At 32.2% G+C, this 144,179-nt stretch overlaps 9 protein-coding genes, 1 long non-coding RNA gene, 1 other non-coding gene and 2 pseudogenes across 14 annotated transcripts in view; 5 read left to right on the forward strand and 8 right to left on the reverse strand.

The window, feature by feature from the left end:
* Positions 1–5,876: 5,876 nt before the first annotated feature.
* Positions 5,877–9,992, reverse strand: LOC107627710 (gamma-interferon-responsive lysosomal thiol protein-like). 2 transcript variants are annotated; one of them, XM_088505229.1, is made up of 5 exons: positions 9,630–9,992; positions 7,739–7,804; positions 7,413–7,550; positions 6,363–6,455; positions 5,877–6,172 (listed from the first exon to the last, which is right to left on the reverse strand). In XM_088505229.1, the coding sequence occupies exons 1-5, from the start codon at positions 9,945–9,947 to the stop codon at positions 6,035–6,037; spliced, it is 753 nt and encodes a 250-aa protein (XP_088361355.1). In that variant the 5' UTR covers positions 9,948–9,992; the 3' UTR covers positions 5,877–6,034. The 2 variants fall into 2 exon arrangements, with proteins under 2 accessions (XP_088361355.1, XP_088361354.1); XM_088505228.1 differs by having other exon boundaries at positions 5,877–6,205.
* Positions 9,993–14,729: 4,737 nt separating this feature from the next.
* Positions 14,730–18,631, reverse strand: LOC148575222 (uncharacterized). The gene is made up of 6 exons (XM_088506120.1): positions 18,565–18,631; positions 18,088–18,330; positions 17,136–17,740; positions 16,789–16,845; positions 15,582–15,866; positions 14,730–15,380 (listed from the first exon to the last, which is right to left on the reverse strand). The coding sequence occupies exons 1-6, from the start codon at positions 18,629–18,631 to the stop codon at positions 14,730–14,732; spliced, it is 1,908 nt and encodes a 635-aa protein (XP_088362246.1).
* Positions 18,632–24,923: 6,292 nt separating this feature from the next.
* Positions 24,924–29,789, forward strand: LOC107625795 (histone-lysine N-methyltransferase ATXR3-like protein). Of its 2 annotated transcripts, none has more exons than XM_016328515.3 (6): positions 24,924–25,351; positions 25,671–26,119; positions 26,893–27,090; positions 27,836–28,118; positions 28,574–28,736; positions 29,309–29,789. In XM_016328515.3, the coding sequence occupies exons 1-6, from the start codon at positions 25,101–25,103 to the stop codon at positions 29,483–29,485; spliced, it is 1,521 nt and encodes a 506-aa protein (XP_016184001.1). In that variant the 5' UTR covers positions 24,924–25,100; the 3' UTR covers positions 29,486–29,789. The 2 variants fall into 2 exon arrangements, with proteins under 2 accessions (XP_016184001.1, XP_088359911.1); XM_088503785.1 differs by having other exon boundaries at positions 24,961–25,355; positions 25,675–26,119.
* Positions 29,790–40,548: 10,759 nt separating this feature from the next.
* On the reverse strand, positions 40,549–44,941 carry LOC107627711 (ferritin-3, chloroplastic-like; annotated as a pseudogene). The gene is made up of 7 exons (XR_015904866.1): positions 44,505–44,941; positions 44,041–44,124; positions 43,839–43,950; positions 41,421–41,484; positions 41,231–41,292; positions 41,046–41,111; positions 40,549–40,800 (listed from the first exon to the last, which is right to left on the reverse strand). The product of XR_015904866.1 is annotated as a ferritin-3, chloroplastic-like (transcript).
* A 2,576-nt stretch (positions 44,942–47,517) lies between these two features.
* LOC107625796 (ferritin-2, chloroplastic) lies at positions 47,518–49,843 on the reverse strand. Its single transcript, XM_016328517.3, has 8 exons — positions 49,445–49,843; positions 49,211–49,294; positions 49,062–49,122; positions 48,671–48,758; positions 48,473–48,534; positions 48,297–48,362; positions 48,023–48,086; positions 47,518–47,863 (listed from the first exon to the last, which is right to left on the reverse strand). Exons 1-8 carry the CDS (start codon positions 49,747–49,749, stop codon positions 47,814–47,816), a joined length of 780 nt encoding a protein of 259 aa, XP_016184003.1. The 5' UTR covers positions 49,750–49,843; the 3' UTR covers positions 47,518–47,813.
* Positions 49,844–63,045: 13,202 nt separating this feature from the next.
* TRNAG-GCC (transfer RNA glycine (anticodon GCC)) lies at positions 63,046–63,116 on the forward strand. The gene has a single exon. It is a non-coding gene; the product is annotated as a tRNA-Gly (tRNA).
* Positions 63,117–63,205: 89 nt separating this feature from the next.
* Positions 63,206–64,972, reverse strand: LOC107628485 (uncharacterized protein At5g01610). The gene is made up of 3 exons (XM_016331138.3): positions 64,742–64,972; positions 64,062–64,116; positions 63,206–63,738 (listed from the first exon to the last, which is right to left on the reverse strand). Exons 1-3 carry the CDS (start codon positions 64,826–64,828, stop codon positions 63,368–63,370), a joined length of 513 nt encoding a protein of 170 aa, XP_016186624.1. The 5' UTR covers positions 64,829–64,972; the 3' UTR covers positions 63,206–63,367.
* Positions 64,973–96,674: 31,702 nt separating this feature from the next.
* Positions 96,675–96,947, reverse strand: LOC107628486 (uncharacterized). Its single transcript, XR_015904819.1, has 3 exons — positions 96,934–96,947; positions 96,777–96,850; positions 96,675–96,698 (listed from the first exon to the last, which is right to left on the reverse strand). It is a non-coding gene; the product is annotated as an uncharacterized LOC107628486 (long non-coding RNA).
* Positions 96,948–102,274: 5,327 nt separating this feature from the next.
* Positions 102,275–102,766, reverse strand: LOC110269289 (uncharacterized). Its single transcript, XM_021117022.1, has one exon. It carries the CDS (start codon positions 102,764–102,766, stop codon positions 102,275–102,277), a length of 492 nt encoding a protein of 163 aa, XP_020972681.1.
* Positions 102,767–105,509: 2,743 nt separating this feature from the next.
* Positions 105,510–106,217, reverse strand: LOC110269290 (uncharacterized). The gene has a single exon (XM_021117024.1). The coding sequence runs from the start codon at positions 106,215–106,217 to the stop codon at positions 105,510–105,512; it is 708 nt and encodes a 235-aa protein (XP_020972683.1).
* A 2,810-nt stretch (positions 106,218–109,027) lies between these two features.
* On the forward strand, positions 109,028–110,391 carry LOC107628487 (abscisic acid receptor PYL4). The gene has a single exon (XM_016331139.3). The coding sequence runs from the start codon at positions 109,386–109,388 to the stop codon at positions 110,058–110,060; it is 675 nt and encodes a 224-aa protein (XP_016186625.1). The 5' UTR covers positions 109,028–109,385; the 3' UTR covers positions 110,061–110,391.
* Positions 110,392–128,539: 18,148 nt separating this feature from the next.
* Positions 128,540–129,432, forward strand: LOC110262472 (tubulin-folding cofactor C pseudogene; annotated as a pseudogene).
* Positions 129,433–142,156: 12,724 nt separating this feature from the next.
* Positions 142,157–144,179, forward strand: part of LOC107625797 (protein trichome birefringence-like 34) — a 6,075-nt gene continuing 4,052 nt past the window's right edge. Inside the window, exons 1-2 of the mRNA XM_016328518.3 lie at positions 142,157–142,647; positions 143,702–143,879. Of these exons, the coding sequence (XP_016184004.1) occupies positions 142,283–142,647; positions 143,702–143,879 (543 nt within the window). The 5' untranslated portion in view covers positions 142,157–142,282. The remainder of the gene's footprint in view (positions 142,648–143,701; positions 143,880–144,179) is intronic.

A 144,179-nucleotide genomic window follows, 5' to 3' on the forward strand; every position in this document is an offset into this window, starting at 1 on the left:
GTTAGTAAATTAATTGGTTCATTTCCTAAGTTTTACTAGTTTGATAAATATAGCTAAAGGCCTATTTTTTCTGTTTTCTTTTTATAGAATGAGGGCCATAAATACAATAAAACAAATTCTAAGGATATAGAAGCTAAAACGTCATAAAAAGCCTTTTTTTTTTGTTATGTTGTTAGCTTCATATAAATTTTGTCTTTTATTATATATTCCTTTGCTCTTCTCTCTGGCTCATCTTACAACGCGCAAATTGCGTAAATTCTTTTTGTCCTTCACAATGTTTTTAGTTTCGAAAATGTTTTGGTAACCAAAGAAAATCAATCAAAAAAGTCATAATTTACTTTATTTAGTATTTATTAATTGTTGCGATAATTAATAAATGTTAAATAAAGCAAGTTCTGACTTTTTTTTTTGTCTTCCTAGTATTACCCAGTTAGTTTAATTTTTATTTTCCATTTTGGCTTTCATGAAATATCGTGTTCAAGTAGAAGCATATATACAAGATTTTAATATTTTATGCTATCTATGACACCAATTCTTCCTATCCGGTGATGGTGAAATTTATGGTAATGGTTGGATACTTGGATGATACAATAAATTTGATATTGATTCTGTTTTTGGAGCCATGAAATATTTTTATATTATTCAAGCAACTATAAAAATATTGATGAATTATTTATAAAAGAACTTTACATTGCTATAGTAGATACTATATATGTCTTTATATAAAGTATGAGTTTATTAGTTATCAATTATATTAGAAATTAATTTAATAATAGAGTAAAAAGTGGTGTAATTTAAATATATTGGTATATAGTGTGTTATGTGTAAATGTAAATATGTAAATTCACAAGTCTGAAAAACACAATCTATGTTTAGCAGAAAAGAAAAAAAAAAGTAAATTAGTTGATGCAAAATACAACCTGCATTTTGTTGGGAGGTGAAACCACAATGTGAAACATATTCTTCTACAGACAAGACCTGGACTTTGACTACCTTAGAAGATGCCAAATGCAACCTCCATCTTGCAAATTCTCATGAGCGCAAAGCGTAAACTACGTTTTGCAAGATGCAAGATTACATGTTGGACACATGTATGTGAGGGGGTCTTTATATCTATGTTTTGCGTTTGATTGTGAAGGAATTAGAGGAAGTGCTTGTTTCTGCGTTTTGTAAGCGAAGGAAGGAAGAAGAAGTGATACCCGCATCCTTTAGCACTACAAGAAATAGTGTAATTATCGACGACTTGTCGTCAATAAAATAAAAAAAATATTTGAAACAAAATATTAAAATCGACGACCAGGTCGTCTATTATTTTGACAACTTTATATTTTCTTTTAAATTGATGGATGAGTCGTTTATTTTAATATTTGTAATATCGACGATTTTCCTTATCGATAAATTTAAACAGTGGAGATTCCTCTTCGAAATTAAATAGATGGTGTAGATTTATTATATAAAATAGACGGTTCAGAGGTTGATTTTTGTTTAAACTGAAATTGACGAAGTTGCCGTCGATTTTTATCAATAAAAAATTACACCCGCGTTTGCTTCCCGCGTCCCTCGTTTCACCCACATTTTCCTATAGAAATCAACCCCAATTCGCCTTCTCCATTTCACCTCCGTCATTTCACCAACCTTCTCTCTCCACTTTCGCTGCACCGTCTTCGTTCCACTGCTCCCGCACTCACTGCTGTCGCTTCGTTACATTAGTGTCGCTGTCTCTCTCGTTATAAATCTCTTCAGGTGCAACATAATAGAGCTCTTAGCTACAATCATGATGAAGAAGAACAATAGTGCCGAAGAAGAACAACTAGCTCTGACTGAAACTGCGATTAAGATCTTGTTTCAATTTGATCTCTCAGAAAATCAGATCAAGAAGCTAATCAACAATGAGTGCCTTCAGTTCCTTGAATCGTTGCTGCAAGCATTGAAACCAGTTGATCGCGTGAAAACCGAAATGTTGTTTGAAATCATAAAAGTGATACGCAACCGTATATCGCCGCAACATTGTCTTCTCCTATGAAATCCGAACCACCATTAGCCGGTCAAGGCTAAATAAAGAAATAGTAATGGTAACTTTAATTAATAAACATAATATACCCATATTCGCATATTTAAGAAATTCTGAGACATGCATGGCTGCGAGATCCAAAGTTTGCATAAAAGACGGAACACTAAAAGGGTGCTAGTTGACAAGTGTAGCTGTTTCATTTTGCACCGCGAGATTGCCTGCCGCGTCTCCATCTTCGTTTTGTCATCGACTTCATAATTGGTTTCGAATTCCTCTTCACTATTGTTGTTATCTTCTTCTCAATCTATATCTCCGAACTCATCCATATTCACCTCCTCACCAACCGCGTCCTGCCCCATATGCTGTTTAAACTCAACGTACAACTCTATCGTTGGCACGTGAAATCGGATTTGTTGATAAATATAGAATATTTGCTGCAGACATGCGTCGTCAGTGATGGACATTATTTGAAACTGTATCAGTCCACCAAATACTTGTACAGGATTCCTGTATAAAATGTTGCTCACCCTTTTTGAAATGTGACTTTGTATGTTCTCACAACGACTATTTTGCAACTCTACAAAACTCATGGTGCATGGAATAGCAAAGGAAACGGACATTCACAAACAAAAATCACTCTTTGATCGATGTGTGTTTGATATAATCCTACTGTTATAATACACACGCAAATTTATAATACCTTCCATAACCTCAACTCCACCTCACTCAACTTTTTTGACACTACTAATTGTAAAAAAAAAACTCACAAGTAAGAAAAACAGATGAATGGAATTAAGGTATATATGAAAGACAGAAGAATTGACAATAATATTTATAGACAAGGTTCTCGATTAAAATATTTTTTAATTAAAATGCAAGCTGCATTTTGTAGTTTCAAAAAAATATATATATGGGTAAAACACATCCTGCGTTTTGTAGGTTGCATGTTTATAAAAAAATATATTAAAACTCTAAACGTAATCTATATTTTGCATGCTTTGAATTTTAAAAAATTAAAAAAAAACAAATCGCTACTTATATTTTATACTGACATCATATCAATATTATAAATATTTTATACACATCCATTTCAACATCAAACTCCACATTTTTTTCATATAAAAAAAATTAGCCATTTATATCAAATAATTTTTTTTCTCCCTATACAAGTTTATTTAGAGAGCATTTATGCCAATGAGATATGATTTGAATAAGCTTTTTTCTTATCAATTGAGGAAAAGGCCTTTTGGTTGCTATGTACCAAGGTTATGAAAATCGAATCGGACCGACCGATTCAACCAAATTAATTAGAAACCGATCAGGTAGCCGGTCCGATTCACCTATAAAATCGTACTGTAAAAAACCGATAAAAAATTGGCCGAATCGGTGATTAACCAGCAAACTGGCCGAACTAGCCGAATTTTAGCAAGTATCGATTTTTCCCAAAGCCACGAAACAGCGTCGTTTTGGCGCTATTAAAAAAAAAGAAAGGGAAAAAAGGCTGGAGCATCAGATTCTCTTCGAAGACTTCTAGTCACCTCCCAAACCCTAACTTTCTCCGTTTCTCTGCAACCTTCTTCCTAGTTCCTACAAAGTACAAACTCCACCATCACTTCCAACAAACGCCGTAGTGAAGCATCACCGTCGCGGGTCGAAGCTTCACCGTCGCGAATCGAGGCATCTCTCGTGGATCGAAGCGTCACCGTCACCGAAGCGTTGGTCGTCGTCTGGCTCTGACCTTCTGTGCTCTCGGCCTCTCCCACGGTGAGTACTCAGTACTTCAATATTTTCCTTCTTTCAATTAATTTTGTTTATTTGGTGACAAAACTGTATGAATTAGATAGATTTGAGTTCATGGATTTTTGGTTTTTTCAATTAAATTTTTATTCAATGAAGGGCAAATTTGAGTTCACAACTTCAGATGCAGAGTTCTTCTTCTTCTGAGTTCTTCTGCTTTTCAATTTTTTTTATTTTGTTAATTATATGGATTAATCATTCTGTAATTCTGGGATTATGAATTTTGAATTTTGCTATATAAGTTCAATTCTGCTCTATTGAATTCTGTTATGTTGAATTTTGGTGAATTAACTGTATAAATTGTTGAATTTAATTATGTTGAATGCTGTACGAATTGTATGAATTGATAATAATCATTTGGATTCTGAATTGTTGTCATTCTGAATTTTGTTATAGTTTAATCACTTCATTGCTGTATCATAAGAATTTATCAAGTTTGAATTTTATCTATTTTTGGTGCATTTTATGTGCTTGATTTTTGTTATATTATGTTGATGGTGAAAGTATCTGAAAGTGATGCTTCTGAACCTACCAAGGAGAATGTCCCTCATGCATCTCCACCTGAAGATTGTAGAGAGAATGACGAATGTGAAGATGGGAATGGAATGGCTCTTGATGAACCGTGCAAAACATAGCAGAAGGGCAAGTAAAGAGCAATGAAAAATGCAACAGGCAGGATAGTCAATGAGTAATACAAATGGAAAAGTTCAAAGGGAATTGAAGCCACCAGAGCTCTAGAGGTTATAGATTGTTTTTTAAGTTTGTGTTCCATTTACGTAATTTTATTTAATATTTAATTAAATCGGTTAAACCTCAATTGAACCTCAATTGAATTATTGAACTAGTAAATCAGTTACTTCATCGGTTTATTGACCGATCTGGTTCTCACAACCTTGCTATGTACCAATGACATTTGAATATATATATATATATAGGTCATTTTTTTCCTATCAACTTTTATTCTATTTTTGGATAGAATTTGACGAGGGAGTTAAATTTTTTTAGTCAATATCATCAATTAATTTTTTTATTTTAAGTTTAAATCATAAATATTAAATTTTAATATTAAAATTTAAATTCTTCAAAAATAAAAATTAAAAAATAATTTTATAATAAAATATAATTAACATTGACTACTTAAAAATTGCCCCTATATTTTTTCGTTGAATATTCCAATATTTCTGCTCATTCAATTACAATTGAAAAGCAAAAGTGCAAGTTGTAAAGAACACCTCATTTTTTTCCTTCTCAATACATGATTATGTCTTTCCAGGCCACTCATAATTTGAAAAAAAAAAAAAAAAAAAAAACCTCATTCTATATAGAGATTAGACAGATTAAATTAATGACTTACATTAAAAACAGAAATAGCACACATAAAAATATAATTGAAATAGATCACAAAGATAATTTTATATATAATGAGTAGATGGTAAGAACTTGAATTTATTATAGTTTTAAGACACGATTAAATGATTATTTACACTTGGTTGTTATTGAATTGATGATAATATTCTCTCAAAATATATTAAAATTTATGAATTTTTTACTTAGTGGTAATAAAAAATTCTCTACTCTTTTAAACAAGTAAAATATGAATCACACTTAATTCTTATATGCATCTAAAATAATAAGCAAGGATATCTTTATATATTTGCATACAAAATACTTCAGATGATATTCAAAGAACACATACAATAATCTTTTTAATGTACGTGCCTTTCAGTCAAAGGGTACAATGCTTTATAACCATCAACATTTTTATATTTGAAGAAAACTAAAAGCCGTTAATAATCGTATAATTAATTAATATTAAAAAGTATTAATAATAATATTAATTTTTTTTAAATTTATAAATATTCTTCAAGTTTATTATACTAAAAACCCTTAAAATTAGGAAATAGTATGTAATAAGAAGAAAAGATGGAATTAGGGTAGTTTATGTTGAGAAACCAACAAAAGAGAATTTATATTTTTTTGTTTAATGTGTACTATTAATACCTTTTACTATTGATTAAGAAGGTGAGGCTAAATATATATAGAATATATGAAAAAAGAGAGAGTCTAATTAAAGATAAAATTCAACATCTACATATATATAAGATCATATGAATTCTTACATGAGATAATATTCTATATTCTTGTACAAGAAGTACATAAATCAAACCAAAATTCCAACATCACTTTCATGGAGATTTATTTACTGCTTGGTCTTTTGAGCAGTCACTATGGTAGTGTCAGATTTTTGACATGACCTACATAACAAACCGGTTTTTGAAATGAATTGTTTCCATCATTCATCATATCATAAGTTCTTGTGGAAAGTGATCTACAAGCAACTGGTTTTGACTTGCCCTTGTAAGCCTTGCAAATATAGTTCACAAAATTAGGGTAGTCCTAAAACAACCACAACAAGTTAAAGGGAATTAATTAATAATATAACAAGTCCAAAACTAGCTGCAATTAATAGTTGAAAATCGTTAGATAATAATTTAGCCAAATGACTGTACGTGAGTTTTTACTGTAAAATAATGTTTCCTTAACAATCACAAACCTCTTGAAGTGCTTGATTGTTGACAACTACCCATGGAACAAATCTATGGGGTGGATTAAGCTGAGTAGTTTCCTGAGCAAACTTTTGTTCAATCTATAAAATAATAAAAATTAGCACCAAAAGCTAAGAACATTGAAGCTAGAATAAAAGAGAGGGAAAATAACATGGTTTATTCATTTCTACCTCTCAGTTCTGCAAAAAATGAAATTAATAATATAATATAATTTAAATAAAAGATATTATTATATACATATTTTTTTATTTAATTTTAAAATTTTACTACTTATCTTTTTAATCTGTATTTTTATTTTTCTTCCTTCTTCAAATATTTATCACATATAATTTAGAGAGAATATTAATTTTGTGATTAAAAACTAGAATCAAGATTCAATTATTTTTTAAAAAAATAATTTTGAGTTAATTTTATAACTATTATCAATATAATTTTTTTATGCTAATATCTAATTATATTTTTATATACATAGAGAAAAAATATTATTTTTAAATAGTAAGCATAAAAATTAATTATTTTTATTTGTGCAACATACTTAATACCTAATCAAATGTAAAAGTATATACGTTAAATTCTTTTAAATTTTAGATAATGAATGTTAAAATTAATTATTGCTAAAATTTTTTACATGAAAAATAATAATTAAAAATCTTATTATTTGATTTTTTTTTATTTACGGATATCCTAGTTTTTTTAGTCGACGGAACTTTTGACCTTTATGATCTTTTTGTAAAAATAGTTTAATTCTATAAATCTTTTGTATTATAATCTATAATATCATAACAAAATCGACGTAATTTTAAAAGATTTATATTCCCGTAATAACAATACTGATAAAAATACTAGTTGTCGAATAAAATGTGGATTCCCTTTGATGCAACAATTATTAGTCATTTATAGAGTAGCCATTAACAAATTGGCATTTCAACTGATATACAAGACAAAAATAAATATGTAAGACATAACTGAAAATATCATGTGATGGATGCCATAATCAAATGAAAGTTAAGCAATAAAAATGATATAAAATAACTAACATTTTTGCCATTGCCATTTGTATAACAGTCCAAGGGTAATTTGGCCAATCCAGTCATTTGGAAGCAATTAACCCATTGGTTTTGCCTTCCCTCTAAGGTCAGATTCTCTATGCAGTGTATAAATCTAAATTGTTGTGCCTGCATTACAACTATATATTCTTAGTCAATTAGAACTATAGCACAATTCATATAGCTTTCAAAAGTAGACACAGTTAATAATAAAAAGAAAATGCTTTATGAATTAACTATATGAAAATACTTATGCAGATTACACAATTTAAATTCGCTGTTAAAACTAACTGTTAAATATATATTAGGGATCCTACCACATTAGGGTATACTGTAACAGCACAGGCCTCAATTGTATTCAGAAAGCATTCATCATTTCCATGCTGCAATTACAAAGAAAGAAAAAAAACATGTTGGATATAAAGACAAAACAAATTAAAACACATCCATCTGAAAGTAAACGATTTTCATTACAACAAAAATAATAAGCTGAAGACATTGTTAAGAAACATTATTTTCTCCTTTTTTTAATGATTATGTCCTCTTAAAAAGTAGTATTTTTTTTTTTCAGATGGATTAGATAACTTTTAATTCTAGATATTACAACATTACAACACTCATTCATATAATTATATTATATATTCACACACACACTATTAAAATTTTTTATTTATTATTAACTAAATTTCGAACCTAATTAAATGCAGTTATTGCAATCCAAAGAATTTCACTACTTCTAACTATATGGTGTTGCGTGCCTCTCAAGAAGAAGGTTGAAAAATGGAAAACATGTTTTATTTTTTCCCATAGAAACATAAAGAATTAGTCTATCTTTTTCTTTACCTAAACAGTATCCCCCAACCCAACAGGTTAAAGACTAATCCGTCGCGAATTTGAGCCGCCTATCTTCTTCTAATTTATCCACAAAACATGAAATACCAATAGGCCCAAATTGAAAACTTAAATATTTTTAGTGTAGAATTTGTGTACCTGTGAGCCCAAAATGTTAGTTTTGTATTGCAGGCCCCGCATTAAATTGTACAGTTATAGAAAAGAGTAAAAAGAATGTCTAAAAAAAACGAGTAATTAAGCGATGACCTAAAAAGAGTAAAAAGTAAAAAACTGACTAAAAGAGTAAAAAAGCTGAAAATGAAGTAAAAGAAGAGACATGTGTTCTCTTTTTGTTTTTGGTAACAAGGGGGGCATATTGAATTATTGATCTTGATAAAATTAAAAGTGAATATTTAATATTATTAACCGATTGGTGGATTGTTGGAGAAATTAGATGGGGCAAGAAGACAGCAGGGGCAAGAATTTATTAGAGGGGCAGTGCCATTAATTCATGATAATATTAAAAATGTTATTAGAACAAGATGAAAGTATGAATCATAATATTTATTTTTATAATAATATTTCTTGTTAACCAGCATTTTTTTTCCTTAGAGAAATAACCCCATCATAATAGTGACAATTTGATCTTATCAACAACTTTTTTTCGAACAAAAGAAAACTCTGATAGAAAATATATGAGAAAACCAAAGGAATTGTATTATTTATACATTTAACCTATGAGTATTTATTAACACAAGGTTGTGTTTTATATCTGTTTTATTTTTTTATTTTTAATCTTTTTCATAATTTTATGAATAAAAGAAAGTAAAATTAAAAAATAGTTTTTATTTATTTTTATATAAAATTCTAAAAATAAAAAATATTAAAAAAATAAAAATACAAACCAAATACAACCTAAAAATCTGTCTAATCATACTCAAATTTAAATGATAATTAACAAAGTGAATATTGACATAGCATTTTTGTTTTTAAAAAAATATATATATATAAAAATACTTCTCCATCTAAAATGAAGACTTGCCAAAAGTGAAAAGATTCAAAGAATAGACACAAATCATACTTCATGAGCCACAACAACAATGTTAGAACATGAAATAAAAAAGAAATTAAAATAAATGGAATACACATAATAATAAGTAGATAGTTAATTAGTAATGGTTAAGTATGATTTTAGTAGGTTGAAAAAATTTTTTGTCTTGAACTTTTTTTTTCTATACAAAATCGTACCTGAAATTTAATTTGATTTTAAATCGTCATTAACTTAACTTAAAAGACCAAAATTATATTTAACCCTTAATAATAATAATAATAATAATAATAATAATAATAAAAAATAAATAAATAAATAAATGAAACCTGACAAAGAAAAGTGCCATCAGGTGCAAGCCAAGCATTACCCCAAGGCACCAATCTGAGATTAACAATGTTGATAAGATCTGTTTGGAAGAGCTTCACAAGATGGTTGACTATGAAGTCACCACAAAAGGGACATAGACTCTCATAGTATAGTGACAATGTTACCTTATTATTATTGTCTTGTGATGATGATGAAGAAGAGGGTGCTACAAAGAGTAGTAGCAAGAGCAAAAGAGGAAGAAGAAGAAGCAAGCAAAAGTAGAAGAATGAACGAGGAGGAGGCAAGGAATAATGAAGAAAAGAAGGCATCTTCATCATCTTTGGTATAACAAGAACAAACTAAGATTCATACACTCCACACTTTTATTTTTATCATTATTATTGGCTCTCTCATTAATGATATGCAAGTAAGGTATCTACTCTATGGCCCTATCATTGAAAAGGTCAACAGTTTTTTTTTTTTTTTTTTTGAAAAAAAATATTATAAGAAAAAAGATATAGTAAAAAGTTAAACTTATTAGTGATGAGTTTACATACAATATGAACAATAAAAACTTAAAACAATGTATGAAAGAGTTCAAATGTTAAATATTGAAAGTAAAAGTTTGATATACAATTGATAGAATGTTGGTGAGTTTGATTTTATTGTTAGGAAAAGTATAGATAGACAATGAGAATATTAAAGAGTGTGAATAATGGATATGTCGGATGTTCAATTCAATAGATATACAGATGATTATGTTCATTATTTTTAATTAGATAGTTCTTTCTTTTTATTCGATTTACTCATGTATAGTTAATAATGACTGGATGTTCTATTCACTATGTGTGCAAATGGTTATCCTAATATTAAGATTTAGGAGATAATTTAGGGGTGGAGTATTTTTTTTATTTTATTGGGTCAATTTTAGAGCCCATTGTTTATATTGTTTACAAAAGTCATTGTCTACCTAGCAAAACCGTATTGTTATCATTTGGCGTACTTAGTTAAAAAGGAATGATAGAATCTTCAGGAATAAAAAAATAAATGTTGCAAAAATAGTCAACAAATCGATTAAAAATTACAAAAAATTGAATGATATTTAATCTTTTAAATTATTAATGGTATTGTCAAAGATAATTAGAAATTAGTTTATTTTATTTTATCTGTCTAATATTTTTTTATGCTTGTTATTGTGTTAATTTTTTTTTATTTTAAGAGGAAAAGTTATACAAAAGTCACATCAATCCTATATGCTAAATTGCTAATAAGGTTTTGAAATTTTTTTATATAGTGAATTAATAAAATTTCTCTATTTCTTAAAAACATTAAAGATAGGTAAATATTTGGAAATCAATATTTGTTGTGACAAAAAAGAAATTATTAGCTAATATAAATTTAAATATAAAATAAATACGAGAAAAAATATTAGTCATTTAATATTTATTTTTAAGATAAACATGTGTTTTTGGTAAGTAAATGTAATTAGTTATTATATTGTAATCTAACAAATTTTAATTAGTTGGAAATATAATCTTATATATTATTTTTTCTTTTTTCGTTTTACAATTATTTTACACTTTCAAGTCCTTCTATATATTGTGTCTGAATGTAATTGGTGGCGCATGATGCCTCGTTGACTAACCATGGTCTTTTAATGCTCTTCCATCATCTAGAAGAGGTGCATCTTGTTATTGAGAGGAAGGGGTTAGATGTAAATTCTCCTAGACAAAGCAGAAGGAGGGAGAGAAAAAAAAAATCTCTCTTGGATTTTCAGAGCCTAAAAAGAAATGAGAATTATGAATGACACTAAATGAACTCTTCCCAACATGTGTTTTCTTTATTAAAATTAGGCGGATACTCACATAAAGTGAGTTTAAAACCTTTTTTATAAAGATTTTTAGGTGTTACAATGTGATTGGATATACGTATTAAATCAAGGCCAATGCTATAGTAATGATGCCTATTTTTTTCATCATGTGATGAATTGAGTTGGCATAGTGATAATAAAGACACCTTAATATATAATATCTAATAATACTTTTGTTGTTGCCAAAGATATGTCAAGTTCGGAAATTATTGATAATAGTAAAAATCTCCACACAATTTATTTCACATATAATGTTTTTTTGTCCTGAGTCCCATACTAAAAGAAAGTCTCTCTAAATAGCAAATAATTCTCTTTGCAAAATGCTACGACTCTCAATTGTTCCCAAACAGCTTCGTTGTCACCTTCTCTTTCAATCTCTGCTAACACAAGCAAAACCAACTCGAGCATCATTGTCAAGATAGCTAGCATCATAATTAATCTTAAATGTACCCACTGAGGGGGGAATCCAAGAGCCACTAATGGTGAAGGGGATAGATAGTCGTTGCAACTCAAAAATATTTCGGAGCTCTTTTTCCAAGGACAAAGCCATACCAATCACCTTGTCTGTGGTCCAATGCTCGTGAGGATGAAAGATCTCGTTATTCCTCGAACGCCAAATCCACCAGAGACCAGAAAAGAATCTAAAGGGACGTTGTTTGCTATTATGTAAGAACCAACTCATAAATCCACTAGTTGTTCGGAGATCCCTAAAGTTTACCAAAATAGTTGGGCTTTTGGACAATCCGGAATACAATGTAAAACCGATTCCTGACCTGAGAAACATCGTAGACAGCTATCCGTATGCGAAATGCCCCTCCTAAAACGAAATGCAGCAGTAGGAAGAGCCTCCTAAAGACATAGCCAGGCCAAAAATTTGTGCTTTTTCGGAACATGTTGACGCCAAAGCCAAAGTCAATTACCCCTATTGCTCAGTCCCTCACCCCCTTGCCGTCGCTGCTCAGCCTCTCATTCCCTCGCTGTCGTTGCCCACTCCTTGCTGTCGCCGCAGCTCCTCGTCGTCACCGCTCAGCCCGCAGCTCCTCGCCGTCGCCGCTCAGCGCGCAGCTCCTCGCCATCGCCACTTAGCCCGCAGCTCCAGCCTGCCGTCGCTGCTCAGTTTTTAGCTCCGTAAGACCGTAAGTTCCTCTCTCTCTCTCTCTTGTTCTCTCGTGCATACTTTCTCTCTCTCCCTCTCTCTCCCTCTCCATCATATTGTGAGATCTAAGTTCTTTTTTGTTCTTCCACAGATTCATCTCTTGGTTGCCGCCGCTGTGAGCTTGGCCATCGCCATTGCATGTGAGCCTGTCACCGGAGCCCCTTCTCTTTGTCTCTTTGTGTCTGTGACTGTAAGTTTTACAATTTTTTATTCAATTTTGTAAATGTATGTGCTGAAGTGGGTTTATATGTGTTTGATTGAGAATTTTGTTGTAAATTTGTTTATTGAAAATTTTGTTGTAAATTTGTTAATTGAGCCCCTTCTCTTTGTCTCTGATAGTAGTTTTTTATTTTTCATTTTGATTGAGCATTTGAGACTTTGTGATTGTAATTTTGCTTTTATGTGTCTAATTGCATTTTTTAATTTTTTATTTTGAATGAGAATAAGAGACATTGTAATTACAATTTTTTTTTATATGTGTTTGATTGCAGTTCTTTATTTTTCATTTTAAATTGTTATCGGCTCTATTATTTTTCATGATGTTGGCATGTTGCAACTAGTTATATATGTTAGATTGAGAATGAGACTATCATATTCATGCTTTAGATCAATAGAACAATAAAAATTTAGTACTTTTATAGTTTATACTAGTATTTACAATCTAATACTTACTTATGCTATAATGCTTCTTTGTAAAGTTTTCAAAGTACTTCCAACTTTTACATTAGCAAAGATTCAAGAATTGAAGAATCTTGAAGAGGAAGCTAAGAGGAATCAATCCTTGAAATCTCTCTTGCTATCTTCTTCTAGTGACTTTGTGATTTCTTATTATGAAAATAAAGTAAGCTACTAATTAATTAACTTGTAAACTAAAACATATCTAGCAGTTTTCAAATGTGATTGTGTGTATATTTATTTATTCATTTAGATAGCTGTTTTTGAATTCAAGAGCAAGATGGTTGGGCTTTATTTCTCATCGAGTTCATATGAAAGATGCACTGACTTTACTTTCGATCTAGAGTTTTATGACAAGTTAAGGTCAGATGAGGAGAGCTTTGAGATTGTGATGATACCTCTTGATGAGTAAGAAGAATCCTTTAAGAAAGGATTGGAAAGTATGCCTTGATTGTCATTGTCTTTTGAGGACAAGAAGGGTGAAAAATGATCAAAAATAAAGATCGAATACTCTTTTATATTAATGTTGTAATTTTTTTATAATGGTGTTAAATTTATAGTGATCAAACATTAGCTTTTTTTAATTTAAGTTATTGACATTATATAAATCTTATGTTTGTATTTTAATTTATGCATGAATTTTAAATTTTTGTCTTAATTTATATATGAATATGTAACAATTAAAATGTTATTTAATTTTTACAGGGGCGGGTAGTGACAGGGCGGGTAGTATATGAGTAATAGGACGGCGGGGCGGGGTCGGGTAGGGCAAAAACACGCCCCTACCCACCCCACTGCCACCCCTATCTGCAGAGACTGATGTAGAAGAGAATAGATATTCTCAAGGTTCTACTGTCCAGATGACCAAAGATCTAAGATTCTGAGATTCGAATCAGAAATGTGAACATAATCCATCTCCTGACACAGTCGCCCCTCTCTTCTCCATTTAGAAAACCAAAAGTTCTGTTCTAAATCCCCAATGCACCAAATAAAACCTTCCTTCAGGATATCCCAAGCTCAACATATACTCTTCCAAACATAAGATCCCCTTCCTCGAGACCAACTGAAACAATCATCCTTAGAAGAATGGTATTTCTCCGTCAACAGTTGAACCCATAGCTTGTCAGGATGGTGAAAAAGTTACCAAACTAGCTTTCCAAGAAGAGCAATATTAGCACAAAAAAGATCTCTAATTCCCAGACCTCCAAACTTCTTAGGGATGACCAACACTTTCCAGTTAACTAGATTCAAGCCTCTACCATTAGCTTGACCTTTCCATAGAAAGTTTTGCATCATGGATTCTATCTTATTAGTTACCCCTTTAGGGAAGAAAGATACCTGCATGTGGTAAGTAGGAATCGCAGTCACTACCAAGTTGAGCAAACAGAGTCTGTCCGCCTTATTAAGCAATCTCCCTTTCTAGCTGGCTAGCCTTCCCTGAATCTTGTCCAGAACATCGTTGAAAGTTGCGCGTTTTGCCCGAGAGTGATTAAGGTTCACCCCTAAATACTTGACTAAGTTCTGGACGAATCTGATGGAGGACACTCCAGTGAAAATCTCTTTTCTTGTCGCTGAAACATTCCTGGAGCATAGCGCTTTAGATTTCTCCACATTAACCTTCATCCCAGAGGCTTTGCAGAAATTTTTCAAAGCTACCATTACAGTCTGAACTTGCTGTTTTTCGGCTTTACAGAAAAGAAGCAAATCATCGGGAAACATCAAATGAGAAATTCTTGGACCCCCTCTAGAAACTACAATCGGCTTCCACAAGCCCCTATCAACTTGCTGATTAATAGAACATGACAATCTCTCCATACACAGCACAAACAGATACGGTGATATAGGATCTCCTTGTCTAAGCTCCCTACTCGGAGTGAAGCTATTTAATCTATCCCCATTCCAGAGGATAAACAGGGAGGAAGCAGTGACACAATGCATAATCAGATTGATTGTCAAATGAGGAAAGCCAAAACTCACAAGGGTTTGTTTCAGAAATTCCCAATCCACTCTGTCGTACGCTTTCTCCATATCAATCTTAAAGGCCAGGGTGCCTGTTTTTAACTTTGTCTTCTTCATGAAATGGAGAACATTTTATGCTACAATGATGTTGTCTGGAGTTCCTCTCCCCAGGATAAACCCTCCTTGAAGGGGCCCAACAATCTCTTTGAGATGGGGACGAAGTCTATTGACCAGAACCTTCGTTATAACTTTGTAAACCACATTACAGAGACTAATAGGTCGGAAATCCTTCATGAAAATTGGGTTTTCTACCTTTGGAATAAGAACCACAAGAGTTTCCATCATCTTTGGATCCATATCCAAACCAGAAAACGCATGACGAACCAAAGTCCAAACATCAAAACTAACAATCTCCCAGTATTCTTTAAAGAAGAAAGCTTGGAACCCATCAGGGCCCAGCGCCTTAAAAGAATGCATACTGAAAACAGTCGACTTAACTTCTTCCAGAGTAACTGGCGCTGTGAGGCTACAATAGGCTTCATCATTCAGGAAAGGCAGCGGCACATCACCAAGACAACCTAAATCTACATCCTCCGACTGGCAGAATAGGCGTTTATAAAAGGATTCAGCTTCCCTTCTAAGGATATCTGGGTTCGTTTCTCACACCCCATCTTGAAGAAAGAGACCATGAATCTTATTATGTTTTCTCCGCACAAGAGTCTGGACATGAAAGAATTTGGTATTTCTATCCCCGAATTTTATCCACTGTTCTCTGGATTTCTGAAACTATAGAAGTTCCTCCTGCACAAGCGTGTTATTAAATTCCTCAATCAGTTGTTGTTCTTTTTACCGCATAGACAAATCTTCCATTACTTCTAGTCGCTTCTGAAGGAAATTAATTTGTCTCTCTAATTCGCATTTCCTAATAAAAATGTTGCCGAACACTTTAGAATTAAACTCCAAAGAGTTCTTCTGCACTTCTGAAAGCTTGCCATGCATCTCTCTGTAGCCAACCTGCCATGACTGGTTCACAATATCTCTGTACCCCGGATGAGTTGCCCAAGCCGTAATAAACTGAAAAGGTCTATTCTTTTTCGGTTGGGGACGACCTGTACAGCGCACTAGGATAGGACAATGATTAGACTGAAACCTATTTAAAATTTCTGCATAAGCCTCTGGAAAGAGAGATAACCATCCATTGTTGATACAAACCCGGTCAAGTTTTTTCGCCACCTCAACACCATTTTTAACCCTTCTGTATCAAGAAAATCGTCTTCCAATAGTCTTCAAGTCAAACAGATCACTATCTCCTAAAGAGGCAGCAAGCTGATCTGCATGGCGACTCGAGAAGAGGCAACCCTTAGATTCATGTGAGAATAGTACTTCATAAATCACCAAGAATAATCCATGGCCCACAGAAAGACGAGGACTGAGTAACAAGATAATCCCATAGCAGAACTCTGGTATTAAACTAAGGACTACCATAGATACCACTGCACCTCCAAATCACATTATTTACCTGAATCTCAACTGTAACACACTGATCAAAAGCATCAACCCATTTGCAGTGAACACCCTGTATTGCAGAAAGGAACCAGATACCCCCTTATGTCCTGACACCTCCACTATACTGATAGGGTGATAACCAAGTCTTTCCCATAACAGTTTCAAGTGTTGAAAAGGACAGTGAGTTTCAACCATAATAAAAATTACAGGTTTGAATTTTCTAACCAGCTCTTTACAATTCACCAGGGCTAACTTATTAGAAACACCCCTAATATTCCAAGCTATTATATTTAAACTATCCATAATATAAAATATAAAAATATAAAACAAGGAAATCAAAGTGCTTCACCAACCTCATACCGAGGCTTGCCCAGCGGAAGTGACTCCCGTGACCTTCGTCTTTGCCAGATCTCCATGAAATATCTCCTTATTCCCGCCTACCGACGCAGCAACAGTCGGCAATGCGCCTTCCTTCTCCAATGGAACCGCCACGGTAACACTCTCCTTCACGGCTTCAAGAAGACATGACGATGCTTCCCCCGATGTGGCTCCACTCTTCTCAACATGCGAGCTCTGTAGGGACGTCGGCCTTGGTCGTTTTCGGAGAGAGAAGTCGCAAGGCACTGTGGTGTGTCGAGTTGAGGAGATCGACGTCTCACCAACACGGGAAGCGATGTGTCCAACCTTGACTCGTGACCCGACCCCGGCGCGATAGGAGCTGGATCCATCCGTGTGAGAAAAGTGGATGGTGGGCCTGATTACTCTACCCGAATTGGTTCTGGATTGAGTGCCTCTTTGGACCTTGTTAGATTGCTTCTGGCCCAACTTGGTTTTACCTTTCTTCACAACTTGCTCCCATCCTGGTTCATCATGCATGCAAACATCCTTAACGTTATTTCCTTTCAAATTATTAGCCTCCAAATCCTCTTGCAAACTCGGTGCAGGATTCTTGCCAGTAACGCCACCTACTACATCAGGTTCTACTTCATTTAAATTATGAATTTTGGGCTCAGGATGTGGCACTGCCGTTGTACTGTCTCAGGGCTTGGTGGCATCGGAATCAGCGCTCTTTCCTTCCCTTGAGTCTCTACCCAAGCACTGTGCCATATCGTGACCATAATGTGCACAAGAATTACAAATTAAATTTAAACTTTTATACTCCACTACATGAGTTACGCCTTCCACAATGATATGCTCAGTCCTAAATTTATTTGAACACATGCTCGAGCATATCGTCCTCTCTCAGCCAACTTAGTGGCTAGGTCTACTTTGATGGGGACTCTCCTATTGCAGAAGCAATACGCATCATGACCTGTTCCTGATAGCACCAGATTGGGAGTCCCCGAAATCCGAACCCTTACAAGCGTAGATCCGAAGGATTGCTCACATGGCCGAAAATCCATATCCCACAGTTTTACAGCAACATAGTGCCCCTCAATCAACCACGGGCCATCAAGCATAACCTTCTCACGATCTTCACCACCCCACATCAAGCAGATCAAAGCCACCTTTGATGCGCCAAACCATCCGAAACTTGTGTGAAAGAGCTGTGTAACTATAATTTTTATCAAGAATCTTGATCACTAAAGCCTCTCGATAAGGCTCTGTCAAGCAAAGTTTGGCTTCTTCAGTGTGAAATTTACACATGGAGTTTGGGAATCGCCCTACTTGCCCACCACCGTCGCTATACTACATCCTGCAAGTGCAAAGACCTTCGATTTCTCTGGATCAATGACTTTATCTCTAAAGGAGACCTTTGTAGACTTTGAAAAATTCTCTCATGAAAAACCTTCCTTGGCACCGGATGCACCCCACCTACACTTTCCCCTTATTTCTTCCGACGGCATGGCCACCATTCTCACTGTGTTTTACCCTCAAACACTCATTCCCGCTCTCTCCTTCTCTCATTCTCTTTGAGTACGGAGTACGTACTCTTTCTGTTATGATTTTTTTGTTAGTCACGCTTATCAATTAATTATCATAATATGTAGTTATCACAACCCCCTCACATCTTTTTTTCAATACTGTTATTTAATTTTACAACGTAATTGAAAAGTGGTTATTATATTACATTTTTCACTAATGATATAAATAATTGGTTCAAATATTTGATTTTAATTAATTCGGTTTTGTTAAGAAACCAACTAAAAAATAATCAACTAAAGTCAGTTAGTTGAAAAATAGGAAATTTATTATTAAAAAAAATAACTTCCAACAACTTTAATTTTTCGAATTTTAAAACTAAAAACACAACAAATTAACTTAAATTAGCTTAAATTGTAGTTAATTTTCTGGACTTTTTTTAATTAGTAATATGTGAATATAATTACTTTACTTATTCGGTGCTCATATGAATCAAACTCTTTGTATATGTCCATACATATTTTATCTTATTTTGTAAAGTTACATGTATAATTATTTTTGCCGACAAGTTTTGTATAAAACTTGTGTGCCAATCTTGGTTAATAAAAGATGGACAAAAAATCATGATTGTAAAATAAATAAAGTAATCTTTGTAAGTAAAAAATAAATGTGGTTTAAGTAACTCATATTTGAGTATATTTTTTTAGAAAGTTATTTTGATCGCATCCAAGATTTTTTATTTTTATAAATTAAATAAATGTAATAATTATTAAAATAAATAATTTAAAAAATATTTATTGAAATAAATATTTTTTTTTATCTTATTTACACTGTAAACGAGATAATTTTGTGCGGGAGTACATATAAAATTTTTTTTTGTTGTACGAGAGTACATAAAAATATTTAAAATATAACTTAAGTAAAAAAGATTTTATATTATACATCAATAGAATAGTGACATGCATTAATTAGGTCATTAAATAAATTATGTATATTTAACTTATATTTTAAAATTTTAAACAGTGAATACCGTATTAATAGTGGTAGTTTAATGGTTTCCAAGTAAACGTGTTAATTTTTATCATTTAAAATGGACTAAAATTGATCAAACATATCCATTTTAATCTCTTCTATCAACTTTTTTTATGTACTAATTGCATGCTAAAAGTTTGGATTATTAATATTATTAATATTTTTTATTATTTTCAAATTTTAAAAAAAAAATACATATATCTCATGTGTAAACGAAATAACATACATCTTTCTTGTCTCGTTTACACTGTAAACTAGATAATGTATCTGGTTTACAGTATAAACGAGATAAGAGGGGTATTTATTTCGGTAAATATTTTTAAAATTATTTATTTTAGTAATTATTACATTTATTTAATTTATAAAAATAAAAAATCCTCCTTATACATGGAACAAAATATATGTATTAACTCTTATTTTATTTAAAAATATTATGGATTATTCTATTGTGTTCATAATTAAAAATTTTTAATAAAATAACTTCTCTGTATTCAGAATATTTTGAAAAATAAATTTAAATTGTATTGAATTAAATTTTAAATTGAGATAAATACTTTTTGATATTTTAAATTAAAAAAATATTGTATATTTTTATCATTGCATTTCTATAGCTGGTTACACTCTTATTTATTTTTTATGAATTTAAAATATCAAAAAATATTTATCTCAATTTAAAATTTAATTCAATACAATTTACATTTATTTTTCAAAAAAAATCAAAATACACAAAAGTTATTTCAACAAAAATTTTCAATTATAAGCACAATAGAATAACCTATAATATTTTCAAATAAAATATCTTTGATTGTTAAATAAATTTAATAACATTTATTTATAAATAACTACTTTATAAATTTTTATCTTGATTTTATATTTTTATTGCACATTTTAACAACGTAATTTAAATTTTTTTAATCATATTTTATTTAATTTATATTTTTTTACTTCATACATTCTAAATGGTAAATAACTTATAAAATTTTTATTTTTATTTTTATTTAATAACATCAAATTTACAATTCAAAAAATATGATTTTTTTAAAATAATAAAAAAATAGTTAAATAAGATATAATAATAACTGTTAGATCCCCAATATTCATAATATTAATAACAATTACGTATGCTACGCTATTTTTCTATATTATTATTATTATTATTATTATTATTATTATTATTATTATTATTATTATTATTATTATTATTACGTGTTCTTGAGTGATTTATTTTGTTGTGGGTTATAATATCCGCTCCACATTTTTTGCCAATAAATAAGTGCATCTTCAGAACTCATCAATAATGGGCCATCAGCCCCATAATTAACTAAAGTGGTCAAACAAACACTGTTAATTAAGTTAATTGTTGTCAATTATATCTAGTTAGGAAAGAAAGTCAAATCAGATAAAAATTTTCTAACCTGACACATCTTTGATAGCAACATAAATGTTATCAGATATTATACTAATGTAGGGGTAAACATGGATAGCGGGTATCTGATTATTTGTCCAAATTCGAATCGAATTAATTAAATTAGTTCTGGAACTAACGAATAATTGGGTCCAATCTGAACCAAACCAATGGTCTTTATTAGCAATTGGTTCGGGTATCGATTTTGGGGAGTGCAGAACCCGAACAAATTCACGAATTCGATCATATATTAATTAAATAAAAAAATTAAAAATATATATAACTTTTTTATTAGACAATGATTATTCACTATTAACATATTTGAATTTTAATGAGTTTAGTTTTTAATGTATTTGGTGTTTAACATGTTTGAATTATTTCTATTGATGTTACATGTTTATTGTACTTGTTGATTTTTTAAGATTAAAATTTGGTTTTTTTATGAATTTCAAAATCAACGGATACCTAATTACCCGAACCGAACCAATCTGTTGTTAATCGGTTTGGTTTGGTTTGGGTACATGTACAAAAATCGCAAATCCAAACAAAACTGAACCAATTACATTTTGATCGGTTCGGTTCTAATTTTACCATAAATCCAAACCAAACCAACCTGTACTCACCCTATAACTGTCTTTATTATTACCATGCCAACTCAGTTCATCACATGATGAAAAAAATAAGCATCATCGCCGTAACATTGCCCTTAAATCAATGGGGTTTGTTGGAGAAATTTTAAAAGTTATTTTTTTTAGTTTTTGATTTATAAAAATAATAATATTAATATTCGATGCAATTTTTAAAATTAAATTATAACTTTTTAAGAAGCTATTTCAATATTTATGAAAAAATTAAAAAAAAATGATGTGTCTCATAATAAAATATTTTTTATCACATTTCTTTAAAATAAGCATTTTAAAATTAAAAAACTAAATACAAAATAACTTATAAATAAGCTATTTTTAATATAAATATTTATTATTTAAACTATTTAAAAAAACTTAATAACTTAAATTTAAAAATAAAAAAAAACGATTTTTTTTTAACAAAACTTGCAAATCCACTACAACGATTCAAGAAACCCATATCCAACCCCAAGAGCAGTCATCTTCTTCTGACAAATTCGCTTTTCCATTCTGCATACTCTTTTTCTCCTGTTTTACTTTATTTCAATCGATCACATTGAATTATTTTTTTTGCTACAATAATTTTTTGTACCTTATCTTTTATCGTTTAATTTTAATAAAATGAATGTCTCTGTCTTTTATATTATAAAATATTTTGATTTTGCTAAAATTAGTGTACTAAAAGATTTATCTGAGTAAAAGATCTTGATTCTGCAAAAGATTACAGTTCTGCACTTTAATTTTATGAGTAATCTTAATATTTGTGAGACTGCTTATATCGAAATGTTTGAATGTTTTGGCCTTTTTTATTCATAATTTAATAGAAATGACTGGATGATAGGATTAGCATGTAGCTGAAGTTGAGTTATTTTTAAAAATAATTTTAGTACTCTTTGGCTTAACTCATTTATCAAAACTTTTAGGAAAGAGGACATTTGAACTTCTGTCAAATATTGATCTTATGGGTAAGGATACTGATACTGTCGATGTAATGATTATTTTAATTGAATAAGAGTTTACTGAGCTGTGTGGATCTTTGAATAATAGTTGCATATGGAGTTTATAGTAACTTCCTTGTTTTGGCGATGCCAAAAGAGCCAGTTTAGACGAGAATTTTCGTAGAATGAAGATGGAAAAGATGCATGCTTGTGCTCTTTGGCTAATGGGTCGAATGAATTGGATGAAGCATTATTTTTAAAAGAGAAATGCTAGAAGGCCACTAATTTTGGTGTTTTGTAATTATTAATTGATTATTAATAGTGTTTTTAATGGTGTGAGATTACATCTAATGGTGGAAGATCACTCACTTTTGTTTTGATAGTTAAGTGCTGACCAGAAAATACAAAAATTGATGGCCCTGAACTTTTTCTTTTTAAAATTCAAGTTAAACTCTAAAATAGTAACGGAGATTGGCGTTGTGTATTAAAATTGTCTCTAAAATTTTAGTTGCACTAATTACATCTTTGAATTGATAAAAATGCATCACGTTAATTTTTGACTCATTTTTTATTAACGACCTGATGACATGGTTTGATTATGTGGGTTGTTAGTGATATGTGTCACTCTATGGTTTGACCACATGTAATGATATGATGATATGGTGACTAGTGACTAGTGACATGTGGGATGCTGACATGGATAGTTGTGCCATATGTCACAATGCTATTTGGCCACGTATCCGTTTGTGCCATGTGTTGCAACAATATTCGTTCACGTGTCGTTCATTATGTCATCATTGTAGATGCACTAAATTAGTTCACTTTGCATTAAATGACTCATTTTAGTCCCTAAAATTTAATGTCATGCACCAAACTAGTCTCTTTCACCAGATTTTTGTTATCTTTTTTAAAATTTAAAAATTTTCAATATTTTGAATGCACTCATTTCAATTCTATTTTTTCATATATCGTTTAATACAAGTGCTTTGATAAATTTTTTTAAAATTTTAGTTTTAATTATATAATTTTTTTATAATAATTTAACATTGGTAAATTTTGTAATATATAAGTATGTTATTATAAAAAATGAATTATATGATTGAATAGACACATTTATTCATAAAAAATATGTGTTTTTAATAAGAAATTAATAATTAAAATAAACATTTTTTTGTTCTTACAAAATACACGTTTTTGTTGTGTATAAATAGACGAAAAAGGTCGGAGATAGTAGTGAGGATGCTTGAAATGCCTTCGCATCAACTCTAAGATGGCGGTTAAGGATAAAAGAAAAATTATTTTATAAAAACAGTTGTATTTGGATAACGTGTGAAAAAATATAATTGAAATTAATACATTCAAAGATATTGAGAATTTTGAATTCATAGAAAAATGAGAAAAAAACTAGTGAAGGGACTAGTTTAATGCACGACATTCAATTTCAAGAAATAAAATAAGTCACTTAATGCAAAGTGAGAGACTAATTTGGTACATCTACAATGATGACATAATAGACGACACGTGGACGAATACTATTGCGACACGTGGCACAAATGGACATGCGGCCAAATAACATTATGACACATGGCACAATCATCCACATGAGCATGCCACATATCACTGGTTATCACATTATCATATCATTACACGTGGTCAAACTATGGAGTGACACGTGTCACTGCTCATGTCATCAAGCCATGTCATCACGTCGTTAATGAAAAATGAGTTCGGGACTAATGTGGTGCATTTTTGTCAATCTTAGAGATGTAATTAGTGTAATTAGAATCTCAATAATGAGTTTAGTGCACAACCCCAATCTCAAAAATCATTTTGAGGTTTAACTCTTAAAAATCTTAATATGTATTTTGAATTTAAAATATATAATAAAAATATTTTAATTATTTTTTATAATAAAAATATTATAATTATTTTTATAAAAAATATTAATTTAGATCAATTTAAAATTTAATTTATTAATTTTTTTTGGTCGAATCGATTTATTCGTCTAATTTTACTAAAAACAACATAGTTTAATCGGTTATTAAATTTTAGTTTGACTAATGCTGTATATGTTAAACATTAATTGATGGAATGATTGTGTCTAAAAAAAAGACATTTTTTCTTACGTGAGTGTCTCCCTTAAAATAAAAGGTTAATTATAATTTTTATTAAGCGTAAATTCTATTATTTTAATTAAAAAGTAATTAAATTCTTATTTTTTATTTATCTAATTTTTTTATTTTAAAAAATTTGATGTCGCTCCTTTTATTTTTTTCTCATCCAAAAATACATCTTAAATTTTATTTTCATCCAATCTTTTTCCTCACTCTCTCTCAGGTCTCGACTGCACTAGTTCACTTCACTCTGCGCTAATTCCATTTCTTCCATGGTACTTCCCAAATTTGTAACGTTGAAGTTGTAACATCAAATCAAACTTCTTCTTCTGATAATAATAATAATAATGGCTTCCATTAACAACTTCAACCCTTTCGGTGGCAACTGGTTCAACAAACCCCAAAACCCTCTCCCTGCTGTCAACTTCAACATCCTTGGATTCTTCGAACACAACGCCAACTCTCCGCCCTTCGCCGCCATTGGGCTCCCGAGGTTCTTCCGCAGAAGGCCCAAGAAGCCCAACAATGGAGAACCTGGCCACTTCACTCAGATGGCTCACCAGTTCTTCTGGGAATGCGAGAACATCCCTGATTACAGGCATCTTCCCTTACTCTTCTCATTCAATTTTCAAGATACTTCTCTCAATAGTGGCATTTTTGTTTGAATGTGTAGGAACATTTTGATTGTAACTTGCATTAAACCCTTGTAAAACTAACTTAGTTTAGTTCAGACAGCTTAGGGTTAAGTTAGAGGCATGTTTGGATGGAGATTATTTTGGCTGACTAATCTGTTTTTTATTTGTTTCAATAGCTGTCTCAAGGTGATTGTTTGATAACAGTTTAATTTTGTTAAATGATGGATGGTTTTAATTTTAGATTAATTTTGATTAAGTGTCATTGTTTGATAATATGTATAGGCACACTCCGGAAGTAGAAAAGATTCTAAAACAAGACGAGCTCAACCCCTACGTGGAGGAGAGGGAGAATCCCACTGAGGAAGAGATAAGGGAGAACGAGGAGTGGATTGAGAAGTTGAAGAATAGCCCTGTTATGAAGTTTCTCTTGAGAGCCGAGGAGATCAGGGACAAGATGAACGAGCTTGATTTGGAGGAGAACAAGAGACCTTACCACAAGGAGGATTGGGAGGTGTGGAAGGCAGTGCCGCATGTCACTGGCCCCGATGGGCGACCAATGCCTAGGAAGGCACTGAAGACCGATAGCGAGGCCGATGACAAGTTTTGGGACTTTGCGAGGCAGTTCTTCTTTGGGCTGTGGGGGTTCAGGCAGCGGCCTTACCCACCTGGGAGGCCTAGTGATGCTGCTCAGTCAATTGGGTACAAGAACCTTGAGAGGCGATACTATGATTGTAAGTTTTATAAAGTTTGGAACTTTTGTACTCTGTAGTGTAAAAAAGACTAAGAAGCTCTACATATCTTAGTTTTATTGCAAATCTTTGCATAATTAGTTATGAGTTCAGTTAAAAGAGGAGGATTGTGTTAGATAGTCAAAGATGTGTTAAAAAAGTTTGGCTTGTGAATAAGTGATGGTTGAATTGACTGGATTGAATAGCATTGATTGAAAGGTTCTGGGTTTTGTTTGTGTTTGTGAAATATTTGCTTATGCATGTATTCATATGTTTAGATCTAGGCAACTATCAATGATGTTGAAATAGCATTGAACCAAAACTTGGGTTTGGATAAGGTTCAGAGTATTGCTCTTGCTAGTGAAATATGTGATTGGACCTGCATGTGTTACAATATATAAGCTACTTGCCAACGAGGGTTTGGTAAATTGATTGGTAGGAATAGGTCTTTGGTTCAGTTCCAATTGTTGATCCCTTGTTAGGAAAACTCTGATTGTGGTTTACCTTGCCTTGGTTGTGGAAAAGTCTATCCACCTTATATGCTTTCGTTTTGGCGAAAAAGTGACAAGGACTATGTAAGATACTTGTCTGTGTTTTTTTCTTTGTTAATTGCTATGGAAAAAGGTTGGATGTGAATATAATGTTAACACTATTTTTGTTTGTTGAATGTTTCGTGATGCAACTCTAAACTTTGTACGTAATTATTTAATTGGTGTGTCAACTCATTGCTTCCATGTTGGTTGTTTGTTGTATTTTTTGTTTTCTATTTAATGTAGTTATCATGAGGAGTGGTGGATGGTACTATAAGGACCGGCTAGGTCGTACACGAGGGCCTCTGGAGTTAATTACGCTTAAAACTGCTTGGGGTGCTGGAATTATTGATAAGAACACTTTCATTTGGGGCGAAGATATGGATGAGTGGGCTCCAATCCACATGATTTATGGAATGGAGCGTGCAATTGCTACATGGGAAGGTCTGACAGTCTTGATCTTTATCCTTCTTTTATCTGATATATCCTTTACTCGTTTATTATGTAAATTGTAAAGTGAACAATCAGTATGTTTTATTTTTACCATTTCTGGGCATGCTAAGAAAGTAGCACCATGTGTTATGATGAATTTAGTGAAGTAGAAAGTGCAACACATATTCCTGCATGGTAAAGTATTTGCACTAGGAGAAAGATATCAGATTGATGTATATTATGATGTTGAACCTGTATGGGTATTTTAATCAGAGCACAAGAAATGACACTTGTGGTGACTTTTTCTCTCAGATATTCATACACAGAGAAAAACGAAAAAAAATTACGGTATTGGAGCAATTATTTTTCAACCTCTCTATCTTTGATGGTCTTATCGTCCCTCAGTTATTGGTGTCTTAAACTGAGAATATAAGGTTACTGTTATCCAAAACCATTTATGAATTTCAAACTTGTTTGCTTCAGGACCCTAAAGTAAGAGCTCTCACTTAAAACTAGCTCTTGCTAAAATTCTTGTCTTCTTGATAACTGTTTCTTAATACTTTACTGAAAGACCAGTAAAACTGATTTACTATTAGATTCTATCCTAGATTTTGTTGACTTATACTCCTAAAAAGGTTTCACTATCTAATTCAAGTGAACAATCTATTGAAGACAATCATGTGAATAATGATCACATTTTGCATCTAAAAAACAGGAAATGATTCTTGGTTTGTATTTTTCTTTTTTGTTTTTTCAGTTAGACTTGCTGCTTCAGCAACGGCTCTTCTCCACAAACTTCAGAAGGGCATACCGCCATGGGTTCCTCTCAAGGGATTTGAAAAGAAGACTTATAAGCAGCTTCAAGAAGAGGCTATAGAAAGCAAGAGACGTGATTTAGCGGTGTTAGAAGCTAATGACGGTGTTTGGCCAGGAGTTAGAATTCCAAGTCATGCCCTATTTCTTTGGGCTAGTGGCTCTGAACTCACCACTATTTTGGAAGAGGATCACATGCCCAACAAGTACATTCCTAGACATCTTAGGTATGCATATGCTGAGACCATGTGATTTAGGGTGCCTTCGTTTTTTATTTTGAAAGAAAAAAAAAGTGATTTTATAACTTGATTTTTATATATAGTCGTAAAAAGTAAAAACGGAATATTGATATTTCTTAGAAACTACTCTAGTTAGCTTTTTCGAAAATGCTGAAAATTTAAAGAAATATGGCAAAGGTTAAAAAAATTTTTCCCCTGTAAAAGAAATTGATTTTTTGGTCCAGAAAAGGCAAAAACAAATGAGCCTGTAAATAAGTGATGATGTAATATCTTTCTTCTTACTTGCTTTTGTCATAGATAATGCGAGAAACTTTACTATGTTCTCTATCAATTATAGATGGATATAGTAATCAATTCTTGGTTCGAACTAATTTGTGGCTAAATCTTGCCTCCCAAATTTGTCTTTTATTTGTTTGGTTACAATGGATAATTGTGTGAGACAGGTTGCAGTTGGCAAAAATTATTCCAGGTTTGAGGCCATGGGAAGTTCTGAGTATAGAACAAGCAATGGATCAAATAACATTTAATGGCCAGTGGTACCGTGAACCACTCGGCTCATTCCAGACTGGTCCGCCATACATCCAGCACTGGAATAAGGACATGATGGTATGCATCTTAATCCGAGCTTCTTGAGTCGCCAGTAATCTACATTGATGTATTTTCACTCTTTTCCCCACTATGATTATAGATTGATACCTGCCTTACCAAGTACAAACTTTGTGTGTTTCATATCATATCCTTTCTTGGTTAAGTAAAATATTTTCTTGCATAAATGTAACTTTTCCCTTTCTCTACCCTCATAGCTTGGAAGGTTGTTACCTCTATCCCTTCGCTGCATGATGCATCTTCAAAATCAACTATTCAAATATCCATAGAAAAGCATGTCAAACAAGAAAAAAAGGTCTTGGCATAATTCAATTATAATGATAACATTTATAATGAGGACTAAAAACAAAAGAAAGTAGAATATAATAAAAGGACCAAAACCAATACAAAATTTCATAGGGACTAAAATCAAAATGTTGGAACCCGTAGAATGCAAAATCACGGTTAGTTGCCTTTGTATGAACAATTACTGAATTACCTGACTGTGGTGATGTCTTGGTATCTCTATAGTCCTATTTTTGCAATAACTAGCTTCTACTCAAACGTGAGATATTTCGCTTTATTATTTGCAGAGGTTATATAAGATATTCGAAGATCTCAACGACGAGGTGTACGAAAACTTGGTGAGGAACCTCCCGGGATTTGATAAAATTGCAGAGAAGGTTCAGAGAGATTTTATTACAAGAATCAATAAACTGTTGGAGAAGAGAGAAGCGGAGAAAAGGCGGCGGCGGCAGCTTGGCAGATGAGCTGCAGTGGTCGCTTCTTGTCTCTTCTCTCACATGACATCGACATATTAATTTGAGAGATTCTGGTTAGGTCGTTAGCTAAAAACAATTCACTTGCCCAGTTCATGAATGAGAAGGCAAATATTGGGTGGAAAGGGAAATCAAAGTGTAAGTTGTCACCAGTTATTGTAGCTTCGGCTGAAACCTGAAATGATACTTTGGTACATTGATATGAGGCCATGCTCATTCTCTCTCTCTCTCCCTCATTTCTCTCTAAAATGTTATGTCTTAATATAGATGGTTGGTCAAGCCATTGCAAGTGATACACGAGAATGGTTCGTCTTAATTGAGAAATGCATAAACACCCAAATTAATTTCCAAAGAATTTTAGATCAGACAATTTGGTCTCTAATAAATTTTTATGCTGTCGTCGAACATATTGGTCCTTTTGTTGGCAACAGACCGAGTTGGTGTCATCAAGAATCGTGAGAAGCACAAGGGAAGTTTTGACACCATCCATGTCCAGGATGCTACTGGTTAGGAGTTTGCGACTGCATGGGGAATCTATTCATCATCGGCAAAGGAACAAAGCCTTGGTTGTTTCTTCCCAAAGTTGTCCACCAACAACAAACTTCTCCATAAATTTAATTATGATATTGTTGGAAAATTTTGGTTTTTAGATTTAGATTGTTAAGCTTTAGGGCTTACTCTCAGCAAGGTATATAATTAAATTAAATTGAATTTTTTGAATTATCATTCTTAGCAATAAAACTGTTATGAAATTATTTTTTTCAAATAAAATATATATAATATTGTGTACTTTGTAATTAATTTATGTCTTGCGAATTTTCGATATAATGTGATATATTTACACATTATATGTTGCGTGGCTTATCTGAGATGGGGTTACTTTTGGGCCTGAACGTGAGGTCCAAACTCTTTTTGGAATCACGTTTGATTTCCGTGGGTGTCGAGGTGCCGCCATTTGAGTTTCTCGTGAGGAGGTGGGGTGTAGTATCTGTAAGGGACTCTGATGCTTAAATTAACAAAGGTTTAAAGCAGGTTTTTTAGTAGATTGGGTCCTGTTCCGAGGGTTACCTGAAACTGGAGGTTGATCTTGGATGAGATCTTCTGTATTGGTCGGAGATGGTGTGTCCGGTTGGCTGGTGGCGGCCGGAGCTGTTGTGTCCGACTTGTTGGACTTGCTGCACTGCTGATCCTTGGTCACCGGAGGGTGGGGGGTACCTGCAAGAGACTCAGATGCTTAAGTTAGCACGGGTATTAAACAGGTTTATTGTAGAATCAGAGTATGAGTTATACCTGGGTGCTTCAGTGTATTTATAGTAGTGAGATGTGACCTTCTTTGGATTATCTTATCTTATCTTATCTTTTGTTGAGGTCAGCTTATCTTCCGTGGAACCGCCCTTGTCTCTATCGGCTTGGGCTGCCTTTGGATCTGGGTCGTATTCCTTGAGTTGGGCCCTTCTTTGGGCTTTTCCTGTCGCTTTGGCCGACTTCTTCGTAAAGAATTCGGTCCGCTTGACCTAAAGAGGTCGATCGCTTTGTTACTGAACATCCCGGCTCGGTCATCTCGACCCAGGGTATGAACAGGTCCTAAATATACTGAGGGTGTCAATATATTTCTAGTAAAGTAGATAACCACCTTTTAGAGTAGTTCCACCTTTGATGGTGGATGACCGTTCCATTTTCTTAAGGAAGTTGTTGAGATATCATTTCTAGATAAATGGGAGATATCTTAGGAGTTAGTTACTTGTTTAAATAAGTAGTAATGAGTTGTTCGTTGTTGCGCCTAACCTCTATGAGATTGGGTAGGAGTAGATAGGGCCAACGCTCTTTGGTGGACTTTTATTCATTTTGGGTGTGGCTATATCTTTGGGCCAGGGTATGAACAGTGCCCCCTATTGGAGTCCGAGCTTTTACGAAGTCGGACTCAAGCATTTGTAGATCAGACTGCTTTCTTGTGGATTAAAACATCAACTCGGACAAATCGCCTTTCTTGGGTCTAGGTCGGGTACTCGACATATTTTAAAATTTGAGACGTTACGTCTTTTCGTAGTTCCACGCACGTTACTCTATGGTTACCTTGGTAACCGTGCACCATAAATGAGGGATCATGAAATTACTCTTTTGTCCCTGGTGTCTTATAAATACTCAAACTCATTTCTCTTTCTTCTTTTTTGCTTTTTTTTTTCTGAAACGTTTGCACTCAACAATTTTCCGCTTTCAACCTTTTCAAATTCTTTCGTGCAACCATTCTTGCGTTCAAGATTTTTTTATCATGAGACTTAGAAAGCTTTGCTCGTGCTTTTGAGAGAAACGTTCGTGTTTTGATGCTTGTTTGTGCTTCGTTTCATTTTCTAATTAAGGTTGGTCTTCTGTGATTGTGCTTTTGGTAATGTACTTCTATTTGGAATTTATTTTTGTTGATTTGGCGATGATTCATCGTTCATTTGATGGTTATGTGTCGTATTCGTTTGAAAATTTGCTTCTTTCTTGAATTTTGTTGTTGCCACTGTGAAGTTGAGTGAGGTTTCACTTTATGTTGCCCCAAATGGTACCATTTTTTTCCATTGAAGATGACACCATTTCCATATTTGTATGTTTGCTTGGCATACGAAGGGTTGTAAGAACTGTAACGTTCTTAGTTGATGACGACCCAACCTTTTGATTTTGTGTAAGTGTTTATGTTGTTATACTTAGCCTGCCGACTTGTAGTGATCTCTTTTTATTATATTGTAGGTATAGCTTTTATGTCCCCGTCAGTAATTCTCAACATGTCGTCTAAAGCCCCGTTTGACTTAACTTGGGTAGATGTATCTGTTCTTTCTGTCATTTTTGTTATTGATAATGAGTATGCTGAGACCTTTCGTAGACACCATAGGTTGTGTATAAATCGGGAGGATGAGAGGAAGTACGAAATTGTAGTTGCCGATCCTGAAGAGAGAATTTGTTTTTTTCCGACTTGAGAAATCAGAGTGCCATTTCATGTCTGTGTATGACTGTTTTTTAACTAAGTTGGGAGTTAGTCTTCCTTTTATCGACTTTGAAATCGAGATTCTTAATCTCTGTAATGTTGCTCCTTCCCAACTTCACCCTAACTCTTGGGTTTTGTTAAAAATTTATCAACTTATTTGCTGTGAACTTGACGTCCCTCTTTTTTCTAAGATTTTCTTTTACCTTTTTGTTCTTACCAAACCTTTTAGTTCCAAAAAGTAAGGCTAGGTCTCTTTCCGGGCTGTTCAAGGGAGGAAGGTCTTTGCTATTTTTTGATGATTCTTTCCACGACTTTAAAAATTACTTCTTTAAAATTCGATATGTTGAGGTGTCAGACTTTTCTTTCTGGATGAGAGAGATAAGCCCCTTTTTAGCTTGTATTGGGAGAAAAATCATGTAGTTGTTAAGAATAATTGGATAATTTGGATGAGGTCGAGGAGAGTGTAGTCGCTTTATTCCAAGAGTGTTGAGGTCGAGCTCCTTATATGAATACCAATAAATACTTAGAAAATCCAAGCCAAATCCAATTAGAGTTAAGTAGCATTCTTTTCATTTTGTAGATACAATTTTGTTTTGTTGGGCTAATGTGATCCGACTTTGATGTCATGTAGAAACAATGGCTGGAAAGCCGGCTGCTATGAAAATTTTTCGTTTTGTTAGGAAGAATGTTGTTGCCCGAACTATTCAACTAAAAGAAGTCGGTGAGTCAGGCGCCCTTCCTTCTCCTTCCAAGTCGGACTTGGGTGCATCTGCCTCCCTTAAAGTTACTCCCGATCCAACTCCTCCTGCCACTCTTCCTGGTAGTCAAAAAATTTCTCTGGCACCCCTACTCCTGAGCCTAAGCCTAAAAAGCGTAAGACTTTTGAGTCTACAACTGTCTATGAACCGGACTTTGATGGTATAGAATTTTGTGAAAAACACATCCTTTCACATAACTTTATTAGTATGGATGATTTTTTCATAAAGAACCATCTTCAAGTACTTGTCCGAGGTGGAATTTGGACAGCCGTATTGTTTTATTGAGGGTATTAGAGAAGACTCCCCTTAATTCCACTCGATACACTTTGGCTGACCTACAAACTGAAGTGGCATCTTTGAGGGAGTCAAAAAGAAGTAGGAGGGTGAAAAGGAGTCGCTTGCTTTCAACCTCGCCAAGGCTTGGGAGAGGGTGAAGCAATCTGAGGCCACTTGTGCCATGGCGGAGGGCTTAAAAAAGAAGGCTAAAGAGAGCTATATATACCAGGGTCTTTGCGAGGAAGCTAGATTTAGCAACATGAAATAAGCGAGGAAAGTCTATCAGTTGTTAAGCGGTCGCTAGTTCCTCGTTAAATAAGCTTCTGATTAGTGACTTAATTGCGACCAGTTACTTCTAAAATTTTCTTGGTTAGCTTTGGATTTGTTATAACTCTGCAACGGATTTTCAATGAGATTAGCGAGTAATTTGCTACAAAATAGGTAGGATATAGCTTTTGTTCTACGACAAGATTGCAGTTGTCAAGTCGTTCGCTAAATTAAAATTGCAACAACATAGCGACAAATGTATTGCGCCTGCTAATCAGCGACTTAAAATCAGCGAACGAAGTGTGTCAGTTGTTAAACGGTCGCAAATATCTCGCTACTTAGATCCAAGGCATTAATATCCATATTTCCACTTTAGCGACTAATTAGCAAGGAACACTTCCCTAGCTGAATGATTTATCTTGTGATGAGTTAGCGACGACTATTTTTTGTCGCTATCCTAATTTTGAATTTTACAATGTTATGTGACAAATTAGCGAGAAACTACTTGCTCGCTAAAAAATAAAAACTTTGGTGACAAATTAGTTAAGAAATTGTCCATCGCAAATGCATTTCAAGTTGTTTTGACGAATTAGCTAGGAAGATTGTTCCTCACTAAATCTTATTTTCTCACAAATTTTATTTAGTGACGAACTAGTGTGTAAATTGTTTCTCGCTAATTATATATCAAACACTCGCGACGAAACAATGACAACAATATCCTTTGCTATTTTACTTTTATTCGATTAAACCCCAAGTGACTCATTTGATAGAATATTGTCACTCACTAATTATTTTGTGACAAATTAGCGAGAAAATTTTTCTGCTCTCTTTTTAGCTACATAACTCAATTTGCGAAAAAAAACTTGTTTGTGAATCTCTCGATAATCGATCGTTATTCTCAAATTCGGTTATTTTGTGACCGTTTATTAAGTTTGTTGTTAGTGCGTCACTAATTTTTTGCTAGTTAATGATGAATTAGTGACAAAAAAATATTTTTCGTAAAAGCCTATCGCTAATCTATTAAATTCTTATAGGAGACATTTATACTTATAAAAAAATAAAGAAATAATATTAAAATTTTAATATATAGAGTAATTTAAAAGGAAATAAATCTTTAGAGAACATGAGAATAAAAAATCCTTTGACATAGTAAAAAGGGGAATATCCATCATGATCTTTGATAATTTTTTCCCTCGACAAAGAAAAGCCATTTTTCGGTCCTTGATATTTAATTTTGTGGGACTGATTAATTCCTTTATCAATGATCTCTTTTCAGAACATACTTATGTGACACGTTAATTACTAATATATTTTTCATTTAATTTTTATAAATAAAAATAATTTAAAAATCAATAATATTTTTTAGTTTTACACCATAAATTATTTAGCTAATGTATTTGAAAAAGGTAACAAAAAATATAAAAAACAAAACGGTCTTGACAATTATTCTTAAAAGATAACGAGACTCCTAACAAAAAAGAATTTGTCAATTCTAGTTAGTTCTTAATGGATAAATCAACAGTTTAACATGTTATGTAGGCTTATTCCGTTAATATAAAAAGAAAATATTAATAGAGGAGCTAATCAGTCTTATAAAAATAAATATCAAGAGACGAAAAGTGTATTTTTTGTTGAGAACCTCGTTATCTTTCGAGATAACTGTAGGGCAGTAAGTTTTTTTTCTAATAAAAAAGATAGAAAATTATATATACGGAGATAAAAAAAAATTATAACATAATAAAAAATAAAAGACTATGCTGTTTAGAAAAAAAAAAAATCTTATTCCTTAAACTAGAAAATGCCAAATGTCTAATAATTAATTATCTTTGCTTTACTTTTAATATATATTAGGTTTATACCCAAGCATTGCATAAAAATAAAATAATTAAATATGTACTTTTATAAAATATAGAAATTGATATAAAATCTAATTATTATGCAATTAAAAAAATTATAAATAAATTTAATTTGAAATAAAATTATGAATATATTCAATTAAAATTTATTCTAAGTAGTCATTTTTGTTTATTATTTTTTGTCTTTCTTCTTTGTTATATTTAAATACTATAATGCAAGAAAAAATTATTAGATGCAATACAAATATGAATATAATATTTTAATAATTAAAAATAACATCTATTTTTCCATGAATTATTATAACATCATGCATTTTTATTATTATTGTAATAATTAAATAATATTAAAAATATAAATTATTGAAAGAAAAAAGGCTATATATAAGCTAAGCGACAAGAACAATATGTAACTAATGAACATAATTAGATAAAAAAATTTAAAAAAAAAAGACTTAAAAATTTGTAACAGCATCATATATTTTAGGTTTTAGGACTTTATCACCAAATATATAATGAATTAATTGTTTAGAAACTAAAATAAAGAATTATAGTCATTAACTAAATTTATTAAATAATTGTATAAAACATTAGCAAAATGAATGAGAAAGAATAAAAGACATAAAATTATGTGAAAGAAATGATAAAAAAGACGTATGAAATGAACTACTGATTTATATAATAAATATAAATAACAATAAGAATAAAAAGTAACTTATATAGAGTGATTTATATAGAAATAAAGAGTTAAAAGAGATAAAAATATAAAGCTAAAAATTATATAAAAGAATAAAAAGTGATACGATAATAAAAAAACTATAAAATATAAACTTTACTAAAATACATCTGATAATATTAAAAACTATCTAATAATATATTAAGAATTCATTATGTTCACTAGATTTTTCTTAATGTGATTAATTTTCTCTAAACCATAGATAAACATTTACCAAGATTAGTTTTAAGAACAGTCACATGTTGCAATAGTATTGAGTCAAAAAATATAGTTACAATAGTCACAATAGTCACACTAAAGGTATCCACTTTAGAACACGTCATATATATATATATATTATATTACAATGTTAAATAATCAATAAAATTTATTATTTTTATAAATATTTAGTCAATAAAAATATTTTTATATTAAATTTTAATAATATAACATAAAAATATTAGACTAAAATATTAATTAATATTAATAAAATAATAAATAGTTCTAATATTATATATATGTGAATAAATAGATACTATAACAATTTTAATCGATAGTTATATTAAGCTAAAAATCGCAAAGCTACTACCTAATAATAATAATAATAATAATAATAATAGTAGTTTTATATGTCAATTAAAATTGACATTTCTACCCCCAGATGCCAGATCTACACAGTAGTGAGCAGTTGAGAAATCAGAAAACCATTCACCTAAAACAGTTCTCATGAACAGTCTCACTCTGACTCTCCCAATTGTATTTACCTAAACCAACGATTATGTTAACATAATAATTAAGTCACTTTTAAATTTGTACTTCTCCTCTCTTTCTTTTCAATAACATGACTGTGAATATTATCTTTCTTAACATACCATAATTAATATAAAAATATTATGTATATATTAAAATTAATTATTAATGAAATTTATTATTATATATTTATATACAAATATAAATATTATTTAAATTATTTTTAATATATATTTTATAATATATTTTAATAATTAATTTTAGTATACACTTACCATGATTAAATTAATTGTTAGTATGTTTTGTTACACGCCACACACTAGAGTATATATTATAGAGAAAGAACCAAGTAGAAACATATTGGAGATAAATCAACCAACTACTTGATCAGGGTTCCCATTTTTAATTCCTATTAGATACTATTAAATTGAGAATATTTGGTAAGATAGATAAGAAGAAGTAACAAAATCCAAATTAGATGCTACTTATTATTTAGTTTACTTTAACCCCTGCAACAAACATATTCAAATGCCATGGATAAATTTAAATTCAATCACTACCTTATTATGGTCGAAACCAACAGAGTTCTTTAACGATAATTGATGCTATATAGTAGGATCCAATATTTGTTTAAGAACTTGATAAGGCTAAAAAACGAAAATTAAAATCAGCAAGCTCATGAAGGCCTTGTCTTATTATATTCATCTCATAACCTTTGATTAATATTTCCATGAAGGGCATGCTGTGCATATAAATATAAATATGGTGGCGTCAAGATGCAAAGAAGAGAAGCAGGGTTAGTAGGTACTTTGAAAAGAAATGGTGAAGTGGAAGAAAGGGTTATGCTGCTTCAACAAGTGCTTCTCTATCTTTTCAACAAAGACTATCATCCTAAGTAGTAAACTCACTTCACATTTCAGGTTCAAACCTCAGAGTAAGCAACAAGTTACTTTAGATGTGAAATTTCTATGCATCTTTAAAGAAACTTTGTATAATCATATGAATTCTTGTTAGATATGACTCATAATTCAGTTGGCAATATATATATATGAATAGATAAACTTTAAAATTTGCATATTCAAGAAAATTAAGAAGGAATGATTTGCACATAACTCAAATTTCAATGGAATATAGTAATACATTTATTTTAGATAATCTATACCATTAGATGATGTAAGAGAGATTGATTTGTACATGGTCAAATTTTAGAGACTAAAAAGATAGTATAAAGTAAAATTAAATATTTTTTATTTCAGTAAGAGCACAACTTTAAAAACCTTTTTTGTACACATGACAACTTGAATAGTAAAAAAACAAGAAAGTTTTGTTCCAATTTATTGATTTCTGATTTAGTTTTGATCCTTTAAATTTTCTCCATGCAGGGCACAGAAAAGGGATTCTTAATAATTTGTATAAGGACATGGAATCTTATGGTGAATATGAAGATATACAAGTTATGTGGAAAATTATTCAATCTACCTCTCCTCAGTATGGCAGTAGCAACAAGGAAAGGAACAATAATAAGTCTTCATATTTGATTCTATGTTTTAGGCCAACTTGAATTTTGAATGCAATGAAGTGATACAATTTTTTCTAGATGGTCCAAAATAGGAATATGGGCATGGAAGGGGCTTTTTTTATATAAATAAATATTGAAAATACTTTATTTCCCAACATAAGCACTACTAGAAATGGTTATCTGCGTATCGCCAATTCTGGGGTGGCATCTACGAATTGGGTTTACACTCCAACTCAAAGGGAAAGGCCACGAAATGGTACTAGCAGCAGGTAAAAAAGCTGCACTTTCATTGGGCGACTGGCATACGCGAAATGGAGCACATCACCTCTGCCGCCCATGAGTTGGGAGAAATCAGGGCCGACAGCAGCGAATTGGAGCCAATGTGTGTTTTCCTCAAGTGTGTTTTCCCCAAAATGTGTTTTTCTCGTAGGTGCAACTTGCTAGAGCCTTTGATTTTACTTCTAATTCATTCAAGTTTACTTTTATGCAATTGTCTATCTCACTCTTTAATAAGTCATTCTTGTATTCAACACTAAACTTCATCCCACATAGAGCATTCCTCCTATGAAAGCAGCATGTTCCAATATACAAAAGGCATCATAACCATCCGCACCATACCATGCATCTCCACCTTCACATAATAATAATAGAAATAATAATCAATACAGGAAAAAAATGAATCATTTAAATGTTTTTCAATTTATTTATATTAGTGAAGATGGAGTGACTCACATCAATTAGTGTTAATAGAGTGCTGCTATATATCTCATGTTTGAGAATATTGTCAAAATTCTGAGGGAACTGCGCAAAAGCAATTTCATGGCCTTTCTCTTCATCCATCAAAAAGCAAAGAACATCCCTCACTGATTCTGAACTGTTTGAGTACATGTGACAATCTACATTTAGAACGATCTTCGCATTGCTTATCACTGATGACACCCTTAGCTACAATTAATTAATTAGGTACAATATAAGAAGAATTAATATGTTTCATTAATGAAATTGGTATCATTTGTACTAATGTAGCATATATATAGTTATGGATTAATAAAATTAGCACTTAATTTTAATACAGACAGATAACTAATCGTGTATTATTACATCAATAAAAATAACTAATTTTTAAAATTATTACTTAAAAAATTATCTAAACACACGAATTTTATTAGATGACTGAAATTATTATAAAAAATCTATATCAAGGAGTTCATGGCTCCAGCTTTGAAATTGTGATGGTGTTGGGATCTCTTCTCACGAGCCAAATACACAAGAGTTAGCAAATAATTCCCATCTTCATCTTTAAAATTATGCGGCTCCTGTTTATGCAGTATTATCTGTTAGCATAACAAGATCAAATCAATTAATTCATATAAATGATCACCTAATTAATCGACAGAAAAAGTTGTATCATAAATGTTACTATATTATTATACTTGAAGAATTGTGTCATGGTCAAGTCGAGAAGAATATAAATTTCACTGAAAAAATTCTCTATGCTTCGAGCGTTCTTCACTTGCTACTCTTTTTAATTTAGTTGCATCTTCAATTCTTTTTTTCAATTCTCCTCCTGCGCATTGGCTCCAATTGGCTGCCACCGGCCCTGATTTCTCCCAACTCGTGGGCGCCAGAGGTGATGCTCCATTTCGCGTATGCCATTCGCGCAATGAGAGCACAGCTTTTTTTACGTGCTGCTGCCAATGCCATTTCGTGGCCTCCTCCCTTAATTTGGAGTGTAAATCCAATTCATGGATGTCATCTCAGAATTGGCAATGCTCATTTCGGTAACCATTTCTAACGGTGCGTATATTGAGAAATAAAATTTCAATTAAAAAAAATTTGATATCCATATCCATAAAAAACACACCAATTTTTCATAATTAAACATAACACATTTTAAACTTCCATAATTACAAAAATTAGCCCCGCATTTAATGATTTACGCCTTACGGAATAATGAAAAAATTTGTGTCGATTTAGTATACTAGACAGAAATAAGTACAAATAATTTTTTTTTTTATTCTTCGTTCAATTACATCTTCTATTGGCAAAATTAGAAGCTAACTTGTGGAATTTAATGAACAATAGCCAGTGAAATTCAATGAAAAAGAAAAAATATTGACTAGGAATATATATGCATAGCATGACCCTTGGCAACCATTCTGAGTTGAGTCACATACTCTGAAATCTTCTTTATTGCTTTAACCTGTGCCAATCAAAACAAAAGATGTTACAAACACTAGTTTAATATACTCTATCAAAAGTGATGCAACCATGCTCATTTTCAAAATAGTCATATGATCATATTAACATCATATCTGAATGGTTGAAACTTAAAAGTAAAACAAGAGCAACCACAACATATCTGAATTTCATGTGAAACACAATTTTCAGTTCTATTCATCATTTCTTGTTCTAAATTCATTGCCTTTCACTTCAGCAGAATTTTACCTGCTCATCCAAAAACTCGCTCTCAATGAAGTCGCATAATTGTGGATCGTTGTTACAGTCAGCAACCTATAAATTCATAAAGAACAGTATAACTCATGAGTTCATTAGTCACTTGATCATACCTAAGATAATGTGATTCACATTAGAAAACAATTCAACCAAAGCTTGAGGTCAAAATAGTTTACACTGTGAAGATAAAGAAGCTTCTCATTCACCAACTTCTCCAAAGCCAGAGCTAATTCCATTGCTGAATTAAAGCGTAAACGAGAACAAAACAAACAATCAACAATTAGCATAGATAATGATTCGGATAACTAAATAAGATAACCTTATAGCATTGTTTGTGTCAATCTGCAAACAAAATTGAGAACTCACCATACAATACATCACCCTTTTGAGCATGTGCAAATTCTGAGGGAGGACTAGTGAATTTAAAATTCTTATAAGAGAAGAATATATATAAAATATAAAGTTTTTTTTTAGATAAATTATAATAATATTTTGATATTTTATTGATAGTAAAATATAAATTAAATTTATTATTATTTTTAATAATTTTTAATTATATAAAATATTTTTTGTGTTAATAATATATATTTTTTTAAATTCTCATTTTAAGAATATAGGTTAAAAATAAGGTTGGATACAATGATATATGATGATATTTAGGAATGTTCAAGCGTTCGAAAAAAATTTTTTTATTTTTTTATCAAGATACAGTTTGGAGACAAAAAACATTGTGTATCAAACGAGTGTTAATAAATATTATATCTAAAATGTATCTAACATGCAAATATGAGAAATCAGAAAAGTGTTCGTGTTTTATAGGCACTATCAAACTCAATAATTCAACACGTTAGAAAGTATGTAACACTAGTATAGTAGTTTATTACTCTTAGTCTGTTGCTATATAAACTCAGTAGATTAATATAGTACATTCCAGAATCAATATAATAGTGCATCACTTTAGAGAATATAACCTGAGTATGTATTTAGATTACAGTTTGCAAATGGGAGTTTGCATAGTATTGATTTTGTAAATTTGATTTTGATGAAAAGTAAGTTTGTGTTAACGTGATTTATGTTTGGCAATCTTTATGTGAAAATGAATTATAGTAAAATAAATGTTGTTTGGATTATACTACTCAAAATCACTTTTAAATGAAAAATTACTAAAAGAGACATCAATTAAAATAATTTTAAATATTATTCTATTATTTTACTTTAGATATTTGAATAAATCTTATTAATTTATTTTATAATAAAGTTAATATTTACTTACTAAATTAAAGTAATATATAAAAATTGACAAAATATATTTTAATACATAAAAACACTAATAAATATTAAATTAAAAGATAAAGCACTAATGAAATACATAAAAAATAATATCTTATACAAAATTAGTACATAAGAACACTATTATTTCTACTGTATGTGATTAATAATTTGATCCTTAATTGAATCTCGAACACGGTCCATTTCTGCGGAAGATAAAGTATAATAAAATATAAAATATAATAAAATATAAAACAAGAATTCACGTAAATAAAAAACGATAAAAATTTTATAAAACCAACCATATATGTCATATGAATAACAGAAATATAATAAAAGATAAAAAAAATTATATGAACTATATCAAATAAAAAAAATAAAAATAAACTTCGTATAAGATATAAATACAGTGCATAAAAAAGAAAAAAATAGAATTCATATGAACAAGAAATAATAAGAATACCATAAAAAAATTAATAACATACATGAGAGATTAGAACACTAAAAAAATATTTAAAAAAATTCAATGATAAAAATAAATAAAAAATAAAAAAAGAACAAAGTCAAATAAAAATAAAAAAGATACTTTACATGTTAAACATAAAGAATAGTAAATAATAAAAAAATTCATATGAACTAAAAAACAATAAGAAATAAAAATATAAAAGGAAGTACTATACATTTTATAATATTAAACAAAAAAATATTTTATAATTTATTTTAGTATCGTTAGTACTCTTTAATTTAGTATCATTTTGTATTATAAATTTTTATTATTTATAACTCTTTTGTTACTTATAATTAGTATATAACAAAAACAAAAATAAAGTACAGTAAGAAGTACAATAAAAATAAAAAACAAAAACAAAAAAAATTCATACAAACATAGTATATAATAATCACAACCAACAACATATATTATATGAACAAAAAAATTATAGTACAATAAATGATAGAAAAAAATAATTTATATAAACAAAAAATAATAAAAATTTCAAAAAAATTAATAAAAATAAAAATTTATATCAACAATAGTTGTTATATAAATAAAAAAATACAATAAAAATATAACAATAGAAAATTAAAAAAAATAACATCAGAATACTAAAAAAAATGATATGAAAAATATTTATCATATAAATAAAAAATACAATAAAAAACATAAAAATCAAAATATGAAAGAAAGAACTAAAAATAATAAAAAAATTAACATCTTTACCTTGACAGTGATGAAAACAAATTTGAAAAAAAAATTTGTAACAAAAAACGTACAGAAAAGAATATACAGAAAATTACTGTAAAATTATGTAGTTATGTGCATCCTTTTTATTTTTTATAGAAGAAATGAAGGGTACAATTAATAGATATAGAATAAATTTCTTACCTAATTCCTCCAACGGTAATTACTCTTACCAACGTGAACGTAGAAGCTTGAAATTTTAGCTTCACATAAACGTACGTTTAGAGGTAAAAACACTTTTTGGTTAGAGATTCCAACAAGTTGTCAAACATAACAATGGAACGTTCAAGACGCTCAAACGAGTTTTTCTATTCCCCAAACACACCCTGATATTTCATGAGCTTCTCAGCATGCTTTCTTTCTTCTTCACTTGATTCCTTAAAGAACCTACGATTTTCAACAAAATACAATACACTCAAATTTAAATCCCATGTGAGAAATGGAAGAAGTGAACGCAGAGAGATGCATGTTACTTACTTTGCAAAACCCTTGAGAGCAATGTCATCTCTGTTAAAGTATGCAAACAAGGAGTGGTACACATAGGAAACATTGTACTCCACACTGCATCCAGAGACAAAAATGAACCTTCACTTTATTTATTTTTTTAATGAATTGAGAAATTAATATATTTACATAAAATTTATGTTTAACTACATTCATTTTACAACGTATCAAAAAAAATATATATTTACTTTTGAAATGGAGAAAATTTTAGTAGCAAATCAGGACGAAAAATAGCAAAAAAATAATAATAATAAAATCAAAATTATAAATCAAAATAGATAATAACCAAACTATAATGTATACCAAAATTGTCTCTTTGTAAGATAACAATTTTATATATATAAGTAGAATAAAATCATGATCCGCAACAGAACACTAAAAATTAAAACTTAAAAGAACAAATATGATGGATTTGATTATGGGGAATAATCACTTACTTGATCTGCTCATTGATAGCGGATTCAGATTCATCAACATAGTTCTGTCGAGCCAACGAAACATTTGGTGTCAGAGGAACAGCAAGAGCATCTTTCTTCACCTCTTCAAATGGCTCAAATATCACACCAGTGAGTGGCGCATAAGGTGCATCAGCACCACCGAAAACCCTCAAGAAGCCAAAGCTTGAAGAAAAATCTGAAAGCTTTCTGGGAACAACAACAAAAGAAGCAACTTTGGAGACAAAAAGGGAGATTTTGGAAAGAACAATGAAAAGGGTATTGGGAAATGGGTTTGAATAAGAGAAAGGAAGAGGAAATGGAAGATAGGGTGGTAATGGAGGTAGCTCTGAAGTCTGAACTGTGAAGAGGGCGAAGAACAAGGGAAGGGTAAAGAGGATATAAGTAGTTATGGCGAGGGGCATTTTTGGAAATAGAATTAGTATGTGAACCGTCGGATTTGAGGGCCACGTGGACGATTGGGATTGGTTGTTTGGGAGGGGCGTGTGGCGATCTCGTGGTCTAAGTGGTGTGAAAGCGAAAAGAGTGAGAATCTCTGGTCCATGTTGTGGTGGCAACAAAGACAGTGATAAAGAAGACAAAAGTATTGTGTCTTTTACAAGATGGAATCTTTTGACCTTTGTGGATTGTGGTGGATACCAAGATTTTTGGCCAATGGCTGCAATGCTATTTTATGTTTAGTAGTAGAACACCACACACTTTGATTATGTACAGCTAATTATTTGGTTGAGGATTTAAAGGTATCTTATAATTCTTTTTGTACATTTTGAAAATGGAATGTAAATAAAAAGTTTTGAGAAATTATTTTTATACTTGGTAAAGTAAATTTTTTTGTAATCTATAGACAAATTTTATTCAATTATTTTAATAAAATAAAATAATTGAAAAACTAAGGAGTGATAGATGAGTTGATGTCATTGTTTTCATTATTGTTGGTTTAGGGTAAGGTTGAGTTTAGAGGAGGAGGTGGCACACTAGACGGAAAAAAAAGGTAGGAAATGGAATATAACTCGACGATGATGTGCCTGGAAATGAGAAGGTGGTAGTTGGAGATGGTCAAGTTGAAAAGAGTTGTGGGCGGCTAGTAACATTGGACAGAGCAAAATGTTAGAAATAAAACTATTTTTTATTAGTTTAAATTTTGAAAAAAAAATATTTTATAATATAATATTAGAATTTTTATGATTAATTTGTATAGATTTTGATATAAAAGTCTAAGATGTTAAGGGGGGTCAATCACCTAATATTAAGAAAAAAAAAAGGTAGACTAATAAAAGGAGAATTTATAAAAAATTGACCTCTCTTAAAATTATAAAGAATCAAAATGTGAAAAATTTTACGTAATTACTTATTTAAAAGGATAAAAAAATATTTTCTATAAGTCTTTTTATAAGCATAATCAAGGTCTAAGATTCTGTTAGCCATATGAAAATTATTGTTTACTAATTAATTAATGTCAATGTATCCTACACTTATGCTTTTTGATGATGTTATAGGCTAGTCTTATTCACGGGTATTCAATCCGATTCGATTTGGTTGGATAGAATTGGTAACTCGATCTACAAATAGATTGAATTTAGAATAAAGTTAGATTTTTTTTTTTTTTTATCAAAGATAGGAGACTCGAACCTGCAACTTCTTAATTGAGTATGGAGAGACTATGCCATTTGAGCTATTACTCATTGGCTTAGAATAAAGTTAGTTAATCTACATATAAGATTGTAGGTTTATCCTAAATTTATACTCCTAATATATATATAGATCTACTAAGTCAATCACTTTAATTAATATTATAATATAATTGTTTTTTCATAAATCTTACTTAAAATAATTTTTGGAATAAACATGAATTTTATTATAATTTTATTACTTTTAATTTTAATTTAGATTTTTTATATATATTTTTTATTAATATATTTATGAAATTATAAAATAATTAAATATTGTGTTTGGTTAAAAAAAATGATTTTGTTGTGGATAAAATTACATTGAGTCGGGTTGAGAATTTTAAAGTGAGACTAGAATTAAGATCGAAAAATTCTCAACTCTCAAATAAAATTAAATTAAATTTTAAAAAAATTTCATCCCACAAATAAGAATGAGCATAAACCCTTAGTCTTATCTATTGCCCTAGGTAAGTGGAAGAAACTTCAACCCCCAGATCATGCAAGCTCCTTCTTCGTGGGTACAAAGAAAATATATGGACAAAGAATATAGGCGTTTATATATTTTAAAATAACGTTTCTGTTACGGTAAACTTGTAAAAGAAGAAAAGGATTCAATTGAAAAATTCTTGTTAAAATGATATCTGAAGACATTTTTACAAAAGCGACATGTTTGATTAAAATGCAAGATTGTTAAATTTTTTCATTAAATGGATATAAGTTTTAAGAATATCTTGCTCTTGTATTTTTGAAATGTAAGAGTGAAAGTATAAAGCCTTATTATAATAATAACGGCCAATTTCATTCTCTTAAGTTTTAAGTAAAGAAGTTGTAAATTAATAAAATTGGTCAGACAAAGAATTCTTGATTCGAAAATTACAAAGTCAAAGATAAATGCTTTTAATATTTTCCATCAAAATTAAGAATTTTAAACTTCTTATACTTTCGCTAGGAGTTACTTGAAGGTTGAATAGTAGAGTAAATAATATAAAAAATAGCAATGATATTCAATATTAAAAATACACGGAATATGGAATCAACAATGGAGTTTGCTGAAAATTCTCATGCAACAAGAAGCCTGATCAATCCTTCACTCTTATGCATCTCATGAACTATAGGGACATTTCTCTCTCCCAATACTGTTTCACTAGAAATTAACATTTAGCTTCTACTAATGTTTAACATCTCTTTCTCAAATCTCACCATCATCATTTTGTCTTCATAAGATACTCTTAATGATAAGACCAATGTACTAATCATTGGCATTGAATGAAAATTAAAAATCATCACATAATTCATAGTTCTACTTGCACCATACAAATAACAAGCTCTTTTTTCGGTACAACATCACTTTTATTTCCAACAAAATGAAATTGCAAGCTACAAAGTAGAAGTAGATATACTTTCACAATATTGACTTCTAGGCTCTCTAGCCTTCTAGACAGACACTAGCAACCACATAATTCCTACATTAATACAAAGATCACTAAGCTAATCAATATCTTAAGCAAATCTCATAACACACGCATCTACGCAAGTCAAATACTAGTTCTATCGTACAACTATGAAACAACACACAACGTTGAGTTTAGACAGTGCCAAGTTGCGGAGAGCAAGTTGTTCAAGATTATACATGAGCTTCCTCATGGAGAAGAACTTGATCAAAGTGCCACACACCTGCAAGCAACAAAAGCAGAGTCATACTTTCAGTCAGAAACCCAACACCATAGCATTTTTCACTTTAGACATTTTATTTCTTCTTAGACTGTTTGGTGTGAAAATGTTTAGAAGCAATTTAAAAGTGAGTGGAGCTATCTATATAGGTTATGTGCATACCATGACCCTTTCCAACCATTCTCAATTGAGTAACATACTCTGCAATCCTCTTGATTGATTTAACCTGTACCAACCAAAACAAAAGATGTTACACAAACCCTTATTTAATTTTTACACTTTGTAATGATGCAAATATAATCCACCCTAATTTCTGCTTGTTCCCATGTAAGAATTTTTCATTTTATTCACTTCTTGTTCTAAATCTAGTGCTTTTATGGATCCAAGTTCTGGTTAACCTGAAATCTCAAGTAGACATAATTCAGCAAAGTTATACCTGCTCATACAAAAACTCGCTTTCAATGTAGTCGGCAAGTTGTGGATCATTGTTACGGTCCGCAACCTATGATTCATGAAGAACAGATTTAACCTTAAGAACTAGAGTTTAAAAATAATGTGACAGCATATTGAAAAACAATTCAACTCAGAGCAAAAAGGCACAAGAGGCATTACACTGTGAAGAGAAAGAAGCTTTTCATTCACCAATTTCTCCAAAGACAAAGCTAATTCCATGGCTGTATCAAACAGAAAAACGAAAATGAGCAAGTACAAAATAAGATTAAATTATATTGCAGAACACAACTAATAGCACTATTTGTATCAATCTGAAAACAGAGAAAAATCAAGGTAAATGACTATTGAGAACATTACCATAGAGTGCATCACCCTTTTCAGCATGTGCAAATTCTGAGGGAGGACCGGTGATGGGATGCAGTGTCACCCGACCACCGCGAACATTCTGAACCAATCAGAATCACACATCTCATTACACATATATCTTAAGAGCCAAGTAGTAACCAACAACACTAGCAAACTCAAACAATTCACTCAAGGCACTAAGTATGCGATCTTAATTAATTAATTGAGCATTAGGAAAATGGTTTGGACATATGACTATACAACATCAATTACTTTTTGTTAGATAATAATCATTTCTCTCCCTTTTCCTAAAGATCTTTCAATAAAATTTTGACCACCAAGGTATTTAAAACATAACACACATAACATAATCATCCTTAAAGCCAAGAGTTCCAACACCAACCTGATACTTTATAAGCTTCTCAGCATGCTCTCTTTCTTCTTCACTTGATTCCTTAAAGAACCTGCAATTTTCAACAAAATACAATACACTCAAATTTAAATCCCATTTGAGAAACGGAAGAAGTGAATTCACAGATGTAAGTTACTTACTTTGCAAATCCCTTGAGAGCAATGTCATCTCTGTCAAAGTATGCAAACAAAGAGTGGTACACATAGGAAGCGTTGTACTCCACACTGCATTCATACACCAAATAAATCATCTCATCATAAAAATAATTAATAACAACAACAAATTATGATAGCCGTACAAATTCTAAAAATATAGAAGATCTATAATTCTATGTAGAAAACAAGACAAAAGTGAGAAATCATGAGAATTCTTACTTAATCTGCTCGTTAATAGCGGATTCAGATTCATCAGCGTAGTTCTGACGAGCCAACGAAACATTTGGTGTTATAGGAACAGCAAAAGCATCCCTCTTAACCTCTTGAAAAGGTTCAAAAATCACACCAGTGAGTGGCTTAGAAGGAACATCAACGCCGCCCCCGGCTGCAACAACCTTGAAGCTCCTACTCTTAGAAGAAGAAGAGAAGCTCAAAGCTGCGATCTTTCTGTTCGCAGAAACATCGCAACCACTAGAAACAGGTGAAAGAGAAAAGCTAGAGACTTTGGAGCAAGAGAGGGCCATTTCGGGAAGAAGAAGAAGAAGAAGAAGAAGAAGAAGAAGAAGAGTGTGGTAATGGCGGCTTCTAAGAGATTCTGTGGTGCGAAGAAATGGGGAAGGGGTAAAGGGGATATAAGTAGTGGTGTTGAAGGGCGTTTTAGGAATATGAATAATTATGGACCGTTGGATTGAGATACACGTGGAGGGTTGAGATTTGTTGGGGAGTTGGGGCGTGTGGCGGGCTCGTGGCCCTATCCAGTGTGAATGTGGAATCAATGGAAATATCCTTTCCACGTTGCCACCACGAAACAGATCAAATGTTCGGTTCAGCGACCTCCACGCGCTCCACCGGGTTATTCTATCTCACTCGCGCTCTCAACGGCTCAACAATTTCTTGCTTTTTTTTTTATTTCAGATTTGAAGTTCAATTTTTTTGTATACTACTAAAATAATGCTTCTCTAAAGGAAAAAAAAAATGAAAGTAGCATTATCTCTTCGACAAAAATTCTAAGTGCATGAAAAAAATTCAGCTATCAAATTATTTAAGATGAAAAAATGTATATATCTTTAATTAAATAATTAACTAATTATTAGAATAATTAATTTTAACATAATAAAATTATTAATAACAGTAACATAAAAGAAATTATATGAGACATACGAAATATGTTTTTTTATCACAATATATAATTAATTTTTAGTATACACTTAACAGAATTTTTCTTCCACTCTAAAGTTTATCAGAAAAATTAATAATTCTTTAAAAATACTTGTTAATGCCACAATCATAACCGTTGTAGGTTTTTTTTACATATATTTCAATATATTAAAAATATAATAAAATTAGACATCCAAATATTTTTTTAACTAAATTTTTAATCAAATTTTCCGGCGCTTCTTTTTTTATATACTGGACATTTCTTTTTCCTTCTCTTTTTTTTTATTATTATTATCATCTTTTTATTTTTTTTCTATAAATATTTAAAAAATTAGAACACCAAATTTTTATACACAAAACATAAATTTTAATGTATAATACACAAATTTTAATATACAATACAAAAAATTTTAAAAAAATATATATTCAAAACATTAATACCTAACCAATAAAATATACAATCACATAAATTTTAGTGTACAACACAAAAATTCTAGTACATGACATAGAAATTTTGACGTGCAACATAGAAATTTTTAAAAGGTTATATATCTAGAATATTGACTTGCCCAACTAACAAATTACATTCGCAGCTAATTTTGTGTGTAATGTGCAAAAATTTGTGTACAATATGCAAAAATTTGTATATTATACTAAAAAATATGTACATCACATTAATTTTGGTGTACAACACAAAAATCTTAGTGCATAATACATAAATTTTGATGTGCATCACATAATATTTTTGAAAGACCATATACCTAAAACATTGACTTACTTAATTAACAAAATATATTTACAGCAAAAATTTGTATGTTATGTGCAAAAATTTGTATGTGATATGTAAAAATTTGTATATTATGTGTTTGTTTGAGTATTATTAAGTTAATAGAAAAATATTTTTTTAATAAATATCTTAAATTTTTTAGTGTGTTTGATAAATTTCTAATAATAAAAATAAAAGAATTAAAAAAATAAAAAATATTTTCATTAAAATTTATGACAAAAAAATTATATTATTAAATTTAACATGAAATAATATTTATCTTAATATAAATATCAAAAATAAAAATAAATAAATAAACAAATCAACATTAATAAATATTCATATATAATATATTTTTTAAAAATAACCAAATTTAATTGTCTAAATATAAGTAAAATTATTAGTTTTTTAAAAAAAATGGTTAAGATAAAAAAGAAGAGGAATGCTAGGAGGCCAGCAATTTTGGTGTTTTGTAACCATCAATTGGCCATCAATAGTGTTTTTAATGGTGTGAGATTACATCTAATGGTGAGAAATCACGCACTTTTATTTTGATGGTTAAGTGCTGGCCAGAAAACACAAAAGTTCCTGGCCCCTAGACTTTTCCAAAAAAGAATATTGTCTACCTATTAATATTCTTTAAATTGATAATATATCAAATTAATTTTAAAAATATATATAAAATATAATATTTAATTATTTTAAAATAAAGAGAAGAAACTTTTTTAATTAATTTTTTATTATTTTAAATTAATATACTTTTCAGTTTTTATATATCTAGGATGTATTGCTCCCTTCCTGCATCTTCGCACGTATCTCGGATGCACTGTTCCATATTAGAATATAAACATATCTCAGATACAGTGTATTCGAAATGCGCTAATGTTCATATCTTGGATGCACGCGAGATATGACTCTCAGACTTCGTATTACAGTGCATCCAAAATGTGACTATTTTTAGAAGTTATCCACTGTATTCCAAATATGACTAACTACGCATTTTAGTAAATTCTTTCACGTTTATTTAAATCGATAAATATTATATTTATTTAATTTAAATAAAAAAATCCTCATTCTTGTACTATAGTTCATTTTAGCTCATTTACATATACAGTATGCAGCATTCTTCACATTACTATTATTGTTCTTTCTTTTACTTTTTTTTGTTATCATATGTGCTATTATTGTTCACAATTTTTATTTGGTTTGTTATTATATTACTTTATTTTTATTTAGTTTGTTATTATATTCATTATTATTATTTACAGTATAATTTGTTCCATTAATTTTATATATTATAAAATTTAATGTAATTTGTAATTTAAATAATAAAACTCTAAAATCAAATTTAAGAAGAAGTCTTAGTGAAGTGAATATTAAAAATAAAGATATAATAAATTAAAAAAAAGTAAAAAATATAAAAGAAAAATGGAATAATTGAAACACTTAAATATTTTTGACTATCTATATAGAAGAGATATGAATGGGTAATAAGCTTAATAAATATTTCAATAAAATTAATTAAAAAATCTAAAAAAAATAGAAAAAGAATAAAATTTCAATATGTGCATAGACAATTAAAAAATATAGATGAAATATTTTTAAATTTTATTTTTAATTATAAACTAAATTAGTTGGATAATAGACTAGTCTTAGTTGGAATTATGAAAAAAAAAAGTCAACTTTTGAATTTTGGTGAACTAATAAAATTAAGGTATGTTAATTTTGTTATAAAATAATTCATAAGTTAATTTTATTTTTGAAATTTATTAGAGATCTTTTTATATTTATTCTTTTGAATATTTTAAATAAACTAATCCAAAATTTGTTAAGTTTAATAATGAAGATCTTAAATCTTTAGATAATCTTAAACAATGTTTTAAAGACATCATAGCTATTGGTTATGGTGCTTGGACACTATCAAAAGATTTCGACCCCAAATAATTTAATAATTAGAATAAGAGAAAGTCTAGGAGCCAGTAGATTTTGTGGTTTTTAGCCATCAATGATGTTTTTAATGGTGTGAGATTGCATCGTATAGTGTAAAATCATTCAATTTCCTTTTGATGGTTAAGTGTTGGCCTGAATTTAACAAAAGTGCTGTCCTCTAGTACTTCTCTTAGAATAATGAGAATTTTAAAAGTAAAAGTGACATTAATTGTACAAATAAATTAGTCGAAGAAGACATTACTAATTACACAATTATTCAAAGTCCTACTAGAAAAAAAAGAAGAAAGACTTCTGATAAAAAAAATTGAGAAATGAGTTGGAATAATATCTAAATTACAGAATTTGCTTGATCTTATTTTAGTTGGTGTGGAGTCAAAAGCTGTAACTAAGAAAGATGGTCACACTACTACAAAAGCGGAAGATAGCGGCACACAATTAGCAGCTGTTTTGATAATAGTCGCTATCTGATGGATTTCCAGCAGTTTTAATAGTAAACACGGGAAGAGCAGCTATTTGATTTGATTTTGCCACAAATTTAAAAAAAAAACGCTGCTAACCTAATTTTTTTGGCGATATTTTAATTCCTCTTTCCCAAAAACACAACACTCAGCACTCAGCAGCTTCAACAAATAAAAAAAGAAAGAAAGAAATGTTAAGAGAAGAGAGGGAGAAACGGAGAAGGAGAGGAAAGGGAGGAAGGAGTTGGGCCGGCGCTGCTGAGTTCGCCGCCGCCGCCACCGTCGCGTTGACGTGCCGTCGGAAAGCCAGAACCGCAAGAGAAAGAACTGCAAAGAGAGAGGGAGACCGCATCAGCTCACCGCGAAGCCAGCGCCGTCGTCGTCCTCATCACGGGTCTACACCGTCGCGTCTTGCCACTGCCGCCACCACTAAGCTTGCCGTCGTCGCCATTGAAGCCGAAGAGAGAGAGTGCGTTCGAGAAGAGAGGGAGAGCGCGCGCTCACGAAGGAGAAGAACGACGAAAAGGGAAGGAGAAGCAGAAGACGATGAACCCAGGGGAGAAGGAGGAGGTCTGTTCTCGCACCGTCCTTCTCTGTCATCGTGGCTGCCGTCGATTGGGGTCAAGGCCGTCGCCGTCGCACCCTGTTCCAGTCGCCATTAGGGTTTTTTGCTGCTGCCATTGATAGTGCCGCCGTTGGGAGGAGCCGAAAGGGGAGAGGAGGTCGCCGTCAAACACGCCGCCACCAGTTACAACCGTTGCCGAAACCCGGACAGATTCACTGGTAACTCTGCTTCTTCCTTAGTTGTTGACCTCAAGATAAATGGTTCATTAGTTGTTTCCTTGCTGAAAATATATTCCTGCATTCTATCCGATTTGAATTGTCCGATTTGAATTGTCCAATTCTAAACTCATCATCAACTGAGTACAGGTTATTAGCTCCACTAGATTCTATTTTTTATTATCCCTTTTTTCTTTTTAAGTTCCTTAAAAAAAGCTCAAACTTTACATGACCCAGATGAGTTTTGATCTGCCAAAGTTGGTTTTTTTCAGAGCGGAATCAGAGAGAACAGAAAGGAAGAAACATTGGAAGATTGAAATGAATAGGCATAAGAGCAAATGAGTGGTGGGTATGCTGACATGAAGCAGAAAACTAAAGACGAACATGCTCTGTGTGCAGTGTTGTAGTGTTGTTGTGTTGTGTGTTCTGAAGCTCAAAAGTGGAAGGCCCAGAAGATTCTGCATTGCTTTGCATTAGCGCGGCTCTCTTTTCTGAATCCCTCTTGCACTGCAAGGTCATCATCCGCCGCAGCCTCATTGTGCCCTTCTTGATCCTCTATCACCCTTATTCCTCCCACCCACCCACACCCCTGCCATAGTGCCTTAGTTCATCTCTGCCTCTCTATTTTCTTGCAGTCGGTGCCTCCTTTCCCTCTTTCCTATTGTGCGCTGTGAGCTCTTCATCCCCCTGTACCCTCTGCCCTCCTTTCCTCTCTCTTGCCCTTTCTTGCCGACATTGATCCATTGTTGTCTTGTGTGTTACAGATCTCACTTCACGTAGTCATGGTCTTCCCCGCAGTCACAGTCGCAATCGCCCTCTATGCAGTTTGTAGCTACCATCATCCTCCGCGCAGTTCCCACCTGCTCACAGTACCATATCCTTGACTCTGTTTTCTATTCCCAGAATCTTAGATATAGCATAAACTTGTTATCTTGTGCATTTTGTTGTTTTTATGGAATATGCATACAAACTGTTTGATAGTTTTCCTCAGTGAAAAGCGGAGGAGCTCAACCTTTTATTTTCATGGATTTAATAAGCAGTTGCGTGATTCTTTCTCTTTCAAAGTTTTAGTTTGATTGTTTTATTTTATTTGAAATTAGTATATGTTGAAGGGTATCATTGATGGTGTGGTTATGAGTTTATCAAAAGATTGATTATGCTTGGTTTATTCATTATTATGCTTAATGCAATATTTTATGAATGATATGAAGGAGTATTATGGGAGTGGAGAGACAAAGAAAGTATCATGGAAAGAATCACAACTCAAATGGTTGCGTCGTTTCCTCATTGAAAAAGAAGAAGATATTTTGAAGGCCTTAATGCTCGACTTAGGAAAGCATCAAGTTGAAGCTTTTAGAGATGAGGTTATGCCTTTATTTAATTTGTTTATAATTACACTTGAAAATGGCTTGTTTCTGTTCAAAAAAGTGTGTCATCATATATACTATTTACCACTTCTAAGTTTAATGAAAATATTTGACATTATTATTATTGCCTTTCTATTAGTTTAATCTTTAATCAATATAGTTCCTTCCTAATTTAAGCTTTCTTTTAAATTCATGCATTATGCATGCATTGAGTAGTAATAATAGTAACATTTAAAAAAAAAAAAGAAAACTATTTTTCAGTTCTAATTGCTAATTAACGAATTGGCCCTTTTAAGCAGATAGAAACTTTGATGAAGTCCTTGAATTTTGCATTGAGTAATTTAAATCAAATCTCCACCCCTTAATAGGCAACGCTTGTGGAACCGTTGGAATTTTATTTCGTGGCGGTTAAAAACCGCCGTAAATCGCTAAAAGAACCGCCGCTATTCGGCGTGTCCCTTGTAGTGTATCATTATTCCATAAAAAATTGGATCAAGTTGTTGCATGCATAAATTACATGGCCTAAAATTATATAGCTCACAATTCTATTTGGGCATTAAATTAACAAAAATGTCATTTGTATTTTAAAATCAATCGCTAATATATTTATGTATAAATATATGTGTGATTTAATTTATTTTTAATGTATATTTATATTTTAATATATATTTTATACTAATAATTAATTTTAGTAACTGATTTTAATATACATATAATATAGTTGTTAGATTAATGGATAAGCCACATTAAAAAAAAAACTCTTATTGTGTTGAGTGACGATTCCAATCAATAACTTGGAGGAATAGAATTTTTCAAATTGAATGACGTAAATCGTTTCTAAATTCTATGTTTAAAATTTTTTTTATATGAATCTTTATTATTCTTATAGTTGAACTTTAATTTTGTGTTTTGATTTTATATTTTAAAATTTTTACTTAATAATAACACTATGAACACTATTTTTTTTATTATCTTATTTTTTATGTTAATTTAAATTATATAAAATAAATGATTATGAAACAAATAATAATATTAAATATAAAGGACATGAAAAAGATTATGAGTCAGCTCTTATAGTTGTGGAATTGCTAATTACAACTACTTATGATATGTTGTCAAACAAGAGAAAAGGAAATAGATTGTATTGAGATTATAAATAGCATGCATGGAGTAATTTATGTTCATCAAGACGAGCAAGTGCAATTTATTGATATAAAAAAAAAATACTACAACAAATATAATAGTTGTATAATTTTAATGTGTTTTAAATTTATATGAGTTAGTTAGAAATACTTTGTACATGATACAAAAAATTTTGTGGAGGCTCTTCGAATAAAAAAGTTAAATTTTTTAAATCTAACTGAGATTAGTTATATCATTTAAATTTATTTTGAGGTTACATTAATTTTCACTTTAATATGTAACTTAGTTTTTGTATACTTTTTAATGTGTTTCAAGTAAATATTATTTAGTTGATCTAACTTTTAAAGAATTTTTAAGATTTTATCGTCATACAAATTATCATATTCCACAATTTAGACTAGTACCAAATTTTAAATTAAACCATGAAAAATTTAACTATTGTCATTCAAGTTTAAGGACAAGACTTTTAGAGTATGCAAAGTAAGATAGAATATACTATAAAGGAAAAAGCTCAGTATACAAGCGATTAGGGCTTGTAACTATTACAAGTTCATTAACGCCTAATCCACTAAAACGCGTTGCAACTCCTACGTCACTTACACGCGCTATACAAAGATCCCGCGTTTGTATAACTACCAAATTTAAAAGATTTGTTTCCTTCTTTGTTTTCCTTCTTTCCAAATTTCATCGTTCTTCTTCTCGCGCGTCTTCCCCTGGTTTTTCGATCGTTCTTTTCTTCTCCTTTCTCATTGGTTTGTTCTTCGTCATTGACGTTAGTTCTTCTATCTGTAACTCCAGCTTCGTTTTCTTTTCGATTTTCTGGTTTCTGAAATCAAAGTTTGAACTCGTTTTGAAGATAATAGATGATTCAACCTTAGATTGTCAGCTGAATCAGGGCGAAGTGGAGCACAAATAGGAAGGAAAACGAGATTAAGAATCAATTGATTACATGTAGCAAAGAGGAAAAATGAAACCCTAATAGCAAAGACTCATTTGATAGGAATTGGAATGATTTTCTGCTAAATTTTGGTCTTGTGGACAACAAGTGGCTTTCAGGTAGTGTTGGGTTAAAATCTGCAGCAGAGGTGTAAATTTAATTTTTTATCGGGTGTATTTATAGTCTGTGTTTGGGTGTATTATGCAGATCTCTATGCAGACCGTCATATATGGGTTCCAATCTATTTGGAATTTTGGATCACCACTTCATATTATAGTACCTGTAAATCAGACATTTTGAATACACCAGAGAGAGTTTAATTAATTTTGGTCTTGTGGACAACAAATGGCTTTCAGGTAGTGTTGGGTTAAAATTTGCAGTAGAGGTGTAAATTTAATTTTTTATCGGGTGTATTTATAGTCTGTGTTTGGGTGTATTATGCAGATCTCTATGCAGACCGTCATATATGAGTTTCAATCTATCTAGATCACCACTTCATATTATAGTACCTATAAATCAGACATTTTGAATACACCAGAGAGAGTTTAATTAATTTTGGTCTTGTGGACAACAAGTGGCTTTCTGGTAGTGTTGGGTTAAAATCTGCAGCAGAGGTGTAAATTTAATTTTTTATCGGGTGTATTTATAGTCTGTGTTTGGGTGTATTATGCAGATCTCTATGCAGACCGTTATATATGGGTTCCAATCTATCTGGATCACCACTTCATATTATAGTACCTGTAAATCAGACATTTTGAATACACCAGAGAGAGTTTAATTATGGAAAAAAAATTTACTTATAATTGGATCAAATATATTTACACCATGTGTTCAATTTCTTACAAGAGTATATAACAGTTACATTAATCAGTGACAATATCATTAGAATCTATCTGACAAAATGGATTCAATAACAATGAGGATGGCCTGGACAGTCTTATTGCATCACTTCTCCTCGCTCATATTTCTGAATTTCTCACTCAACAGATGGGTTGCACACTTTAGGTCCTTGATTTGCTGTAAACAAAGCAAAATTAGAGTTAGATATATTTCTATTATGAAAAACTGATTTGATCGAAGATATATATTTGTTCTTACATTTTTTTCAGCTTGGTTTCTGCCTGCCATTTTTTCTGAAATGAAAAATACACCCATAGATATCAGTAAGATACACCCATAGATATGAGTCAGATACACCCATAGATATCAGTCAGATATCACTCAAATACACCCAAATGATTACAAAAATACACCCAAAGGATTACAGAAAATACACCCAAACGGTTACAAGAATTCACCCAAACCAAAATTCGTTGAAGTACATCTTATGCATAATTCAGAACTCTTTCTCTTTCTCCTCCTCATCTTCTGCTGCTTCTTCTTCTTCAAAAACGATTTTACCATGAAAAATCGAAAAAAAAAAGAGAAAATAGAGAGAAAAGACGTAAATGAAGAAGAAGAAAATGAGGAAAACGAGGAAGAAGAACGTGCAGAAACGAAAGAAAAGGAGAAGAAGAAGAGTAAGAGGAAGAAGAACGTGCAGCAAGAAGAAGAAAAAGAATTTTAGAAACCATGAAAATCGAAAAAAAAACGAAGAAGAAGAAGAAGAAGAAGAAGAGGAAGAGGAAGAGGAAGAGGAAGAGGAAGAGGAAGAAGAAGAAGAAGAGAAAAAGAAGAAGAAGAAGACGAAGAGGAACCGTTTGAGTGGGGCGCGTGTAGTTACGCTCCATTCAAAATGAGTTAATGCGCGTGTTAATGAAGTTTTGGCTGATAACTTGTAAAACTTGTACGGCCTTTTTACTTGTATGTGTAGCAGGCCCCTACTATAAAATGTGCTATTAAAAGCCAAATTTAAAACACAATGTGATATCATTATTACATGTTTTATCCTTCATAATTTTTTAGAAGAATGATAGATTCTAGTGACATAAATATTTTACAAAAATTTAAAGATATTGTTTCATTACAAACCAACAAAGATGATGCTACTACTATAAATAATAGATTAATAATTTCTGAAATTAATGAATGAAAAAAATTAATACAAAAAGATGTTCGGACAATGTAAAAAATAAAAAACATTATAAAAGATCAATTATCATATCAAATGAATTAGTATAGTTAATTCTTTTTTTTATTATTATTAATAAATTCTTTTATGATTGAATGTCTTTTTAAATAATTTTATTATTATAAAAGTATTTTTATATGTTTGTATCTAAACAATAACATCTTTTAAATAAATATTTTTAAATAAGATATTTAAATATAAAATTATTTTTATTTTTATAAAAATAAAAAAAACATTAAAAATATAATTTTTTAAAAAACTCACTCAGACAAGTCCTATATCCATAAGTTTGTGTTTTATACAAAATTTTTTGTAAAAAAAAGACTGAAAAAGACAAAGAGATAGATGATGTATGCATGCATTTTTTTTTTCACTAATAAACTTGTACTAATTTAATTGAACGTAATTACAAAAATACTTATACATATACACTTGTAAAAATATAGAAATGTTGTTGTTTTCGAGGAGAATTTTGTTTTTTTGTGTTCTTAACAAGTTTTTTTTTTTTTTCTGAAAATTTGTTAGCGAGACCTAAAATATAATGCTGAAACAGATTTTCTCTGTTTAAGAATAATTATTTTATTCACCTTTTTGAAGTTTAAAATATTTGTCTTATTTATAATATTGAAGTTGTATTAAATTATTTTTCAATTTTTACTATTAATAACTATTTAACTTTTAAAAGAGTATGAGTGAGCCTTAATTGTATTAGTTAAATTATTTCTAGATAATTTTATCTGATTATATAATTTTCTACATTCACTAAATTGTCTTTTTGTTTCATTTAATTTATGTTTTTATATAACACAAATTTTGAAAATGATGGTTTTTTTTTGTTTTCTTCAAGATTTTATGAAGTACAAAGTGAAAAATAGAATATGAAAATAAACAACCGATTACGCACTAATATGCCTTTTTGTGTCATTTAGTTTATGTTTTTCTAAGAACATGAATTTTGAAATTGAAAATCTAAATAAAGAATCATTTGCATTAGTTTTTTTTTTTTTTTCTAAAAAAGATTTTATGAAGTACGAAGGAAAATTAGAAGATAAAAAATTAAAAACAAACAAAATAATTTTATTATTATTTTCATTATATCTTAATAAAATTTTGGAAACATAACATATAAAAAAAATACAAAAAAACTTGTTCATACTTCCTATAAGACTAAATCAAACAAACAACGACCTTGTCAGAAATCTGGCGATACCATCTAAAAGACATTTTCGTGCTTATCTTAATGGATAAGTAATTGTTAAACGGGACGATATTTGCAGCGAGTCAATCTGAATTTTCTTTATTTGTCTAGCAAAAGATATATATAGAACTAACATGAATGTCAAAATCTATCTTATTTAAGTTCTGTGATTTTCTACCATAATTAGCAACTAAGAACCGTCAAGCAACATATAGTTTCTTTTTCGACAAGATAACCACCAGGTGTATTTGATTAAATAGGTAAGAGAGTAAATTAAAGGGTGAAATTGGTTTCTATAATTTTATAATTTCTGAAATTTATAATAAATTAATTTAATCATTATAATTTAAAATCCCAATAAAGTTGGTGTTTAAGTTTTTAAATATGTTGTCATTATTTTTTAGTGTTTACGAAAAAATTTGTTATAAAAAAATTGTTTCGGTTTTCAATATATTTATTATATATTTTTTAAAATAAAAATTTAAAAAGCTTTAATAATAATAATTTTATTATATATTCTAAAATTATATTAATATTATGTGTTACAAATTAATTAACCTATATTATTTCATCATTGTATATGGTAATAATAATCTCTTGTATATTTTTTTCTGATTGTCCACCAAATTTCCAAGTCCAATGGGTTCACGAGATTTATTTAAAGTTTGTAGTCGGTTAATAAATTATTACATACATAAAATAAAATTTAAATTTTTGATATTTTTTTATGATATTTTTTAATTTGACGATTAATAAATTATTGTTTGATATAAAATATTTATTTAAATAAATTAATAAATTAACTATTAAATTAAATTCAATTTAATTAAAGTGTTAATATTATTTAAATTAATTAATTATTATAGTAATTTAAATTGGTTATTTTTTCGTCACATTAAGAAATGAAAATAGTACCACATAAAATAAAAATTTCTGAAAAAAAAAGGCTAAGGATACAAGGGCCACAATAATTGAACCCGTGAGAAGTTGGGAGAGTGAGAAAAGTAAGCGAGTGGGGGTGGAAGAACGCCAAAAGTGGGTCAGACAAGTGTTTGTCCATAGCACGCAGATTTTGGTTGTGACAGCAAAGCTTTCCTTTTAGTGTTTTTGTATTCTTATTATTATATTATATGTACTTTCAAAAATGCTGTAGAAATTTCTTCATTCATGTATAATTTCATCTTCCTCTTCTGGATTCATCCACTTTCACTTTCTCTCTTATCTCCTATTCTCCCATTTGTTAGACTTTAGGTGGCTTCATCAAAAACATAAACGGTTGAACCAATCTTACAGGATTCTACAAAATTTATTTATTTATTTTGAATTAACATGTAACTATATTCTTTTTAAAGTGTTATAGATAAGTATTTATATTATACAAAATATATAATAAAATATCATTGAATCTTAATGTATTTCCAAAAAAAAAAAAGCATTTTTTAAACTATAAAACCTAAATTTTAATTTCTAAATTTTAAATGTTAAACTCTAAATCTTAAAACTCTGAATCATAAATTTTAAATTCTAAACTTTAAATTTAGAATCATTCTTATAAAATATAATAAATAAAAAACTAATTTATCTAATTATCATTAACGAGTGTTTAATAATGAACCTAAAATATCACATTATTTTCAAATTTTATATAATTTTTTTATATCATAAACAACCGTGTTATACTATATACATACAAAAAATTAATTACTAAAATAGAATATATATTAAAGTATTATATATATATTAAAAATAATTTAAATAATATATATATTTATAAACAAATATATAATGATTGATTTTTAATGTCCAAAACATTTGTATATATGTCGCAAAAGATCTCAATTGAACAATTAGGTTAATGATTTCAAAATTCATAAAAAGTTATTAGTTTAGTCAAAAGATAAGTTCTAATATTATTTATAATTAAGTGATGTTAATTTCTCACCAAACTAGTTAAACAATAAAATTTTAAAATGTCAAGCCTAACAACAAGAAGCACCAGTGGTCTAGTGGTAGAATAGTACCCTGCCACGGTACAGACCCGGGTTCGATTCCCGGCTGGTGCATTCATTTTTTCTTTATTGTTTTTTCCCCCTTCCAACCCAACAAACTTACCATAGGAGAATTTTCAGTTTTTCACCAAACAGCAACACTCACATCCAAGGGCAGTATCTGAAATGTATATATATTATATTTGGAACCTACTTACAATAAAAATCTATGTAAAAGAAAATCAAGATGATCCTCAAGAACAAACATACCATGCTTTTTTTTTTTCTTTTACATAATCTCAACCCTTTTAGTAAACTAGTGTAACTCAGAACCTATCTACACAAATACCATTTCTTATAACCTCATATGCCTCTCTACTCCTTGTTCTCTTTAGGCCAGCACTCACGTAGAGTTTCGATTCGTCGGTCCAAACCATGGTAAGCTTAACCCAGATAATTACTTTTGTCTTCATTCCCTCTATCTCAGCTAGTTTTCCTTTTCCAAGTTGACCAATCACCGTGGTGGAGAATCGCATGACTGTTTGATCCCTGTAACCGACCTCACATACTTGAGGAATGTTAACAACTAGTTTTCCTGTCTCTGGATTGAACTCATAGTTTGTTGCATCTTTAGGGAAGAGTCCACTTGGTAGATCATACTCCTTTAGCAATTCCGGCAATGGCTTTTGAACCGATCCTGTGGAAGCAATGTTATCAAAATAGAAATCAGGAATCTTAAATTGAATTTCTGCAGCATCAATGGGAATAGTAGACATATATATTCTAAATCTATGCAACAATGTTCTGAAGAATACCAATAGTGCTATGTCAAATAGAACCATCTGATGTCGAAAACTAGAATCACCTTTATATCTAATAGGATCTCGAAAAAATTGACATACTTTTTGTGAAAATCAGATTGTAAACAAGTGCAGAATTAGACATCAAAATCAAAATATTGGACTATTGGTGGTTATCAAGTGTATATGATTAATGTCAAACAAGTAAAGAGTTACAAACCTTTTACTTTGTTAACCAACCATTTTGCTCCTCCTTCAATACTGCTTTGCAGTGACTAATCATCAATGAAAAAAGAGGTGTCAATTTAAGCATTCTTCAAGCCAAAAAAATTATCCTAAACATTTGTTGTATTCTAATGGAAACAGTAATAGGATTATTAAAAAGGAAAACTCAATGTTCAATTATGATGTAGCTGCATTCTTTAACAGCGGGTGAGGAAAATAATCTTAATTCGTGAACCTAATTAAGTCACAGAATTTCTCAAAACCATAACTTGTATATTTAAATCAATCATACATAATTTAGTTTTTACAAGTAAAAGATAACTTTGATTACTTACAACAGAAGAAAATACATTGTTTGAAAAATTGATTTTATAGCTCAAATATTCTGCATGATTACACCTATGGATTTAATTTAATGGAAAATTTCAGACATCCAAATCCAATAAAGGGTCATCAAATAAAAATCCGTTGTTGATCCAAAATGATAGAATAGACTAATTTCAAAAGGAGTACAAAATTCAATTCTCACAGATTAATAAACAATTTCACCAATTCTGAGAACCTAGAAGGATCCTCCATCATAAAAAATAATAACAACAACAATAATCACAATAAATAATCATGATTGAAATAAAAAGTGCAAAATTTTGGTAAGAAAAAGAGAAAATTACACACGTTGATGTCATTACCAACGGAACTAAGTTCCCCCTTGGCCTTTTGATTGAACCAATAGGATCCAACTTTGCCTGCTATCGCATCCATCTTCTTCTTCTTCTTCTTATTCTTCAAACGCAAACAAAAAAGGTTCTGTTTTTATTATTGTTGCTCCTTTCTTTCTACCTTCCTTCAGAGAAAGAAAGAAACGACTTTTTCCTCGTTCTTCCTTTCGACTTTTCGCTCCAAATAATAATATCATTAATTATGTATAATTAATATTTTATTTTTTGAGAAATACGACATGTTCATGGAAAATTTTACTATAGACTTATAGGTTTTAAAGAATAAAAAATACAAAAATAGTCTTTAAGAAGTTTTTGTAATTTATTTATACGTACATAAAGTCCTTAAGAATTTAAGGATGGAATTATTAATTATAGGTAAGAGTGAATTGCGTTATTATAGCCTTTTTTTTTTAATTTATAAATTTACCATAGAAGTTTTTCGAAAATTTACTTAGTACTTTTATTTTTTAGAATCTATAAATTTTTTACAAAATTTTCTATAACTTATTTGTCTTACTATTCTTTATTTTCTATTTATTTCAAAGTCCGGTTTTGTTTGATAAATTATTATTTATTGTTTAACTTGTTTTTAGTGTATTTTCATATTATAATATATATTATATACGAATAACTAATTTAGTAATTAATTTTTAGTGTTTACGTAATTTTATTAGTTCATAATTTAATCAAATATATGTTAACTTGAATAATCTTAAAAAAAAAAAATCTTGGATAATCAATTTATTTTATCCAAATTGAGGAGTTTTGTGGAGACTTAAAATTAAGTTACTATTATTTGTATTCTTTTTATTTTAATTAAGAGTTTTGTAAAGTCAAGCTGAGTTGGTGTATGAAAAATAAATGTTTGGTTAAAAAGGAGAGATAATCAACAAGAGAAAATACTACATGAACTAATATTATTTTTTTCAATTTTTTCATGCTACTACTATATTTTTTTTCTTTGTATTAGAATGATATTTATCATAAAAATGTGTAGGTATAATTATTGATTGTTTAACATTTCTGAATTGTATGAATAGTATATTACCCATTAAAATTATATTTGTGAGGTTGACTTTGTCAACAAATATTTGTAAGAATTTTATTTTTTTGAAAATTTTCTATTAATAATGAACGAATACTAGTTTGAACAAGAATTAGAGAATTAGAGAGAGAAAGACTGAAAAAAGAATTTGAGATTATAAAATTGTGTATGTGAATTACAACTAAGTTGAATCTTATATCACTACAAAAAAGTTTTAGAATAATGACCGATTTTGCGACCAATAAAAATTTTTTAGAAAAAAAAGTTGGTTGCTAAATTGGTCGCTAAATTTCAATTAGTGACCGATTTAGTGACTACCCACTCTTGGTCACTAAAATCAGTCGCTATTTTTTAATTTAGCGATTGAATTAGCAACTAAAACAAAAAAAGGCTTTTGGGGTCCGTTGGTGACTAAATCGGTTGCTATTTTTAATTTAGCGACTGATTTTGTGACCAATATAAAAACAAGCTTAATAATTGTTGGTCGCTAAATCGGTCGCTAAGAAGTTGGTCACTAAATCGGGTGCTAAGTGTTAAAATAGTAACTGTTTTAGCGACCAACTTTAAAATGCTGCTTTTAAAGTAGTTGGTCGCTAAATCAGTTGCTATTTTATAATTTAGCGACTGAATTAGCAACCGATATAAAAATAGGTTGAAAAAATAGTTGGTCATTAATTTGGTCGCTAATGTAGCGGTCGCTAAATCGGTTGCTAAGAAATAATATAACAACCGATTTTAGAGACCAACTATGAAATCATGGGGTTAGAACAATTGGTCACTAAATCGATCGCTATTGTAATTCTTAGTGACTGAATTTGCGACCACTACAAAATTTGTTATAAATTAATTAGTTGTTAAATTGGTCACTATTTTTTTTACTAATCAATATATTAAACAAATTAAATTTTAAAATAAATTAAAAGAAAACATAACTTTTGAACCCTAATCTACGCTGAGCTCTCTCCTCACACAGTGTCCCTCTTGCGCCTCCCTCACTCTCCGGCGAGTCCTGTTTGGCGTTGTTCTTGTCGGCACCATTCTCGTCGGTGCCATCTCGCCTCCTCGAGTCTTCATCATTGTTTGCTCCCTCGCCGTGTTCTTCTTCTACTCGTTCATCCATTGTTGCAGATCGTCGCATTCCCGTCCAGATTTTCCGTTGCTCGCATCGTATCGTTCTTTTTTCAGCGCCGCCTCCTGTGGTAACTTCTTCTCCGTTAACAACAACAGTCTTCCAGTTAAGCAGATTTTCTCTTTCAGTCAAGGTACTTCATCTTCGTATCTCTGATTTTGTTTTCTCACTATAATTCCAGAGAAGTTTTCACTATTTTGATTTTAATTTGGTTTTATCTATTAGGATATTAATTAAGCGTCTCTAATTTGCTGTTGTTTATCTATTTCTCTGTCTTTTTGTCTATTATGTGCTTTAATTTCAAATTATTAGCTTTGTCGTAGATCGTTGCATCACCATCCAGATCAGCCGTCCGGATCCGCCGTTGCTCATCGTCTAAATCCTTTGGTGAAGCTGACAGAGGTATATAATTTTTTATTTTGTACTATTTTCGTTGTTCTTCGCTTTTCGCGCTCTTTTCAAATTATTTGCATTATGCAGTTTTTAATTTTAGATTTTTATTTCTGAGAATGGCCAATGTAGATAGGCATGCTGGGAACATTTTGTTCAAGAAGGCAGGTGGCCACATTTCTCTCATTCCTATTGATCACGGCTACTGTCTACCGGAACAAGTAAGCAATTTCACTTTCTGTGCATTGATAATTTTTTGTCTGTATATCTGATTAGTATATGTAAAATTGGTGAATATGGATAAATGTGTTATCTATGCAGGCTTGAAATTGGGTGTTGCATTGTTAGAAAAAAGTATTGGCCTATTGAAATTAAGATGATTCTTATTAACCTTAGGTGAATATCAGGGCTTACCTATTTTATTTGTTCTATATGCAGTTTGAAGATTGCACATCTGATTGGCTATACTGACCCCAAGCGCGCCAAACTTACTCTGCTGATACAGTTGATTATATTAATCCCTGGATGCTGAGAAAGATATAGAACTTCTGAAATATTATCGGTGGGATGTTCCAGTTGAGTGTGCACGTACACTCCGTGTCTCCACAATGTTATTGAAGAAAGGGTTGAGAGAGGTCTCACTCCTTGTTGTTTGTTGTGGGTATAACCTCAGATTTGGAATTTTGATTTTACTTGAAACTTATCTCATAGAGGTTGTTGAATTAGACCGGTATAAAGTTGGATCTTCGAAATCTTGAGACCCTGAGGACAGTAATTGAAGGGAGGAGACCATTGGAGTGGGTATGGGAGTAGTTCCTTGCATGCCAACTTTGAATAACAAATTAGTAATGTATCTTATTTGAGATAAATGTAGTTGTCCTACTTGAATGTGTAAGACTTCAATACCTAAGAAATAACTTAAATATCCAAGATCTTTAAGAGAGAAAATATTATGCAGCTTTTGTATCATGTTAGATATAGCATGAGAATCACTACTTGTAAGTATAATATCATCAACGTAACAAAGTAAACACATAACACTATTGCCATCATTTCTAACAAAAAGGGAGGTATTTGATTTTGTAGAGTAAAAACCAATTTTTTGTAGAGAATGGCTAAGTTTCAAAAATCACTCTCGTGGTGCTTGTTTGAGGCCATAAAGGCTCTTGTTTAGTTTACAAATCATGTCCGATGTGCCTTGAACAAATCCTAAAGGCTGTGTCATATAAATAGCTTGATGTAAATCCCCATTTAAAAATGTGTTATGAAAATCAAATTGGCATATCACCCAATTCCTAGATAAAGCAATAGATAGAATCACACGTATAGTGGCAGGTCTTATGACTAGACTAAAAACTTTCTTAAAATCAAAACCTTCAACTTGGTGGAATCTTTTTATCAAGCGAGCTTTGTATCGTTGTATGGTACCATTTGGGTTCTTTTTAATTGTAAAGATCCACTTGTAGCCAATAATATTGGCATGAGGTGGAGGTATGACAAGGGTCCATGTTTCGATGTTAACGAGAGCTTTGTATTCCTCTTTCATGGCATCATGTTATTTTGGTATTTTGAGAGCTAAAGTAGCATTTTTTAGTGATAGTTCTTCTATATCGTTAGTACTATGTATAGAAGTAGTATATGCTTTAGGTTTTGATATGTCACTCTTTGATCTAGTGATCATTTGGTAAGTATTAATAGGGTATGTGTTGTTGGGAGGTAGTGGAATGTCTACTACAGAGACAGGTTGCTGCTGTTGTATGGGTTTAGATAACAAGAATTCATCAAGAGGAGAAGTCTGATGAGATGTTAGTGGTTGTATAAGATCAGATGAGGTTGAGGATGGGATGGACTGGGGGGGTTATTATATGTGGTTCAATGTTGTCGTTAGGTATAGTAGGTGTTTTAGGTGGAGACAGAATTGGTTGTATAGTTGGTATACAAGGAACTGGTGTCTGATCTGAGAATTTTGTGATGTTTGGTTTGTGGAAGAATAAACTTTAAAATGGAAATTGAAATTCATCAAAGAGAGCATGACGTGTAATATAAATTTTACCAGTGGAGAAAAAATATTTGTAACCTTTGTGTTGAGTGGAATAGCCTAAGAAAACACATTTATGTGACTTATAATGAAATTTGAGAGTATTGTAAGGGCGAAGGTGACGGTAACAAGCGCTGTCAAAGGTTTTAAAAAAGGTGTAATCAGGTTTAGCAAAGAAAAATATTTCATAGGATGTTTTTTGAGATAAAATAGGAGTAGACAAGCAATTAATTATATATGTAGCAGTTAAAAAAGATTCATCCCACTAGGTGTGGGGCATTTTAGCATGAGAAAGCATGGTCAAACCCATTTTAGTGATGTGGCGATGCTTTCTCTCTGGACATTCATTTTGTTCTGGGATGTATGGACATGATACGCGCTGAAACATGCCATGATGTTGAAGGTATTCTTTAAAGGAATGAGAGAGATATTCCTTACCATTGTCGGATTGAAGCATTTTGATGTTATGACCTGTGAGTTTTTCCATGGATGCTTTATATTGTTTAAAAGCTTCAAAAACTTGTAACTTATTTACAAGCAAATAGATACAGGTATATCTATATTTATCGATAAAAGTCACATAATATTGAAATTCAAGGTGAGAAATCATGGGTGTTGAACCCCAAACGTTAAAGTAAACAAATTCTAAAGGATAATGATATGTAGTTTCTGAAATAGGAAATGGTAACTTATGCATTTTTGCTTGCATGCAATGATCACAAACAGAGTTAAAGGAATCCAAAAAAATTGACAATTTTATTATATTTTGGAAGATTACAATTTGTAAAGACATGTTTTACAATTTTAGGAGCAGCACATCCAAGTTTATAATGCCATAAAGTGTAAAAGTGACATGAGTCTGATTTTTCAACATTATTAACAACAGGGGTGTGATTTTTATAAGTGATAGTATTAACAAAATTGTAGATTTCTTGAGTCCTATGTCCACGTAGAAGAGCTTCTTGAGTGTGTTCGCATTTGACTAAGCAATTGTGTGTATGAAATTCAAAGAATACCTAATTGTCCTCATAAAATTTACCAACACTTATCAAATTCTTTGTCAAATCAGGAGTATATAAAAGTTGATTTAAAGCAAATAGGCTATTTGAGTCTTGCAAAAATATATGAATTTTCAGAATGTAAGATGAACATACCTGAACCATCTCCCAATAGAACCTATTCTGGACCTTCTGGTCCATGATATTCATGGCTCGAAACAAGATTATTCAGGTCAGGAATGAGATAGTGTGAGGCGCCAGTGTGTGGATGCCAAGAATCATCTGTTAATAGTGATGGTGCAACTACATAGGCCTGAAGATGATGAAAGGAAGAAGAGGGTGGTAGAGGAGTAGAGGATCTTGTGGTGTTTGTAGTGGGGGAGGTCATGGATTATTGAGAGTTGATGGGAGGTCGAAAACCCTGAGAATTAGCCGGGGAAGGAAAGCTTTGATCGAAGCAATGATAACATGACCATGCAAGATGACCTAATTTTCTATAAACCTGGCATTGTGGACGAGTTGAGGTGTAGGAATTGCAACCCCCTCGATTAAATCTAGCTCCTTTTCCATGTCTTCTCCAAAAATTTGTTTGTGAATAGTATGCTTGAGCAATCATGGATTTTGATTTGCAAAATATTTTTAGTATGTTGTCATGTGTTTGTAGTAAATTTTCAATTTTATTGAGTGTGAATGATTCTATTTTTGCAAAGACTGTGGATACGAACATTTGATAATCTTTATTGAGGCTCTCAATGATAACATCAATTTGTTCTTTAATAGTGAGATGATTTTTCAACACTACTAAAGAATAAAAGAGGTGTTTGAGCTTACTCATATAATCGGTAACTGTTAACACAGCTTTCTTGATAGTTTTAATTTGAGATTTGAGTTGCTTAACTTTGTATCTTGTAGCCTTGGTGAAGTAATCTTCAAGTTTTTTCCACATTTCATAACAAAAGGTGCTACCAATCATCTTGTTATTGAAATCTTGATCCATGGAGACTAGAAAGAAAGAAATTAAGTTGTAATCTTCTTGTCTTTATTGCTTGTAAGTCTTTGATTCAGTACCAGTGAGAGCATTAACATCAGATTCAAATTGAGGAGGAATTGAATCACGCTTGAAATGATCTTGTAGATCTTGGCCTCTAATTGCTACAAGTGCCTGTGCTTGCCACGTTTTGAAGTTGTTCTCTCCCAATTTGTAGGCTATAGGATTCTAAAAATATTTTGGAATGAAAATTGTTGGAACAATGACAGCATTATTGTCTAAAAGGTTTGATTAGCTGAATCAGCAGTGATGGATGAAGCTATAGATCAAGGTACCATAGCTCTTAATACCATAAACGAATTCTACCTTGAGTAGAGAATTAGAGAACTAGAGAGAAAAAGACAGAAAAAAAAATTTTAAGATTATAAAATTGTATATATAAATTACAGTTAGACTGAGTCTTATATAACCCCAAGAATGAGAAAACAGAAGACTCATCATTCACAATAACCCAACCAAACATATCTCAACTCACTCTACTAATAATAACAAATTCTAATAAACTTTTTTTTTTCTATAAATTGACTAACCTGTATCCTTTTTAAAGAAAAGAAAGTATTTGGAGAGTCTTAGCTCTTAACAGATTTCTTCAAACCTATATTTTATTATTCTTGAAATTGTGGAGTTCTGTTAATATTTGAATTCTTCCTTATTAAAATATTACAATATTATTCAAGCCGTTATTTTTTTATTTCGTTTTTTTTAGGTATTAGAAGCCAATAAAATTTCAGGAGGTTGAGTTTTGGACGAGAATTTTCAAGAGGTTATAGTGCGTGGTGTTCTTGGTTTTTTGGAGATTTCTTTCTTTTTTTTTTTTGGGTTAGATTGGAAATTTCTTTCTAAAGTCATGTTAGCATTTTAAATTATTGTTAAAAAGTTTTGGTGATATGTCATGTTAGGTTTGGACTTTTTTGGGTCTGTAAAGTTTGGGCTTTAGTTGTTTATTGGAATATTCTAAGACAGTTCAACTTTTGAGACCCAAATTTCCAAAGGATTAAAAAAAGTTGAAAATAAACTATCATTTTTATGACAAAAAAATAAACTATCATTTTATGTACCAAAATTAAAAAATATCATATTGAACTATAAAAAATACGATTAAATTTTTTAAACAAAAAATTGATAAAGTTTCTAGAGAAAAAATTGACATTTTAAATGTTTTATGACCTAAAATTTTTATGAAGTTGTAATGTTTAAATAATGTGTCCTTTAAGTCTAACAAAAATTTTAAAAATATTCCTAAATTTTATTTTATTTCAATTTTATATCAAAAGATTTTGATTTGTATCAAATATGTCCCGACAACTAAATTTTTAAAAAATTTAAAACCAATCCAACAATAATGAATGAAAATTATTCTTGATTTGCTTGTGTTAAAAGTTATTTTTATGAAATTATTATTGAATTGGTCATAATTTTTGAAAAATTAGCTGTGAGTGATATATTTGATACAAATAAAAAATTTTTGAAATAAAATTAAAATAAAATAAATAATCTTAAAAATATTTTAAAATTTTTTACCAATGATAAAATAATCTTTACTTAATAATAATTGACAATGATTATGATGATACTCTAGTAGAAATTAATTTTGCTGTAAAAGCTATTCTTAGAGTGATTAAAGATTATGATATATAGGATGAGGTAAATAGGTCGTAATAGATGTAATACAATATACATTTTGTCTTTATCAATTATTTAGTAATAATATAATCTTCCAAGAAATTAACTAGCTAGTAAATTCAAACCAATTTATTGTTGATAATCTTCTCCAATAATTTAGAAAAATAAATATTAAAATTCCCATTTTAATATATGCATACTTGTGCCGAATCCAACGTACCTAACTAGCTTCTTCAACATAATCCAAGATGTTATTGTTATATATCACTTTTTGCTTTTTTATTAACGGCCATAAAATCACTTCTTTTAAAAATTTTAATTGATAAAAAATAATACATAAATAATTATATTTTTAAGATATTTTTATATAATTTTTTTTAGATTTGTATAAATTTTTGCATAATTTTTTTTATTTATCTTATATTTTTTAAAAAATAACAAGAATCGAATTATAAAATTTTTATTATAAAATTTTTGATATTATATCATAAAATTACTTATTTTAAAAAATTTAGCTAATAAAAGAGATAAATAAATATTTATATCTCTAACACTGAATAGAACAAACTAAATTAAGGTAGAGTTGTTAGAATAAATCATTTTATTAATCCAGATAATTCATATTGAATCACCAAAAATATATATCATATTGTGGAAGTGTATCTGAACTCATAAGAGTTATTGGAAGAATTTCGTTATTTGATTCTCCTCAATCAAAGCCTTCTGTATCCTTAATAGGCTGAATGACAATTCTTTGATGGAAAAAGAACCATGGAGGCGGCTTTGATATGTTGAGGATCGAAACCCTTAAGTCACTATTTATATTTGAGTATGACACCCATTAAACCCTAAAGCCCAAATAAAAATGATATTTAAATCCCAAGTAAAGATAATATCTGGTTTTATTCTCGTTCAATTCCAAATCAAAAGTAATTATAACTTATTCAATTTAACATTTATAACAATAAATAAGATCATCGTTATATGAGTAATTTAATTTGAAATAGCATAACTTGTGATTATAATTAATATATGTATTGTCCATGAATAATTAGAAAATTAAATAATTTTCCAACAATCTCCAACTTGGACTATACATATATTCTTTCCTGAGATAATCACATCTTATAAACTTTATGCACACATCTGAATGCTATTTCTCTTATTACTTTAACAATCTGGTCCGTCTCATATATTAGTTATGGAATTACCGCAACTCTTATCATATTAGTATCGTGACAGAACCACGATAATCACCATACTAATATACTTAACGACATAGATCAAATTTGGATGAGTAATATGAAAATTACATACCAAGTGATCTCGTGCATATCTATTTCCAGTTGGTCCAATTTTAAAACTTTATTAAGATCAAACACAACAAATATTGCAAAATAAATATTTCACATAACATGAAATAAACCATCAATTTAATTCTGCAGAAAGATAATTCAATATCTGTCATAGGACATATAGCCTAAAATAAACTCCCACTAAATCAAGGCATCACATATATTGACGCCCATCCGAGCAGTGTGCTCATGAAAGGCTTTAGGGATCAATCCTTTGGTTAATGAGTCTGCTAGCATATACTTTGTTCTTATATGTTCTATGAAAATATGTTTTTCTTGAACTTTCTCCTTGACAACTAAGAACTTGATGTCTATATGTTTCGATTTTGTCGAGCTCTTATAGTTGTTGGGGTATAGTACTGCTGACTTATTGTCACAAAATATCTTCAATGGCCTTTTAATGTCATCTACTATATGAAACTCAATGATAAAGTTTCGCAACCATATGCCATGTTTTGATGCTTCAAAGCAAGCAACGTACTCTGCCTCCATTGTTGAGGAAGCTACAAGAGTCTATTTGTTAGACTTCCATGCAATAGCTCCTCCAACCAACATGAAGATATAGCCTGAAGTAGAGCGTCTACTATCTTGGCATCCTGCAAAATCAGAATTAGATTACCCAATGATCTCCAAATTTTCTGATTTCCAATAAGTAAGCATGTAATCCTTTGTTCTCTTCAGATAATGCAATACACTTTTAACAATTATCCAATAATTCATGCCAAGATTGCTCAAGTATCTATCCAACATTCTCACTATGAATGATATATCAAATGTGTGCAGACTTGAGCATACATTAAACTCCCTAGTGTTGATGCATAAGGTTTATCATGCATTGTTGTCCTCTTAAGATCATTTTTGGGGCATTGCTTGAGATTAAACTTGTCTTCTTTAGCTACAGATTTGTCCATTGGTCTACAACTTTTCATATTATATCTACTTAAAATCTTTTCGATATAGTTCTTTTGTGATAATCCAAGAATACCTTGAGAGCGATCTCTTAGTATCTTGATTCCTAATACAAAAGAGGCATCACCAAGATTTTTCATTTCGAATTTGTTCGATAGAAATTTTTTAGTTTCATGCAACAAATCTATATCGTTACTGGCAAGTAGAATGTCATTAACATATAAGACTAAAAATATGTATTTACTCCCACGAACTTGTGGTATACACATTCATCTATAATATTTACCTCAAAACTATATGAAGTAATGACTTGATGAAACTTGTGATACAATTGACGGGAGGCTTGTTTGAAACCATATATGGATTTCTTTAACTCACAAACCATAGATTTTGAATCGCTTGATACAAAATTTTCTGGTTGTACCATATACATCGTTTTATCAATGTCACCATTGAGAAATGCTATTTTTACATCCATCTGATGTAACTCTAAGTCAAAATAAGCTACTATTGCTATTATAGTTCTAAAAGAGTCATTCGATGATACCGGAGAGAAAGTCTCTTTATAGTCTATGCCTTCCTTTTGAGTAAAACCTTTTAACGACTAGACAAACTTTATATCTCTTGTCATTACCCTTAGAATCCCTTTTGGTTTTAAATATCCATTTACAACCAATTGGTTTCACAACTTCAAGTAATTCTACGAGATCCCAAACGTCATTATCTTTCATAGACTTTATCTCTTTTTTCATAGCATCGATCCACTTTTTAGAGTTAAAACTTTGCATGGCTTGAAGAAAATTAATTGGGTCATTTTCTATCAAACCAATGTCATCCTTATGTTCTTGGAGATAGAGTACATATTAATCTGAGATTGCAATTTTTCTTTTTCTATTGGATATCCTTAACGGCACTTCTTGAGGTTGTTGAGCTTGCTGTATGGCTTAGAGTTGAGGAGGATTCTCATTATATTTTTTATACTGTAGCAGTATCTTGAGCAACAACAATATTCCCATTATTTTCTTGTACTGTAACTGAATTTATAGTAGGATTCTCATTGTGATCTTGTACTATAACTGCATCTTGAACAATAATAGGTATAAAGACCTGATCATTGTCAATTATAGAATCCTCATCAAAAGCAACATTCTTAACATTTTCTTTTTCCCAAACTCAACATCTTCAAGAAATCTCGCATTTTTCGTTTCAAAAATAGACCTTAATGCGGAATTGTAAAACTTGTACCCCATAAACGCTCATCGTAACCAATAAAATAGCAACTAATTATTTTTGAGTCCAGTTTCTTTCATGCGCCCTATAAGGTTGCGCTTCAGCTAGACATCTCCAAATGTGTAAATACTTTATACTGGGTCTTTTCTAGTTCAAATTTCATAAGGAATTTTGTTAACTGCTTTGTTTAGCACCCTATTAAAGATGTACACTATGATATTTAAGGCTTTTCACCTTGTCTTTAAGAGTTCGGTTCCTTCGCTTTGCAACACCATTCACGTTGGCATGGTGTGTTACGGAACAATACCGCACTTCTCTAGAAAAAACGCAAAAGACCTGAGATGTTGCTCACCTGAACCGTCATATCTTTCATAGTATTTGCTACCATGATCAGATTTGACAGCTTTAATTTTCTTCCCAAGTTGAAGTTCAACTGCAACTTTAAAAGACTTGAAAACATTCAAGACTTGGGACTTTTCATAAATTAAATATAGTTACCCATAACGAGAGTAATCATCTATGAACGTAATAAAATACCGTTGTCCATTCCAAGAGACAATAAAAAATGAATCACATATACACTAAATTAATGACATATAATTAAATCTATACTCAATACAAAATATTACACCATTAATATGTTAATTGTGATTCTCGACGCGACAAAATCAAATTTAAACACCGATATTATTTATTTATTTCAAAATCACAATAGCGCCAGTGATTTTAACAAAGGATAATAATTATAATACATAAAAAAAATTATCAATATTTTGCCATGAATTAAGAAAACCGGTATATATACAGAAGACACAATGTCAAAAAATACAGTACGTACATTTACATAAAAAAATTTGAACAATCTCCAATATATATAAAGAATATGTGGATAATAATATAATCCATATACACATATATCGATTCAGCAAAATAAATACTAAAAAATAAGTATTTTCAATGATTCAAATGAGGATAGTTCTGATACTATTTATTAAAATAAATTATTTTATTAGTTTAGATCATCTATATTAAATTACTAAAAATATATATTATAGTGTGAAAGTGTACCTGTATTTATAAGAGTGATTGAAAGAATTTGGTTCTTTGATCTTTTTCAATCATAATTTTTTGTATCTCTAATAGGGTTGAATCACAACTCTTTAATGAAAAAAGAACTATAAAAACGACTTTAATGTGTTAGAAATCAAAATTCTTAAATCATTATTTATATTTAAATATGACACCTATTAAATTTTAAAATCTAAATAAAAATAATATCTAAAGCTTAAATAAAGATAATATCTGATTTTATTTTTATTTAATTTTAAATAAAAAATAATTATAACTTATTTAATTTAGTATTTATAATAATAAATAAAATTATTATTATATAAATTATTTAATTTAAAATAACATAATTTATAATTATAATTAATATATGTATTATTTATAAATAATTAAAAAATTAAATAATTTACTAACAAAAATTTCTTCATTCCATAGAACAACAATATATAAAATGGATTATTGCTTAACTAGAAGTACTATTATTTTTCACTCAAGTACTATATATATCCTAATAATAAGCTAATACAATGAATGCATCAAATCCATTCTGTGTTTCTGTGTGCGGAACATGAATCTTTTCCCACATGCTAATTTAGAAAGTTTTCAGTCCATTCAGGCATGTGGAAAATTATATATTGTACATTTGTACCTCCTCCGTCCAATGAAGGATTCTTTTGTAAATTTCAAATTATATTATATTATTCTTTTGATGATAACTCTACTTAGTTAAGTTGAATAAGATTATTAAATTCATGGGTTAGCTCGAATAACTCGCATATAAATGATGGATTAAACTAACAGAAACATGATGACTTGTATGTCTAGGAACAAATACAAGGATAACAGTTTTTGAAAAAAAAAAGAAAGAAAAACCTAAGTGAGCTGATCTATTTAACTCATCACCAATTTTAGTGAAGTGAGTCGAGTTGGTATTTTTTTTTGGTTCAACAGAAAAATAAGTTGACTCATATTTACTATTATAATCACAGTTTATTAGTGCTAGAAGTGAGTTGAACTGAGTTAAACCAGATTAAATTTAAGCTTGGTTCTCTACAGTTCGACTCATTAATAATTGAACTTATTTTTTAAATTTAAATTTGGCTCACCAAAAACTTACGAACTGACTCAAATAATAAGAACATAATCTATAATTATATATCAATAAATTATAACTTATATATTTTAAAAATTCTTTAAAAAGATTAATTTTATATATTGTTTATCTATCAATAAATTATAAAATTTTTATTTTTATCCTATATTAAAATTATATATAAAAAATAAATATAAAATTTTAAATAATTAATATCATTAATATATATATATATATATATAATTGAGTTAACTCACGAGCTAATAAGCTGAATTTATCCAAATTTAAGTTCGACTCATTTAATTTATGAGTTCAATTTCAGACTCAAACTTGGCTCACTAGCTCGTGAGTTTAACTTATCGAGTTATTAACGAGTCGAGACTTGACTCACTTCCAGCCCTACTATTTATGATGAGAAAATCCAAGCCAAGTGAGACAAGTCACATATTATTTTTTTATGATAATAGATCTGGTGTTTTATCAGAAAATAGTGTATTTTGGTATTTTACGAGTGTGTAATGTAATATAGAAATCATACCTAGTAATTTTTTATTTAAATTAAAAAAAAAAAACAAAATTCTCACTTGGTGATTTTTTATTTAATTAAAAAAACAGAAAATAAATCTTACCCAATAATTTCTCATTTTAAATTAAAAAAAAAAGCAGAAATCACTCCCAACATTTTTTATTTTAAATTAAAAAACAGAACTTTCACACAACAATTTCTTGTTTTAATTTTTTTTAAAAAAGCAACAGCAATCTCATCTAATTTCTGATTTTAATTAAAAAAAAGGAAATCTTACCTAATGATTTCTGATTTTATAATTTACCCTAATATTTTGGTAAAATTCCCAAAAATTCAATATTTTTATATTTCACAAAAAAAAAAAAACTCTCATTATAAAAATTCAAGTTTGATCTATTTTTATAACTTTATTTGAATTCCATAAAAACTCGAGTTTGATTCATATTATATTATTTATACATAAAAGTTTTTTTAGTGGGTATTTATAAATACATGAGTAAGCCCTTAAAAGAGTCTAACAGATTTTTTTTTTCGATAAGGAAAAAAAGTCTAAAAGATAACCAATAGAAAAAGAAAAAATGAATTAAAAAATTTACTAATATACCACTATTATTTTTTACTAATATTTATTTCACGAAAACAAATTAAGAATTAAAAAGTAAAAATTTAGGAATAGTAAATGTCTTATTTAAGGACAAAAATAAAACAATAGCACAATCTACAATTTGTAATAATTTTTTATTTTAATTTTTGTCCTTCAAATTCTTCCTTTTCAATCAATTCAATTGGGGTAGGGGTAGGGGCATGGAATCAGTCTTCTTAATTAATGGCCCAATTGGCAATCACGTTTATTTTGCTGAGGCAGTCAAGCTCAGGACTCAAGTTGGCTACAACGATAGGAAGAGAATCAGAACTTTATTTTTTATATTTTAGGAATTTTTTTTTTCTTAAAAAAAAAAAAGGAAGAATACAACTATAACAATAAATAGTTCCACCCAATTGGGATTTAAAAGCATGCAAGTGGGATATAACTTATAAAGCCAACAATTAATATTCACATTTTTATAATCTTACAATTGTATGGACATACACATATGACTTATCAAACCTCTGTGATATCTAGAAGCCACTACCTCATTTTCTTTGAGACTTATTATATTAAATACCAATAAGTCTTTTATACACTATATTGATATATTTCTTCTTGTTATAATAACTATATCTTTTACTTTTTATATTTATCATTAATTTAATATATTTGGATACAATTTAACTCCAAATATAGTAAATTTCAGTTAATTAAAAAAGGAAAAAAAATTGTCATACAAAGAGAATATATTATATCATTTTGAATCAACTTAAAAATACTCAAGTACTTAATTAATTTGTCCTCTTAAATGAGACAAATTAAATCCTTAAATAAACACGTATTAGTTTTTAATCTATCGAAAGTAAAAGTACCATGCAAAATTAAAAAATCTTGAATTTCGACGACCTTCTTTGACATTTTAACTCTTTCTCCCCTTTTTTTTCCTATCACTTTTAAATTATTCTAAATATCTACATAAACACCTCAATTTTAAGAATGCAAATAACATAATCATTCTAGTTAACTAAAACAAAAAGATGAGATAGCTATTATCCAGTATCCACAATATTTTTTGTGAAAGCACTTAAATTGAGAATTATTACAAAAAGAGGATATCTAACAAATAATTAATAATAAAAGTTGAATACGAAATTTTATATATCTCTCTCAAACGATAATATACATATTGATATGGTAAGATCCCAAATTTTTTTAAAATTAAATTATGAGTTATTTAAAATTTATGATATTTATTTATGATTTTATTTTTTTAAAATTATTTTATAAAAAAATAATTAAAACAAACTTATGAGATTTTGAATTTAAAATTAATCAGAACTCATAATTTTTATAATAATAGAGTATTTTCTTAATTATAATTTAAAGCTTTCGTAATTGAAAAGTAATGAGAATTTTATATGGTTTAATGTGAATATTGAGATTTTGAATTTTATGTTGAATATAGAAAAAAATTTATTTGATTATCTCTAATTTTAAATTAGAGTATTTATTTAAAAATAATTTGTAAGTTGATGAATAAATAGTATTTTTATAGATAATTATTGTTGGATTAAATTTGGTTTTCAATTATTACATTATCCCTACTTTTATTAAAAATACCTACTCTATACCCTAATTTCAATAAAATTCTCAAATCGAAACTCTAATTTCATTATTACACACTCGCACTCACACTCGTACTCCCACACCCTCTTATCGCCGCCACCCCCTCACTCTCATCTTCCACTCATGTGCACACACGCCGGGAAAGAAAAGAAGAAAAGGAAGAACCAAGTAAGAAGAAGAAGATGGAAGGGAGAAGAGGAAGGAGAGGAAGACGGCACCTGTGAGCGTCACTGCCACCGTCGCTGCCATCGTGTCGTCATTGGGAGAGTCAGAACGCGAGGAGAGAGAGACGAGCTCGCGAGGGAGAGAGAGGAAGCAGCATTGCCGCCGCCGGAGGGGACCTGGATGCTCTCGTCGCTGCTAGCTCCGTCGTCGTCGCTACCATTGGAGTTGCGTGAAGCCGTCGTCGCCGTCGCATGCAATGGAGAGAAAGGACGTCGCGACAGTGGTGGATGTGCTGGAATTGTTGCTGTCGCCGCCGCTGCTGGGGCCAGCCATCGTCGCCGAATTACCGCCGCCGTTCTGCTCGCCGGAGGTTGCTGCTGGAACTGCGGCTGGAGGACTGGAGGGGAAGGCTTGCCAGTTCTGCCTCTGTTTCTGGTTTCTGTGACTTTCACCAAAGCTCTATTGCCATTCAACTCGCTGGAAATCATCACCGGAGCTACCACTGCTCCGTTCTCTCACTTATTCTTAATTACAGTAAGTTGTTCTTATTCCGAACCCTTATAATCACTGTTCTATTATATATTATTGAGGATTTTTCGATGTTAATGTTTCAGAGTTGAGTTATTGTGAGTGTATGCTGCGTTTGTTGCTGTCGCAGCATTATGGCGAAACTTCTGTGGACGTTGCAACTACCACTGCTATGAACTAAAAGGAGTTTATCGCGTAGTTGAGTCGCGATTAAGGTAGGGACTTTTTCTTCAAACATATTTTATATCAATGAATTGTTATAAATTGATATTGATGTGAAAAATGCATTTCTGTAATTGTGCGAGTCTTATGAATTAATCTGAACGGTTTGGATATATGCGATTGATTAAATATTTAAATAGCACGTGGCTGTATTGTGCGACTAATTGATAATGTTGAATTGTCTGTAGTTATGAACTGTGATTAATTCAATGCTTGATTTAGAAGGCTGGAGAATTTGATTTCTTTAACTGATCATGTTGAGTTAGTTGTGTCGAATGATAAATTGAATTATGATGAGATGATTATTGAAAATATATTGTTTGGATAATTGTTGATATAAGAGTTGATGAACGATTAAAGGAAAGATTATGGTTAATGAAAGGTTAAGTAAGAAATTAAAGAAAGTTAAATAATTAACTGAGAATCTTTTGTTTGATATTATTGAGAACAGATTGATTTGTAGCTATGAATAGTGCTTGAATTGATATCGTTGTGGTTGTGGCTGTGATTATGATTGGTTTCTTGATGGTATTGACAATTGATGAGAATTATAATTTTGCTGATTATGTTGAATGGCATGTTGAGAAGGATTGAGAAATGTTGGGTTGGATGGAACCCTCAAAGGGTGACAAAGTTCGAGTTTTAGAGGAGATGCTGTCAAAATTTTTATAAGTATTTGAGTGAAATTAAATAATAAGAATAATGGAAATTTGTGCTATTTACATAAAAACTAAAGGCTTTATTTTGAAATTTTGTTTAGTTAATTTCAATTAAAGAATTATGCCTCGAGAAGTTATAGTGAATTTAAAGTATTTAAATTTGATTGGTTAACAAAATTAATTTTACTTAATTAATTTAAATTAAAAACTATGTTTTTTTGGAGTGTGGTGAAACCTAAATAAATAAAATCTTTTGATTAATTAAAGAGAAGAGTATGTTTTGGGGTATTTTAGCAAATTTTAAAGTAATTATTAAAGAATAAGTGATTATGTTTAAATTGAGATTTATAATTGAGAAATAAAATGATTTTAAATCTTTTGGGGAAGAGTTTCAAAACATAAAAAAAATGAAGTTGAAGATGGTTTGAAAACTTGGTTACTTGAAAATATGATTACATAGAATTATGGATTTGATTATGTTTGATTGTGAATATGATTGAAATTGAGGATTATGGAAGTTTGGCTTGTTAGCCTACAAAGTGACTAATGAAAGAAAGATATAACGAGATTGAATGAGAACTTTGACTAAGTCGAGTGACTTGTAAGTGATTATGATTAATCATAAATAATTGTTATTGAGGACAAGATTTGATTCGATATTTATGACTGATGGTGCTTTGAATGACTGAATTGGCAAAGACGGTGGCGCTGTCCCACTTGTGTACTGATTTAGTATTTGTTTTGGGTAAGGATGTTGGTTTCATCCTGCTTGTTTGTGGTTGTTTGTTCCGAGCAAGGATGGTAGTCTCATCTCACTTATTCTTGGTTCCGAGCAAGGTTAGTGGTTTTATCCCGCTTGTTCGTGGTTGTGATGTAATGTGGAGACGGTGGTTTTATCCCACCCACGGTTTGAGGATAATTATCCTCGTGATAAATGCGAACATAATGAATTATGATTATGATGAGGTTTGATTGAGAAGTGATTATATAAAGTTGTAATTTTGCTTTTGATCTTGGTTGTGTATGATCTATTTCCCTTTTTATTGTATCGTACTCTCTCTGTTTGTGAAGTATGTCGAACACTATATCGCAAGACATAATTAGAAAATTGATTAATACAGACAGATTTACAGACAGATTTAGTCTTTATTACAGACGAATTTTTGGTTACCGACGAAATTACCGATGGATTTTGTCCCCCTGTAAAAGCCCGTGGAAATTATTTACCGACGGATTTTTTTCCGTCAGAAAATTACCGACGGATTTTTCCTCTGTAAATTCTCCATCCATTTCCCGCAGGCGACAAACTTTCCGATGGATTTTCCGTCTGTATTTACAGATGAATTTTCCGATATATTTTTTGTCTGTAATTTGAACTTTGGAAAATCATCTCAAACTTTGATTACAGACAGAAAATCCGTCTGTAAATCCGTCAGTAAGGTAAAATAGAATTTTTTTTTAAAATTTTTCCATTGCAAAATGAATACTTTAGGTTTGTTTTCTAAATTTACTCCATCAAACACTGTAAATTGAAAAAAGAAAGCCAAAAATCACATAAATAAACATAATATTCATTACTTGATACCTATAAAATTGGATGTTATTTTTCAACATCATTGGCCAATATCTCACTGTCTTAATAAAAAGATACCCAAAACAAATAAGATAACCATCCTAATGTTACATGAATGTCACAAATTACACTTAGCACTTAAAGATAGAATAATCTAAAATATTAATAGATAACTAAATTGCATCGGCAGCATCAACCTTCACATTGAAAGTTAATCTTGACATCTCCTGACTAAAATAGAATCAAAACCCGAATTGAAATTGGAGTGAATTGGAATGCTTGAATAAAAATATAGCATATTATTTAAAGCATTTTGCACTCCAGAAGTAGTCTCTTTTTGCATGAACAATTTTCTATAAAAGAATCAGTAAATAGAGAATCACATCTCTTCTTAGAAAGCAAGAACCATGAGCTTCTTAAAGGAGGATAAAGGAGGAACTGTAGTAAAATTTGAAGACATAATACCTCCACATAGTAGCTGAATGCAAGCTTGCTAAGTAGTAGCATTATCCAAAATAAAGTATACCTGCCATAACAAAGTACAATCATATACTTTAATACCAAAATATACGAAGAGCTAAACAAAAACTCTCAATTGAACCATTATCAAATAGTGGTTGTATACTTTAATGCCCCATTATCACTGTCAACTTCACTTCTCTATATTAAATGTACACGACAAATTTTGCTTCACTCATAAAGGTACCTCTAGAACAATTTATGCCAAAAAATTAAAACAGAGAAAAACAGAGATCAGAACAAAAATAAAATAATTAAAAAGTAAAAAAAAAACTGCAAAAAGTTTGAGAATAATATAATAATTATTAGTAACTAACACTTTGTATTTCTTATTAATAATATAATAATTATTATAAAGAGTGGATGAGTTTGAGAATTTTGACCCAAAAAAAAAATGGTTCATGTTTACCTTCTCTGTCGATAAGACTAGCAAATTTTAAGGCAAACCCTCTACTAGAATAAGCAAAAATGTGGATAAGACTAGCACATAGGTAGTGTTTGTTTGCAGAGACTAGAACTGATACTGGGAGACAGGGTCTCAGTATTGTATTTGTTGAGGTAGAGACTAGCACTGAAAATTGTGTCTCTGTCTTAATAATTTGAGTATTTCAGTGCTTCAAAAAATTGGGGACACTAGAGACTGGGACAGAGACAGAACTTCAACTAATTATTTTATCACTAAAATACCCCTAATGTAATTATCTAATTCCAACATTACCCTTTCCCAATCTGAAATTAGGGCTTGAGTTTATAACAGTCCCTCGATACATCTTCTCCTTCTTGCTTGAAGGAGGTCCTGCTCGGCGTCCATAGCCAAAGGTCCGTCCACCTCGCCGGCCTAACCAGTTGAAGGTAAGCGATTGGCACTTCCAACCTCCTCTTCCGAGGCCTCCATTTCTGACGTCTTCTCGCTTGCTCACAGATTTTGTGGTCCGACGAAGCTACAGGAGAGAACCTGCCGTGTCAGTGTGGAGGCCATCTGAGAGTTGTTGCGAGCACAGTTTCCGTTATCCAGGTTAGTAAAGCTCCCTTTCTGTGATCTGGGTTCTTGTGACTTCATTTGGTGTGGGATGCAGTTTGTATGAAGAGGTTTGGGTGTAATTTATTTTGTGGATTATGCTCTGTTTCTAGTTTACTGGGTTTGGGAAGTGGGAGAAGAAAGTTGAAGTGGAATGTATGCTTTAGTTACTGTTAAGGGGTACTGAAAAAAGCAGATTAAGAATTGAACATAGAAGATTATACATTCAAACAAGATGTGTAGAAGGTTAACCACGACAAATTGCATGGTCTATTCGAATTTATTCATTTGTTGATTATTTATTTAATTCATGAATGCAGCTGAAAGACAGTCTACTTTGTGAATTTGTTACAGTTCTATATGACAAACAGAATCCATTTTTTATGTTGTAATTAAGGTATTCATAGTTTGTGACAGTTGATGTAACTGAATCTGATACAATGTTTGTAGTTGTGTCTATGTTTATAATGTGTTTATTTTTTCTGAATCTGATACTATGTTTGTAGTTTGGTACGAAATGAAATTAATTGTTGAATTGACAATGTTACTAAGCTTGAGCTTAGGTTTTGTAATTGATACATACATATTTAGATGATGCCCTTGTTTCTGAATCCGCAAAGGGATTGCACGCTTGCATATTTTTGTTAACATTCTTGTCTTGTTATACTTTGCTACCGAAAATCAAATAACCACATCTTTAATTACTCTTTGACTCATTGTTAAATGATAACCTTACTTTTGAAAATGTCAAACTAAAATTTTCTTTTGTCACAGCTAAGTATAAGGATAAGCATAAGGTAAAGGGAGAAGGGAGTTAACCTAATTTAGAGACTGACACTGCTTTGTTGTTAACCTTGGTTTTCATAAAAATGCCAAAGTCCAAACTCCATACTCCCTTTAAAGTTTTGTGAGTTTCATATTTTTTAAGTTAATAAAAATATATGGTAAGCATTTTTTTGGATGAAATAACGTTATTAATAAATAAATTGTAATGAAAATTCTGAAGTTGTGTAAGAGTTCTTTGGAAAGTTTATGTTTTTTTTTTTTTTGAAACGATTTTGCTAGGAAGAAATGGAGCGGTCGGAAATTATTAAGTGATGCGTGTCTTTTTATGAAGAGATGAGATCCAACCATGAAGAAATAATGTTGTTCTTTGTGCTTACGCTGTTTATTTACTTTAGGGGTAGAACTAGTGGCCAACTATCGTTAGGCGGAAGAATGAATAGTAGAATTAGACGTGAGGCTTTAAAGCGTATTGTTGGTGAGGGTGATAGGAATTGTATCTGGGAGTTAAGAATGAACACAAATGCCTTTGCTAACTTGTGTGAGTTGCTCCAAGTTCAGGGTGGACTTACAGAGGATGGTCATGTAAGCTTGCCGGAGCAAGTTGCGACCTTCTTAATTATCTTAGCGCATCACAAGAAAAACCGTAGTCTACAGGTTAGGTTTTTTAGGTCCGGCGAGACAGTTAGTAAGTATTTTAATAAAGTTTTGAAGGCTGTAATACAGATTCAAGGGATGTTGTTCGCGAAGGCTACACCAGTTGCCGAGGACTGTGTTGACCCCACATGGCGAAGGTTTAAGGTAGAGCTTATTCGATGTTCTCTATGATTCATGTTTATCTGATGGATTCTCTATCTGAATATCATAGTTTTCTATGGATGGTAGGGTTGCTTGGGAGCATTAGATGGCACTTATATAGAGGTGACAGTCTCCGAGTCTGAGAAGGCAAGGTACCGCACAAGAAAGGGTAAAATCTGCATGAATGTCTTAGGAGTGTGTAACCGGGAGATGGGTTTTGTCTACGTACTCAGTGGATGGGAGGGTTCGGCATCTGATTCACGGGTACTTCGAGATGCAATAACTCGTCGTAATAGTCTTAAGATACCCCACGGTAATTCTGCCATCTCTAGAGTTAAGTATATACAACTAGATTGAGTTCATGATAGCCATCGTCTTACGTTGTTTGCGTTATTTGTGCATAGGTAATTACTATTTAGTTGATGCTGGCTACACAAATGGTTCGGGGTTTCTTGCACCGTATAGAGGGACTCGATATCATGTAAGAGAGTGGGCGCAGGGAGCACGTGCACCACGCAACTACCAAAAATATTTTAACCGGGTACACTCTTCTGCAAGGAATATCATTGAGCGATGCTTTGGTTTGCTGAAGAAGAGGTGGTCCATCTTAAGGAGCCCTAGCTTTTATCTCGTAAAGACACAATTTCAGATAATTATTGCCTGTTGTTTGCTGCAAAATTTCATTAGAAAGAGTATGGAGATGGATCCGGAGGAGGAAGGTAGCATATTGGATGAATTTACGCCCGATGGAGACGAGGAACAACATGGATTGATCGAGGTGGTCGAAAACACGAACGAGTAGAGTCACTGGCGTGACAACATATCAAATGAGATGTATGAAGAGTGGCGTGCAAGTCGTACGGAGTAGTGTTGTGTGGTTTAGGAATGTTGTAATGGCGGCAAGTTAATTTGTATGAATAGTAGAGTGTCGAGACATTGTAATAGCACATCATTTAATTTTCGGCTACTGCGTATTTGTGATATTGTTTGCTGTTTTATTTGCATTTGCCGTGGCAACGACCAGTGTTTTAACAATTGAACTACTTGACTATTTTTTCCTTATTTCATCTCTTATGGTAAAGACCAGTTTTACTAATTTTGTTTGTAGTGTAATTCTTTGCTACTCCATTCGTAATTTTTGATGACCTACTTTATTACCTTGGCTAATTCATGTTATTGTAACTTACATTATTAATGTAGGGTTTTTATTATCTTAATGTTGGTAGCAAGAAATGGAGAACAAGCGAATGTGGAGTGATGAAGAGACACTGGCCTTTGTTGGCTTCATGGAAGAGTTTGTCGTTGACGGTCAGAGGGCTGACTGTGGGCAGTTTAAACCGGGAACATTCGAGAAGCTGGCTTTGAAGATATTGGAGGCTTTCCCCAGTTGTACACTGACCGCGAAGCATTGCAAGAATAAGCACAAGCGGCTCAAGGAGAAGTACCAGTACACCGCTGATATGCTTGCTTGTAGCGGATTCGGATGGAACAACGAGAAAGAATGTGTAGAGGTTGACAGCAAAGACGTCCTTGATGCTTGGTTGAAGGTGCGTGTGTTTGAGGAATTCCATTGGGTGGTTGCCATTTTGTGCTACTTGATAAATCTGTTTTAAAAAATGCTTCTTGAGCAATAGCATTGACTACAAAATAATTAATTAAGGAAGTATTATATTCAATAAGAGATTACTATTTCACTTTTTACATTTAAGCTATGCATATAGCAATATTTCTTACATTCCGAATAGAATATAGGCAGTATGAAATTATTTATGCTAATAATAAGAAAATTCAATTTCGTCAATGATGTGAATTCATTCTAATCATTGCCAACTATAAAAAGTTTAAGCAGACTTTTATTATTTGCTAACTATTGTATTCTGCACAAATTTAACCAAAGACATTTCAAATATTTCTAATATAAATATTGGAAAAGCTTGATCTATTTAATTTGTGGCTGGTTAATCACTAACCATAGCTTTATAAAACTTCATGCCTCTAATTCCCACCTTGTACTACTATTTGAAAGTTTGTATACAAACACATGTAGTTCCATTCACTTTTGTGTTCTAGTAAAACTCTAAATAGGTTATGAAGCAAAGACTACTAATGACCACTAATACAGATTTTTTTATTCTAACTACTCATGTATTGAACCCCAAATCACCACTAATTCAGATTCGTTATTACTACGCATGTATTGTTTGACGAGTTTGATTATCTGGAATTGTGTTATTTTCTGAACATTACTGATTCTGTTGTACATGTTTCGCAGGCACATCCGACCAAGTTCTACACTCCTGGCAAGCCATTTCCTTTATTTCACCGGCTGGAAGGTATCTTTGGCAGGGATAGAGCCACGGGAGCCGGGGCCGTTAGTGGCTTCGATGTGGAGGAACAGGTTAACGAGGAGACAGACGACATTGCTGCTGGATTTGATCAGTCTGAGATGTCTCCACCTCCAGACCAAGAGGGAGTTGCAGCAATGCAAGGACAAGCATCACATTCTGAGGCCGGTGCGACCGCAGGAAGCACAAGGCTATGCGGGAGGAAGAGAAAACAAGTTGACGTACTCGAGAGGATGGCTGATCAGATTCAGTAATCATCGGCTGACCAGCAAAAAAATGCTCAGCTGATAGATGATGCCATTGTTGGTGTGAACGAGAAGTGGAAGGTTGGCGAGAAGCTCACACAGCTTGGATTCAGTGATGACGATGTGGTGAGAGCGATTCTGAAGTTTGCCCAGACTCCTAATGTGTATGCACATTTCTGGGGCTTGTCAGATTCACAAATGATTGCGCTTGTGCGTTCCATTATATGAAGTTCAAGACTAGTTAAATTTATTAAGATTGGGTTCTGGTATTAAGCTTGGTTAAGGGTGTTAACTTTTTGGAGGTTGGGTCTTAGGATTTAAGAACATTGTTATGTTTAACACGGTAAAACTTTGGTACCCTCTGTGTGTTGCTATGTTTTGGTTCCTTAACTATGGAATTTCCTTTGTTTTGATCTTTTTTGGATGAATACTTCGGTGGTTAATTATCAAGCTTAACAAGTTCCTCCATTTTCCGGTTATATTAATTTGTATTAGGATTTAACTTACAAAGATTTATTCCTAGTAAGTCTAATAATTCTGTTTCAATTCTTTTTAACAAAAATAGTGTTTTGTAACACACACATAGGCAACATGTTGATACATTTGGCAGCCAAATGACTTCATCAGAACTACATCATGAGTGTAAACATACATATCCACTTATACAAACAAAGGTGAAATTTCTCTCACAGGCAAAAATGGCCTTGAGACAATATTGGTTCAAAATATGAATTCCTTCCATCTTTTATACCAAATATGTGCTACTGTTATTCACATTTTGTTCAAAGGCCATACTACAACTTACACAACACAACAATGATCAACACAACACAAAAAATGGAGACAACAAGTTGACCGCACATTAGAAACTTCAGATACACAACATCAGCATGAAGTTTTTCCACTCGTTCGCTCGTCTTAAAATTAAAGTTAAGCTGAGAAGATCGATCATCTCCGGAGTCAGAAGGCTGGATATTTGGGCCTGCCCATCTAAACCATTCACATCGCCTTGTTGGACACGCGTAATACTTTCTACCCAGGTTGGCCACGCTATTCGAAACTTGTAACGGTGCTCTTAACCCATACTCACAAAAACGGTCTCCCGTTATGTTCCCGCTGCCGTACGTACCACTTGTTGATCTTTGACTTGAGGAAGCCATTGTTAACCACCCTACAAATTTAACAGTAACTCAAACAATTTTAATGTAGTACACACAACACATAAAAGAAGAAGAGGATTCATATATGAAACAACCAATGATGATTCAACCGAAACAAATGCAGAAATATAAAAAAAAATTTTGGTTGCAATCATGTCTCTGTACCAGTTCTTCTCATTTTTTTTAAAATAAAAGGAAAGTTTCTTAGAATAGTTTGAGCATCTAGACAAAGTATATCATCAAGACTGCTGTAGACTTGTATTGCAGGTTACACTGATTTAGAAATTGTTAACTCATTCGCCATTCACAAACAGGAGGTTACATTATAACAATATTATAAACGGTCAACTAGTTAGGATGAATATCAGATAAGAAGAAATGAACAATTTCTGTGTAGGAGGATATATCATTATTCCCCAAAAGATTTCCACTTTGCGCAATTACAACGTATATACATTTTGTATATATAATAGTTTGCATAAACCCTCTCAACCATATACAATAACAAATTAATACATAGGCAGACACAAAAAGCCTGTTTCTAACAACTGCACTAAAAACCATTGTTAGGAAGCAAAAGGGACAAATTCATTGAAACCACAAATTAGTTGATGCAGAGAGAAAATCAAGTGTGCTTAGTGCATTTGCTAGATAATCAAGTGTGCTTAGTGCATTTGCTAGGAACAAGTGTGCTTAGTGCATTTGCTAGCTAAATTAGTTGCTACTACACTTAGCAGTAGAGTATGGTCACAAAACAGCTCCTAATCTGAATTGCATTAAATTGCAAGACAATAAAATGAACCTAGAGAACCAACTATAGGATACATCTTAGGAGGATCTTTCAACTACAGCAAAACGGCCTTACAGCTAGTTTCGTGACAAACATCTCGCAAACAATTACCAGGAAAATTCTATGATAACTTGCATATCAAGTGTTAACTGTGTCACCTCTTACTTGGCAAAGTTCAAATAACAAAATTTGAGTACATATAAACACTTTATTATGAGTGATTAAAGCAGAAAGATGGTTAAGTGGACAAATAAATGGATAACTCAAATTGAACAGGTTATTTAACTGATAAAAGGTTAAATTTTAGATAGTTGCTGGAACAGATACCTGCTTAATTAAGCTCACTTCTCTTTTCAGCAGAGCAAATATTCGCCAGCAGAATTACAATTTCACAGTAGAACATACATAAACGAAATACCATTGGAAGACAAATATGAGCAAGTATTGACAGCAATTCCTAAGAAATGCCTTCACTCAATATTTTAAATTCTAAATTCAATACTATGTTCGGCAAACGGTTGAGAGGTCTGAACAGAGAAGCCGAAATTAAAGATGAACTAATTAAGGTTTTTGAGAAAGGAGCAAAACAAAAAAGACAGCAATGCAAACAAACGCTACCTCACAAACGGCGACGAACTGAGGCACAGATCCGGCACCGTCGCGACGCACACCCACAAAGATCGATTCCGCAGCGGCGTCACAAAACAGGGGTCACTAACGGGTCCACCAAGTCGAACCAGGGATCACTGCCGAGGGGCCTTCGTCGATCCGACCAAAAAAGGCTGAAAACCTGAGGTCCAAGCGGCCGCGGGTCAGGCTCCAGCCTACGTTGCCGGAAGAGGACAGCAGGAACGGTGGCTGAAAGGAGAAAGGGGGTGAGGGTTTGCCACTATCGAAAATGAAATTGTTTTTTGGGGGGGGGGGGGTTAGGGTTCTTTGCTGAAATTAAAGGGGAATTTTAGTAAGTTCATAAATTTAGTCTTCATCTTTTACTTCAAACCAAACACGATACTGAGACATAACTCAGTCTTGTACACTATCACACCAAACACAATACTATACTTATTTCTGTCTCTATCTCTTGGTCTCTGTCTCTCTGTCTCTGTCTCTTGGTCTCTGTCTCGCAAACAAACGCTACCATAGAGAACTTAATGACAACGAAGACTACTTAATTCAACTTAAGCTTCACTAATTGTTAAATTGAAGCATAACATATTTTAACTTTTAAATATATATAAAAAATATATACATCTTATATAAGCTACTTCAGTTATAGACAAAAGCAGACAATACCTGTCTGAAAATAAGGGATCGAGATCTCTTTCTTCTATGACTTCCTCAACTGCATCAAGGGTGGCTCTTACCTACGTGAAAGATGAAATTGAATGACAGAATAACTAGCAAATGAAAGAATTGGCATTTGGATATTTTGACAAAAAGGAGAAGCGAAGCTGTCGGGATTACCACCTAGACAGTTTCAGACCTTCCTGACGTTGCAAAGCGGTGGGTTTTGGCAGTGGTGTCACATGTCTTGAAAAAGATGAAAAAGCAAATGTTGTCTATAAAAGAATTTTCATGGGGAATGTTACCATTAACTGCAAAGAGAGACATAGTGATCCCTCAGGTCTCTTTGCACTCAAACAAGATCTGAGAACAACCCTATTTTAAAAAAAAAATGTCCAAACTCTATGACACTAAGCAAATATTAAAAAATCAAAAATTGACTTAAACTCTACATGAAATCATAAAATAAAACAAATACTGATCTTATTTGATGAAGTGTGCGCTGCTGCTGACCACCCTCATTACCATGAAATGGTGTAAAATCAAAATCAACAGTAACATTAATCATCCACTGCAATAAACCATACAAATACTGTAAGCAAGAAAGGAGCTATCATGAAAAAGTTTAGTTTTTTGTTCTCTTTTCTAAGCATCTAATTTATTATCCTTAAAAAAGTGAAAAAAATTGGCACCAATAAGAACTTTTCATTTTAAAAGTAAAACTTGTGTGTGAAAAGGGTAGCCATAGTACAGAGAAATGGCTAAGAATAGAAAGATAAACATTGTCTCGGTTTATTAACACAAAAGAGTTAATCTTTATAATTTTTCAATAGAGCTGCCTCAAGAAGATAAAAAAAGTATAATCTTAATTTAAACTATAATTTAAAAGGTTGTAAATGGCATAAATAATAAAAATATAAAGTTCATAAGAAAAAAAAGTTATGAATTAAGCCCTTGTTCTAATTTGTTAATCTTTTATTAAATGAATAAAAATATAAATAGATGAACAACCTGCTTAGTGTTTGCTCTAAAGAATTTGTTCTTTTCCCCCAATCTTCAGAACATTTCTTGGGAGTTTAAAAAAAGTGGCTTTATATTATAATATTAACTATTAACGAAAGATCTAACTAATCAAATTCACTCTTCACATTCATACATACAGAATCAGTACCCTCAATTAACATGTATTTTCCATATATAAAAGGATGTATCTAGTCAGAAGAGTAGTTTTATTTTTATGCAAGAGAAAGAGCAAATGGTGGTTGTGTAACCATGTACTGTTGTTAAAAAGGCTACATAATCAATTAAGAAAAAGTCACATGACCTTTTTATTTTGGTCATTCATGTATAAATTGGATAATACACTAGGAATATAAGGTTACATAATACCATATATTGATAAAACTTGTCACTTGTCCTACTTTCATCAATTAAGAAATAGGAATAACTAGAAATGGATACAAAAGGGATTATATGGAATCATTTACCTGTTCTCTCATTAAGTTGTCTTGCATCTGAGATCACCTAAAAAAAAGGTAAATTGGTAAGCTTTTAATCCACATGCATCAAAACCTATAATAAATTCATAAACAGTATAAAAATAGTACAGCAACAAGAATTAAAAACATTTGAACATTAAAAAAAATGTTGATTTATTTTATTATTTAAAATGAGAAGCACACTCATACCCTCACCTGCAGCCAATAATAGAAGCTTTAATTTTGCATCTTATCTTTGCTTACTAATACAGTAACAGAAGGAAGAGCAGCAAGGAGAATTTACCATGTAAACTGCATACAAGATGACCAGAAGCTATGCAAGGATTTGATTATGGCTATTCATGGGCCTGGGCTTTCATAACTACTACTAGCACTCAAAAACACTAGATTAAGGCTTTGTTTCTCTATAACAATTTCCTACTATAAATGAAAAATACATGATTGTCAATTCTCATAAACTGAATAAAAAGATTGGACTATGCTCCAACTCACTTCGAGCCTTCTCAGATTAAGAAACAAATAGATGCTGCAGCCCTTAAATGTTTTGTAATGCATCAACTCTATCATTTGTACATTAACTCCCCTTACCAAAAACCTATAGTTCTTAACCGTGATTAATCACATTCCCTTCAACTACAGACATATTAAAGTCACACTGAAGACACCACCATGATGTTGCATACAGCAGGTCTAAATCTGGAGGTTAGTAGCATAACAAAGAATAAAATCAAATGCAGCAGAAACCCACCATCATTATTGCTGCTTCATTGACAAGGTTTCTTATATCTGCTCCTGAGAATCCAACAATTCGGAAGACAAGTTGTTGATGTAAGAAATCAATGTATGAATTCAATGGAAAAGAGAGAAGTGAATTTGAATAGATAAGCAATATACCTTTTCAAAATCAACATCCTCTGGAAGTTGCTTTCCAGAACTATGCACACCAAAAATTTGGACTCTTTGCTTCGCATCAGGCAAACCAATGTACAGTCTTTAATCAATTAAACAATCAAGAACTGTCATTGAGTTGAGGAAGAGAAGAGGCTTCAATTCCCAACAATTATATGAATATGAAAATGCAGTGTCTGAAGAGAAAATAACTTAAATGAATAAATTAAATAAATAAAAAAGAAAACAGTAAGAATTGAAGTAGAAGATGATGATGGAAAAATAAAAATACCTCTTCCCTATGTGTTGCTCTCTCAACAGCATCAAGGTTCCTTCTTGAAGAAGCATTCTTCCTTGCCACCACACAATCTACAGAAGCAGAAGCATGATCTGATGCGAGTCCAATTCCAGGGCCACACCATACATCCTGAAAAGAAGAAGATTTTCCGTTTAATAAGTGACGCAGATGTGACAACCAAGTACCTAACGCTGTGGTCATTCACATATCTGTGGAGTCATAAGAAAATTATTGTGATTAAATAAGTGAAAAGGGGATAATACCAACCAATGATCAGCAATACCAGGAAAGGCAGAAGCAAGATAGATAAGAGTTGCGTGACTGCCAAGAAGAAAAGAACACGTCTAATTGAAGTTCAAATTCATGGAAATGATTGATCAAAATGAAATTGAAATAAGAAGGAAGTACCTCTCGAATAGCTTGAACCTTCCATCAACAATAGCAAGGAGTTTCTTGAAAGGGTTGATAGCTGATAGAGACGGATTATGGAGGTTTAATTAAAGAGGTAGATAAGTGTCTTCAGAAGCATAGTAATTGTAATGATTACCTGCAAATTCGGGAGATAACTGCTGTCTTTTGGAGATTTCAACTTTAATCTCGTCGAATTCTATTCCATTAACTCTATTGAGAAATTAAGCATTAGCAGTAGTAGTAGTAGCAGAATTCAAATTCCAGCAAAGAAATACAACGTTGAATTAAATTACTTGCAGAAGATAAGAACGACACGAGATGGTTGGGACATGCGGTCCGCATACACCTTCACCTTCAATATCTTTTTCTTTTTGCTTTCTTTCTATCTATGCCACAACACCAAAAATTGAAAAACCATGAGGAAAAAAGTTTCAACAACAAATTTTAAATCAAACTAATTACTAAAATCAGAAAAGAAACAAATCTAACTAAACCTAATCTAATCAAAACTTAAAAATCCACTAATCAGAAAACAAATCTATCTAAACTAATTACTAAAATCAAATTAACTAAACAAAATTAATTGAACTTAACAGAAATTAAAAGAATTTTGAAACCAAAACCTGGAAGCATTGACTGGAGGAGATGATGGTTGCGGCGCTGAAAAGATATGCGAGCCAGAACTGAGTGGGAATAAAAGGAGAGAGAGGCGTGGCGGTGGTGGGGACAGACACTGCTACAGGTGGCGCCGGCGCGCTGGAGCTCACCTGAGACGAAGAGAACAGGAGCTTGAGCTTGATTTGTTCTGCGAACGAGAAAGAACGAGAGAGACAGGGGATGTGTTCTACTGGTTCAGTGTTTAAAAGAGAGGAGAAGAAGGAGAAGGTAGCTGCGGTAGTTAGGGTGGCGGCGGTGGCACTATGAGTGAGGAAAGGAGAAGAAGAAGCTCGTGCGACGGGGAAGCTCGTTGAAGGAGAGAGGAACAACTCGTTTGATTGTGATTTTATGTATGTGAAAGGACGTCGATAGGGTAGGGATGAAGTTAGGTCTAAATTAAAATTTTTCGACGGAAAATTTTAAATTACAAACGGATTTTCTGTCTGTAATAAGTTAATAAAATGCAGCATTTTGTCTATTTAATTACAGACAGAAAATCGTCTGTAACCATTTTCCACGAAAAAAAATTAATTTTACCGACAGAATTATTGACGGATTCTATTTTCCGTCTGTAATTTATGTTAATTCATTTTTTTGTTTTCCGACAAAAAAATCCCTCTGAAATTCTGTCTGTATTTCCGTGGGATAAAATCCGTCGGAAATATCCGTCTGTAATAACTAGTTTTCTAGTAGTGAAGAGTGTGCCGAAAACTATATTCTAAGAGTGTGACAGACACTATATCCCAAGAATGTGGGAGCACTATATACAAAGAAGTATGTCGGACACTATATCTCAAGAGTGTGTCAGGCACTATATCCCAAGAGTGTGAGAGCATTATATACCGAAAAGTGTGGCAGACACTATATCCCAAGAGTGTGTCGGGCACTATATCCCAAAAGTGTGGGAGCATTATATCCCGGGAGTGTGGATGCATAACAGAGAGACAATATCTGGGTTAGCTACTAGATGTGTCGGGTTTTGACAATTTAACGGACACGTGAGCTCACGGAAAGTAGGACAGACATGCATCATACTGCATTTATTTGAAATTTCTTGGGTCTGCATAATTATTTTAGTTTTCCTAATTGATATTCTATTAACTGCTAATTATACTACTAGTTATAATTATTTGTTATGTGTGATTGTTTGATTTCTGTTGATTGCTTATGTTTGTGGCCTGTTGGTTCGGATTATGGTGGAGTGTGGTAGTTTGTAAGTGATTGATTATGTTTTGGGTTGGAGGCCGTGATTGATTATGTTTTAGGCCGGAGGCCATGGTTGATTATCTTTTGGGCTAGAGGTCATGATTAATTGACTTTATGATGGTTTGAATGCTGGATGCATTATGGGCCAGAGGCTGTATTTGATTTGAGTTGCATTTATTGATGAGTTGTGGTGATTTTTTGGGCCAGAGGCCGTGATTGTTTGGGCTGGAGACTGTGATTGTTGGGACGGAGGCCGTGATTGGATAAGTTATACGTGTTGGTAAGTTTGATAAAATTGTTTCTTTGATAGGTAGTGAAATACAAAATATTGTTGAGATTGGAGTTTTGATGATTTCTGATTTTGAATGGATAATCACATGACTTTGAAATAAAGATTGAGGTTTAGTGAATTAGTGAGTAAAGAATTTGATGTAATTAAGAATGAATGAAACTAAATTAGCAAGAATATTTATAAGATAAGTAATGATCACTACTGTAAGCGAATTTTGATTTTATAACAATTCTGAAATCTATCTAGTGAGACCATGTAATTAGGTTTTCACTTCCTACAACCTTATCTTTTTCAAAAAACAGATGAAAAGTCTATGAAGATTTGACCGAGCACTCGATTATATTTTAATTGTTTTATTTCCTTAGATATTTTCCTTCGCCTTTGTTATGGTTATTTACATTTTGTAAAGAGAGATAGGAATTGTGATTTTTATGATATGACTTTTATATATATATATATATATATATGGTTCTATAATTATTCTGATTGTGGATGTAATAATATTATGATAATTTATATGTATGTTTGAATGTATGAAAAAGGAGAAAAATGTATTTTTTGGTTTTTAAAAAAAAATCGCTAAAATTTTTAGTTAAAAGTTCCTATTTTATTATTATTATATATAAAAATAATCGTAATATTCTCGCTATCAGAATGACACAGTTAAAAGCGTGACATTATGATAATAAGAATGTTACAGATAATCATTAGAATATATATATATATATATAGATTCCATTTATAAATACTACCCACATTTAACACACTTCTATCTAAGAAATAATTATATGAATTGTAGATCAATTCTCAAGATCATTAAATATATATCTATATATGAAAATCTATAAAACAAAAATATTGATATTTAATTTGATGCTTGTACATTTAGTTAGGAAAACTAGCATTATTTTGAAGGGACCCCCATATGGGTATAAGTGAATGTCAAAGTTCTAAATCAACCAATGATGGAAATTAAACGATATATATCTATCTACCCATACTTTGGTCCCAGCTTAAGGGTCATATTGGGCTAGTTTTGTGGCACATCACATATATTCACTTACCAACAACTACTCAACTAGTCATAGCATCAATTGCATAGATAAAAGGGAAACACATACATGAACACATGTTGATATTAATTTCCATGTCATGTGCACCAAATAAAATTGGACCCAAAGTTCATTTTGGTCTCTAGCACCAGATCAAATTCTCATCTCACTTTAAGAGTTTACATATAGTCAATTTAATTTTTACAATAATATATATAATATTGCATATAATTATATATTGATGTACATACACTAGCTTGAAGTCTGAAAAAAATTATAATGAAGATATTTTTTACAATAATAAAAAATTAAACATGTTGTTTTGAAAACTAGGGAGATATTTAATTAGCCACGAGTTTTATGCAATTAACCATGTTTAAAAAATAAACGAGATTTTTTTGCTTAGTTTTTTTTTTGGACTGATGTAGGGTTATTTAGCCATACCTGTGAACGGATTTTTTTACACATATTATATTATTCTTAATTATATAGACATAGCTTTTCTTGTTAAAATAGAAGAAAAATTGGCCTATAATTCCTCTATATAATTATTCCAATTTCCAAGTTTTGGGGCAGAAAATTGTTAACTAAATATTAATGTTACTGCAACGGCGCACCGAGTCACGTAGAATTTGAGAGTTGAGACACTTTGAACAAAGAAAAAGGGAAAAGCACAAAAAAGGGTGTGGCACATCACGTTAAAGCACCAAAAAAGTCATTTGCAAATTGGGATGAAATGAAATGTTATATCAATACACAGATAGCTTATGCGCCTGCTTTGCCTCCGTTTTCTACTCTGGAAAATTCGATGGAAATTGCCATATATAGGACTAAAATTTATTCTTAAATTTTAATTTTAATTTTTAATTAATAACAATGCTATACATATACATTTAATTTTGAACTACATATAGTCGCCATATAAACCTGTGAAAAAATGTTGTACTTAATATATTTAATCAGTTTATTGATGATGATATTTTTATAGACCTAAAAATGGTTGGTCAACCTTTCACTTGGTCTAATAGGCGACAAGGAGATGATCATATAAGAGAGAGGTTGGATAGATTTTTAGTAGGTACTCTATAGCTGAGGCAACACAGAGAGGTCCAGGACAGGTTCCTGAGACAGACCAGGTGCCAGATGTTCCTAACAGACGTAGAGTGGAGCGGAGACATCGTATTGGTACACGAGCCAGTGATCGTGAGTAGAGATGGATCGATGATGCGATTGACGCCATAGAGAAAAGGGGTCGAGGTCGTCGACGAGGTAGGAGGCGCAATCGAGAAGGAGGGAGGGGTGGACATATTAGGAGAGGCGGGGATGACAGTGGTGAAGGTGGAGATGACAGTGGTGGAAATGATGATGAGGGTCGAGCTGAAAGTGGTGGTGGAGGTGGAGAAGATTGTGGTGGTGGTGGTTGTGGTTTAGAGGGTGGATTTGATGTTAGTAGAGGTACTGGCGGAGGTGGAGATGGTGGCAGTAGAGGTAGAGGTGGAGGTGGCTTTTAGTGTGGTGCTTTAGGGTTAGGGGATGGTGGAGGGTTTGGAGGTGACGGAGGTTTTGGCAATTATTTTGTTGGTGTCCCTAGCAGTGATATGGCCCTACATGAGAGTCAGACATTCATGAGCTTGGGTGAGCTCCTTTAGGATTTGCTAGGCAGCGATGGCCTTGATAGTGACTTCGGAGAAAAAGATTAGCATCATTATCCAGGAGGATGAGGTATCCCGATGTGGACTGCAAGTCTCCGGACAGCAGACACCCCCTTGATGTGGACCTGAACGAGCCTCCGTCAGGGCCTTTGGACGAGACATTTGCATTGGGTGGCACTCCTCCCTCGGTAGTTGCAGCTGCACCCCCGATCGTGCAAGTCTATCTAGGCCACCCGAACTGACCGGAGACGAGGATGAGGTACCTCTTGCTCAGAGAGCGCAGAGGATCAGGCGCCCCCGTCGCTGCCTCACAGGATCACATCTATTCTGACTATTCGGATGACTGTTATGTTATGTGTTATTATGTTATCGTGCTATGTCATTAGTATTGGGTTGTTGTATTCAGAAATAGGTCATCATGCTATGTTATTATGGTTGTTATGTTATTATGTTATCATGTTAACATCTTAATATGTAATTATTCTTACCATGTTATCATGATATGTCATTATATAATACTTGAATGACTTTGGAAGGTATATATTAATGATGTTCTTAATCGATCTATGTTGAAAGTTCACGAGAAAAAAAGTGAAGGTAACACCGTGCTGAAAAAGAAAACACAATAACATCAATAACGACAGTTTGTTCGACAAGACAATAATAAAAACAACTAGAAACACGGAAAAGATAACACATCTCTCAACAAGCATTGCTAAACAAAAATAAAGCGTAATACAGTGGATATATGAAAAGGCAACACAATAAAAAAATACTAAACTCTGCCCACTGCTCCAGACCCCCCGGTGACTCCTCCCTGTGAACAATTCCGCCGAGTATGACCACGCTGTCTGTATAGCCTACACTGCTTTGGTCTATTCGGATCCGCTTCATCCATATTGGTGCGAATTCTTGTGCTCCTTGGATGATCCTGATATGCACGCCTCTTACTGGGATCAGGGATGACGGTTGGACCATCATATGGTGGCCATAAGCCTTCTGGAATCGGTAGATTGAATCCCATCTCGTAAACATTAAAATCCATTCTGAGGCGATATACCTCATGAAAATAAGTTGCCCAGCTCAGGTGGGAATATGCACAGCAAGCTACTGCATGTCGACATGGGTAATGAAGTGCCTGAATAAAGTACCCGCAATTGCAAGTCCGATCTCTCAACGAGACTCTGTAAGTACCAAGTGAGAAGTTACCTGTCGGAGTAGTCTCGGCCACATTGAACTCCAAATTATCCCTATCATATAGGGTCATTATGAAACACCTCGATGCCTTTAGATTAGCCTACATTGTCTTAACCAGTGACTGACTAAATTGTTGACATGTCCCCAGTTGTGCCTTAGCCTCTCGTCCCTTGTGAACAAAGAGCTCAGCCAATCTCTCATAGGTGGTCTTCACCAAGAAACAAACTGGAGGGTTCTTGACACCCTTGAGTACCGAGTTAACACACTCGAAAATATTTGTAGTCATATACCGAATCTATGACCTTCATCTCGGTGCTAAGTCCACTTGTCATACTCCATCCTATTATCTCATTCACATATTGCCAGGTCTTCAATCCGGAGGATGTCAAACCAATAATAAAACTCAGCCTCAGTCTTCGCATAAGTAGTGTTGACTAGAAACCTCCTCGCATTCTTTCCCTTGAAACTCAGCACGAAATTTGCTGCAACGTCCTTAACACAGAATGCATGATAAGCAGCAGGTGGAATACAGCCACCATCAGATGCCTCCAAGGCGGCATTGATACCGTTGTGCCTATCTGATATCACGAGAATGCCAGGCTGGGGAGTCACGTGTTGCCGTAAGTGAGATAAGAAAAATGGCTATGACTCCTAGTACAGATTTCGAAAACCACAAACTAACCGGCAAGTGCACCAGGTCGTACCAAGTAATACCTCAGGTGAGTGAGGGTCGATCCCATGAGAATTGATGGATTAAGCAACAATGGTTGAGTGATTAACTTAGTCAGACAAGCAAAAAGGAGTGTTTTAGGTTCCAATTATCATAAAGCAATAAATCAGAGAGTTAAGAAAGCAAGTAATGAATGGTTAGTGAAAACAGTATGAAGAGAATAGTTAAGGCTTTGGAGATGTTAAATTTCCAGAGTAATAGTTCCTACCACTCACTTTAATCATGCAAGGATTCAATTCATGGCAAACCCTAATTGATTAAACCTGAATTCCTTAGAAATTTAATCTCTTCTAACCAAACAAACCGCCAATTCCTTGGTCACTTAAATTAAGTTAGAAGTTTAAGTCTAATCCTAGTTTATGAGCCACATAAATCCTAGGTACCTAAAAATAAGATGATTATATGTCACATAATACATTAAGTTCAGGTAATTTGAGAATTGTGAGGAATTGATTTCAAACTGTTATTCAAGTAATTTAACTTTTCCAAGATTCAACAAGAATTCAGTTAGAAAAAAAGTTATCTTCCAATATACTCTAACTCCTAGGATGAAGAACGAAACCCATCCTTGAAAATAAACCAATGCATTGATTAAGAGAAGAGTGACAATAGTATTAATCCATTAAAGTAACAGAGCTCCTAACTTTAACAATAGAGGTTTAGTTGCTCATGGTGCGAAAAAATCCTAGCAGAAAAAAGTGTAAAGTGTGGAAGATGAGAAGAAGAGCTAGGTCAAAATATCTTCTCCTTTTATATCTAATCCTAATTTATGTAAAATATATTTTCTAAAACCTATAAATATCTTTTCTTAATTAAAAACTAAATAATAAATCAACTTAATTATTAAGATTTGGTGCAAATCACATGGAAGCCCTTCAATTTCAGTGTATTGGGGCCAATCTTGAGCTGGGTGAAGTTTGGCGCCACGTACTTGTAACGTTGCATGCATTCCCAAGCTTCCTGGTGCCAAACGCCGGGATGTGGCGTTTGGCGCCATTATGGCCGAAATAAATTGGAGCTTTATTGTGATCCTGGCGCCAAACTTGAGCTAAATAAAGTTTGGCGCCACCTCTTGCATATAATTGACTCATTTTTTTTTCTTTCTGAATTCCGCTAAATTCGTCCGAATACTACCTGAAATCAATTAAATTGCAAGACAACTCAAAGTAGCATTTATGGTGGCTTAAAAAACCTAAATTTTTAATTCAACAAATTCAAATGCAAATTCACTGAGAAACGATAAGAAAGATGCTCACGCATCAACTCCACATTTTCACCCTCCACTAGGGCAAAAGCAATAGGGACGATATTAGAATTCCCATCCTGAGCAATTGCAACCAGCAAAGTTCTCCCATATTTGCCGTACAAGTAGGTCCCGTCAATACTGACCAAAGGCTTACAATGCTTGAATGCCTCGATGCACGGTGAGAATGACCAAAAGAGTTGGTGGAAAAACGCATGTGACTCGTTAACCTGGCCTCCAACTTGCATAGGACTCGTCTTCAAAACCGCATACTGCTTGGCATCGTTATCTTCACACCTAACACCCATCTTGGAAACTCATTATAGGCCTCCTCCCAATCCCTATATATCTGCGCGATGGCCTTCTGCTTCGCCAACCAAATCCTCCTGTACGCCGGTCAAACCCAAATAAGCCTCCGTCATATTCTGCAGAACTTTGATGGATACAGCCGCATAAACTCGGATCATAGGAAGGATGAAAGCAGATATCACATCATAATCAAACTTCCTATGATCACTGGAGATTGAGATGGCCAAATATGTATGAGGTCTGTTATACCGTCTGACCTCCCAGATATCCTTCCACTGCCATAGAGTGATCCGATTCATCCATCTGCAGCTGTTTCTAAACTCCTTACACTTTTCGTAGTACGTACTTGGCATGGTTTGATTCAAGCACTTTGTACTCAACCCCCAGTGCTATAAGTCTTCACACATAAGACAACTTCCTCTTTATTTTAAAACTATTGACCGACTTGGAACTCAGCTAGACTTGCGGTGTCCTATGAATCTTTGGCCCCAAAACTGGATTCCACATCTGAGAAAAGTGCGGCGGGTACTACTAAGTTCTCGAGCTCGATGCTCCACCAGCCCCAACAGGAATACTCCTGCCTATATCATCATCACTCTCATCATCAATCATAGCGGGTTCGACCTCATCGTCATCCCCTAGCAAGTCTTCCACCGCATCTAGTACTCCAACCTTTCTAAGAATCAGAATCATAACAGGAGTATTCATGTTAGCACCTATTTTCGCATTCTCATCATGGTGTAGATCGACTGCGAAAGATGGAGATGCCACCAAATCTCCCACAGTTGTCATTACAGGTAGAGATGAAGACGCAACAACAGGGGTTGAACTGGAAGCTGCTGCCATTGGTATTGATTGATAATTCCGGTTCGATACTCCTGAGTTAGAGACCACATCCACAAGCTTAGCCAATAGTTCAGCCATTCTCACCTCGAAAAACTGGCAACGATAGTGAAGTAAAACTTGCAAATTTTTGTCACTGTCTATCACAAACGAGTCGTATTTCACCCCATCGCGAACTACAGAAATCGAAATTCTGAAATATAAATTCTCTATCTGTTTCATTCCCTGCAGTCTCAATTTCTGTAGTATAGTATTCTGAAAATCAACAAGACTCGTAGAAGCTCTAATAAAGACACTCAACGGATCATTATCAGTAAATTTTATACCCGATCGTATTTTTTTCTTTATCGTGCCTTTGTAGTGCACAAGAACTAGAAAACTCTCTTCACTAGCCATTGTGAATTTACTTCAATTCAACACTCTACGTTAATGCCCTATTTATATAGCATATGCTCTTTAATAAGTAAATCGAATGAAATCAATTCGATTTTATCGTATGCATTATTGCTTTGATAGTAATTAGCTTCGATTTACCATGATCTACTTCTTGTGTAAATCGAATCATATTTATTCGAATTACATGCATGAACATCCAACGTAAATCGAACCATATTAATTCAAATTGCATATATCAACCTTCTCCAATGTAAATCGAATCATATTGATTCAAATTGTATGATACCCTAATAAATCAATTTCATTATTTTGATTTACAAAAAAATCATACTAAATCAATTTAAATTGTTTCGATTTACATAAAATAAAAGTAAATCGAAATAAATTGATTCGATTTACATAGAATTAGAACATTCACATCCACTCTTCACATTTAGGATATTCACATAAATTTCAAACCCTAATAGTTTGTTTGTGATTTGCCTTAAATACACATACAAAATATTGCATGATGAAGAATTTTAATTTTAAATATGTTTCCAGAAGTTTGTTTATTCGGAAAAAATATTAGTACTATACTTAAAGTAAAGATGGAGGAACCGACTGAAATTTTTATTCCTGTACTTTGCATCTGCTGACTGTGGACTAGCTAGTATAGGGTTAAATTTATTTTTAATTTCTTAATTAGTTGTAATATTGAGGTTTGAGTGTAATGTGTATTTTTATTTTTTTTATTTTTTTTTAATTGTTCTTTTGCAAACTTTGTTCCTGAATTCTGATCTCATAGCTTACGATCTTGCTTGCAAGTTGATCGTCAAGTTGCATATAATGTGAGAGAAGTTAGGGCATTCTAGCCTCCATGTTTGCGAAAATTACGAAACTGCCATTCTTTTCTTTGTTGACAAATAAATGAATTAGGGCGTCCATCATGCATAAAGTCAAGAATATCCCACGGCACTTGTAAATTTAATCCTATTTTATATATTTTTGCTTCATTTAATTACTATTAGTGGATATTCTAAAAAAGATGTAAATTTTTTTATTTGTATTATCTTGCTAAACCACTAAAGATTGTACAAGTTTTTGTTATTATTTTTCTAATACTGAACAGGTCATAGTCTTCAAAAGTTGTAACACACTAATTATATAGGTCTCACCATGCAGGAAGATGTGTTTTTTTTTTTTAAATGGACAAAAATGTGTATATATATATATATATATATATATATATATATATTTGCTTTTGTTATATATAAAATAAGTTTACTATATGCAATAATGTGAAAAGCGAAATGTAAAGTAGAGAAATTCCAAATGAACTTACTTTGAAATTTTAATATTTGATATATATATGTAACCCTGCTCCATGACTATGCACATTACATGTGAAGGACGCATTAGTTTTGAGTTGAAGTTTTTAGCATTAAGCAAGACTCTCATTAATTACGACCTTAGTGGGATTTTTTTCTTTAATTTGGTTAACCATGGTATTTCTTAATTCAGTCGGAGGGTAATAATTAATTTATTGCGAATCAGAATTTTATTTAAAAATTTAGTATTAACTAATAAATTTTTGTATACAGAAATAAAAATTCTAAATACTTGATTAAATAGATAAATAAAATAATTATTCGACCAACTCAAATTTATTATTTTAGTAAAAATTTATAAGAAATGAATTATATGATAACTTAGTCGTAAACATCCCAACACATTATTGTTGCCTGCCATTATATATATGTGGCTTTAATTTATTCACAAATTAATTCATATTCCCTGGCCTTATAAAAATAAGGCAAGGACTTATGCAAACAAGTGAAATATTTCCTTCTTGAGTAGGAATATAGTTAAAAGAGATAATGATGGGAGTAAGGATACTCTTCGCTGGAAAAACATGTCCTAATGTCCAATAATATAATGTGTTGGTGTAGCATGGGGAATCCATTATTTATTAAATTAATATAGATTTTAGATATTTTTACCCTGATATTTTTAAATGAAAGATATATTATCAATTCCATGTCGTTTTAATTTATTCCCTGCTTTTCATTATATTAAGCAGTTTTTTTTTTGAGTTTGTTTCATATTTATGGGCAATTGGGCATCTTACTTTTTGATATATGTAAATTAGGGCAGTGCATGTGTTATAATTTTTTATGGTAAAAAAATTACTTTTATAAAACACCAGCTTGAATTTCTAAAATATTCAAATTAAAAAATCTTTATTTTTTTACCAATTAAAATAAATAAAAACTAATTTATGAAGAGAGACATTTTAATATTTTCTAATTTTATAGAAAATTTTAAGTTTCAAAATCACCTGTTTAGAATTTGAAATAAATGCACCCTTTTGATTAAGAATCATTTTGTAATCTTATTATTATCTCTTCTCATTTTCCTTTTGCAGTCATTAATAATATAGTTATTAAAAAAAATTGTCTGCATTTTGACTAATATTACCTCAAATGCAAGATAGATAAAAAAAAAAGTACCATCTAACAATAAAAAAGTATAATTGAAACATAAAAACACATTGGTAACCCCTCAACTTTGCTTTCTTTGATCAATCCAATTGTTCATATATAAGACTATTGTTTGAATTATCAAATGTACCTCTAAATTGGTAAATATGTAAAATTCCTTTGTTCATGAAGAAAGAGCTAGTAGGATCATTCATGAGATTGCATAAAAGTTGCATATGTATTCACATGAACATAAATGAAAAGAGAGAAACCCATTTTGGTAAATTGAAGTAGACCAAGTTGGTCCCTATTTTAATACATGACCCCCACATGAACCTCATTTAACCCCTTTCATCTTTTGAAAAATCCAACCCCACACACCACACCACACCACACCCCCACACCCCTCTCCTCTCTCTCTCATCGCCCACAGACACCATATATAGGACCTACGATAAAAAAAATACTATATAACCCTAACATCAATACCAACCCAAAACCCCTCTTCCTCTCTTTCTCTCTTCATTCCTAAAACAAAATCTCTTTCAAAATATCAAAATCTCATTAAAACCCTAAATACTATTCCTCATATTACTCATTGATTAAATTTAGTTAAAGTTTAAAAACTTCTTGTATAACTATATAAGTCTCTTGTAATAGGCTAGTACTTTAAACGAATCGAAGTGACAAAAGCTGAACAGAAAAAATGCCTCCAAATCCACCGAAGTCTTCTATGCTAGTCCACCGGATCAACCACACCGCTACCACCGGTGGTGTGGCCACTGTCACCGGATGCAATCATCTTAAGAAGAATTCTTCACCGGCCGTCGTCATCCCTGACGCTGTGGCGAGATACCACACGCATGCTGTGGCGGCAAACCAGTGCTGCTCAGCGGTGGTGCAGGAGATCGCCGCGCCGGTTTCCGCCGTATGGTCCGTCGTCCGCCGCTTTGACAACCCTCAGGCCTACAAGCACTTCGTGAAGAGCTGCCACGTCATCGGCGGCGACGGCGCCGTAGGTACAGTCCGTGAGGTCCACGTCATCTCCGGCCTCCCCGCCGGCCGGAGCACCGAGAGACTCGAGATCCTCGACGAAGAAGAGCACGTCCTCAGCTTTAGCGTCGTCGGCGGCGACCACCGCCTCGCGAACTACCGATCCGTTACTACGCTTCATTCCTCCGGCGGCGGAGATTCCTCCGGCGCCGGCACGGTGGTTGTGGAATCCTACGTAGTGGATGTGCCTCCGGGGAACACAAAAGAAGACACGTGCGTTTTTGTGGACACAATCGTAAAATGCAACCTTCAATCTTTGGCGCATATCGCTGAGAATTTAACAAGACGAAACTGCATCAACAACAATAACACCAAGTTCTGTACCTAATTTTTTTTTTTCCCTTAATTTTTAATTTTTGCATTTTTAATTTATAGTAGTTCTATTATAACTAAGATATAAATATTTATGTGTCTATATATTATATATATTCGGAATTATTATTAGTTAAGTTTTTGGACTTAACACATTTTGCTTGGGTTAGTTAGGGGGTGGGATATTATTATTTCTTGTTACAGCTAAGTTAGTTGGTGACTCTCTAAAGTATAATCCCCTAACATTATTGCTACATGTAAAGTTGATGATCTACAAAATCAACCAATTTTGGGTTGGTGTAATTGTTGATTAAGTGATATGATGAAATATGAATATAATTTGTGAATATTGGTTTGATTGTCCTTTTTGATAATATGTATGTAGAATAATATATCATATATACATTGTTATTAAAGTAAGAAAATAGTATATGTAACAATTTGTAAGTGGAGTGAAAGGGTTAATGCGATTGGGAATCTATTTATTAATTAGTGGAAGGATGGTGATGAGATGAAGAGAATTGCACTAAGTACATTCATTGATAAATTAATTTGGTGATGAGCTTGTGTGAATTTAGTGCTATATTGAACATAAAAAAATTTGGGTAGTGTTTTGTTATGTCATGAATTGCAAGTTTCCACATGAAATAATATATTCTTGAGCATTTTAAATTTGAGCTCCCATTACTCCCATCACAAGCTAAGGCGAATCTATGGATGAAGATGGTGCTGTTTCCTTTTCCGGTATATGGATTATATTTTTGCCTTTCGCTTTTCCTATTGCATATAATTAACCATATATATAAATATAAATTAAATATATAAAGTTTAATTTTAATCTATTCTCAGTATAAGTTAAAAATATTTTATACATATATTCAATTATATATCACCGTATTATTAGTAAATAACTACTAATTATTTAAATGAATAAATGTAATTGAGTGATTATGTAAAATATTTTGTATTGTAAATCAATCAAAATTAAACTTTTATATATATATATATATATATATATATATATATATATATATATATATATATATATATATATTGGTAAAAATTTATATGAGTGCATAGATATATACTTATTAAAATTATCATCATCCGGTAGATTTATGAGGTTATTTCAAATTAATTTGATATATCTCAGGTGCACATTAAGGACGATTAGTATAGCTTATTAAGTGCATCTTTTACTTTTCATTTTTGACATATATATATATATATATATGATCCACTGATTGCGGAGTATATATATTTCTTTTTCAATACAAGCATTTTATATCTTTCGAATTATATATGACTAGTAACATTTCTAGGAGAGGTCCTTTCGGGTACGACGACTTTGAATTATCTTTACATTTCTAGTCATACACAAAAATAAATAAATTTATGAATAAATAAGAATATTTTAAATGAGAAAGATAGTGAAAATATTAGTTTTTTTTTAAAAAAAAAAAACAAATGAAGCAAGGCATATTAAAAGGTATATACTACGATATATCTACCAAGCTGTCGTTAGCTGTAAACAAGATTATATAACTTCAATTTGAAATTATATATATATGTATTTATTCATTTATGTATTATTATTATTATTTATGAGGCAGAGAAGAGTAAAAGCATATGAAAGAACGATACATACATGCAAGTTGCATAATAATAATGGTACTATATAATGTGCAGACGTACTTTAGTGTTATTTTAATTGAACAAGTTGCATTGCATATTTTTCTATATTGAATTCAAGTTGGTGAGAGAGAGCGTGGAAAGAGAAAGAAATGAAATCAAAGGGGGGAAGCATTGAAGAAGGAAATGCTTAAAATAGAGAGAGAAAGATAAGAAAAGGGTGGCATCATGTTTGTTTGAGTGTGAATCATGAATAGTATTCATCGTCGCTTTCTGCAACTTGCCCATGCAAGTGGCACATATTTAATAATATTTTTTCTTTTTATTAAATCTACAAAATAGAAAAAATATGCACTTATTTTCAGAAACAAAAATAGTAGTCATTGAATCTATCATTCGAATAGAATAAATATTAAAATATAAAATATACATTAAAAATAAATTAAATATAATTTTTTATTTTAAAAAATAAATATTATACATTAAAAATAAATTAAACATAATTGAACACATATGGTCTTAATAATAATAATCCCTGTTCCTTGCACCATCCTTTTTGTTTGTCCACTTTTGGGGATGAGTTGAATATTGAATATTGAATTTTTGAATATTGAATATGAAGAATATTAATGGCTATCTTCAACTTAATTCCATTCACCTGTCACGCTACCTTCTCGAGTGTTTCTTAAGTTCTTTCACATTTTTTGTTAGGCTTTCTAAAGATAAGGTTTAAATTAAATTTTTGAATAATTTTATTCTTTATATAGAGTTAATAATATATAAAATTGAATTAGACATGCTAACTATATTAGAGCCCATTTTTATATAGTTGTTATAGAGACATCTCTGAAATGGTCCAATTTTATTTAAGCTTTAATTTATTAAAAATTAATATGTAAAACTTTAATTATTCTCTTTGAGCTGAAAATAAAGTTAATTGACAATTAATTCAATGGGCAAACCATAAAAAATTCTCTCTAAATGATTAAATAGTTGACTGGACTAATTTTTTAAATATGATAAAAATAAAAATATTCTCAAAATATTTTAAATTATAATAAAAAATAACAAAAAAATTAATTTCTTATAAGTAATAAATGAATTATATATTTAGCAAATCGCTTCTGTATTTGATTTGAAATTTTAATAAAAAAATTTGGATAACTATATATGTATAAAGTGCATGCAAAAAAAAATCAAAATCAAAATTCGATTTCTAGATTTTATTTTCATATTACAAATTAAAAAATATCTATTTATCTTAAAATTATTAAATTTTAAAAATAAAATATCTTATTTTTTTAATTATATTTATAATAAAAATCATATTAAAATTTAATTTTTAAAGTTTTTTTAAAATATATATTTAATAATTAAATACTCTTGTTATGTTTTAAAATATTTTGAGATTATTTTTATTGTTAATGTATTTGGAGGATATTTTGTAAGTAAATTAATAATTCAAAATCATTTTTGGTGGTTTGTTCTGATTCAATAGTAGATGGGTAAGTTTTTGTAATTTAAGTATAAATTTTTTCATCCATAAAATTTAAACTTAAACAATTATTTCAGCATAAATATTAAACTACTTATTACATTTACCATAGGTTAAGTAATCTTCTTTATTTTTAACTCCCATATGCTAAGAGGGAAAAAAAAAAATCTTTCTTGCTCTGGGAAAAATCTTGGATTCTTGGTATCCATTTCAAGTAAAACGATAAATAAAAAAGTTAACGATAAAAAATATTTTTCATTATTACTCCGAATGAATTTAATAGTTTTTAAAACTTTCACTGGAAAATTTTCCTACCCTCTATATATTATTCTGAAAATGACCTTACAACAAATCACTGACCGTATTATTCAATTCTTTTGCATTGTATCACTCATTTTGTCACTGCTGTGTCAAGTACAACTACTGTAAAGCCCCAACAAACGGGTAAGGTTCATAGATATTCAATTACTGGATTTCAATTAAGCTATATAATATAATTATTAGTCATATTTAATTTAGAATCAAGCAACATTAACAAGCATTGGATTAATAATACAGGGATACTACACATCCATGTAACCATGTAACTAAATTGGCCCAACACAAAAAAAACTTAGTATCATTAAATGAAACGTGAAATACACGCGTCCAACACACACGAAATCGCTCTTCTTCTTCTTCTTCTTCTTCTTCTCACGCTCGTTTGCGCACGGAGTGTCTTCTTCTTCTTCGCCCTCTTCTTCATGTTCCTCCTTCTCCTCCTTCTCCTCCTTTTTCGCATTCCTTCTTCTTCACGTGTTTTCTCCTTATCGTCATTCTTTTGTTCTTGTTGCTGCTGTATTTTTTTGTCTTTTCCTCCTTCTCTCTCTGGTGAAGAAGCAGTAGAAGGTGAGGAAGAAGAGTTTTGAATAGTGCAGAATGAACCGAACACAGTATTCATGGTGAACCGAACATAGTACTCATGGTGAACCGAACACAATACAATTGTATAGTACTGAGTGAACGAAACATAATCCATTATATAAAATCAAATTCAAACAGCTTTCTGCAGAATGAACCGAACACAATACTCATAGTGAACCGAACACAGTACTCATGGTGAAACAATTGTATAGTACTAAGTGAACGAAACATAATCCATTATATAAAATCAAATTCAAATAACTCTGCCTACAATTTACATATTATCAATTCAATTCAATTCAATTCAATTCAATTCAGTACACCTCCGTCCATTTAATTCAATTCAAATTAGCAATTGCATTCCATTCAATTCGATTCAAAATTGAATAATCCAAACTTTGTCAGTTTGATTCGTTTCATAAGAGTAATCCAAATTGCTCTCCTGTTTACCAAAAAATTATGAACCCCTAAACACTGAACCCTAAACCCTAAACCCTAAACACTAAAACCAGAACCCTGAACACTGAACCTTGAACCCATAAACCCTAAATCCCTAAAACCCTAAAACCTAAACCCTAAACCCTATACCCTATAACCTAAACCCTAAACCCTAAACCCTAAACCCTGAACCCAAACCCTGAACTCTAAACTCTGAATCTTAAACGCTAAACCATAAACCCTAAAATTTGAACCCGAACCCTGAACACTGAACTCTGAACCTTGAATGCTAAACTCTAAACCCTAAACCCTAAACTCTAAATCCTGAACCCTACCGTAAACCCTAAATCCCTAATATCCTGAACCCTGAACCCTAAACTCTAGATCCCTAAATCCTAAACCCTCGACCATAAACATAGTGAACCGAAATTAATACACGGGACGAACCGAAAGTTTGAAACACACTGAACCCCTGTACACTGAACCCTGAACTCATAAATCCTAAACCCTAAAACCCTAAACCCTAAAATCCTATCGTCATTCTTTTGTTGTTGATCTGCATTGCCTCCATCATTCTCCTTTGGTCGCGTTCATCTTCTCGTTTTCTTATTTCGATATGGTTGTATTTATCTTCTTCCTATTCTTCTTCATTTTCTTCTTCGATCTGTACTTCTGAATCGAAACAATAAATGACTCAACTTCAAATCAGGAGAGCAATTTGGATTACTCTTCTGAAACGAATCAAACTGACAAAGTTTGGATTATTCAATTTTGAATCGAATTGAATGGAATGCAATTGCTAATTTAAATTGAATTAAATGGACGGAGGTGTACTGAATTGAATTGAATTGATAATATGTAAATTGTGGGCAGAGTTATTTGAATTTGATTTTATATAATGGGTTATGTTTCATTCACTCAGTACTATACAATTGTTTCACCATGAGTACTGTGTTCAGTTCATTCTGCAGAAAACTGTTTGAATTTAATTTTATATAATGGATTATGTTTCGTTCACTCAGTACTATACAATTGTATTGTGTTCGGTTCACTATGAGTACTGTGTTCGGTTCACCATGAGTACTGTGTTCGGTTCATTCTGCACTATTCAAAACTCTTCTTCCTCATCTTCTACTGCTTCTTCACCAGAGAGAAGGAGAAAAAGACAAAAAAATACAGCAGCAACAACAACAAAAGAATGACGATAAGGAAAAAATACGTGAAGAAGAAGGAACGCGAAAAAGGAGAAGAAGGAGGAGAAGGAGGAACGCGAAGAAGAAGGCGAAGAAGAAGAAGACGCTCCGTGCGTAAACGAGCGTGAGGAGGAGGAGGAGGAGGAGGAGGAGGAGGTTTACGTTGCAGCAGAAGGTTTACGTTGAGCAAAAATTTAGGTTGTAGCACGTTATATATAGCGCGTGTATGATAAATGAGTGAGGGGTGGGGACGCGCGTGTGGAGGAAATTACTTGGTTAACAACCATGTAAAAAAATACATAGATGTAGAGCTTTTTCGTTAATAATATAATTTATATTAATTTTTTTTATTAACAGAAATACTTTAAAATATTGTTTAAAGATATTTTTGTGAGGTTGCATTATTGCATGAGCATAATTTTAACACGAGTTTAACTAAAAAAATTATTTTTTTCAATTTATACCAGCTAATTTTTTAAATTCTTTTTTATTTTAGATTTTATATCTTAATGCAAAATTCTTTAAAAATTGTGAGTTAAAAAAAAATAATTTTACGATAAAATATTTAATTAAAAATTAATTTTCTATATTTATTCTTCTAACACCTCACATTTTTTTTTTTTTGATAATCTTCTAACACCTCATTGAAGTACACACAAATAAATGTAAATAGATAGAGTTTGTCAACTTTATTTAAGGCACATTTACATATTGTTAAATTTCACTAACATTTTATCCGTATGTCTAAATATGAGATATTGACATTGACTATACATCAGCAAGCATTTTTTTTTTTTTAAATATTTTCACTTCTTTCCCTTTATTATTATTCTTCTAATACGCTTCATATATCACTGATGAGCGGATATTTTATACGCTTTTTGGGGATAATTTCATATAGTTTAGAGTATGTTTGAGTTAGTTTTTAGTCTATTTTTATTAGTTTTTAGGAAAAATTCATATTTCTGGACTTTACTATGAGTTGTGTGTTTTTCTGTAATTTCAGGTATTTTTCTGGCTGAAATTGAAGGAGTTGAGCAAAAATCTGATTCAGGCTGAAAAAGGACTGCTGATGCTGTTGGATTCTGACCTCCCTGCACTCAAAGTGGATTTTCTGGAGCTACAGAACTCGAAATGGCGTGCTTCCAATTGCGTTGGAAAGTAGACATCCAGGGCTTTCCAGAAATATATAATAGTCCATACTTTGCACAAGGATAGACGACGTAAACTGGCGTTCAACGCCAGTCCTCTGCCCAATTCTGGCGTCCAGCGCCAGAAAAGGATCAAAAGCTGGAGTTGAACGCCCAAACTGGCATAAAAACTGGCGTTCAACTCCACAAATGGCCTCTGCACGTGAATTGCTTAAGTCTCAGCCCCAGCACACACCAAGTGGGCCCCAGAAGTGGATCTCTGCATCATCCATCATAGTTTATCCAATTTTTGTAAACCTAGGCTACTAGTTTAGTATTTAAACAACTTTTAGAGACTTATTTTGTATCTCATGACATTTCAGATCTAAACTTTGTATTCTCTGACGGCATGAGTCTCTAAACCCCATTGTTGGGGGTGAGGAGCTCTGCTGTGTCTCGATGAATTAATGCAAGTATTTCTGTTTTCTATTCAAACACGCTTGTTCCTATCTAAGATGTTCATTCGCGCTTAACTGTGATGAAGGTGATGATCAGTGACATTCATCACCTTCCTCAAACCATGAACGTGTGCCTGACAACCACCTCCGTTCTATATCCGATTGAATGAGTATCTCTGAGATCTCTTAATCAAAATCTCCGTGGTATAAGCTAGAACTGATGGCGGCATTCATGAGAATCCGGAAAGTCTAAACCTTGTCTGTGGTATTCCGAGTAGGATTCAAGGATTGAATGACTGTGACGAGCTTCAAACTCCTGAAGGCTGGGCGTTAGTGACAGATGCAAAAGGATAATAAATCCTATTCCAACCGGATCGAGAACCAACCGGTGATTAGCCGTGCTGTGACAGAGCGCGTGAGCGTAGTTTTCACTGGAAGGATGGAAGGTAGCCATTGACAACGGTGATCCACCAACACACAGCTTGCCATAGGGGGACGTGCGTGTGTGAATCAGAAGACAGAGGAAAGCAGAGATTCAGAAGACAAAGCATCTCCAAAACTCCAACATATTCTCCATTACTGCACAACAAGTAATCTTTAATTTATGCTCTCTTGGTTATTCACAATTCAACTGATAAACATAATTGACTTCCTGACTAAGAATTACAAGATAACCATAGATTGCTTCAAACCAACAATCTCCGTGGGATTCGACCCTTACTCACGTGAGGTATTACTTGGACGACCCAGTGCACTTGCTGGTTAGTTGTATCGAAGTTGTGACAGACTGTAAAACTAGATCAGAGTATCTGGCCTAAGAAGCCATTACCAGAGATCACAATTTCGTGCACCAAGTTTTTGGCGCCATTGCCGGAGATTGTTCGTGTTTGAACAACTGACGGTTTATTTTGTTGCTTAGATTAGGAAAAAAATTTCTCTTTTTTTTTTTTTTTGGTTTAGAGTCTTTTATTATTTATCCCTTGTTAAAACACTTTAAAATTTATAGCTCAGTTAATTAGAACGTGGTGGTTATGTTCATGGTAATTGGCTATCATATTTTTTAAAACCTTTTTCAAAAATAATTTTTCTATTAAATCCTGTGCCAAACTTTAAGTTTGGTGTTTTCTTATTGATTTTTCTTAAAATTTTCGAAAATTTCCATAACTCATTTGGCTAGAGCGTTAATCTGTGTTCTTGGTAATTGGGTTAGAGTCTTTTATATTCTTTTCAAAACCTTCTTTTTCATAAATAATATTTTCTCTATTAAATTTTGTGCCAAACTTTAAGTTTGGTGTTTTCTTGTTGATTTCCCTTTGATTTTCGAAAATTTTGGTGGTTTTCTAAAAATTTTAAGTTTGGTGTTCCTTTGTGTTTTCCCTCCAAAATTTTCAAAAACAAGGAGCATTAGATCAAAAAAAAAAATTTTTTAAAATCTTTTCCAAATCATATCTTTTTCAAAACTTTCTAACCACTTTTTCTCTCCTCACTTTTTCGAAAATCATAATTTTTGTTATTTTTATTTTTGGTTAAGTTGTCCTCTTTCCATAAAATAAAATAATTAAAAAGGTAAATCAGTCCAAGTTATATCCATATATCCATCATGGACATAAATGGAGATGAACAGTCCAGGAGGACTCTGGGGTCATATTCTAACCCTTCTACTGCTTCATATGGGAGTAGTATCTGCATACCCTCCATTGGAGTCAGTAGCTTTGAGTTGAATCCTCAGCTCATTATCATGGTGCAGCAAAGTTGCCAGTATTCCGGTCTTCCACAGGAAGAACCTACAGAGTTTCTGGCACAATTTTTACAAATTACTGACACAGTACATGATAAAGAAATAGATCAGGATGTCTACAGACTATTACTGTTTCCATTTGCTGTAAAAGATCAAGCTAAGAGGTGGTTAAATAACCAACCTAAGGCCAGCATAAGAACATGGAAACAGCTGACAGAAAAATTCCTGAATCAGTATTTCCCTCCAAAAAGGATGACACAGCTAAGGCTGGACATCCAAGGCTTCAAGCAAGGAGATAATGAATCTCTTTATGATGCCTGGGAGAGATACAGAGAGATGCTACGAAAATGCCCCTCTGAAATGTTTTCAGAGTGGGTTCAGTTAGACATCTTCTACTATGGGCTTGCAGAAGGAGCTCAGATGTCTCTAGACTACTCAGCTGGTGGATCTATCCATATGAGAAAGACAATTGAAGAGGCTCAAGAGCTCATTGATACAGTTGCCAGGAATCAGCATCTGTATCTAAGCAGCAACCTTTCCATGAATGAAGAGGTTAAAACAGTAACTGCTGAATTCAGTACTGTAAAACAAGCTGCTGAATTCAATCAGCAATTGGATTTTCTAACAAAGCAGCTAGCTGAATTCAAAGACAGGCTACAGGAGACAAGGATAGCTAATATACATATGGACGAACAGTTTAAGCAAACAAAGCAGCAGCTATCAAGGCAAATAGCAGAAGAATGCCAAGCAGTTCAATTAAGAAGTGGGAAAAAATTAAATACCCCACCTCAAGGCATCAAAAATTCAAGAAATGAGCGACCCACCAAAGATTCACCTGAGGACAGTAAGAGCCCAGGGAAAAATAATTCTGGCACTAAAACGCCAGAAAATGGGTGGAATGCTGGCGCTGAACGCCCAGACCATGCCCAAAACTGGCGTTCAGCGCCAGAAACAAGGCAGGATTGGCGTTCAACGCCAGAAATGGGCAAGAGTCTGGCATTGAACGCCCAATTGGGGCAGAATCCAGCGTTGAACGCCCAAAAGGGGCACATTTCTGGCGTTCAGGCGCCAGGAACAGACAGTGAGCTGGCGTCTAACGTCACTCCAGCTTCTGACTCTGGCACTCAATTGCCAGTGAGGGATCAGACACACACAAGTGCTGACAACAACCCCTCTAAAAAGGCTTCTTTAACCACTAAGGTTGAGGAATATAAAGCCAAGATACCTTATCCTCAAAAACTCCGGAAAGAGGAGCAGGATAAGCAATTTGCTCGCTTTGCAGATTATCTAAGGACTCTTGAAATAAAGATTCCATTTGCAGAGGCACTTGAGCAAATACCTTCTTATGCCAAGTTCATGAAAGAGATCTTGAGTCATAAAAAGGAGTGGAGAGAAACAGAAAAAGTTCTCCTCACTGAAGAATGCAGTGCAGTCATTCTGAAAAGCTTTCCTGAAAAGCTTAAAGACCCTGGGAGTTTTCTGATACCATGCATATTAGAAGGTGATTGCACCAAGACAGCTTTGTGCGATCTTGGGGCAAGCATCAACCTGATACCTGCATCTACTATCAGGAAACTTGGCTTAACTAAAGAAGTTAAACCAACCCGGATATGTCTCCAACTTGCTGATGGTTCCACTAAATACCCATCAGGCGTGATTGAAGACATGATTGTCAGAGTTGGGCCATTCGCCTTTCCCACTGACTTTGTTGTGCTGGAAATGGAGGAGCACAAGAGTGCTACTCTCATTCTAGGAAGACCCTTCCTAGCAACTGGACGATCCCTCATTGACGTCCAACAGGGGGAAATAACCCTGAGAGTCAATGATGATGAGTTTAAGTTGAACGCTGTCAAAGCCATGCAGCATCCAGACACATCAACAGACTGCATGAAAGTTGATCTCATTGACTCTTTGGTAGAAGAGATCAACATGGCTGAGAGTCTCGAATCAGAGTTGGAAGACATCTTTAAAGATGTTCAGCCTAATTTGGAGGATTCAGAGGACATGAAAGAGCCTCTGAACTTTCTTCTGAAAGAGGAAAAACCTCCTAAACCCGAGCTCAAGCCACTACCACCATCCTTGAAATATGCATTTCTGGGAGAAGGTGACACTTTTCCAGTAATCATAAGCTCTGCTTTAAATTCACAGGAAGAGGAAGCACTTATTCAAGTGCTAAGGACACACAAGACAGCTCTTGGGTGGTCCATAGGTGACCTTAAGGGCATAAGCCCAGCTAGATGCATGCACAAAATCCTATTGGAGGACAATGCCAAACCAGTGGTTCAACCACAGAGGCGGCTAAATCCAGCCATGAAGGAAGTGGTGCAGAAAGAGGTCACCAAATTACTGGAGGCTGGGATTATTTATCCTATTTCTGATAGCCCCTGGGTGAGCCCTGTTCAAGTCGTCCCAAAAAAGGGAGGCATGACAGTGATTCATAATGAAAAAAATGAACTGGTTCCTACAAGAACAGTTACAGGGTGGCGCATGTGTATTGACTACAGAAGGCTCAATACAGCCACCAGAAAGGATCATTTTCCTTTACCATTCATAGACCAGATGCTAGAGAGACTAGCAGGTCATGATTATTACTGCTTTTTGGATGGCTACTCAGGCTATAACCAGATTGTAGTAGATCCCCAGGATCAAGAGAAAACAGCATTTACATGTCCATCTGGAGTGTTTGCTTATAGAAGGATGCCATTTGGGCTATGTAATGTGCCTGCAACCTTCCAGAGATGCATGCTCTCTATTTTCTCTGACATGGTGGAAAAATTTCTGGAAGTCTTCATGGATGACTTCTCAGTATATGGAGACTCATTCAGCTCCTGTCTTGATCACTTGAAACTTGTTCCGAAAAGATGCCAAGAGACCAACCTAGTTTTAAACTGGGAAAAGTGTCACTTCATGGTGACTGAAGGAATTGTTCTTGGGCATAAAATCTCAAACAAGGGAATAGAGGTGGATCAAGCAAAAATAGAGGTAATTGAAAAATTACCACCACCTGCCAATGTTAAGGCAATCAGAAGCTTTCTAGGACATGCAGGATTCTATAGGAGGTTTATAAAGGATTTTTCAAAAATCGCAAAACCTCTAAGCAATCTGCTAGCTGCTGACACGCCATTTGTGTTTGACACAAAGTGCCTGCAGGCGTTTGAAACGCTGAAAGCTAAGCTGGTCACAGCACCAGTCATTTCTGCACCAGAATGGACATTACCATTTGAGCTAATGTGTGATGCCAGTGATCATGCCATTGGTGCAGTATTGGGACAGAGGCATGACAAGCTTCTGCATGTCATTTATTATGCCAGTCGCGTTTTAAATGATGCCCAGAAAAATTACACAACCACAGAAAAGGAATTACTTGCAGTGGTTTACGCCATTGACAAGTTCAGATCCTACTTAGTAGGATCAAAGGTGATTGTGTACACTGACCATGCTGCTCTTAAGTATCTACTCACAAAGCAGGATTCAAAACCCAGGCTCATCAGATGGGTATTGCTTCTGCAAGAGTTTGATATAGAAATAAGAGACAGAAAAGGGACAGAGAACCAAGTAGCTGATCATCTGTCCCGGATAGAGCCAGTGGAAGGGACGTCCCTCCCCTTTCTTGAGATCTCTGAGACGTTCCCTGATGAGCATCTATTTGCCATTCAGGAAGCACCATGGTTTGCCGATATTGCAAACTATAAAGCTGCAAGGTTCATACCCAAGGAGTACAATAGAATACAAAAGAAGAAATTAGTTACTGATGCAAAGTACTACTTGTGGGATGAGCCCTATCTCTTTAAGAGATGTGCAGACGGAATTATCCGTAGGTGTGTCCCCAGAGAGGAAGCACAGAGAATCCTATGGCATTGCCATGGATCTCAATATGGAGGCCATTTCGGAGGTGAGCGAACAGCCACCAAGGTCCTCCAATGTGGCTTCTATTGGCCCACACTCTATAAAGATTCCCGAGAGTTTGTACGTAATTGTGACAGTTGCCAAAGAGCTGGTAATCTGCCTCATGGTTACGCCATGCCTCAACAAGGAATCTTGGAAATAGAGTTGTTTGATGTATGGGGAATTGACTTCATGGGACCTTTCCCACCATCATACTCAAACACTTATATTCTGGTGGCAGTTGACTATGTATCAAAATGGGTTGAGGCTATTGCCACACCCACCAATGATACTAAAACAGTACTGAAGTTCCTCCAGAAACATATCTTTAGCAGGTTTGGTGTCCCTAGAGTACTAATCAGTGATGGGGGCACTCACTTCTGCAATAAACAGCTTGACTCTGCCATGGTTCGGTATGGGATTCGCCACAAGGTGGCCACTCCATATCATCCACAAACCAATGGGCAAGCTGAAGTCTCTAATAGAGAATTAAAGAGAATCCTGGAACGGACAGTAAATACCCGTAGAAAGAATTGGGCACGGAGCTTGGATGATGCTCTGTGGACTTACAGAACAGCATTCAAGACCCCTATAGGGACCTCTCCATACCAACTGGTGTATGGTAAGGCATGTCACCTGCCCGTGGAACTGGAACATAAGGCCTACTGGGCAACCAGATTCCTAAACTTTGATGCCAAATTAGCAGGAGAAAAAAGATTGCTCCAGCTAAATGAGCTAGAGGAGTTCAGATTCACAGCTTTCGAAAATGCCAAGCTATATAAGGAAAAATAAAAAAAGTGGCATGACAGAAAGCTGTCATCTAGAATCTTTGAACCAGGACAGAAGGTTCTGTTGTTTAACTCTAGACTCAGGCTATTCCCCGGAAAACTGAAATCCCGGTGGAGGGGACCATACGTGATTACAAGTGTATCACCATATGGTTATGTGGAGCTTCAAGATATTGATTCTGATAAGAAGTTCATTGTCAATGGACAGAGAATCAAGCATTATCTTGAAGGCAACATCGAGCAAGAATGCTCAAGGCTGAAGCTAGATTAAAAGCTCAGCAAGGTCCAGCTAAGGACATTAAAGAAGCGCTTGTTGGGAGGCAACCCAATTTTTATTTATTTTCATGGTTTTTCATGTTTTATTCGGTCCATGATCAAGTGGAGTCACAAAATAAATATTAAAAATTGAAAATGGAATAAAAAACAAGCAGAAGAAAAATCACACCCTGGAGGAAGCAGTTGTCTGGCGTTCAACGCCAGAACAGAGCATGGTTCTGGCGCTGAACGCCCAAAATGGGCAACATCCTGGCGCTGAACGCCCAGAACAAGCATGATTCTGGCGTTCAACGCCAGAAATGGCTAGTAAATGGGCGTTGAACGCCCAAAATGGGCACCAACCTGGCGCTGAACGCCCAGAGTTGTGTGCAAGGGCATTTTGTATGCCTAAATTGGTGCAGGGATGTAAATGCCTTGACACCTCAAGATCTGTGGACCTCACAAGATCATTTCAAGATCTGTGGACCCCACAGGACCCCCACCTTCCCTCCTCATAATCCTAGTTTTTTTTTCCACATCTTCTTCTTTATCTATTCCCTCTTCTTTTGCTCGAGGGCGAGCAACATTCTAAGTTTGGTGTGGTAAAACGATTATGTGAAGGATCTATAGCTCAGTGGTAGAACATGTGGCTGCAAATCAAAGAGATACCTCAGGGGATGCACTTTCCTCCACATAATTATTGGAAGCAACTGAGGATAGAAATACCAAAAATCACTAGGAATCAAGCCACAAAGGCAAGGAAGAGACATAAAAGAGCTCAAGAACATCATTGGTGCCTCAAGAAGGAAATGCCATCATCACTAAGGTGGACTCGTTCCTTGTTCTTACTTTCTCTGTTTTTCGTTTTCTCTATGTTAAGTGCTTATCTATGTTTGTGTCTTCATCACATGATCATTAGTAGTAATTAGTGTCTAGTTTGATTTTATCCCCAATTAAGTTATAGTCTATTTTTCTCATCATCAGCAAACATGAATAAAGTAGTAGATCTTTTGAATAAGAGGCAATAAAATTTCGAGTTTTAATAAGAGAAAGTCTAATTAGTTAAATGTGGTGGCAATGCTTTCTGTCTTCTGAATGAATGCTTGAAAAGTACATATGTCTTTTGAATTTGTTGTTTAAGACTGTTAAATATGTTGGCTCTTGAAAGAATGATGAACATGAGACATGTTATTGATAATCTGAAAATCATAAAAATGATTCTTGAAGCAAGAAAAAGCAGCAAAGAACAAAGCTTGCAGAAAAAAAAAAAGCAAGCAGAAAAAGCCAAAAGCTCTTAAAACCAAAAGGCAAGGGCAAATAAAAAGGATCCCAAGGCTTTGAGCATCAGTGGATAGGAGGGCCTAAAGGACTAAAATCCTGGTCTAAGCGGCTAAACCAAGCTGTCCCTAACCATGTGCTTGTGGCGTGCAGGTGTCAAGTGAAAACTTGAGACTGAGCGGTTAAAGTCAAGGTCCAAAGCAAAAAGAAGAGTGTGCTTAAGAACTCTGGACACCTCTAATTGGAGACTTTAGCAAAGCTGAGTCACAATCTGAAAAGGTTCACCCAGTTATGTGTCTGTGGCATTTATGTATCCGGTAGTAATACTGGAAAACAAAGTGCTTAGGGCCACGGCCAAGACTCATAAAGAAGCTGTGTTCAAGAATCATCACACTGAACTAAGAGAATCAATAACACTATCTGAATTCTGAGTTCCTATAGATGCCAATCACTCTGAGCTTCAATGGATAAAGTGAGATGCCAAAACTGTTCAGAAGCAAAAAGCTACTAGTCCCGCTCATTTAATTAGGATCCGAGCTTCAATCAAAAAAACTCTGAGATATTATTGCTTCTCAACCTATTAGTCTTCTATTTTATTTGTCTAGTTGCTTGAGGACAAGCAACAGTTTAAGTTTGGTGTTGTGATGAGCGGATATTTTATACGCTTTTTGGGGATAATTTCATATAGTTTAGAGTATGTTTGAGTTAGTTTTTAGTCTATTTTTATTAGTTTTTAGGAAAAATTCATATTTCTGGACTTTACTATGAGTTGTGTGTTTTTCTGTAATTTCAGGTATTTTTCTGGCTGAAATTGAAGGAGTTGAGCAAAAATCTGATTCAGGCTGAAAAAGGACTGCTGATGTTGTTGGATTCTGACCTCCCTGCACTCAAAGTGGATTTTCTGGAGCTACAGAACTCGAAATGGCGTGCTTCCAATTGCGTTGGAAAGTAGACATCCAAGGATTTCCAGCAATATATAATAGTCCATACTTTGCACAAGGATAGACGACGTAAACTGGCGTTCAACGCCAGTCCTCTGCCCAATTCTGGCGTCCAGCGCCAGAAAAGGATCAAAAGCTGGAGTTGAACGCCCAAACTGGCATAAAAACTGGCGTTCAACTCCACAAATGGCCTCTGCACGTGAATTGCTTAAGTCTCAGCCCCAGCACACACCAAGTGGGCCCCAGAAGTGGATCTCTGCATCATCCATCATAGTTTATCCAATTTTTGTAAACCTAGGCTACTAGTTTAGTATTTAAACAACTTTTAGAGACTTATTTTGTATCTCATGACATTTCAGATCTAAACTTTGTATTCTCTGACGGCATGAGTCTCTAAACCCCATTGTTGGGGGTGAGGAGCTCTGCTGTGTCTCGATGAATTAATGCAAGTATTTCTGTTTTCTATTCAAACACGCTTGTTCCTATCTAAGATGTTCATTCGCACTTAACTGTGATGAAGGTGATGATCAGTGACATTCATCACCTTCCTCAAACCATGAACGTGTGCCTGACAACCACCTCCGTTCTATATCCGATTGAATGAGTATCTCTGAGATCTCTTAATCAAAATCTCCGTGGTATAAGCTAGAACTGATGGCGGCATTCATGAGAATCCGGAAAGTCTAAACCTTGTCTGTGGTATTCCGAGTAGGATTCAAGGATTGAATGACTGTGACGAGCTTCAAACTCCTGAAGGCTGGGCGTTAGTGACAGATGCAAAAGGATAATAAATCCTATTCCAACCGGATCGAGAACCAACCGGTGATTAGCCGTGCTGTGACAGAGCGCGTGAGCGTAGTTTTCACTGGAAGGATGGAAGGTAGCCATTGACAACGGTGATCCACCAACACACAGCTTGCCATAGGGGGACGTGCGTGTGTGAATCAGAAGACAGAGGAAAGCAGAGATTCAGAAGACAAAGCATCTCCAAAACTCCAACATATTCTCCATTACTGCACAACAAGTAATCTTTAATTTATGCTCTCTTGGTTATTCACAATTCAACTGATAAACATAATTGACTTCCTGACTAAGAATTACAAGATAACCATAGATTGCTTCAAACCAACAATCTCCGTGGGATTCGACCCTTACTCACGTGAGGTATTACTTGGACGACCCAGTGCACTTGCTGGTTAGTTGTATCGAAGTTGTGACAGACTGTAAAACTAGATCAGAGTATCTGGCCTAAGAAGCCATTACCAGAGATCACAATTTCGTGCACCAATCACACTAGATTTTGAGCTTTGACTCCGTCTTGGGTCTCTTGTATCTTCCTCTCTCCATTTATGAATGTCCCTATTTAGCTGGGGAGGGAAAACTTATATGCATATTCATGAACAATTAGATCATAATTTTTAATTTGCACTAATAATAGATAGGTTAATAATATAATACTTTTAATAATATAATTAATAGTGGATATTAAATATATCTATATTAATTAGACAGGTTTAACACACTACATTTTGACTCATCAGCAATGAGTTTAAGTCTTAGTTAAATAGTTTTTACTTTGATCATCATGGATTTTGAGGTAATAATAATATTGTTAAACCTGATGAAATTTTTGTTAGATCTAGCCCTAATAATGTTATAAACGTTACTTGATACATTATATCTTTTTCATTAAGATACAACTTGATCATCACATCATGCACTTGAAGTTTTGTGATGAGAGTTCAAATAATGGAAATATATTGACACTTTTTCTTCTCCTTCATGCAAGAAAAATTAAAAGTTGTCAAACCTCGGATAAGTTTGCATCAAAAGAAGTGATGGAAAAAAAAGAATGCCATGCATTTTCTTGTCTTCACGGAACTTGTTTTACTTTTGACTTCATGAGATCTCCATTAATGAACAGCCTGAGCAGTATATTTATCTTCAACTCATCCTTATCCAAAGATATTGCTTGGTATAATTGAAAACAAAACTTTATTTGTATAAATTAAATAAATTTATGCAAACATTTAAAAAAATATTTAAGAAAACAATTTGATTAGATGACAATATAAAATTTATTATATTATAAGTATATCAAAATTAAACCACGAAGGTCTAGTATATAGTATTGGTTATCCGATCATTAGTCCCTTAATCAAGGGGTAAGAGTTCAATTCCTAAAACTTAGGGATATAAGTACTTTTTTCGTCCTTAAGATTTTGGTCCAAAATTAAAATCGTCTCCGACCTTTTTTTCTTATTAAAATCATCCTCAACGTTACAAAATGTTAAAAAATCGTCCTTTTGTCCAGGAAAAATATTTTGTGGACAATTTTATCCTTACATAAAAATTTAATTGATGTGGTGTCATTTGATCCACCAATCCCGTTCAGACAATAACAACGAGTCGGAATCATCTTCATCCCCTGCCTTCGAGTCCACATCATTCTTCCTCACCCGATTCTCGAACCTCAAATCCTCCATCGAATCCCAACTCATTCACTCCCATCACAGCTCAAACACCATTTCGAGCAAATCTCAGCATCAATCTTCCATTTGGAGAAGCTTGTTGCAGAAAATTCCTACTTCCTTCCCTCTTACGACGTTCGATCCTCCCTCAAAACCATCGCTGATTTGAAACACACACTAGAAACCCTCATCTCCCAGCTTTTCCCTAAGAAGAAGTTCTCCTTCAAGAACAAGGATGCCACCAAAATAGACACTACCAACAACAACACTGTTACTCCACAAGAACCCAAACAGTCCCTACCTCTCAATCGCGACTCCCCGGGGTTCAGGAACAAATTCGACGAGCTTTTGGTGGGTGATTTTAGGGGATCGGAGGTTGGAAAATTCACGGTGTCTGATCTCAATTCCTGCGAGGTTAGGATAATTGGTTGTGTGAGGACGCTCTTCGTTCACAGGTTGAAGGATTCTAGGGTTTACGTCGAGGTTAGGAGCAGGCCCATAATCGAGGACAGTAATGGGGTGAGGTTTGCGTCGTACTGCTTGCGCTACGAAGGGATCAAAGAGGATCTTCGTGGTGCTGGTCTTGATGCAGAAACTGGGAATTGGGGGAATGTGGACGATTTCAAGTGGTTGAGGGCGGTGCAATCTCCAAATTGGTTGATTTTGCCGGAGAATGTAAGTGTTGGAATCGTTGATATATTCAATTTGGAAAATGGGAAGAAGGACGGAACTGATGATGATGATGGGATGGGATGGGATTTGGGATGGAGGGTCAAAGAGTAGGAGAAAGGGACATTGGGGGTGGGTTTGCGGGTGGGGGTGGGAGAGAGACGAAGAGATGCTAGGTGTGGGTGGGGTGGGATTTTATTTTTTTATTTAATATTATTTTTATTAATAGTTAAGGATAATTTGGTCAAAAAAATATAATTGAAGTAGAAAAGGACGATTTGATAACGTTTTGTAATGTTAGGGATGATTTTAATAAGAAAAAAAGGTTAGGGACGATTTTGATTTTGACCTCAAACCTTAGAGACGAAAAAAATACTTATCTCTAAAACTTATTACTAGATGTATAATCTTTAACTGCGATGGAAGTTTTAAGTGATAAAGGAATTAGTCACTATTGGCCACGATAAACACCATGATATAGACAAAAAATATATATATATTAAAATTAAATTCATAATAAAAGATATAAATAATAGAAAAGATACTAGTTACCATTATAGAAACTTTAATAAAATAAAATTAATAAATTAAAAAAATAAATATTTAATCATTATTAAATTTCTAGCCTTCGTTATGCATAAGTCCTACTACATTAATTCAAGAAAAAATTAATATTCATTCTTTTATTTTACCAATTATTCACCTTACCCCTTAGAAGAAGTTCATCCATATGGTTGTATATGGGGATGATAAAAAAACTCAGAAACTCCGAATTTTTTATATCCACAAATTTCCACAGGAATGGAATCTGCTTTCGTGGATAAATAGGAATAAATGAGGTAGAGATTGAGATATCATGTACTTTAGAGATTGGCAAAATTTTTGCGAAGAAAATATACTTAAGTTAAATGCAATCCTAATTCATTATTTACTTAAATGAAAATTTTTTATTTTATTTATATATTAAAAATTATATATATATATATATTAATTATGTTAAATTTATATTAAAATTGTGTTTTGATTTAATACATTTGATTGTGTTAATTTTTTTTTAAAATTTAATATCAGTAAATACCTGCGAATATTTGCTTTTTTTTTCACAGAAAAAAAATAAACAGTGGTCTGTAACGGAAATAGTAAAACAAAAACAATTAAGACATGAGTCGTATCAATGCCAACCTTTTAAATTGAGGAATGTGTAACCATTAAGGTATAACTAGTATTTTTATTAGTAAAAACACTACTTTTAAAATTATATTAATTTTGTCATAATGATATTATAGATTATCGCACAACAAATTTATAAAATCAAATTATTTTTATAAAAAGATTGTAGGAGACAAAAATTTTTATCGATTAAAAAGACCTAAATCTCTGTAGATAAAAAAAATAAATAATAAAATTTTTAATTATTATTTTCATATAAAAGAGTTTAATTCTTTATTAATAATTAATTTTAATATTTATTATCTAAAATTTAAAAAAATTTATTTAATGTGTATATTTTTACATTTGATTAGGTATTAAGTTTGTTATATAAATAGAAATAATTAATTTTTATACTTATCATTTAAAAATAATATTTTTTTCTCTCTATGCATATAAAAATATAATTAGATATTAGCATATAAAAAAATTATATTGATAGTTATAAATTAACTCAAAAATTTTTTTAAACAATTGAATCTTGATTCTAATTTTTAATCACAACATTAATATTCTCTCCAAATTATATGTAATAAATATTTGAAGGAAGAGAAATAAAAATATAGATTAGAAAGATAAGTAGTAAAAATTTAAAACTAAATAAAAAAATATGTATATAATAATAATATTTTTAATTTGAATTATATTATCTTGTTAATTTTACTTTTTGTAAAATAGAAAGGTAAATAAAATTAGAGAATGAAAAAAAGAGAGAAAAAGATAAATAAGAAGAATCAGAGAGAAATTTGTTAATTTTGAGAAGAAAAATTCTATTTTAATTGTAATGAAAATATATCTAGTGATATATTTTGGTTTGTCAAAATATTAATATAAAATATAAATTATAAATTATATATAAAGTAAAAAGGATAGAGAGAAATAAAAAAAGAGAGAAATAGATAAGAGAATGTAGGAAGATAGTTTATTAATTTTAGAGAAAAATATTTCTTCTCAATTTTAATAAGAGAGTATCATGTGATATATTTTGATTATTAAATTAGTTAATAATATATAATATAGTTATACTTCAATTTTAATTTTAGTATTTTAATTAATTAAATATAATTAGAGAATATTTTATCATATATTTTGATGGTCAAATTTGTAATTAGTCATTGATAATGATATATAAAAAAATAGAGTGTGTGAAAAAATGATAGAAATAGAAGAAAAAGAAAAAAAGAGAAAAGAAAAACTTTTTAATTTAAAAAATTACTTTTGATTATAATAAAAAATAATATATAATAAATTTTGATTGTAAAATTAATAATATATAATAGATAATAAAAATGGATGCATTTATGATTAATGAATGAGATGACAAAATTGTATAAAGTTCTCCCACAATAATTCAAGCAATATAAGTGTACGTGCTTGACAACTACTTTAATTTTGGTATGACACAATTCTTAGGAAATGGGTTGTTGATTTGAGTAATTTTTATCAAGACGATAATTTCTATATAATTAATTTATTTTTTTATATATAAATTATATATAAATTTTAGTTTAATTTTTTTAAAATTTTATTTTAGTTTTATTTTATTATAAAAATATTTTTGATTTTCCTCTAATATTTTACTTAGTTTTGTTCTGAGTGTTTGCGATGCAATTTGAATCGATTTTAAGTCAAAAATTTATTCAATCCGAATATTAATTTTATTTACGGTGTAGTTTGAATTTGATTGAATTTACAGTTTTGTAAACTAAAAAATTTAAATATACATAAAAAATGTTAACATCAAATTTTAAATAAGCTAACTAGTTGCATAATAAATTTGGAACTAGTTGCACTTAGTTGCGGCCTAATAAATAAGGCCATTACTTACCCGATATACAATATTAACGGATATCGGTTCCATACCTTACAGTGGTCGATTGGAAAGAAAACAAATAACACTGGAGTTTGGGTTCGTGAAAATTCAGATGGGGTTTATTTTGATTGGTTTGGTGTGTTGTGCAACAAAATTGAATTACGATATTTCTGTCGCATTACGTATAAGATGTGCGTGTTTAAATGTAAATGGTATGATCCAAGTTTGCGACAAGGAACACGAAAGCACAAGGACTACGATATCACTGAAGTTAATGTAACCAGGAAACATAGGCACTACGATCCTTTTATACTACCTCAAAATGCACGACAGGCATTCTATTTACCTTTTCTGGTTCATACAAGTCTAGTTGGGTAGTTGTGGTTAAGACTAAGCCAAGAGGCCACATCGAGTCTGATGATAGGATAGAGGGTCGGGAACCTTACCAGATTGAGGATCCAACTCCTTCAAAAACAGTGGTTGATACCAATGAGACAATCAGCCTTAGATTTGCTGTTATGGGTGATGACATCATTGACCTTGGACTAGATGTCGACGCACTTCCACCAGAGGACGACGATCTTCAAGAAGAAGACGGGATCAATAGTGACGAAGAAGAGGATGACGAGTTCGATGATAATCAGAAAATTTCCTCGAAAGAGGAGAATGGTGATGAACCAGAGAAAGAAGATGATGAATCTGATTAGGGTTAATATAAACATAGTTATGTGATATGGATTTGTTTAAGAAACTTTGAGTATTTGTAATATATATTTCAGTGAATGTAAACATAGTTTTGTGAATTTAACATAGTTAGCATTGTTGAAAATTCTTAGAATTTCTTAACCCTTGACCATCCATATTAAATCATTAAGAAAGAAATACTTGAATGCAGAAGCATACCTGAATTCATGAGCATGATTAAAAGAGTTTGGTTCTTTGATCTTTCTCAACCAAAGCCTTCTTTATCCCTAATAGGGTTGAATTGCAACTCATCTTATGAAAAAAAAAGTTACAGAAGCGGCATTGATATGTTGGGGACCAAAATCTTAAAATCACTATTTATATTTGAATGTGGCACCCATTAAACTCTAAAGCCCAAATACAATAGTATCTCTAGTTTTATTCTCATTTAATTCCAAATAAAAAATAATAATGACTTATTCTATTAGTATTTATAACAATAAATGAGATCACCTATATAAGTCATATAATATGAAATAGGCAATGTAATTATTATCAATTATATGTATTGCCCATAAATAGATTAGAAAATTCACTACAAGAAAAAAAGCTGAGTACCGTCAGATTTAGCGCCGGACGTTAGCAGCGAGTTTTTTGTCGGATTTTAGGTCTGATAAAAGGTAGCTTAGATTTTCCAAAAATATTTACCGTCGGATTTTATGTTCTGACGCTAATTCCGACTGTGATTAGTGGCGCAAAATATGATTTTATCGGTGCCACAGTTACCGGTGAATTTAATGAAATGATGCATTGCACCAATTTACCGTCGGATTAATCTGACGATAAAATGGTATAAGATTCAAATGCAAACCCTTCCTCCCTCACTTGTCCGAGTTCACTCACTCACTCACTCTCTCTCTCTCTCTCTCTCTCTCTCTCTCTCTCTCTCTTTCCTCTTGCACTGCTGTTAGAGGAGGTACTGTCGGCATTGCCATCACCTGCTGGAGCCGTTGGTGCCACCATCGCTGGACGTTGTCGCCCCTGGAGCTGTTGGTCACGACTGGGAAGGTTGGGGACGCTGCCGTTGTTCTTGGTGGCCACTGCTGTCGGTGTCGCCGTCACTACTTGTACCACCACTGCTCCAAGGTCCTGTAGCTACTATCAAAGGTAAGTTTGGCATAATTTTTTAATTTTATTAAGATTTTTATGTGAGTTTAGGATTTTTTTGGTAAATAGTTTATGAAATTATTGATTAAATTAGCTTAATGAAGTTTATGATTAGGATTTGGTATAGTTTTGTTTACTATTTTCCAGATTTTTTTGTGACTTTAGGATTTTGTTAGGTATTTTACCAAATTGTTGATTAAATTATGGTAATGGAGTTTGTGGTTAGGGTTTGGTTTTGTTATGTACTTTATTATCAAATTATTGATTAAAATAGAGTAATGCAGTTTGTGATTAGGATTTCTTATATTAGTTTAAAGTATATAGAAATTATAATTAAGTTAATATAGGTTAAGTAGGGTGAGATTAATAGTGTTCGATTTTGTGTAGTTTGTTGAATTAATTAGTTTCACGTTGTGAGTTTAATAAGTTTCTTTTTCATTAGAACGGTGCTATTTCTCTGAGAATAATTGGATTTTGCTTCTTCCGTATTCTGTGCATCCATGTTTCAGGTAGGTTTTCTTTCTCAAACTATAATCAATTATTTAAGTTTTATGTTCAACTTACTTTTCCTAGGATAGCGATTTAGGACGGAAGTGAGAGAAGGTCGCGTAGAGGTGCCTTCTCGAAACCCTTGTTTGCTGGAAAATTATGGAGTTATAAGGGGTTGCACACTAGAACGATTAGGATTTGATATGTTAGTGAATTTGTGTTTGTTCTAATACATGCTTGCAATTGTTTTCTTTGTGAAAATTGTTATAGATGTCTCTGAGTTAAGGAAAAGTTCTGCCAAAATTTTGTGCGATTTGTTTTAAAACTTATTTGGTTTGCAGAAGATTCTAATTATAGGACATGCTATGCCGGATTTTGTAAAAACTTTAATAATTTTGTTTTGTTCATCGAATTCTAGGGTGTGTGATTCAAAATGATTCCAAGTCATCATCTATGAATGTATGATAGAGATAACGGTGGATGGAGGGATTAAAACCTAAATTCTTTGAGGGGGTTGATGCGTTTGTTGGGCATGTGTTCAGCATGGAACCCTTTAGGTCTGAAGGGGTATCTAGGTGTCCATGTGAAAAGTGTCGGCTGACTAAGTGGTTAGAACCTGCAGATATAATGCTTTACCTTTACCGTAATGGATTCAAAGATGGGTATTAGATGTGGACAGAGCACGAAGAAGTGGACAAACAGAAAATTAATAGATCTGGTTGAATTTTAATAGGTCTGACTATCGATTAACGAGGGTTCGGGTTGAAAGAGAGCTAAACATTGAAGACATGACTTGGGAGGGAAACCAACAGAGATACAACGAGATGGTGTTTAATGCAACAGGTGTTACGGAGCAGGAAGAGGCTGAACAAGAGTCTAATCCAGAGACAAAGATATTTTATCATCTGTTAGAATTTACTGCGAGATCGTTGTTTGAGGAAAGTGTTCATTCGGAGTTGTCTGCATGTGTTAGAATGATGACTATTAAGTCGGAGTTAAATTATATGCAAGAGTCTTTTGATCACTAGGCCGTCTTTTTAACAAATTAGTACTTGTCAGGACCTCTGGCATCCAAGAAACCACTACAAAACAAAGAAGCTAGTTTCGAAATTGGGTCTAAAGTCGTTGAAAATTGATTATTATTTGAATGGGTGCATGCTGTATAAGGGGGATGCAGACCTAGCTGAATGCAAATTTTGTAAATCACTGAGGTTCTAAGTCGAGAGAGAACAGATTGGTAAATGCTGGTTAAAGAGAGTTCCAATGAAACAGATGCATTACTTACAGTTGATCCTTAGGCTGAAACGATTGTATATATCAATGAGTTCGGCCCGTCACATGACCTGACATAGTAACAACAAGAGAGATGATGGAACTATGATGCATCCATCACACGGCGAAGCCTGAAAGAAATTTGATCGGGTCCATCCTATGTTTGCAAGCGAGCCTAGAAATGTTAGACTAGCTTTGTGCTCTAATGGGTTCGCACGAAACTCCAATTTCAGTAACGCGTACTCGTATTGGCCTGTAGTCGTGACACCTTATACCCGAATCCCAAAATTTGCATGAAGGACCCATACATGTTCCTAACTTACATCATACCTGGTCCCAGCAATCCAAAGGCCCAAATAGATGTCTTCTTGCAGCCCTTGGTGGATGAGTTAAAGGAGTTGTAGATTGATAGTGTAGAAACGTATGATATTTCGACGAAGACAAATTTTTAACTGCGGGCTGCCTTGATGTGGACCATTAACGACTTTTCTACACACGGCATCTTGTCAGGTTGGTCTACTCAGGTCAGAATGGCATGCCTCATTTGTGTGGAGGATACGAAGGCATTTTGGTTGCCGAATGGCGGTAAGAATTCGTGGTTTGATTGCCATCGAAGATTCTTCAACTATAATCATCCTTTTCAGCCCAACAGAGACTCGTTCAAAAAAAAATACAACTGAACATGAAGAGGCACCCAGAAAGATGAGTAGTGGGCAAGTTTGGCATCGTGTTAGTAGAATCCCAAAGATCGTCAAAAACGGGACAGCTTTATGACCTTCGGGATATGGTAGGGAGCATAATTAGACTAAACGAGTATATTTTGGGAGTTGCCTTATTAGAAAGACAACTTGGTTCGACATTGTCTTGATGTGATGCACATTGAGAAAAACATGTTCGATAATATCATGCACATAGTAATAGACGATGAGCGAACAAAGGATAATGACAAGGCACGGTTAGACTTGATGGACATTTACATGCAGTCAAATATGAACTTAAGGAGACTTGATAACAGGCGGTGGGCTAAACCAAACGCGGTGTTCACTCTAACAAAGGAGCAGAGGCAAAATATTTGTAGGTGGATTAGGGGATTGAAGTTTTCTGATGGTTATATCTATAAATTGAGTAGGTGTGCAAACGTGTCACAGGGTAGGCTTGTTGGGTTAAAGAGCCATGATTGTCACGTTTTCATAGAGTCTTTGCTTTCGGTCGCATTTAGAGAACTTCCAACCAACATCTAGAAACCCCTCACAGAACTAAGTGAATTCTTTCGGGAGTTATGTGTTACCAAACTTAGCATTAATGATCTCACAGTCATGGACAAGAACATTCTCATCATACTTTGTAAGCTAGAGAGGATATTCCCTCTATCCTTTTTTGACATTATGGAATACTTAGCAGTCCACCTACCGTACGAAGTAATATTGTGTGGGCCGGTACAATTTCGGTAGATATACCTATTTGAGAGAATGATTGGTTCATTCAAGCACACCATGCGTGAAGAACAAGGTTCTGATTGAGGGCAGCATCTGCGAAGCATTCCTAGCTAAGGAAACAACCACATTTTTCTCATTCTATTTTCATCCTCATGTTGAGTCATGTAAAACAAGGGTTGCAAGAAACGATGAGAGGGGAGAATCATCATCGAGTGGAACAACATACCCAATCTTTGCCCCGGAAGGAGCTGCAATAGGTGCGGGCAGTGACTACTGGTTAGAGCAGAAGGAAATCGATGCCGCACATCTGCATGGGTTACTTAACTGTGACTAGATTTCATTGTACCTCATGTGAGTTTATTAAGCCATCGTAAATGTTGTAATCAGTAACATTCTAACTTCTTAATGTAATCAAAACTTCTTTATCCTTTTTTATCATATAAGTTTTTCCAAGAGGTAAATCCTGATACCTCATTGAACAATTTTTCTCGTTGGTTTAGAGAATACGTCAGCGAGCAGCTATGTGATACAATAGATCTAAAACTAGTTGCACTTAATTGGGGCCCAACGAATAAGGGCACTAGCTACCCGATGTACACCGTTAATGGATATCGGTTCCATACCTTACAGTGATCGATAGGGAAGAAACCAATAACAACGAAGTTTGGGTTCGTGGGGATTCAAACGGGGTTACTCTGATTGGTTTAGTGTGTTGCACAACATAATTGAGTTAGAGTATTTCTGTCGTACTACGTACAATGCGTGCGTGTTTAAATGTGAATGGTATGATCCAAGTTCGCAATAAGGTACACGAAAGCACAATGACTATGATATCACTGAAGTTAATGTAACAAAAAAAATAGGTGCTATGATACTTTTATTCTACCTCAAAATGCATGACAGGTGTACTTTTTGCCTTATCCGGGTTCATTGAAGTCTAGTTAGGTGGTTGTGATTAAGACTAAGCTAAGAGGTCACATCGACTTTGGTGATAGGACAGAGGGTCAGGAGCCTTACCAGATTGATAACCCAACCCTTCGAAAATGGTGATTGATACTGGTGAGCCGATTACCCTTAGCTCTGTTGTTACAGATGATGATATCATTGACCATGGATTACAGGACGACGCACTATCACAATAGGACGACAGTCTTGAAGAAGAAGATGGGGTCGACGTGGGCAAAGAAGAGGAAGACGAGTTCGATGATCAGGAAACTACCTCGGAAGAGAAGGATGGTGAACCAGAGGAAGAAGATGATGAATCTGAAGAGGGTTAATGTAAATATAGTTCTATGATATGTATAATTTTTTACCAAACATTGAGTAGAACGTATTCCAATTAACATTATTTCAGATATATCAATTACCATATATCATTCTATACTTTTACATTGTTTGTTTGATATTTCACTTCAGGCTTAAATTACTATTTCAATTATGTTTGTCATCAGCTTACGCTTTAAATGGAAGGAAAATAATTATTTTTTAAAATAATAAAAATCTATTTCCGTCGACATTACCGTCAAAATTATCCGACAGTAAAAGCCAATAGATTTTTTTTTAAATCTCAAAAAAACGTTCTGTCAGAATTACCGTCAGAGAGATCCGACGGTAAAAATAGCGCAAATTTGTGCAACATAGCGTCAACGTTACTGTCGAATTACAATAGATTTTGTCATTCTACCCTCTATATTCCGCTGCTAATTTTGACAAAAATTAGCGTCGGACTACAAAAATCTGACAGTAAGTGTTTTCCAGCGAAGTTTATACCATCGCATTACTTTCGTCGGTAAATTCGACGGTAAACTTGTTACCGTCAGATTTATTTAGAAAATCAGTCGGTATATCCGACGGTTTTCGGCGACTTTCTTGTAGTGATTATAATTTTCTAACAAGCATTGTTTCAGATATTTTAGCTATCATCATTCTGTATTTGTAATTTATGTTTACTGTACTTAACATAAGGTCTAAAGTACTATTTCAATTGTTAATTATCAGGGTATATTAGAGATAGACGGAAAAATAAAGATAATTAAAAAAATAAAAATGCTATCGTTGGAATTACCGATGGTAACAGCCCAGTCAAAATTTTTCAAAAAAATTTAAAATTATTTTCGTCGGTATTACCGTCAGCTTAATCGCCAGTAATATGACGGGGGAAAACGGATGATGTGGCGCCAATATTACCGTCGAAAAATTTTCAACGGTAATGCCCAACGTATTCCGTTTTCATGCTAACTATATTCTGTCATTAAATCTGATGTTAATTACCGTCGTACGAAAAAATTTCGATGGTAAATATTTATCGGCGAGATTTATACCGTCTGATTTAGTCTGACGATAAATCTGATGGTACTCAATATTTTTTTTATAATTAACAATGATATAACAAATTTCAACAATATCTTGAAAAACTAACAATAACATAACAAGAGAAATAAAATTATAGGTTAGTTAAAATAAATAAATAAATCTCATTATGAACATAAAATATTTATTAAATAATAATAATACATAAATAATATAAAAATATATAACAAATTGAGCCTATTATAAGTAAAATTGTAAATATAATAATAAAATAATAATATTATAACATATTGTGCGGTTTGAATTGGATTGGATCAGTTTTGAAAAGTAGGTCCAAAATCCGATCCGGTCTATGTGGTTTGCAAAAAATAGAATCCAATCAAATCCAAATTAATGCAGTTTTAGTTTGTTTTTGGTTTGGATTGGATTGAATGAGCGGATTAATTTAGATAAATTTGGATTTAAACACCCTAACGTATAAATCTAATTAAACTTATCAATACATTCAAAAGTTTTGTAAATTAAATGCTTGATGGCATTAATTAATTTTTTGTATGCAATTTTAATTTTTCAACACTAAAACTTATAAAGAAAGTTAAACCATTTGTAATTTTTTATACAAGGGATCTGTCCAAATATTACGAGTTAGAGTAAAATAATTGTGTTAGAGATATAATTATTCATATATCTTTTTTTATGATTGACTTAAATTTTTAAAAAAAATGGTATCATGACATATTATCGAAGTTTCTATGACCAAAAAATTATAATTCAATTCTTGTAAGTTTTCAAAAAAGAAAAAGAATTTATCCTAAGACAAATTAATAAGAAAAAAATTATGCAAAAATTCAACCAAATTAGAAAAAAAAAAACTCTTATTTAAAAGACGTGTTAAAAATATAACCATTTACATGTCTTTTCTTATCTCTTAAACGTTAAAAAAAAAGTGGTATCATAATAAATTGGCACATGTGATTTATATTTCGGTTAAGTGGTATATTGGTACATATGCATGTACTGTATGCTTTGGCTAATTTGAATATATTTACAAAATAATATTTTTATATTATAATCTAATTATGTATTATTACAATTATTGCATGTGTATTTTCTACTATTTAAAAGTCTGTTCAAATTCTTAAATATAATTGAATAATATAACGCTTAACATAATTGTATACTATTATATTGTGCATACTAACTAAATTCCTTAATTATTTTTCTTTTTATTATATATTTATCCTCAACCAAACACATAACCCAAAAAAAAAATAAAATAAACACTAGTATACTAAAAGAGTAAATTGCAAACGTAACTCTTACCAGAAACTCTTAAAAGTTGCAAATAAATCTACCTAGTATGTGGTTACCTTAGTATGTTAACCCACTAAAAAAGAAAATTTGATATATGAAGCATGCATATACACATGAGGGAATTAAGAAAGTGACACTACTTTGTTGGTTTCTCTTATCTCTTCCTCATTTGTGTTTTGAGGTAGAAAAGGACTAAAGATAGTGGAGAGGACAATAAGGGATTCGACCATTCTTCAAGCAATGTCATTGGTTGTGAAAACGTCAACAACATAACCTTAATATATATCATTTAATTGGTCCTTCCATCAAAACACTACTCCACATATCATATCATATCAAATCAAAGTTCCAAACAACATAATTACTATAGAATATATATTTTTTAAAAAATAGTGCTTCAAATAATTGCCATCATATTAAACCATATAAAATAAGGTAAGATATATATATAGTAAAGTTTAGTAGATGAAGCATAAAATATCTTTCTAAATGTATTGAGGGCAACCGGATTTTTTTTTCTTCTCTTAATATATAATATGGGTATTCTAAATAGTTTAATATTATCTCATAAAAAGGTTTAATTATCCTACTGGTCTTTATAGTTTCGTAAAAATTTTAATTAGGTTCCTATACTTTTTTTCTTTTAATTAAGTCCTTGCACCAATTTTTTTTTAATTGGATCCCTACACTTTTTTTTCCTTTTATTTAGGTTCCTGTACCAATTTTTTTTTAGTTGGGTCCCTATAAAATTAAGCCAATTACTACTAAGAGGGACTTAATTGAAAAAAAAATTGGTGTAAGGACCTAATTAAAAATTTTACGAAACTATAGGAACCAACCGAGTAATTAAACCTAAAATTAATTATTCTCTAAATTTAAATTTTAGGTAGAAAGCAAACAAATAATTATATATCTAACATTAATTTTTAATCTATATAAATTGGAGCTAAATTTTAATTAATTAACCTAAAAGTCAATGTTGAATATAGTACATTATTATCTGATTCTTATTGTAAAACACTATGAATTAAGAAATATCAAGTACAGTAAACTTCTAAATGCATCATTGTTCTCCACCTACCACTTTCAGTGGGACATGTTTGGCTATGGATGACAATAATCTTCTACCTCACTATCCATCATCAAGAAAGCTTCAAAATTAAAATTGAGGGAGAATTAGAAGTAGAACAATTGAATCATTATATTGCACCTTGCATTGCATTGCATCTTGAAAAAAAACAAAGAAAGGTGCAAGAAATTATTGTAATAAATGGCAAATAAGGCATCACAAGAAATAGTGTTAGGAAACACTACTACAAATGGAGGAATAAGAAGCACATTTCAATCACTTGTTTTAGTATTAACAACAATTGTAGTTGTCACTGCCGTTTATCTAACACAAGAAGGAGGAGAATGGTTTGAAGAGAGTAGTAGTAATACTATCTCATCAATTATTGAAGTATCAAAATGCAACATGTTTAATGGTAAGTGGGTTTTTGACAACATAACTCATCCATTATACAAAGAGAAGCAATGCACTTACATGTCAGATCAATTGGCTTGTGAGAAGTTTGGAAGGAAGGACCTTAGCTACCAGAATTGGAGGTGGCAGCCACACCAATGTCACATACCAAGGTCTTTAATTAATTTCCATCCCCTTAAGTATTACCTTATTATCACATTTTTTCTTTTAATTTTGGAAAATTATAATTTTATGTAACTACATGATATCTATTCTTTCAATTTTCAGGTTAGTTTGACTAATTTAGTACATTGAAAAATCATCAATACATGTCTAGATACACAATTGATTTGTGTTAAGAGACAAATTTTTGTTCAGATATTAGTACTATAGACCTATATTTTGACAAGACTATTGCTCAGAGACAACTAATTTTAATTCAGTGGTAATGTATTTTGGCTTTGGCGGCTATAATTGCCGTAAATAGATTTATCCTAATTAGATATTATTAATCGTTTTTTATTTTGTCGTTAAAAGCTAAAGCTTTAGTGACAATTATTAATTATCGGTAAAAACCTTTCTTAAGGTTAAAAAAATTCTATAACTTATCATTATAACATAGAATAATAATAATAAATATATAATTGTTACAAAAAATTAACTTAAAAAAATGGTCATAATATAATACTATTGTCACTAAAATTAGTTTTTCTTACCCTGTTTAAAGCATTCAAACTTCTCTAGACAATTATTGATACATTAATGGGTAAAACATAATTTTTTATCTTTAAAATTTGTTAAAAATATATCTAAGTTATATTTTATTTAATTTTTTAATTTTTTTTTATTTGCATCAAATATAATATTTTTGACGACTAATTTTTTAAAAAATTTAGGACCAATTCAGTAACAATATTCACAAAATATCCTTCAACACAAGCAAACCAAACATATTTGTCATGTATTATTACTAGATTAGTCCAAAATTTTTTAAAAATTTAGCTGTCAGGAATATATTTGATACGAATAAAAAATTTTTAGGATAAAACTAAAACAAAATAAAACTTATGAATATTTTTAAAATTTTTAACAAATTTCAAAAACAAACAATATATTTTACCATACATTAGTTTTTTTTTTTTAAATGTATTAATTTAGTCAATTTATATTATATTTTTTAGCTTAGTTGAATGTGGCCCATCTTTTTGTGTTATATAATTATTATAGGTTCAATGCCACAACAATGCTTGAAAGGCTAAGGAACAAGAGGCTTGTGTTTGTGGGGGATTCACTCAATAGAGGCCAATGGATTTCAATGGTTTGCCTTGTTGAGTCTTCAGTGCTCCCATCTCTTAAATCCATGCGCACCATTGCCAATGGCTCACTAAGTATTTTTAAGGCCATAGTAAGTAATCTTAGGCATTATAAGTATGTAGTAGAAGAATAGAGCTATATATAGTTGCTTCTATCATCGCATGAACATGGAACAATAAACAATAATAAAAAGGTTTAATTATTCTGTCGATTCTTATAATTACTAAATTTTTAATTAGATTCTTATATTTTTTTCGATTGAGTCTTTATATTATATTAAATTTTGTAATTAAGTTCTTGTGGTGACAAAAACGTTGAAATTATTGGAATATTTCATTAAACAAAATAAATATGTCTAATATTTGACTAAATATTCTATATAGTTTAATAG

The sequence above is a fragment of the Arachis ipaensis genome, chromosome B2 (genome assembly GCF_059453495.1).
Source record: "Arachis ipaensis isolate K30076 ecotype BB chromosome B2, ASM5945349v1, whole genome shotgun sequence".
NCBI classification, from domain to species: Eukaryota; Viridiplantae; Streptophyta; class Magnoliopsida; order Fabales; family Fabaceae; genus Arachis; species Arachis ipaensis.

What these genes read in the sequence shown, in the direction of transcription:
- LOC107627710 (XM_088505228.1), bottom strand. Translation starts at nt 9,947, where the DNA reads ATGATGAAGATGCCTTCTTTTCTTCATTATTCCTTGCCTCCTCCTCGT. An exon ending in ATGGCACTTTTCTTTGTCAG is followed by an intron (nt 7,805 to 9,629) that starts GTTTCATTTATT and finishes TTGTAATTGCAG; the next exon opens with CATGGAAATGATGAATGCTT. An exon ending in CAAATGGCAATGGCAAAAAT is followed by an intron (nt 6,456 to 7,412) that starts GTTAGTTATTTT and finishes ATTATTTTATAG; the next exon opens with ATTGAACAAAAGTTTGCTCA.
- LOC148575222 (XM_088506120.1), bottom strand. Translation starts at nt 18,631, where the DNA reads ATGGTGGCCATGCCGTCGGAAGAAATAAGGGGAAAGTGTAGGTGGGGT. An exon ending in TGCATCCGGTGCCAAGGAAG is followed by an intron (nt 18,331 to 18,564) that starts GTTTTTCATGAG and finishes TAAAAATTATAG; the next exon opens with TTACACAGCTCTTTCACACA. An exon ending in GTGTTACAGTTGAGATTCAG is followed by an intron (nt 15,867 to 16,788) that starts GTAAATAATGTG and finishes CTATTCTGCCAG; the next exon opens with TCGGAGGATGTAGATTTAGG.
- LOC107625795 (XM_016328515.3), top strand. Translation starts at nt 25,101, where the DNA reads ATGGCTTCCATTAACAACTTCAACCCTTTCGGTGGCAACTGGTTCAAC. An exon ending in GAGAACATCCCTGATTACAG is followed by an intron (nt 25,352 to 25,670) that starts GCATCTTCCCTT and finishes TAATATGTATAG; the next exon opens with GCACACTCCGGAAGTAGAAA. An exon ending in TACATTCCTAGACATCTTAG is followed by an intron (nt 28,119 to 28,573) that starts GTATGCATATGC and finishes TGTGTGAGACAG; the next exon opens with GTTGCAGTTGGCAAAAATTA.
- LOC107625796 (XM_016328517.3), bottom strand. Translation starts at nt 49,749, where the DNA reads ATGGCCCTCTCTTGCTCCAAAGTCTCTAGCTTTTCTCTTTCACCTGTT. An exon ending in GCTATTAACGAGCAGATTAA is followed by an intron (nt 49,295 to 49,444) that starts GTAAGAATTCTC and finishes GTATGAATGCAG; the next exon opens with TGTGGAGTACAACGCTTCCT. An exon ending in GCGAGTTTTTGTATGAGCAG is followed by an intron (nt 48,087 to 48,296) that starts GTATAACTTTGC and finishes TGGTTGGTACAG; the next exon opens with GTTAAATCAATCAAGAGGAT.
- LOC107628485 (XM_016331138.3), bottom strand. Translation starts at nt 64,828, where the DNA reads ATGGATGCGATAGCAGGCAAAGTTGGATCCTATTGGTTCAATCAAAAG. An exon ending in CCGTTGGTAATGACATCAAC is followed by an intron (nt 64,117 to 64,741) that starts GTGTGTAATTTT and finishes ATTGATGATTAG; the next exon opens with TCACTGCAAAGCAGTATTGA. An exon ending in GTTGGTTAACAAAGTAAAAG is followed by an intron (nt 63,739 to 64,061) that starts GTTTGTAACTCT and finishes TTGCTTCCACAG; the next exon opens with GATCGGTTCAAAAGCCATTG.
- LOC110269289 (XM_021117022.1), bottom strand. Translation starts at nt 102,766, where the DNA reads ATGACCCTATATGATAGGGATAATTTGGAGTTCAATGTGGCCGAGACT.
- LOC110269290 (XM_021117024.1), bottom strand. Translation starts at nt 106,217, where the DNA reads ATGGCTAGTGAAGAGAGTTTTCTAGTTCTTGTGCACTACAAAGGCACG.
- LOC107628487 (XM_016331139.3), top strand. Translation starts at nt 109,386, where the DNA reads ATGCCTCCAAATCCACCGAAGTCTTCTATGCTAGTCCACCGGATCAAC.